A 104,259-nucleotide genomic window follows, 5' to 3' on the forward strand; every position below is an offset into this window, starting at 1 on the left:
TGCCTCCGGAATTTTGTTTTTCAAGATTTCCTTCGGGGGTTTCCACCAAGAACTCCTCCAGGATTTTTTTCCAGGAATTCTTCAGAGGGTTTACAATAGCAATTCCTCAGAGGATTTTGTCTTTAAAAAATAATAAATTTCTCGGTTCGGAGATTCTTTCAGAAGATTCATTCGGAGAATTTCTTAGTTATATCAGTGGGGGTTCAAACCAGGAATTTCTCCGGGGATTTTCTCCAGCAATCCCTTTGGGCATTTAATACTGGAATTCCTCCGGGAGCTAGAGACTAGAGATTTCCAGGAATTTCTTAGATGATATCCCCCTTGAACTCCTCAGTGGATTTTCTTTAGCATTTTCTCCGAGGATTTCGTCCATGTTTTCCTCTGCGGATTTTGTCCATGAATTTCTCCGGGGACTTGGTCCAGAAATTCCAGGATTTCGGTAGGAAACACCACAACTACAACTACAACTTTAACTGTACGCAACGAGAAAGTTTTGCTAAACACGTCTGAACGGATTGAACATCACATTACGGATGAATGGCAAACTTTCCATTCTTTCTTTCTTCCTTCTATTTGGCGCGCTCGCCGACTGCCCTACCGGCGCATGCGTCATTCGCCATAATCTACACATCCAGTGTTGCGCATACGAGGCACAATCATTGCACACTCCAATAATTTCAAGGATTCCTTCGAAGGTATCCCCCAAAAACCCTTCCGGGCATTTTCTACAGGAATTTCTCAGCGGAATTCCAGTAGGGGCGACCCATTAATTACGTAAGGGTTTATGGGGGGAGGGGGGGTCTGAGATTTCTTACTTGCCATACAATTTATTTTTCATTTTCATACAAAAAATCTTATCATGGGGGGAGGGGGGTTTGAAAAACCCCGAAAATTGTCTTACGTAATTAATGGACAGCCCCGTAGCAATACCTCCTGGAATTAAGTTCAGGACTCCGCCTGGAATTCCTTCCACGAATGCCTCGAAATTCTTCTGGGAACTTCTTTGCAATTCATCACGTTACTCCTTCGAAGTTTCTTCGGGAAGTCCAAAGGAGCTCCACTGGATATTCCTCAGAAGTTCCTTCCAAAAGTTATCTGGAGCTTCTTTCGGAATTATTCCGCAGTTCGTTCAGGAATTCCACCGTACTTCCTTCAGGAATGTCCCTGCGAGTTGCTCTAAGAATCCGCTGGCAGGTCCACCAGGATTTCAACCGGAGTTCGTCCAGGAATCTCATCACGTGTTCTCTAGGAATGCTTCTAGGATATTTCCCAGGATCTTCTTGGGAGTTTACTACACAATAAACGACGCACGACTGAACACGACACTTATTGTTCATCCAAGTATTCCTCCATAAATTCCTCTAGGAGATTCTCAAAGAATTTCTGATGATTTCGTTCCCAGAAATTTCTCAAAAAATCTTATCGGGAGTTGCATTTAGAATTCTCAAGTCCGTCTCCTAGATCGTAATTCCTCCGGAAATTATTCGATAAGTTCCACCACACTTAGAAACACGGGTAGAAATGTCAGTTCAAACGGGATTCAATTTAAATAATTTAAGCAAGGAATCGGTGAGAAATTTCTTTAGCGATTGCTTTTCAGCAGCAAATCAGACTTAAGCCTGATTTGCTGCTGAACAGGAATCAATAAAGAAATTTCTCGCCAATTCATCGCAGAAATTTTCTACAGTGACTCCCGTTTGAACTGACATCTCTTTTTAACTACGTAGTGCGATCAGAAAAAACGCTTCCTTGATCGATTCCTTGCAGGAATTTTCCATGCATCACGATAGGCCAAGAAATTACTTGTCAGCCGCGAATCAGGCTTAAAGCCTTATGAAATTTGTGAATGAGCCCTACAATGCCAGGTGATAAGAAGTCTCAGATAAGGAGCTACTCTGAAAAAATCATACAAATCGTTTCAGTATTCATGGAGAAATCTGAAAATTACGATAAAATGTTTTTAAAGTTTTCAAGTTCTTTGTTTGTCCAGTGTGGTACCAGGTCCGTCACACTCGGGCTCAGATTGGGTACCACTTCTAGTACTGCATTTGGTCCCTCGGTAGTACAAAAGGTACCCAAATTTGACAGATCGCAGTACACTTTGAACGGCATTCTAGATTACCTTATGAGCCATAAAATTATGAGCAACTGCAAGGGACATGGGGGTCTTTAATTTGTCTTTGGTGGTACCAGAAACATAAATGCTCATTACTCAAAGATGGCTACTCTAAATTGCTTCATTTTATCACAACATACTCGCATTAATGTATCATTCCGTGAAGTGAATATCCGAATACGATAAAAATGCTGTAGCCTAAGATATTTACGTAGGTTATGGCTAGGCGTGGGTCCCCCAAGGAATTTTGGAATATCTCCGGACCTTGGGTGGGTGTCCTAACGTTGTTACGGCTCATAAAAAAATTGTAGATTATCCATATAAAAGGCGTCACGAGGGAGTGGGTTGGTGTCCAAAATGGCCAATTCAAGCGATATGAAATATATGAAACAGCTCCTGTATAGTACAGATTTACTTTTTTGATAAATTGATCAAAAACAAAATGGCCGCCGAAAACATTTCATATGAAGAATGTTGGTCCCCCAAGGAACATCTGAATATCTTCAAAACTAGATCACCAATGATTAATATTGACACGGATTCTCAAACTAGAAGAGTTTTTTGAGATCTTGTAAAAAAAATCTTGTGATCTCGCCCTAAAAGCCATTGGTAACCGAGTGTGTAGTTTCTTGTTTCTAAGCAAATGAATGGCCAGGGGGTGGGAAACTCGGCTCACTGTGCCCGGCACAGTATTCGGCACATCTGGGCACCCTTCTAATTGACAATGAATTGGATTTGACAGCTACAACTTTGTTTTTGCTAACTACATAAAGTGGTCGTGCGATTCAATCAGATTGTTGTTATCCCGAATTTGTTCGGTAAGTATAAAATTAAGAATTTATACGGCTCAGAAGACCCTTCTGTACCACGTACCACCATCCGAAGAGGGTCAATCTAACGAACGTGTCTCTGCTATACAGGTAAACAATCGCATCCACGATGAAACCCGAAAAATTATCGTGATCACCGAGGGTCAAAACGGCGTTACAAGTCTCAGAGAGTTTATTCGTCCATCCCAAAATCTTGCCGGATTTCATTGTGACCCACTTCTGAAGAGAAGTTTCAAAATCTCCGCCAAGGAATGCTGGGAGTAAACCTGGAAAAGATGATCAAATGGTACTCGCATGAAATCCAGTGCTCGGTCGATACAAGACCCCCCCCCCCCCCCCTTGGAGGAGATGCTGGCAGAGGTAAGGCAGCTGAATAAGAAGAGGAAGTTATGGAGGAGTCTAATGATGAAGAAAGTGCTTAAAATTGACATCGATAATACGAGTCTGCATTGACCCGCTCCAGGTCCCACGCCGTGTACTGAAGCTTCCACTGAGGAGCATGGTCAACGGCGTTCCATTGTCACGTCTCATCTCAAAAACGATTAAATCAGTAATAATAAAAATATACATTTTATTACAATACATTTTATTCCCTCTCCACCACTCTTAGAGGCCGGCAATGCCTAAATATTACGTTCCCGAAGAGTCGTCCTTCAGTGCATTGTTGATTAGTTAGTGTGGTCGCAACTCATAATAATGACCGTGCCAGATAAGTTCTCAACAATGTCCAGAATTTCCACAAGAACTTCTCATCTAGGGTTTATTAATAAACTGTATAACGCAGAAAATAGTCATTTTTGACCCTCATCCACCCTCTCGTAATGCTATTTGTATAAATAGTCTAGAGGTTTTGTATGATCTGTAACATCAGAAGGACCCACCCCCTTCACACAGCCAATTCAGATTACCGACCCCAGTAAAATTTTACTGGGTTTTGGAACTACGGTTTTTTCGGTAATTTTTACGATTACCGAAAAAACCCAGTAATCCCAGGGGGTGGGAAACTCGGCTCATCTAAAATTGTGCCGATTTGTGCCGACTGTGCCGAAAAGAGCGACCGTATCGATATGTCATATTTGTCTGATTGCACTGTAATAACTGGCAACTCTGTTTAATCTATGTCAGATTGTTTTTGTTTATTTTAAAAATCACCGATTGAACGAATTCGACTGAACAGCATAAAATCTAAGGTTTTTGATTGACGGAGGCCGCTATTTAGATTTCTGGTAAGTTTTAAGTAAAAATGTGCCTTTGCTTTCAATAACACATTAATATAATTTTGCAGTCCAGTGGCAAAGATATCGCGCGGATTATGATCGTAAATTTGAATGCCAAGCATTGCGTTAAGGATCCGATGGATGATAGTGGATTTGCAAAATAGTTTCCGAATTGTAGTGGGTGGCAGTGATCGTGGAAATGCGGGCTTCGAGGTCCATCTACAGTGTGTTCGTTGTACTGCTAGAAGTGTTAGGATCAGACAATGGTGAGTCTTTCGGATTATCCTCCGGCAGAGAAACTGGAATGACTCAAACTCCTCTTCCGCATATAACCAGTACATTCTCAACAAATCAAGGACAACACGTACACCCTGATCAGCAGAGCGCACTGCTTCCGGCGATTGAACGGAACGCACATAATCGGGTGCAGTTTCAAACTAAGCGGATCCGTGGGCGTTCTGAGTCGGACATTGATTTTGTGGTGCGAAAGCATCCTGCCCCTCCTCGGTCCGAATCTGATGCCGCACCTGTTCACGCGGGAATACACCTACTGCGTAACCAAAGTGGTCTTCAATATTCCACTGTAGATCTGGTCAATAAAATAATGTTACGGAGTTGGTGCATTTTAGCCAGGAATAGCGCTGTCCGAATCAATGAAGCAGATTTTTCGGAGAGGAAGAAGATACGTGTGATGTGGAGCGACCGGAAGGCAGTTGGACTCCTTGGGGGACGAGGCTGTTGGAACTGCTAGAGGATTTCCCCTTTCCGATCTACTACGTGGCTGATCCGGATGATATGGACAAGCTGTACGACCGCTTCGAGCTCAGAATCTCCGATCGTAGATTTGGATGCCCACCAGAACGCTAAGGATTCTAAAGATCTGACGAAACAGTGGAGTTTCACGAAAGGAAAAGCTGCTGTTCAAAAATGGCGACTCATCTGAAGCCCCATATTGGAGCATTCACAAATTTCAAAACGCTGCACACTCAATCACGATTTGCTTGTTCGGTAATTTTTTATACTGGGTACGAATTGTAAATCATGAAAAATACCAAACTTTCAGCTTTATGACTGAAAACTTCTGAGGTTCAGTAATAATTTTTACTTTTTACTGAACTACGGTAGCTGTCAGACCCAATTTTGCAACATTACCGAACAGGCCGAAAAGTCAGTAAAAACAATTACCGACTATTCAGTAGTTGATGTTCTTTTACTGACTTGTCGTCAAAACCAAATCAAAACAACTGATGCGCATGCGAGAAAGTGTCAAATGAGAATCTCCTGCTGTAGAATCGTCCGGCGCCGGAAGACACGGCTATCGCAATCAAACTTTTCCTGCACCTATTTTGCGCTTTCTCGTGGTAAGTAGTCGAAATTTAGTGAGAAAATCAACCATTTTAAGCAGCCAAAAAGGCTCAGCACGATTTTAACTGCTTACGTTGGAAAATTTGGTTAGTTTCCATACAGGAGGTAAATTCATCTGCATCATTGAGTTTGCCTCTTGTATGCAAACCAACCAAATAATGATTTCGTCACACATTTTTCGATTACTTCCACTGAGATATAAGCATACCGTAGATGTTTATTCGTACGAAAAATGCATGTCGATGTTCATGTCGATTGGATTTTAATTTGTATTGATTTCTGAAAAAAAAACAGTATCCGTAGAAACAAAGCATGAAGCATGGGAAACTGGAAAGCCAGTAAAAACGCTCAACAATTTTACTGACTAAGTCAGTTATTTCCATCAATCAAAACATATTTTGGATTACTGGGTTTTTTCGGTAATCGTAAAAATTACCGAAAAAACCGTAGTTCCAAAACCCAGTAAAATTTTACTGGGGTCGGTAATCTGAATTGGCTGTGTGAAGGGGGTGGGTCCTTCTGATGTTACAGATCATACAAAACCTCTAGACTATTTATACAAATAGCATTACGAGAGGGTGGATGAGGGTCAAAAATGACTATTTTCTGCGTTATACAGTTTATTAATAAACCCTAGATGAGAAGTTCTTGTGGAAATTCTGGACATTGTTGAGAACTTATCTGGCACGGTCATTATTATGAGTTGCGACCACACTAACTAATCAACAATGCACTGAAGGACGACTCTTCGGGAACGTAATATTTAGGCATTGCCGGCCTCTAAGAGTGGTGGAGAGGGAATAAAATGTATTGTAATAAAATGTATATTTTTATTATTACTGATTTAATCGTTTTTGAGATGAGACGTGACAATGGAACGCCGTTGACCATGCTCCTCAGTGGAAGCTTCAGTACACGGCGTGGGACCTGGAGCGGGTCAATGCAGACTCGTATTATCGATGTCAATTTTAAGCACTTTCTTCATCATTAGACTCCTCCATAACTTCCTCTTCTTATTCAGCTGCCTTACCTCTGCCAGCATCTCCTCCAAGGGGGGGGGGGGGTCTTGTATCGACCGAGCACTGGATTTCATGCGAGTACCATTTGATCATCTTTTCCAGGTTTACTCCCAGCATTCCTTGGCGGAGATTTTGAAACTTCTCTTCAGAAGTGGGTCACAATGAAATCCGGCAAGATTTTGGGATGGACGAATAAACTCTCTGAGACTTGTAACGCCGTTTTGACCCTCGGTGATCACGATAATTTTTCGGGTTTCATCGTGGATGCGATTGTTTACCTGTATAGCAGAGACACGTTCGTTAGATTGACCCTCTTCGGATGGTGGTACGTGGTACAGAAGGGTCTTCTGAGCCGTATAAATTCTTAATTTTATACTTACCGAACAAATTCGGGATAACAACAATCTGATTGAATCGCACGACCACTTTATGTAGTTAGCAAAAACAAAGTTGTAGCTGTCAAATCCAATTCATTATCAATTAGAAGGGTGCCCAGATGTGCCGAATACTGTGCCGGGCACAGTGAGCCGAGTTTCCCACCCCCTGAGTAATCCAAAATATGTTTTGATTGATGGAAATAACTGACTTAGTCAGTAAAATTGTTGAGCGTTTTTACTGGCTTTCCAGTTTCCCATGCTTCATGCTTTGCTTCTACGGATACTGTTTTTTTTTCAGAAATCAATACAAATTAAAATCCAATCGACATGAACATCGACATGCATTTTTCGTACGAATAAACATCTACGGTATGCTTATATCTCAGTGGAAGTAATCGAAAAATGTGTGACGAAATCATTATTTGGTTGGTTTGCATACAAGAGGCAAACTCAATGATGCAGATGAATTTACCTCCTGTATGGAAACTAACCAAATTTTCCAACGTAAGCAGTTAAAATCGTGCTGAGCCTTTTTGGCTGCTTAAAATGGTTGATTTTCTCACTAAATTTCGACTACTTACCACGAGAAAGCGCAAAATAGGTGCAGGAAAAGTTTGATTGCGATAGCCGTGTCTTCCGGCGCCGGACGATTCTACAGCAGGAGATTCTCATTTGACACTTTCTCGCATGCGCATCAGTTGTTTTGATTTGGTTTTGACGACAAGTCAGTAAAAGAACATCAACTACTGAATAGTCGGTAATTGTTTTTACTGACTTTTCGGCCTGTTCGGTAATGTTGCAAAATTGGGTCTGACAGCTACCGTAGTTCAGTAAAAAGTAAAAATTATTACTGAACCTCAGAAGTTTTCAGTCATAAAGCTGAAAGTTTGGTATTTTTCATGATTTACAATTCGTACCCAGTATAAAAAATTACCGAACAAGCAAATCGTGATTGAGTGTGCAGCGTTTTGAAATTTGTGAATGCTCCAATATGGGGCTTCAGATGAGTCGCCATTTTTGAACAGCAGCTTTTCCTTTCGTGAAACTCCACTGTTTCGTCAGATCTTTAGAATCCTTAGCGTTCTGGTGGGCATCCAAATCTACGATCGGAGATTCTGAGCTCGAAGCGGTCGTACAGCTTGTCCATATCATCCGGATCAGCCACGTAGTAGATCGGAAAGGGGAAATCCTCTAGCAGTTCCAACAGCCTCGTCCCCCAAGGAGTCCAACTGCCTTCCGGTCGCTCCACATCACACGTATCTTCTTCCTCTCCGAAAAATCTGCTTCATTGATTCGGACAGCGCTATTCCTGGCTAAAATGCACCAACTCCGTAACATTATTTTATTGACCAGATCTACAGTGGAATATTGAAGACCACTTTGGTTACGCAGTAGGTGTATTCCCGCGTGAACAGGTGCGGCATCAGATTCGGACCGAGGAGGGGCAGGATGCTTTCGCACCACAAAATCAATGTCCGACTCAGAACGCCCACGGATCCGCTTAGTTTGAAACTGCACCCGATTATGTGCGTTCCGTTCAATCGCCGGAAGCAGTGCGCTCTGCTGATCAGGGTGTACGTGTTGTCCTTGATTTGTTGAGAATGTACTGGTTATATGCGGAAGAGGAGTTTGAGTCATTCCAGTTTCTCTGCCGGAGGATAATCCGAAAGACTCACCATTGTCTGATCCTAACACTTCTAGCAGTACAACGAACACACTGTAGATGGACCTCGAAGCCCGCATTTCCACGATCACTGCCACCCACTACAATTCGGAAACTATTTTGCAAATCCACTATCATCCATCGGATCCTTAACGCAATGCTTGGCATTCAAATTTACGATCATAATCCGCGCGATATCTTTGCCACTGGACTGCAAAATTATATTAATGTGTTATTGAAAGCAAAGGCACATTTTTACTTAAAACTTACCAGAAATCTAAATAGCGGCCTCCGTCAATCAAAAACCTTAGATTTTATGCTGTTCAGTCGAATTCGTTCAATCGGTGATTTTTAAAATAAACAAAAACAATCTGACATAGATTAAACAGAGTTGCCAGTTATTACAGTGCAATCAGACAAATATGACATATCGATACGGTCGCTCTTTTCGTCACAGTCGGCACAAATCGGCACAATTTTAGATGAGCCGAGTTTCCCACCCCCTGCATTTAGCATTATTTCTGGATAATTACAGGATCCTTTCAGGATATTTCCAGGATCTTTTCAGGATGCTAGAAGAGTCCTTTCAGAATGCTGTAATGATCCATTCAAGATGCTAGAAGGATCCTTTCAGGATGCTAGAATCTTTTCAGAAAACTAGAAGAAACCTCTCAGAATGCTATGGTAATCTACTCAGGATGCTAGCAGAATCCTTCCATGATGCTAGAATTCTTTCAGGATGCAAGAAGAATCCTTTTAGGATGGTGGAAGATTTTTTTCGGGATGCTAGAAGAATACTCTTAGTTAGGATGCCAGAAGAATACATTTGAATGCTTCCAGGATCCTTTTGGGATGATTTTAGAATTCTTCCAGAATGCTATCAAAATTCTTCTTACCTAGATGTTTTTGGACTTTCTTATGGATGATTACAGAATCCTTGTGGAATGCTCCTGTGGAATTCTGGTTAAATTTCAGAAAAAAAAAATCGTTGAAGAAATTCGGTATAAAAATTAAGAAGATTTTTTAAATGTTCAAGAGGGATTCGGGATGTGACCCAAAAGAGAAAAATTCTAGGAGCATTCTGAAAGAATTTAGAATATTCTGGAAATGCCTAATTCTGTTGCATAGTAAAGATCCTAAATAAACTGGAATCTTTCGTAGAAGAGAATCGTAGAAACTATCCGGATCTATCCTTATGAAAACGTTGATACGACTGAACCGACAGTGTATTTTTTTTGTTTGTTTTGCTTTGATTCCGCGCGCAGCATGACATTTGTTAGCATAAAATATCGCCCAGCGCTATGTAGGCTGAGCTGCCAACCATGAATTTTCGATGCTACACGGAGAAAACGCAAAATACTAATTAGATTGAAATTTATTACTTGTATTTCATTTAAGGTGTTTAATTTTTACAAATTATATTAATTATGCATTTCCAATATTTATTTTATACTAGAGCATGCATTTACGGAAATTATTAATTCTCATGCATTTATGTTGTCTGTTGCTACACTTGGGACTTTGTTTTTTGTTTGTTGCAGTTTCGGTATATCAAGATGGCCGGAGGAACAATTTTTATCTGTGTTCGCGAGTGTTAAGTTTTCCTTCTTGATTCGACAGTGGGAAATAAATTTAAACAAAAGAATAACGGCGGTATAGAAATAGGAGCGTAATAAGCATTACGATTATTATACGCTTTTTATACTATGAAAGCATATTCCAGAAATATGCATTCCAAGGGGTGAATAGACCGAATATGGTTTTAGAATGATGTTTAAGTCAACTAGTATTTTATTTTCTTAGCGTGTATATTATGATCGGAACGTGATATCAGCTATATCATGTTGGATTCGTAATATAGAGTGACAGCTGATTTGTATGGGATATTAGGTAATATAGAAGGTGATATAGCTTCTATATTACGAAACCCTCAATCTCACGTAATATAAGCCCTAGTCTGAACGTAGTATAAAGATTGTAACCACCTCTTTGCTGTTACTCGTTTATAATTGTTGATGTTTTATTTTTCATCCAAATATGGGTACTTATTTTACCCATATTTGGGTAAAACAACTTTACTTATATTATGGGTGAACTTTACTAATTTTTATTGGTAGATTTTACCCATATTATGAGTTTTATAAGAAAAACTCATAAATGGGTGAATCAACTACCTATTTATGGGTAAACTGATCTATATATAAGGGGTATTCACTTAAAGTAGCGTAAATTGAGATATTGGCGATGAAACGTTTCAAATGAAATATTCCTGTTCTGGCTCCAGGCGATAAAAACAAAAAATCTATAACCTAGTTACCCAACAAAACTATCAAGCTTGTCAACAATTTGTTTATATAAATTACGAACTTTAATTCGAATCGTTTCAGCTAAGGTTCACCATAGTTGACGAACCTTCGACTGTATTATTCACAGCACCCAGAACTCCTACCAGTTCGTCAACGAAAACCAACCTTTGTGCTGTTGCTGCAAGAACATTTTATTCAACTTATTATTGTCAAACATTTTTAATAATTTCTCAATATCATTCAAGTGATCCCAAGGGAAATTTTGCTTATGATTCATAAACGGAAAACAACGCAGCCTTTATACCTACTCAAATATCCAATTGCAGAACCCACTAGAACCCAAATCGATGGGATGAAATGGTTGTCGATGTGCCTTGCGTTCAGTTTGGTTAAGACATAGGGTCCATTAATTACCTAAGACAACCTTCTCCACGAAAAGATTTTTGAAAGAATGGCGCGTAAGAAAACTCAAACTCCCATCCCTTCCACCATAACCCCTTACGTGATAAATGAATAGCCCCAATATTGCTTAGACTCAGACATAACACTCTGCCACCTAGTTCATTTTATTCCTCACTGTGACGATTCAATATCCGATAAGAACAGAACCTCTTTCACTTGAAACAATTCGTTCTATGATCATACTCATTTATTCATCTAACTTTTCCCCAGTCTTTTATTTAATTCTCCCAGATCTACCTATCGACAATCCTACTCTCATGTACGTTTTCCAGTGGTTTTTCATGATTTGTTGTTTGTTTGTAAATAACGTACTCAAGTTGCTATGATGACTGACGCATTCTTGGATTTGTTGACTGTTGAATTTCAACGGCTTGAAATGTTTCCTACGCAGTTTACGCAATTTTGTGAAACATTTGAGATAAACAGTTTATCACGATATACGCAGGGATTTATGCCGTTAAGTGAATACCCCTATAGATATTTAGCTATATATAGCTATAGCACACGCTTGAATTACATTTCAATTTACCATCGGCATTCGCCCCGTCGAAGCTGAAACATTTCAAACACCGAGTTCGACTCTGGCCTTTTTGACAGACGACGACTGTGTTTTTCTCTTGTTCGGTCCGAGAGTCGAGTTTTGCAAATCGGTCTTCTTCGGTCGGATTCGCCGTCGTCAACACAGGAAGAAAAACGGGAAATTTCCGGGTTTTCCCACCGGAAAAAGTGATTATGCCGGTGAATCGGTGCACGTGAGTGTTCCTGGAGTGTGAAGTGTGTGGTGGAATTGGTTTCCGGGTGGATTTGATGTTGTTGTCGGAGCTTTGAAAAAATCCGATCGGCTAGAGAAAATTTCGCATTAGGGTGGCGTCGTGCATTGTCGACACGAAACAATAAGTGCATTTATTGGTGTTGGTTGTGTGTTGCTTTGGAAATTTCGGGTTTTGTTATTGATAACAAAACTCGGGCAGAGTTTTATTGGACATTGACGACGACGACGGTCATTTTTGCACGGTTCGATGCTTGCGTGGAGTTTGTCATAGAGAGGGAGGCAGATAAGCGGCGTAGATTCTGCCTGTGAATCAGTATTGTGAAGCACCTAATTACTAGGCGCAAATATGGTCCGAATTCGGAGGAAGTTCGTGCTGATTATGTCCGGCGTAACGCTATTTGCGTTTCTGCTGCTGTACATCATTTTGAATCACTCGATTCAGTCGGAAAAACCGGTAAGTTGCGGTGACCTTATCAATGCACAGTGGGAGATTTTGTCATGTTAGCGCTTTTAAATTAAAATAAATTAAAATTGATAAAATAATGAAATCTTTCACTGTGTAATGGAATAATGTTCACTAAAAGAATCCGTTTCCTTTCAGCAGAACAGCTTTATGATGTTGGAGGATAAAATTAAGGAGCTGGAGACCGGGCTGAACAAACACCGGCGAGAGTTCGGTGCCATGAAGCAGCAGTTCGATACAATCCGATCGAATGGCCACCGATCGAATTCGGTCGACGGAGACGAATACGGCGAAGAATCCAGACTGGACAAGGTTCCGGCAGTGGCCGCTCCCCATCTGGGAAATCGCGAGATGATCAAAGATTCGGTCATCAGTCCGAACCGGGACACGGGAGGAACTTGCTCGCTCCGAACGGACATCATCCCCCAACCGGACATACAGATGATGGATCTGTACGAGAAGGTTCCGTTCGATAACGTGGACGGCGGCCCGTGGAAGCAGGGCTGGAAAGTGACGTACGACGAGAAGCAGTGGAACCAGCACCACAAGCTGAAGGTGTTTGTGGTTCCGCACTCGCACAACGATCCCGGCTGGATCTACACGTTCGAGGAGTACTACGAACGGCAGACGAAGGGAATCTTCGCCAATATGCTGCGGCACCTGGAGGAGAATCCCGGAATGAAGTTTATCTGGGCGGAGATTAGCTACTTTGCGCGGTGGTACGACAAGCTGGCTGGCGAGCAGAAGGATATCGTGAAGAAGTAAGAATTAACTCTTTTGATATGTGGGGAAAATCTATCTAACATTTTGAAATAATCAATTCCGACATCGAAAAAGGCAAACACATGATTTGTGATTAAATGCAGAGCTATGCTATTAGTCTCTTTTTATAAAATGGTCACTATTTTAATGGAAATTTATAACTTATTAATAAGTTGTTAATTTTTAAAGAAGATCTGAAAACCAAAGTGGTCTATATAGCCACTCTATGATTTCAGGTTGAGTGATTCCTTTCCAGATTTCCCGAATAAAATTTTCAAGAATTCTAATAGAAATTATTCAGGTATATTTGTAGACTTCTCCAGGGATGCCTCCAGAAATTCCTTTTTTTTCGTAAGGGGCTGTCCAGTCCATTAACCATGTGGTCATTTTTTTGAATTTTCAAACCACCCCCCTCCCCCTCGTGGTTATTTGTCCATACAAAAAAAAAAAAATAAAAATTGTATGGACCGTGGTCATTGGCCAGATCCCTCCCCTCATTAATGTCCACGTGATATATGGACGACCCCTAATATTTTTAAAGAAACAGATCCATATTTTTTCTCCAGGAAATCCTTTAGCATTCTAACGTTACTACATCCAGTAATTTCCTCAGGGATTATTTTGGAAATTTCCCCAAGGACTGTCTCAGGAATGCCTCCACCGAGTTTTGGACTAATTCTTCCTCTGATTTTTCCAGTTGCTTCTCTAGGAGAACTTCAAAAGATTCGTACAGGAGTTCATCCAAGAAAATTTCCAGAGTGTTTGAAGAAATTCGTCTAGATTTTTTTAGAATTCTTGTAAGATTTGCTCAAAGAGATGCTACGCCGATTTCTGCAGTTATTGTTTCAACAATTTTCACAAGGATTCCTCCAAAAAAAATTCCACAGCATCTCACAGGCATTGTTCTTAACATCTCCAGGGATTACTTCAGCAAATCTTTTTTTTCAAGAATTATTAGGAATTCCTCAATAAATGAAGGTTTTTGATAGAGTTTTCATTCCCGGGAACATTTCCCGGGAATTGAGATTTCCCGGGATTCCCGTTTCCCGGGAAATGATTTTCTGTTTCCCGGGATTCCCGTATTTCCCGGGATTTTCATATTTCCCGGGTAACTTTATAAAAAAAAGAAATTACTATCTATTTTCAAACAAAAACCATCGCACCATTTACTAATTATATAATTCTAACCAAAGAACTCACTACATCACTAGTTTTATTTCGATGCTGATTTTTTGTTTTTTTCTTCTAATGAAATAGTTGTTCATAAAATAGATATCGTTTTTGACGAATTTTGCTATATAAAATAATGGAATTTTCAAGGGATCTTTTCTATGAATTCAGTGACCTTATAAAGTTTTCATGGATGTATCAGTCACAATTTTTAATATAAAGATTCTAGTTGGATCAAGAATAAACTCCACAAGGACTTTGGCTCAATACTATAAACTTTGTTGTTCTGATGCCAAACGTTTCTTCAGAGAATCATGAATAAATTACTCATAAAGAACAGAAATAACCAACAAATTTACTGGTATAAAATACATATAGGGTCGATGAAGCCGCATGACTAAGAACAAATATTCGAATAAAATCGAAAAATAAAGCCAGTGGCATTGTTTTTACGTCTGAAAGCTTTTTATCACGGTTTTGAAAAAAAAAAAACACAAAAATACGAAAACATTTTTTTTGTGTTTATTGTCTCTTGTGCTACTATAGCCTATAATACAAAGCAAAGTACAAATCAAAACCGTGTTCTTACAAAACTTTTACATTTTTGCTTTGAAAGGTGGATCAAAAGCTTTTGATTGATATTAAAAAGTTCTAATTTAATTAATTTTTTGTTTTTTGAAAAATAGTTTTTCTTAGTAGTGAAACTATAGGAACAATAGGTTTCCTATAGATGCAAGGGAGGTTAAATTATAAGCAAAACCATATTTCGATCATTTTTTTTAACAAAATCGAGTTGTGTATCAATGGTACTTAGGTAAGTGGTTCCTGAGCTTCACGTTAAAAAATGTATTGCAACGATTTGTAGCAAAACGGCCGTAAAAAGCTACTGATGCAACTATGGGGGACTGTCTACTAAGGGAACACTGACCCTACACGAAATACGAATAATTTGACAAAAAAAAATTCATCAAATTTGCTTTATTGTCACGTTTTCCAGAATTTCCCGGGATCCCGGGATTTCCCGGGAAATGGTAATTTTATTTCCCGTTTCCCGGGAAATCAAATCCCGGGAAATTTGAAAACCCTAGTTTTTGAGAAATTTGTCGATATTACAATTTCTACAAAACTTTCATAAGATTTTACTTTAGAATTGCTTTTGAAAATACCTTCCGTGTTTTTTTTTAGGAATTCCTTAGATTTCCATTTTATAATTCTTTGAGGATTTCCTTGAGAAATTTCTCATTATCTATTTGACGCATGAATTTAAAGTTGTCTGGAAAACGTCGACCTCGAGTTTTTAAAATAGATTTTGCAAAATTTCACCTCACATTTATTCATCAATATCTGGAAGGATTTCTTATGGAATCGTTTGAGAAATCTGCAGTAATTTCTAAAGGTGACTTTAGAGAAAATTTTGATTAAATTTTTAAATAACTCCTGAACGATAATTTTTAGGGAAATATGAAGAAATCCCTAGAGGTATCTCTGAAAAGACCCTAAACAAAAATTCTAGGAAAATCAATGCACCAAAACTTTCAACCTTTGTATCTTTAAAAATAACGAACAAAATTAAATTGTTTTCTCGCTACTTCATAATTACACATCCCCTTTTTTCACTACAACGCCTTGTTTTAGGGATGCCAACACATTTAACATGTTGTTCTTCGAAAAATATAAAAGAAAAAGGAATGGGTTTTACCGGTCGATAAATATTACATGATTTCGAAGCCTGATATAACAAAGAGAATTAATTCACAAGGTAGAAATAAAAATATTTTCCAACAGTTTTACTCTTTATTTGAGCTAACATATGATCGGAAATGCACAATTTTGTTTAGCAATCATTGAATTTTATGGAATTTGTATGGTGCACATATGCACCACTGGGCGCACGGCACACAAAAAAGTGTAATGTTGAAATTTCATCATTGTTTACATTCAATATGAAATTTTTGCAGCTCAGTTTGCAAATTTTATTGAAAAATCGTAAAGAAGTTAGACAAATCTTTACGAAAGTTGTGCAGAAAGTGATTTTATCTGATTTTTCGATGAAGATTCTGATGCGAAGAAGTTACTGATGAAGTGGCGAAAATCTCTAGGCATGCTTCGAAATCGATTAAATCCAGAAGTAAGATCAAAATTAGAATCCTATCGTATAGCATATATATATATATATATATATATATATATATATATATATATATATATATATATATATATATATATATATATATATATATATATATATATATATATATATACAGGGTGTTTGGTTCCATGTTTTTAATAATTTGAGGGTCGATAGGTCTCCATGAGATATGAAAAAGTGCCCATGGAACATAGGGTCGCATATCACTGCTAAGTGAGTTATTCACGATTTTACGATTTTCAACTTGGTCATCTTTGAAACCTCATATCTAATTAACTATGCGTCATACCTTCAATCTCAGTGCATGAATCGAAAGCTTATGATCTAATCTATCTTAGTTTCTTGGACGTGATTTTTGTAGAAAATGATTCAAAGGCTCAAATTACGAAAAGTTTGCAAAAAGTGACGGAAAAATCAGCATTTTTCGACGTATTTTCATGAATTTTATTAAAATTATCGTAATTAATGTTAAAAAAGTTCTTCTACAAAATATGCATTAACTTGTTAGCTACCAAAGTGCCTTTGAAAGCAAAAGTGTATCTCTTGTCAATTCGTCACAATATCATGTTGAAAGTTGTGCTTCAAACAGCAAAAAAATCAAAAAGAATATCGGCTTTTTACTCTATTCGTTCGTCCGTTCGTGTGTTGATGCCTCCGCGTGTGAATGAAGTGCTCGGAAACGACAGATGTCGGTCGTGCCGAAGCGAAGGGAAAATGAAATCGCTTCGCACCATGCGCCATTTTTTCCTCTCTTCGCTGCGTTTGGTTTGCAAACAGTCGCATAAATAGATTTAGTGGGGTCGCCGCACGACCATCGCAGTAGCGAAAGTGTGTTCATAAAGACTGATCCTTTTAAATTCCTCGCACTAGTAGCTGAGCTACGGTGCAGAGCAGATGGGGGGTGTGCTTGCGCGTGTAGCGAGAACTTAATTTATGCATTTCTCGCCTATGACGTTGAACTTTTGATGCATTTTGAAGGGTTTTAGGTCGTCTATTAATTACATAGAGGTGGACAAGGGAGAGTAGAATTTATGACGTGCCATTCACTCCGTTGTAAATGTACAACACTACCAAATAAACCTCGCCCGTGATACACAGCACGGGCGAGGTGAATTCTTAGGTTCAATAAAGTAATTTAGGTATCGCACTAATGCTCAGCGTGAACTGGTTACAGCTTGGTTTTCTGTATAAGGTTGCTTACAAATTATGTTCAATAGATCAATAATCTCTCAGTTAACTATTTTTATAAAATCGAATAATAGACCTACATGTAATATTCCATATAATTTGCAGTGTCGTATCAAGAAAATTGCTCAGGGGAGACGAACGACGCAAAAAAGTAGATATTTTTACAACAATTGGGATGGCTTAAGACGGTTCAATCAAATCATTTTGTTTTTGTTTTATCCAGCAAAATAATAGAACAACTGCATAAAATTAAGAATTTCTTTTGAAATTGAGACTTTGGCAGTTTATTAGGTACTTTGTGCAGTCACAACAATTAAAAGTCACAATTTGTAAATCAGTAATTTTCTTTAAAAAAAAGCCTTAAGCCTTGCAATGTTTGTAATACGAAATCAAATATTTAAAAAAAAAATCAAATAATTCATCAAATTCCAACATTTTTACTTCATTATTAACACAATTTATGATAGATTGAACGAAATAGACACAATTTTATCAAGCAGGTTGATGCGGTTCTTGTACAAGAATAATAAAATATAAATAAACCTTTTGTTACGCTCTTAATCAAATAGTTATCAGATCTGTATCCAAATATTTGTAGTTCAAAATTTCATTTTTTTTTTCTCTCTCTCTCTGTTGAGTTACTAAGTCTTGTTTTTTAAATTTGTTAATTTTGAACGATAACATTTGAAATATTTGCAGTTTGCTCTAATAGATGGAAAATTAGAAATAAAATTGGATATAATTTAACAATTGAATGTATTAAATGAACTTAAAACAGTCACAATTAGAAATTGAAGCTCTTTCAAACTTTAGTCAAGTTTTAATCATCAAGTTAACTGTTACTCTAGCGATGGCAAAATCATTTGAAATTTGACTCATGGAACATATTCACGGCATAAATGTGTATGATTTTACACGAATTAAATTAAAACAAAATACCTGCTGGAATCCCACCAAAACCCGGAAATATGAGAATATGTCATTTTTCAAACAAAACTAGTTTAATGTTATTTAAAGCTGCCGCAGCAATTTACGGATGCTAATGGTCGTCACTATGGCAAGCCTCTAAAATTTCGTGAAGGGAAATATCCTTCATCATTTTAGTAACAGAACCTCCGAATTGTCAACCCTCCGAGAGGGCGAATAAAATTATTTGAAAAATAAAATTCAATTCACATTTTCAAAACTGAATAAGCCAAACATGCTTTTAAGAGCGTTTTTCGTATTTCAAGTAGTTTCACACCAAAAACTGACTCCAAAATCCACTAAGGTGGAGAGGGAGGGAGGGTTGACCCCCAAACTCACCCCCTCCCACTGATCACTTATTTCTGTTTTGTAGATAATATGATCTTAATTTTCTTTCTGGCGTTATGTCCCAACTGAGACAGAGCCCTGCTCCTCAGCTTAGTGTACTTATGAGCACCTACATAGTTATTAACTGAAAGGTTTTCTCAGACAAAGTTGCTGTTTTGTATGCGTATATGGGCAAAGGCATATACATTTTAAATGTTTCATATGGAACAAAGTCCACGAGACCCCTCCCAGCTCTGAAATTCTTTGGAAATGAGCATGTAGCTTAAGGGCCGCTATAAAAGCACTGCAATATTAAATAAATGAAAAAACTCTAGTGGAATTAAATGGTATAGTACTAAATTCGGGTTTTCTTTTATTTATAGGTATTCCACTAAACAGCTCGAAGATTTATTACACAATCTTCTTAATTTTTCTCATAACCTCAATTAAATGCTTTTCACACAAATCAAAAGCATGATTACTGCATCCAGACGGAAATATTAATTTAGAAAATTTTCAAGAGTCTATCTTGCAATTTCCAAGTTGTTCATTAGTTAATGACCAATTAACTATGCTACGAATTGTAATATGAACACAATTAATTCCTGGTTTCTTTAGACACCAAAAATATGGAATAGATTCAGCGGGTAAAACTTTTCTTTGGAAATCATCCAAGAATATCTCCACAAATTCCTTCAGGAATTCTTTCAGTTAATGTTCTCAGGAATTTCCCAGGGATACCTTCAGACTGAGACCACTTGAGGAATCCTTTGTCGGCCAATACCAGGCTGGTTTTCGGGAGGGCCGCTCCGACAATGAACCAGATATTACCGATACATCTTGCAAATGATCTTAGATAAATTCTTGGAGTATAACTAGCAGACTCACCATCTGTTAGGATTGGAGACGAGGTGTCAAACAAGCGTGCAAAGAAATGACACTATCATGACACGGTCACATCTTCTTCTTCTTCTTGACATTATGTCCTCACTGGGACAGAGCCTGATTCTCAGCTTAGTGTTCTTATAAGCACTTCCACAGTAGTTAACTGAGAGCTTTCTTTGCCAAAGTTGCCAATAACAAATTATCCTTACGTCCCATCGAAATGTGGTCTTCGGCAAAGTTGTAGCTGGAAAGTTTTCACATAAGATGAGTGTGTTTACTTTTCCATATATTATTTTGACTAGCAGTTAGAGGAGTGAACACAAAAGATTTGCCTTTTCCATAGTAATTTCCATATAAACTTCAAATAGCGTGTGCACAACCAAATTCCTTCCAAATCACTTCAAATTTTGGAAGGATCATTTTCATCATAATTGACATCGTTTAAGCAAAGGGGAGCAAAAACTTCAAAATTTGCATCAGTCTACTAAGCATGTTCCGTTTAAAATTATGATAGAAAACACTTAATGATTGTCAAAAACAAAATGTTTATAATATGCATTCATTTTTTTCCATATCATGTGAATGATCGGTATTTGAGATTTTCTCTGAATCGAAAAGATTAATCACTAATATCATTGAGAACACAGATAACATGTTTTGAAAGTTCAAAACATTTATCTGAGAATTGAGAATGACTAGTATTTTACAATGTTGTGATAATAAAAAAATTCAAAAAATAAATAAATTCCACACGAATATGGAACAACGATTAGAACAGTTGATTTTTGGAGGTTATCAAAACCAATTATTGTTAAAAATTGGCTGAAAAATTCTACAATTTATACTTTTTATTTTCATAAAAGGCTTGTTCTTAGAAAGCATCATCAATCAGAAGCCTGATGGAAAAAATCAGGTTATTTTTGGAGCAACAATTTTGCAGATATCATAAAATCAATTTCCCCTATATTTTTTAGAGAAAAATATTTTAAATTTGAAAGGAACTGATATGATAAGTTTTTTTTTGGTTTAAAGTACGTCCTGACGGAAGTGCTAATATAGTAAGGACTGTTCATTTTATAAAGTGGACACTTTGTTTATGCTATATCTTTTTTATTTATTGATAAAATCATAATCGGTTTTCTGTGCATCGTTCAACTATTATTCTTCAATGCTATGAAAATATAATATCTGTGAAAATGCTTTTGGTGAAGAGCTAATTAGTTTTTTCCAAAAACTCCTAAAAAAATCTGTTCTTTAAAGTTTAACATTATTTTTTGCAAAACAAAAACCTTAATTTTTATGAACAAATTGTATGTTTGTATCCTTTACTATTCTACTAGAGGTATAGGTTTAAAAAAATCAATTATATTCCACCATTTTCTGACATTAGGTAGCTTTAGTGATTTACCCATTTATGGCCAAATTTGCTGATACACCATCCTTTCACTCCCAGCAAAAGAGAAAAGTCAAAAGCGTGTTTAAAACTAGTTTGGTTTACTAAAGAAACTATATTTGTACAAACGAGAGCTAAATCGTGCGTTTTTACCACAGTCTTAAGTACAAATTTTACTGTTTATGATAGTTTTACTAAAAAGCCTCATACTTTGAAAATCATGTACGCATATTTATCGACCTACAGCTAATTGTAAACGGTTTTCTCCGAATATTTCAATTGGTAATCTCAGAATAACATAATATGAAAAGAATATGTGGAAAATAAAGTCGATTTAATTACAGCAGTGTTGCCAATTTTGTGATTATACATGTACTTTGAAAGATCTTCTAAGAATAAAGCAATTGTGTTTCTTAAATAGTTTTCTTTTAAAAATAAGGGGGGAAAATGATTTTATTATATTTGTAAAATTGTTGTTCCAAAAATAACTTGATTTTTTCTATGAGGCTTCTGATTGATGTTGCTTTCGAAGAACAAGTTTGTTTTGAAAATTAAAAAATATAGATCGTCGAATTTTCTAGCCATTTTCAAACAATCATTGATTTTGATAACCTCCATGAATCGACCGTTCTAATCGTTGTTCCATATTCGTGTGAAATTTTATTATTTTGAAGAATTTTTATTAACACAACATTGTACAATACTAGTCGAACGATGTGCAGAAAACCGATTGAAATTTCATTGACAAATTAAAAAGATACAGCATGCAGAAAGTGTCCACTTTATAAAATGAACAGTCCTTACGCCTTCATACTTATTAAGTTCCAATTACACATTTTAAGCACAATAGAAACACAATTGCTTCATTCTGAGAAGACCTTACAAAGTACATTGACAATCATTAAAATTGGCAACACTGCTGGAATAAAATGGATTCTATTTTTCACATATTGTTTTCATAATATGTTATTCTGGGATTACCTTTCGAAATATTCGAAGAAAACCGTTAACAATTTGCTGTAGATCGATAAATATGCGTACAAAGCAGGGTTGTTAACGTTAATCAATGATTAATGTCGTTTCGTTAATTCGTTGACGTTAACCTTAAACGGTTAACGAGCCATGCGTTGATTGCATTGAAATACGATTTAACGATAACGTTAATGTACATCGTTGATTTAACGTCAACGACTTCGTTATTTCTAACGTTAACGATTTGAAGATTCTTATATTGAAAAAAAAAATGAAACCTGATTGTTATACTCGATAGATTAATAAGAAAGTAAATGTAGAAAAGCAGAAAATTATTCAGTTTACATAATAATAACGAATGAACAGTTTATTACTAACATTAGAACAAGATAACTACGAATTGTGTGGGCAGTTTCGAAAGTTTCAACTTAGACACTGAAACATGCCATGTTTAGGAACGATTTTTAGAAGAAAACAAATGCATGATCTCAGTGTGCTTTTTTTATGGAATGTTAACTGACTTTCTCTCAGTCGGATTTGGTGGGAAAATGATGTTTTTAGTAGAGGTGCACAGTCTCGGAAGTGGGAAAATCTGCTCTTTTACCATTAGTATGTTAGGGTAGTATGGCAACTTGTATTTGGAAATGAGAAATCGGGTGTTCTTGGGATCGTTCAATAAAAACATCTTGGTTGTTGGAACGATTTCAGCTCATTGTTGTTGGTTGCTGGAACGGCGAGAGGTCATAGGACGGTTACAATATTGATAGAAAATCTTTGCAATTTCTAATAGTTCTTCCAAGCAATCAAAACTGACGGTCAAAGAGGCTGACTGTTGGGTGCCAAATAATTGATCTGTACTGTGAACTTAGATTTTTTTAATCGATTTTCCATGGATACGGTGTATCAGCACAGAAAAGTGTTGTTTATTGATGTTTCGAAACATTCTCGGGGAACCTGTACGAAACATAAGATCAACGCTTTGGTTAGCGGTGATCGTTGACGTTGATTCAAAGCAAACGCGCTAACGTTGACGCCAACAACCATGAAAATTAACGCAACAACGTTGACGTTGATCCAGAGCACAATCAACGTTAACGGCGTTTATCGTTGATTAACGTTAACAACCCTGGTACAAAATTAGTAAAATTTATACTTAAGACTGTGGTTTAAACTCACGGTTTTATTCTCATTTATATAAATATTGTTTCTTTAGTAATCTAAACCAGTTCAAACGCTTTTTACTTTTCTCTTTTGCTGGGAATGAAAAGATAGTGTATCAACAAATTTGGCCATGAATGGATAAATCACTCAAGCTACCTAATGTCAGAGAATGGTGGAATATAATCGATTTTTTTAAAACTATACCTCTAGTAGAATAGTAAAGGAAACAAACATATTATTTGTTCATAAAAATGAGGATTTTTGTTTTGCGAAGAATAATGTTAAACTTTGACGAACAGCTTTTTTAGGAGTTTTTGGAAAAAACAATATTTAGCTCTTCAACCAAACGCATTTTCACAGATATTATATTTTCATAGCATTGTAGAATAATAGTTGAACGATGCACAGAAAACCGATTACGATTTTATCAATAAATAAAAAAAGATGTAGCATAAACAAAGCGTCCACTTTATAAAATGAACAGTCCTTAGGCAGCTAATATTTCTTTGGCTGGCATCCGGGTTTTCCAGGAAAAAACATAACTATAGTAATCATTTCAATATTTTGGTTGTACGCATTCTCACATTGTCGCATGGGTCACCTTGTCACGATTATTTGTCACTCTGTTCCACGAGTAATTCAAATGGAAATTATTCATAACAATGGGTAACCCATAGTAGTGTGACCATTGTACAGATCATTTAAAAAAAAACTTTTATAAAATTTGGCAGGCTAAAATCGGGTTCCAACGAAAGAACAGTTGAATGCCAAAGACGAAAAACACTCTACTCAAAAATATACTTGAAGTAATATAAGAGAAACGTCGAATTTAAATCTTCAGAACATCACTATAAATTTGATTTTTCTTAGAGTTAGAGAAAATACCTTCTATATTTATTGCTGTGAAAAATGAGTTTGAAAACATTCTGGGTTTTCATATATTTTTCCGGGGATTTGAATGAAAGAAAAACATTCTCATAAACATCAAACATTTATTATTTACAATTTCTTAAAATATTTGAGTAATTTTAAAGGAAAAATCATATTACACATATTACATTTCAATATTTGAAGTGGACAGAAGTTGTATTGAAAACTGATTTAGTAGCCTGTACTACACGCAAGAAATTATTCGAATTGCTATTAGAGTCGACTCTCCTCATCTCGTTATCGAAGGAACTATCGTAATCTGGAGGAAAAGAACATATTTTTAATGAATGGTAACCAGCTTAATTGAAAAGAAAATAGGCAAAACAATGAACAAGCAGACGTCATATTATGCACCTATGTTATTTTGAATCACGAAAATTTGAACTAGTATCCTTTGATAATGGGCATAGCAACGTACGAAAAATCATGAATGAAAAAACTACAAGACTACTTTGCCAATAACTGCATATTTGTAACTTTCGACAAAAGTAGGCATTTAGTAAATGATATATCAAGTTTGCATTTCATTGCAATATTGGAGGAAACTAAAATTTCAAAAAATCACTATGAATCCATAAGTGCTTATTTGAGGCTGAAATTTTGTATAACTCATGTTGCATATAGGATGAGTAGTAACAAAATAATTCTGATAGAAATTTTGTTGCTACTACATTATGAGGCTCATGTATAATCTCAATGTGACTGTTATGCGGTTACAATTGCCAATGTGACTAAACAACTATGCATTTCTTTTTAATTTACTAGAACAATCTCATAGATTTCGGTAAGTTGATCGAAAGTATTTGTCATTTTATAACTCCCCCGGTACAAACTCGAAATTTTCAAAAATGTCGAATCTGACAAATATGCAGTTATGGGCAGTACATCGATCGACGAAGATATCGACACATGGAGAGGATAATTATATGCAGAATAAAAGGACCGAAGAATTCATCGACATAGGGTGAGATATCGAGATGTGGATAGTCGACTGTATAAAATACTGTTCAGTTAATCATTTTTAATCATTATCCGATAACCGACAATATTAAGGGATATGCAAATCGAAGACATTTTTTGGCATACATATGTGTTTCATAAATTAGGGGGGCGATTCCAAAAAATATAAGCCTAAAGGGGGCGAAAGGTAATAAAGTTTGGAAAACACTGATCTAAGCAGTTCCTCCAAGAATTCCTTTAGGGTTTCATCCAACAATTTTCTTAGGAATATCTCCGATGATTCCATCCGGAGCTTCTCCATTGGTTTCTTCAGGAATTCTTCCAGAGTTTCTCCCTGTTTTTAAAAATAACTTCTTGGATTTTCTCTTGGAACTTCAAAGATGCCTCCAGGAGTCCTTCTTAGAATAATTTCAGGATATTTTTCATGATCTTTTCAAGAATTCTTATGGAGATCCTGGAATAGTTCAACGAAAATCTGCTAGAGGAGTTTCCGGGTAGAGAAGCTCTGGAAGTATTTCACGAGAAATCCTTGTAAATATTTCTGGAGGCATTCAAATAGGTATTCCAGATAGAATCTTTGGTAGAATTCCTGTTAAAATCTTTCGAGGAAATTCTGAACAAATTCCTAGTACAATTCCTTAGAGAAGGAGTGCTAGAAGAAATCCGCGAAACCCCTGAAAAAATTTTAGAGGAGTTCCTAGAGGAATCCTTTGATGTATCTCATGGGAAATCCCTGAAAAAAATTTGCCAGAATTTACCAAACAATTTCTGGAGAAAATCCTGGAGAAATTCATAAAATAATTCTTGAAGAAGTATCAGGGGTAATCCCTAAAAATATTGCTGAAGGAAGTTTTGCAGATATTCCTAAACGAATTCTTGGGGATATTCAGATTCTTCAGAGCCTCGAAAACCTCCTCCACTGACCTGCGATCGATTTAAATAAGGCCGATATCGTCCGCAAGACCAAGGACCATATGTAACCGTAGGCCTTCCTTAGCCGAGTGGTTAGAGTCCGCGGCTACAAAGTAAAGCCGTGCTGAAGGTGTCTCGGTTCGATTCACGGTAGGTCCAGCATCTTTTCGTCATGGAAATTTCCTTGACTTCTCTGCGCATAAAGTATCATCGTACCTGCTACACGATATACGAATGCGAAAATGGCAACTTTGGCAAAGAAAGCTCTCAGTTAACTACTGTGGAAAAGCTTATAAGAACACTAAGCTGAGAATCAGGCTCTGTCCCAGTGAGGACATAATGTCAAGAAGAAGAAGAAGATGTGACCGTGTCATGATAGTGTCATTTCTTTGCACGCTTGTTTGACACCTCGTCTCCAATCCTAACAGATGGTGAGTCTGCTAGTTATACTCCAAGAATTTATCTAAGATCATTTGCAAGATGTATCGGTAATATCTGGTTCATTGTCGGAGCGGCCCTCCCGAAAACCAGCCTGGTATTGGCCGACAAAGGATTCCTCAAGTGGTCTCAGTCTGAAGGTATCCCTGGGAAATTCCTGAGAACATTAACTGAAAGAATTCCTGAAGGAATTTGTGGAGATATTCTTGGATGATTTCCAAAGAAAAGTTTTACCCGCTGAATCTATTCCATATTTTTGGTGTCTAAAGAAACCAGGAATTAATTGTGTTCATATTACAATTCGTAGCATAGTTAATTGGTCATTAACTAATGAACAACTTGGAAATTGCAAGATAGACTCTTGAAAATTTTCTAAATTAATATTTCCGTCTGGATGCAGTAATCATGCTTTTGATTTGTGTGAAAAGCATTTAATTGAGGTTATGAGAAAAATTAAGAAGATTGTGTAATAAATCTTCGAGCTGTTTAGTGGAATACCTATAAATAAAAGAAAACCCGAATTTAGTACTATACCATTTAATTCCACTAGAGTTTTTTCATTTATTTAATATTGCAGTGCTTTTATAGCGGCCCTTAAGCTACATGCTCATTTCCAAAGAATTTCAGAGCTGGGAGGGGTCTCGTGGACTTTGTTCCATATGAAACATTTAAAATGTATATGCCTTTGCCCATATACGCATACAAAACAGCAACTTTGTCTGAGAAAACCTTTCAGTTAATAACTATGTAGGTGCTCATAAGTACACTAAGCTGAGGAGCAGGGCTCTGTCTCAGTTGGGACATAACGCCAGAAAGAAAATTAAGATCATATTATCTACAAAACAGAAATAAGTGATCAGTGGGAGGGGGTGAGTTTGGGGGTCAACCCTCCCTCCCTCTCCACCTTAGTGGATTTTGGAGTCAGTTTTTGGTGTGAAACTACTTGAAATACGAAAAACGCTCTTAATAGCATGTTTGGCTCATTCAGTTTTGAAAATGTGAATTGAATTTTATTTTTCAAATAATTTTATTCGCCCTCTCGGAGGGTTGACAATTCGGAGGTTCTGTTACTAAAATGATGAAGGATATTTCCCTTCACGAAATTTTAGAGGCTTGCCATAGTGACGACCATTAGCATCCGTAAATTGCTGCGGCAGCTTTAAATAACATTAAACTAGTTTTGTTTGAAAAATGACATATTCTCATATTTCCGGGTTTTGGTGGGATTCCAGCAGGTATTTTGTTTTAATTTAATTCGTGTAAAATCATACACATTTATGCCGTGAATATGTTCCATGAGTCAAATTTCAAATGATTTTGCCATCGCTAGAGTAACAGTTAACTTGATGATTAAAACTTGACTAAAGTTTGAAAGAGCTTCAATTTCTAATTGTGACTGTTTTAAGTTCATTTAATACATTCAATTGTTAAATTATATCCAATTTTATTTCTAATTTTCCATCTATTAGAGCAAACTGCAAATATTTCAAATGTTATCGTTCAAAATTAACAAATTTAAAAAACAAGACTTAGTAACTCAACAGAGAGAGAGAGAAAAAAAATGAAATTTTGAACTACAAATATTTGGATACAGATCTGATAACTATTTGATTAAGAGCGTAACAAAAGGTTTATTTATATTTTATTATTCTTGTACAAGAACCGCATCAACCTGCTTGATAAAATTGTGTCTATTTCGTTCAATCTATCATAAATTGTGTTAATAATGAAGTAAAAATGTTGGAATTTGATGAATTATTTGATTTTTTTTTTAAATATTTGATTTCGTATTACAAACATTGCAAGGCTTAAGGCTTTTTTTTAAAGAAAATTACTGATTTACAAATTGTGACTTTTAATTGTTGTGACTGCACAAAGTACCTAATAAACTGCCAAAGTCTCAATTTCAAAAGAAATTCTTAATTTTATGCAGTTGTTCTATTATTTTGCTGGATAAAACAAAAACAAAATGATTTGATTGAACCGTCTTAAGCCATCCCAATTGTTGTAAAAATATCTACTTTTTTGCGTCGTTCGTCTCCCCTGAGCAATTTTCTTGATACGACACTGCAAATTATATGGAATATTACATGTAGGTCTATTATTCGATTTTATAAAAATAGTTAACTGAGAGATTATTGATCTATTGAACATAATTTGTAAGCAACCTTATACAGAAAACCAAGCTGTAACCAGTTCACGCTGAGCATTAGTGCGATACCTAAATTACTTTATTGAACCTAAGAATTCACCTCGCCCGTGCTGTGTATCACGGGCGAGGTTTATTTGGTAGTGTTGTACATTTACAACGGAGTGAATGGCACGTCATAAATTCTACTCTCCCTTGTCCACCTCTATGTAATTAATAGACGACCTAAAACCCTTCAAAATGCATCAAAAGTTCAACGTCATAGGCGAGAAATGCATAAATTAAGTTCTCGCTACACGCGCAAGCACACCCCCCATCTGCTCTGCACCGTAGCTCAGCTACTAGTGCGAGGAATTTAAAAGGATCAGTCTTTATGAACACACTTTCGCTACTGCGATGGTCGTGCGGCGACCCCACTAAATCTATTTATGCGACTGTTTGCAAACCAAACGCAGCGAAGAGAGGAAAAAATGGCGCATGGTGCGAAGCGATTTCATTTTCCCTTCGCTTCGGCACGACCGACATCTGTCGTTTCCGAGCACTTCATTCACACGCGGAGGCATCAACACACGAACGGACGAACGAATAGAGTAAAAAGCCGATATTCTTTTTGATTTTTTTGCTGTTTGAAGCACAACTTTCAACATGATATTGTGACGAATCTACAAGAGATACACTTTTGCTTTCAAAGGCACTTTGGTAGCTAACAAGTTAATGCATATTTTGTAGAAGAACTTTTTTAACATTAATTACGATAATTTTAATAAAATTCATGAAAATACGTCGAAAAATGCTGATTTTTCCGTCACTTTTTGCAAACTTTTCGTAATTTGAGCCTTTGAATCATTTTCTACAAAAATCACGTCCAAGAAACTAAGATAGATTAGATCATAAGCTTTCGATTCATGCGCTGAGATTGAAGGTATGACGCATAGTTAATTAGATATGAGGTTTCAAAGATGACCAAGTTGAAAATCGTAAAATCGTGAATAACTCACTTAGCAGTGATATGCGACCCTATGTTCCATGGGCACTTTTTCATATCTCATGGAGACCTATCGACCCTCAAATTATTAAAAACATGGAACCAAACACCCTGTATATATATATATATATATATATATATATATATATATATATATATATATATATATATATATATATATATATATATGTATATATATATATATATATATATATATATATATATATATATATATATATATATATATATATATATATATATATATATATATATATATATAATAAAGCTAACCACCTCCCTGGGGGATGCGTTCCAAATATCAGCTGGCTGTAAGTAGTGCTTGCCAAATATTTTGAACCTACGATGGATGTGTGCACTGCAAGAGCAGAGAAGGTGTTGTGAGGTTTCGTCCGTCTCGTCACAGAAACGGCAATTTGTGTTTTGGACGACACCGATCTTGTATAAGTGGTATCTGCTTGGGCAGTGACGAGTTATTAGACCGATGTATGTTCTGAGATCCCTTTTGTTGAGACCTATAAGTTTTTGTGTTTGTGTCGTGTTTATTGTTACGAACCTTTTGGACTGATTCGCATTGGAAACTGTATTCCAATTTGATTGAATTTGACCGAACAACCAGTTGTTCAATTCCGTGTTTAGTGCAGAGTTTGAAATGCCAAGGAATGGCTCTGGACCAATGAACATATTGGTTGATCCATTCCTTGCTAGCTGATCGGCAATTTCGTTACCCTCTAGACCCGTATGTCCTGGGATCCAATATAGTTTAACTCGATTGCGTTCAGCTAGGGATTTCAGTGCAAGAATGCATTCCCACACAAGTTTTGAGTTGCAAGTGAAAGCCTTCAAAGATTGAAGCGCTGCTTGACTATCAGAGAAAATACAGATGGTGGCATGCCTGTAATTTCTTTTCAGACACAGCTGCGCACATTCCTTGATTGCATAGACTTCTGCTTGAAATACTGTAGGCCACTGTCCAAGAGAGACAGAGATTTTGGTTTTCGGTCCGTATACTCCAGACCCTGTCAAATTATTCATTTTTGAACCATCTGTGTAGAATTTAATAGATCCCGGTGAAATGGTGGGTCCACCTCCTTCCCATTCCTCACGAGAAGGAAAGACCACCGTGAATGGCGAGTCATAGTTTACCACTTTTTCCATCCAGTCACTACATTTTTCAACAATAGGATTTATCGAAAATTCGTTCAATATACTGAGGTGACCTGTTAAGTCCCCTGACAGTAGGACTGTTGATCGTTTTAGCCGAAGAGCACTTTTCTCAGCATCCAGCTTTATGAATTGATCCAGCCGGGGCAGATTGAGTATAGCATCTAGGGCAAACGAGAGGGTATTACGAACTGCACCGGTTATGGCAATACAGGCAGTACGTTGAATTTTGTTCAGCTTAGCTCTAGCCGTAGCTTCCTTTGTCTTAGGCCACCAAACAAGGGACGCATAGGTTACTCTACAGGGTGTCCGCAAATTATCCGAACAGCTAAATATTAGAAAGATGATCTCGCATTGAAAACAATGAGAAATCAATGTCCATGTACCTTTTGTAATACATCTATATGTTAACACAAAATACAACTTTAAAAAATTTCGAAATGATTGCTTGTTACTGAGATAGGCAAATTTAAATTTTTCAGAGACGTTTTTCCTGAGGGCTGCTAGTCATACTGGAGAAGTGTTGTCCCTAAAACCTAAAAGAGATGAATCGAAATGTCCTATTATTATTTGAAGCGATCTACAGGTTAGTGGCTTCAAGTTAGACTGGAAATAGAAAATTATACGGTTCAAAGGGCCGAACGATTGTTTTATAGATCCACATGATCATACTGGGTTTTAGACCCCATGTTTTACCACAGGTCTTTGAGCAAACCCAGAGTGAATTGAGACCTTTATTTATGATTGTTTGAAGATGGGTGTTCCAATTTAGTTTTGCGTCAAGTGTGATGCCAAGATACTTGACCTCATTTGAGTAAACTAATTGTATTTGGTTCAAGAAAAGAGGGTGGAGTTGTACCTTTCGTCTTTTTGTGAACGGTACAATTGTTGTTTTTGAAGGGTTTATTCCTAGTTTCTCTTTTTGACACCAGGAGAGTGTGTGATTGAGAGCAATTTGCATCCTTGATGAAATAACGCTGTCAAATTTGCCTCGTACAATAATGACTACGTCATCTGCGTATCCAACAACTTCAAAACCCCTTCTTTCTAAGCTATCTAGCAGTTCGTCCACCACTAATGACCACAATAAGGGAGATAGTACTCCCCCTTGAGGGCATCCCCTTGTAGCCATTACAGTAATGCGCGAATCACTCAGCTCAGATGAGATCTGTCGATTGTCGAACCTATAGACGAATAAGAAGCGTTATCGAACGCGCCCTCAATATCAAGAAATGCTATAAGAGCGATTTCTTTTGCATTAAAGGTTTTCTCGATCTTGTTCACTAGCGTGTGCAGTGCTGAGACCGTTGATTTTCCGCTTTGATAAGCAAATTGGGATTTAGAAAGAGGCATAGTTTTCATAAATTTAGAATCTATATACTCGCATAATACCTTCTCCATGATTTTAAGCATTACCGAGGATAGGCTTATCGGTCGGAATGCTTTAGGGTTGGTTTTGTCCTTTTTTCCTGCTTTTGGAATAAAGACAACTCGAACTTGACGCCAATCATTTGGAATGTGTCCCAGAACTAAACTTGCCTTAAAAATCTCTACCATGTGTGGAATCAGTGTCTCTTCCTCTTTTTGGATAAGCGCTGGGAAGATTCCATCCATGCCAGCAGATTTGAATGGCTCGAAAGATCTCACTGCCCTAACAACCCTATCGCGAGTAATAGCTTCTTTGGCAACCTTTATTGCGTCCCTTTTTGCTCCTGAGTCCCCTGATAGGAACCCGTGTGGAACTGAGACGTCAAGTCTGGCACCTTCAGCATTTAGACTCGTTTGTGGGATTGAATCAGGAAAGTGAACTCTTAGCATTGCACTCAGTGTTTCACGAGGTTCCACAGTGAGTGAACCGTCAGTCCTTTGAAGACTTCCCAAACCATTGGAGTGTTGCTTCGAAAGAGTTTTATGAAGTCGAGCAGCTACGGGAGTTTTCTCAATGCTTTCACACATGAGAACCCATGATTTCCGTTTTGCTCGTCTCATTTCTTTGTTATACTCTGTCAGAGCCTTTCGGTATAGACTCCAATCAGAAGTGCGTTTGGCTCGGTTGAATTCCTTCCGAGCAGTTTTCCTGAGTTTATCAAGGTTGAAGTTCCACCATGGAACATCTCTGTTCGAACTAACTGTTTTGATCGGACAGCTCTCTTGATAAGCATTTAGAATTTTGTTTTTAATAGAATCCGAAGCTGCTTCTAACTGTATAATAGTCTGAATATTCGGCTCTATTATATAGTCTTCAGAACGGAGAATAGCTGAGTAGGTTTCCCAATCAGTTTTCTTGGGATCTTTAAACGACTTTTGAATCATTAGACCCCCTTCCCACTCGAAGACTATATGTTTATGGTCTGACATAGATATTTCATTAGAAACATGCCAGTTTTTTATTTTATCCGAGATGGATTGACTGCATAAAGTCAGATCAAGGACTTCTTGTCGTAAGATGTTTTCAAATGTAGGCTTATCACCGACATTGCATATGTCAATATTTTTGGAGGAAAGAAACTGCAAAAGATGCTCACCTCTGATATTTGTGTTTGTACTTCCCCATACAAGGTGATGAGCATTGGCGTCACAACCGATGACGAAGGGGATGTTGTGTTTTTGACTGTAAGAGACAAGAGCAGCCATCTCTGGAGGAGGAATGTCTTCTGCGTCGCCAGGGAAATACGCCGAAACCATAATGATCTCAGTACTGCCCCTAGCAGTAGAAACCTCCATCCTGACCGCCACGATGTCCCTTTTGATGAATTCTGTAATTGGAAAACATTTAGTATCATTGCGTATTAGAATAGCTGCTCTGGGAGAGAGCTGGCTGTCATCATATACCAACCTACACGAGTTTAGTTGAATACCTTGTATTCGAGTTTTGTTGACCCATGGCTCTTGAATCAGTGCCACGGAAAGGTGTTCTTTTGTGAATCTCCTGCAAAGCACATCTGTTGCGTACTGAGCATGATGGAGATTCACTTGGAGGATTTTAATCATTGCTGAGGCGTTCCGCATTTTCCGGACGTTTGCCGTCCTTCTTTGGATGTTGCGGATCATCAACTTTTGATTTTGGGGGATGTCTTAGATTTTGGTTTTTGTCCTTTCCCTTACCTAGGCCTGCTGGCTTATCCCCTGTGGTCAATTTTACACTTTTGACATTTCCACTGCCCTTATTGGGAGCCATTAAGGTGACACCGCTTGGGCCAGGAAGTGAGGTCAAATATGCATCTTTTCCATCAGAGGAAGACAAGCTAGCCTGTATGGTGGGAGTTGGTTGTGGGATGCTACTAGAGGCCTCCTCAGATTTCTCTTGGGTCGGCTGTCTTGCTATGCTAGACATAGAAAAAGCATTCCACAGTGTTTTTCATGGAGCAGAGTGCTACCAGCTCTTATCTTTTACAGGACTTATTTTAAAGAATCACTATTTTGATGTATGCCTCTAAATAGTATCTAAATTCTCTTCATTAACCAAAATGTACTTTAACTTTTTTCCTTATTCTGTTTTCTACAAAAATCTCGAGACACCAAAGAAAGCTTCAAAGATTATCACGTGACTTTTCCCCAGGTTTTACAGCAATTTACAGATTCCTTGAGGAATAGCTCCAATAATTCTTCTAGTGATTTATGTCCAGATGTCTTCTGAAAAGAATTCAGATTCTTTACCAATTATCCCAGGAAATCGGCCAGGGATGTTCTCCAGAAAATCCGACACAACTATCTCTAGGGATTATTCTGAATAAAATCCAGGATTTCCTTAAGAGACTTTAAAGACCTATTTCTCTAAAGATGCTTACATGAGGTCTTACAAGAAAATCGCCAAAGATTTACTCCATAGTTGTTAAAGCAATTTATTGTAGGATTTTTCCCAAGAAACCCTACAAGAGTTCCTCCAGGAGTTTCTACGTCGATTTTTGCAGTTTTTCTTCCTTGAATCGGTCTAATAATTCCTCCAAAGGTCATTCCAGAAAATCTATTAGGAACTCCTTCGGAAACTCATAAATAAATTTGTCTAGAAATTCCTCATTGAGTTCCCATTGAGTTTTCTCTAGCATTTCATTTAGGGATTACTCCTTCAGGTTTTTTCATACATTTAAAGGTTTTACACCAGCTAATACTATAGCAATTGTTCCAGTAATTTATCCGTCAATTCCCACACATATTTCTTCAGAAATTCCGTCCGATATTTTTTTTTAAATGTCTTCATAAAATCCTTGTGCATATTATCCAAAAATTAGATTAATTATCTTGTGAATAGTTTTCATACCAATTTATCTAGAAAGACCAAAGAGCACAGGAGTTTTTCCAGTGATCTTTGCAGAAGTTCCCGCGTAACAATTCTAAAGGGCCAGTGATCAAATTGTAAACAAATCGGGTTTTGATACCATTCGATAGCATCTCCCAACACCCACAAACTATGCAAACATTGTCAACGTAATCATAAAACTTACCGTTATAAACCCGATTTTCAAAACGGCCAATAACCGCTTTTTTCCAAATCATTCATTGGCCCACTGCTTGAAAAGGCCAATGATCGGTTCTCGCTCTATCAAGAGGGCCTACAATCGGAAAATTTCGCAAACTGTCATTGGCCTTAGCATGGTGAGAGGCCAATGACTCTCTTTTGCTCATTCATTGAAAACCAAAAAGGCCTAGCCTTGGGCCAAGCACGCTAATAAAATTCAATTTTGGCCAATAAAAAAGGCCCATGCCTTGATGAAAATCGAATATGGGCCAAGCATTTAAACTCATCATTTTTTCCACATTTCTGTCGTTTTCAGAGAAAAATCGATTATTAGCGTGTAGTAATAGTAAATCGTTACTCAACTAGCAAGAAATCACATTGACTGTTTTGAATACTGAGAAATAGGAATTGAAAATGTGGTGAATAATATTCAAATCGAATTTTCTCAGAGTCGCCGATCTGAGGATTGGCCCTTTTGAATTGTTACGCGAGAAATCTTCAGAGTCTTCTACGTGACTATTCCACATTTTCTTCCGGAATGTATTGTCAGATTCCTTGCAGAAAAGCTTCAGAAATTCTTCGAGTGATTTTTCCAAAGCTTTCTTTTAGAATTCCTACAGTGATCAATCCCGAAATACCTCCAAAGAGTTCTTTATTAATTTTCCCAGGAGTTCATACTCATATTACTCCAGAGGTTTTAAGGAATTCTCTCCCGAGGTATTTCTACTAAACGCTACAAGAATCCTTCCAGGAGTTGCAACGACGATTTTTTCAAGCCTGGTTCATTTGGTATTGAGCCATCAGGCATATGGTCATTTATCTTAAGGTCATTTTTCTTTTTCATGTAGGTATTCGAATCCTCTGAGCAAAATCTCAATAGAGAAATTAAAAAGTAGATTGGACTTCCTTGTACTTTTTAATTCCGCCCTAAATGCTTATCTTTGACAGATACGGTACAGATTAGGATTTCGATTCGATCAGATTAGGATTTGGATCCTGGGAAGATTCTGTTGCAAATATTTATTCTGGAAGAGTTCTGATTAGAACCATGGAAGCATTCTGAAGAAAAATTAGGAATCATGAAGAATTGAGAGAGCTCTGAAGAATCCTGCGAGGAATCCAATCAAAATTCTTAAAGTATGTTCTTCTTCCAATTCCAATGAGAGTTCTGTAAAGTTCACTATATATCACTTATGCTAATTTCACTAAGGCTTAATTCAAATAATCTTACTAATTATACTAAAACTTCTATACTTTGAGATAATGTGATTTAAAATAAAACTCCAAAGATTGACTCCGCTCTTGAACACGGCTCAAGCTCGAATAACTAACTTTATTCAGTTCATCTCGTCAGAGAGACCGATTTTACCGAAAGCACTCTAAGCGCTTTTGACAGAACATTACAAGTTCTTCTAAAAATTACAACCTACTAGGTATATCATGTTTTTAGTTTATTATTGTGGAAGAGCTCATGGAACACTTAAGGCCCAAGTAAAAATGAACTGAAAAAGCAGTTTTCTCCTTCTAAATCGAGAAATCAAAGAAAAATAAAAACACAAAGCTGTTTTATTTGGCAAAAAAAGAGCTCTGTGTTTTTATTTTCTTCGATTTGTAGATATTATAAGAGAAAACTGCTTTTTCAGTTTTGACATTAATTTGCTCCATTTTTACTTGCGCCTTAAGGTAACAGGTAGATGGAACTTAATGACAAATGAAAGAAGAGGCTGCTAAGGGTTCATTCAAATATTACGTAACGCAAAATTTGACCATATTAGACCCCCTCCCTCCCCCACGTAACAGCTTTTGTATGGAAAATTCTAAATTTTTGTATGGACCGTAACACTATGTGAGACCCCCTCCCTCCCCCTGTTGCGTTACGTAATATTTGAACGATCCCTAAGCAGTGATGAAAAGTGGCGAACAGTTCTGCTGAACTGGAACATAAACAAACCCAAGCGCTCCCGAGCATCAGAGCGCTGCTTTACTCGTATCTGTCATGCTCCCGAGTAACCGAAGCTAAAGTGATTCATGAACGTGTTCGAAATTGTTCAGAGTCATATTGTGCTTTTGGGAAAAAAGCCGCTTTCCCTCCGAGATTTATGGTTTCCAAGGGTTTTCTGACTACAAACTAGTAGTTTACTTTCGATTTGATGGTTATACAATTAATTTGTCTGTCAAAACCATAATAAATCACACTTTGCTCGGTTACTCGAGAGTAAACGTGCCCGAGCTTGTTGCTACTACTTTTGGCTTGTTCTCCCGAGCAGACGGGTGCGGACTTACTCACACCTAGCCAGTTTGCGAGTCTGTGATGTTTGTTATGCGTTTGTATACACTCGTGAGCTGCTTCGTGATGCGAACTTTTCCACCACTGCTAAGAAGTAAAAGTATGGTCATGAGTGGTTTTATGGTGCATAAAGTATCGAAGTAAAGAGGAGTATCTAAAGTAGCTTTCAAGTTTTACAAGGTCCTCTATGAACCTTACAATTCACGGAAAAAATCATTAAAAGTTTACTTTATGGTCGCTCAAGAGGTACCTTTATTTATGCATACAATTTTGGGATGAATCTTGAAATTTTAAATGGCCACAAGGCGGAGGCTACTAGATAAATAATTCGAAATAAATTTTGAAGTAAATGCGGTTACTTAGTCTTACAGTCCTTGGGTGAGACATCCCTGCTTCGCATGGAGTTGGTGTTGATCCAGGAAGGATTGAAGGCCAACGTTACGGAACCAACGCCTTGCTGCAGGTATCGGTGATTCAACTGGAGAACTGTAGGTCCTCGAATCCATAGCTACTTGACCAACGATGTGGCTCTGCGGATACATCACAACAAGCTGACTCAAGTTTATCACGCTCCGACACTAGCTGGGAATCTTCTCTCGGCATGCAAGATCACCGATAAAGGTTCTTCTGTGCAATTCGATAAGAAGTCATGGAAGATCCTCAAAAACGGAGAAATGCACATTCTTGGATAACGGCGAGGCATCGTGTACCATCTCAGGAAACGATCGGAGAAGACAATGCTAACCACCGACAGTCATCCGAAGCAATGCGTTCATATGCAATCAAGAAAGTCGTGCGTGAAGGGCTTTGCAATGGAATGCAAGATTGTGACGTACAAACGATGTGTGAAACATGTTACGAAGGCAAGATGTCAAGATTACCTTTTTCGAAGGCAACCGAAAGCAGGAACAAAGCAGTAAGAGATCTCATCCATTCGGACTTGGCTAGTCCGTTCGAAGTGAAACGTTTGGAAACCGTTTCAGTATGGTACTGGTGGACGATTTTTCTTGCTACATAGTACTGTATCTACTACGCAGCGAGTCGGAGGTGTATGAAAAGATCCAGCAGTACGTTAATTCGAACCAGAATCAGTTCGGAAGCCGATGATTTTACGAAGCTGGTGAGTACTCTAGCGACAAACTAAAGAATTACCTCGCGGACAACGGCATTCTGCTGCACCATACAGCCCCGAGCAAAATGGGACCGCTGGAAGAACAAAAGCCAATCTGGAGAAGTTCTGGGGTGAAGCCATTTTGACGTATGGACTATGGCGTGGTCGCAAACCCTCGTATGTCCATCTCCGGGTGTTTGGATCGTCCCCATGGGTGTACATTCCAAGCGAAAGAAGCTGGACCCGAAAGCTGAAAAACTGGTGCTGGTGGGCTACGCTGAGGGACACAAAGATTACCTTCTACTGAATTCTACTGAACTGCGAAAAACTGGGTCCACACGGTTACCAAGATAGAAGTTCGCCCTACGAAAGTAAGATTCTTGAATAAACGTCACTTGGGCTGTAGCATTTTGCGTTGGTCTGCAAACATTTATTGATGCTGTTCTTTTATGCTGAAGATTGATTCGAGCTATCCTAACCGTAGTCACTACCCAAACTAGGCAGGATTAAGCTTTTCACAATCTCAGCACGAAACAGACCAGCAGCGAAAAAACCAGATCTTTTAAAAGTCGCTAGAGGCAAAAAGCACAGAATACACTGTGTAAAACGCACAATGCGAAACCATAAAGGTGAAAATTTAAACTAAATTACATCTTTATAATCCCACCCTTATTTAGTCTAAGGATTGAGATTGAAGAAGGGCAGTCGATTACCTCGGAGAAACACAAGGTCACCTGCATCATTACTCCGGATAGCGCAGGAAGGACACAATACTGTGAATGGAGCCCCGGTACTTCACAGGCGGTTAGATGCGGTTAGATATCATTTAGACCCCCCTAACCATTCATTCTTAGGGACGGTATGGCTGTTGATTAGTGAGAGAGGAAAGAGATCTGGGAGTTGAAATCTCTTTCCTCTCTCACTAATCAACAGTCCTCCGGTGGTCATTGTGGAGATGCAGAGGTGTTCCCGGTCTATAGAAGCAATAATTATCACACACTAACATCCATTCCCCATCCCAACTGACTATAAGGGCTTGGCCGGCGCCATTATTGATATGTGCACTTAGAGAGTAAGCGTAAAGCTAGGACTTAGGCATTAAGTGCCATCCGTTATTTATTTGAAACGAAGTGTAATTCTCACCAGTGCTTATAAATCACTGAGAAGCAACCATTGACATGTACAGTAGGTCTAAGCTATGCTATGCTATGCATTCTTTAAAAATTGTTCAATGAATATCTGGAAGAGTCTTTAGCGTTATTCCTGAAGGTATACTTCAAGAAAGGTACCTCTGGGATGCCAGAAATCTTTGTCATCAATGCAATTCATTCACAAAGCATTCCATCTTTCAGATTGATCAAAAACCACCAACTGGAATTCGTGACCGGAGGATGGGTAATGCCGGATGAAGCCAACTCCCACTGGTACTCGGTCCTTCTCCAACTCACCGAGGGTCAAACCTGGCTCAAAACCCGTCTCAACGTAACTCCAACCTCGTCTTGGGCCATCGATCCCTTCGGCCATTCCGCGGCCATGCCCTACATCCTGAAACATTCCGGCTTCGACAATCTCCTGATCCAACGAACTCACTACATCGTGAAGAAGAACCTGGCCCTCAAGAAGCAGCTTGAATTCCGCTGGCGCCAACTGTGGGACACCACCGGCGAAACTGATCTCCTGACGCACATGATGCCCTTCTACTCGTACGACATTCCGCACACTTGCGGCCCGGATCCGAAGATCTGCTGCCAGTTCGACTTCAAGCGGCTGCCGAACTTCGGGGTGTACTGTCCGTGGCGAATTCCGCCGCAACCCATCACCGACGATAACGTTGCCCAACGGGCAGAACTAATAGTCGATCAGTGGCGCAAGAAGTCCGTTCTGTACAAAACCCGGAACGTCCTGATACCGCTGGGGGACGACTTCCGGTACACCCAGAGCAAGGAATGGGAAGCCCAACGGGTCAATTTCGAAAAACTCTTCGAATACATCAACAACGAACCGTCCCTCAACGTGGAGGCCAAGTTCGGCACCCTTCAGGACTACTTCGACGCCATTCGGGCGTCCAACAGGCCGGAAGACTTCCCCTCGCTCAGCGGGGACTTCTTCACCTATGCCGATGTGAACGAGGACTACTGGAGCGGCTACTACACTTCGAGACCTTACCACAAGCGCCAGGATCGAATCCTGATGAATTACGTCCGCTCGGCGGAAATGCTGTACGCGTGGAACCTGTGGGACGGCAAGGATTGGCAGCTGCTGGAGGACAAGATGGAATACGCCCGGCAGCAGTTGTCCCTGTTCCAGCACCACGATGGCATAACGGGAACGGCGGAGAATCACGTGGTGGTGGATTATGCCACCCGGATGACGACCGCCATCGAGAACTGTAAGTTCGTGATGCAGCAGGCGGTTTATAGGTAAGTGAGATCAAAGCGGAATCGAATAAAATCTCGAATCAAAATCAAATGAAAAAAGAAATTGAATAAAATTCAAATCGAATCAAAATTGAAACGAATTTAATCAGTATTGAATCAGAATTGGAAACGAATAAAGTTAGGACAAATAAAGCTTAAGACGAATCGCATCGAAAATGGAAATCAAAATCAAATCGAAATCACGAATGGATATCGAATCCAGAAGCTGGAAAGCTTCTCTCCAGAAGCTGGAAAGCTTCTCTCCAGAAGCTAGAAAGCTCCCGTCCAGAAGCTAGAAAGCTCCTTTCCAGAAGCTGGAAAGCTCCTTCCAGAAGCTGGAAAGCTCCTTTCCAGAAGCTGGAAAGCTCCTTTCCAGAAGCTGGAAAGCTCCTTTCCAGAAGCTGGAAAGCTCCTTTCCAGAAGCTGGAAAGCTCCTTTCCAGAAGCTGGAAAGCTTCTCTCCAGAAGCTGGAAAGCTTCTCTCCAGAAGCTGGAAAGCTTCTCTCCAGAAGCTGGAAAGCTTCTCTCCAGAAGCTGGAAAGCTTCTCTCCAGAAGCTGGAAAGCTTCTCTCCAGAAGCTGGAAAGCTTCTCTCCAGAAGCTGGAAAGCTTCTCTCCAGAAGCTGGAAAGCTTCTCTCCAGAAGCTGGAAAGCTTCTCTCCAGAAGCTGGAAAGCTTCTCTCCAGAAGCTGGAAAGCTTCTCTCCAGAAGCTGGAAAGCTTCTCTCCAGAAGCTGGAAAGCTTCTCTCCAGAAGCTGGAAAGCTTCTCTCCAGAAGCTGGAAAGCTTCTCTCCAGAAGCTGGAAAGCTTCTCTCCAGAAGCTGGAAAGCTTCTCTCCAGAAGCTGGAAAGCTTCTTCCAGAAGCTGGAAAGCTTCTTTCCAGAAGCTGGAAAGCTTCTTTCCAGAAGCTGGAAAGCTTCTTCCAAACTGGAAAGTTCTTCCAGAAGCTGGAAAGCTTCTCTCCAGAAGCTGGAAAGCTTCTCTCCAGAAGCTGGAAAGCTTCTCTCCAGAAGCTGGAAAGCTTCTCTCCAGAAGCTGGAAAGCTTCTCCAGAAGCTGGAAAGCTTCTCTCCAGAAGCTGGAAAGCTTCTCTCCAGAAGCTGGAAAGCTTCTCTCCAGAAGCTGGAAAGCTTCTCTCCAGAAGCTGGAAAGCTTCTCTCCAGAAGCTGGAAAGCTTCTCTCCAGAAGCTGGAAAGCTTCTCTCCAGAAGCTGGAAAGCTTCTCTCCAGAAGCTGGAAAGCTTCTCTCCAGAAGCTGGAAAGCTTCTCTCCAGAAGCTGGAAAGCTTCTCTCCAGAAGCTGGAAAGCTTCTCTCCAGAAGCTGGAAAGCTTCTCTCCAGAAGCTGGAAAGCTTTCTCTCCAGAAGCTGGAAAGCTTCTCTCCAGAAGCTGGAAAGCTTCTCTCCAGAAGCTGGAAAGCTTCTCTCCAGAAGCTGGAAAGCTTCTCTCAGAAGCTGGAAAGCTTCTCTCCAGAAGCTGGAAAGCTTCTCTCGCAGAAGCTGGAAAGCTTCTCCAGAAGCTGGAAAGCTTCTCTCCAGAAGCTGGAAAGCTTCTCTCCAGAAGCTGGAAGCTTCTCTCCAGAAGCTGGAAAGCTTCACTCCAGAAGCTGGAAAGCTTCTCTTCCAGAAGCTGGAAAGCTTCTCTCCAGAAGCTGGAAAGCTTCTCTCCAGAGCTGGAAAGCTTCTCTCCAGAAGCTGGAAAGCTTCTCTCCAGAAGCTGGAAAGCTTCTCTCCAGAAGCTGGAAGCTTCTCTCCAGAAGCTGGAAAGCTTCTCTCCAGAAGCTGGAAAGCTTCTCTCCAGAGCTGGAAAGCTTCTCTCCAGAAGCTGAAAGCTTCTCTCCAGAAGCTAGAAAGCTCTCTCCAGAAGCTAGAAAGCTCCTTTCCAGAAGCTAGAAAGTTCCCTTTCAGAAGCTCCAGAAGCTGGAAAGCTTCTCTCCAGAAGCTGGAAAGCTTCTCTCCAGAAGCTGGAAAGCTTCTCTCCAGAAGCTGGAAAGCTTCTCTCCAGAAGCTGGAAAGCTTCTCTCCAGAAGCTGGAAAGCTTCTCTCCAGAAGCTGGAAAGCTTCTCTCCAGAAGCTGGAAAGCTTCTCTCCAGAAGCTGGAAAGCTTCTCTCCAGAAGCTGGAAAGCTTCTCTCCAGAAGCTGGAAAGCTTCTCTCCAGAAGCTGGAAAGCTTCTCTCCAGAAGCTGGAAAGCTTCTCTCCAGAAGCTGGAAAGCTTCTCTCCAGAAGCTGGAAAGCTTCTCTCCAGAAGCTGGAAAGCTTCTCTCCAGAAGCTGGAAAGCTTCTCTCCAGAAGCTGGAAAGCTTCTCTCCAGAAGCTGGAAAGCTTCTCTCCAGAAGCTGGAAAGCTTCTCTCCAGAAGCTGGAAAGCTTCTCTCCAGAAGCTGGAAAGCTTCTCTCCAGAAGCTGGAAAGCTTCTCTCCAGAAGCTGGAAAGCTTCTCTCCAGAAGCTGGAAAGCTTCCTCTCCAGAAGCTGGAAAGCTTCTCTCCAGAAGCTGGAAAGCTTCTCTCCAGAAGCTGGAAAGCTTCTCTCCAGAAGCTGGAAAGCTTCTCTCCAGAAGCTGGAAAGCTTCTCTCCAGAAGCTGGAAAGCTTCTCTCCAGAAGCTGGAAAGCTTCTCTCCAGAAGCTGGAAAGCTTCTCTCCAGAAGCTGGAAAGCTTCTCTCCAGAAGCTGGAAAGCTTCTCTCCAGAAGCTGGAAAGCTTCTCTCCAGAAGCTGGAAAGCTTCTCTCCAGAAGCTGGAAAGCTTTTCAAGCTGGAACTTCTCCAGAAGCTGGAAAGCTTCTCTCCAGAAGCTGGAAAGCTTCTCTCCAGAAGCTGGAAAGCTTCTCTCCAGAAGCTGGAAAGCTTCTCTCCAGAAGCTGGAAAGCTTCTCTCCAGAAGCTGGAAAGCTTCTCTCCAGAAGCTGGAAAGCTTCTCTCCAGAAGCTGGAAAGCTTCTCTCCAGAAGCTGGAAAGCTTCTCTCCAGAAGCTGGAAAGCTTCTCTCCAGAAGCTGGAAAGCTTCTCTCCAGAAGCTGGAAAGCTTCTCTCCAGAAGCTGGAAAGCTTCTCTCCAGAAGCTGGAAAGCTTCTCTCCAGAAGCTGGAAAGCTTCTCTCCAGAAGCTGGAAAGCTTCTCTCCAGAAGCTGGAAAGCTTCTCTCCAGAAGCTGGAAAGCTTCTCTCCAGAAGCTGGAAAGCTTCTCTCCAGAAGCTGGAAAGCTTCTCTCCAGAAGCTGGAAAGCTTCTCTCCAGAAGCTGGAAAGCTTCTCTCCAGAAGCTGGAAAGCTTCTCTCCAGAAGCTTGGAAAGTTTCTCTCAGAAGCTGGAAAGTTTCTCTCAGAAGCTGGAAAGTTCTCTCCAGAAGCTGGAAAGCTTCTCTCCAGAAGCTGGAAAGCTTCTTTCCAGAAGCTGGAAAGCTTCTTTCCAGAAGCTTGGAAAGCTTCTTTCCAGAAGCTGGAAAGCTCTCCAAGCTGGAAAGCTTTCTCCAGAAGCTGGAAAGCTTCTCTCCAGAAGCTGGAAAGCTTCTCTCCAGAAGCTGGAAAGCTTCTCTCCAGAAGCTGGAAAGCTTCTCTCCAGAAGCTGGAAAGCTTCTCTCCAGAAGCTGGAAAGCTTCTCTCCAGAAGCTGGAAAGCTTCTCTCCAGAAGCTGGAAAGCTTCTCTCCAGAAGCTGGAAAGCTTCTCTCCAGAAGCTGGAAAGCTTCTCTCCCAGAAGCTGAAAGCTTCTCTCCAGAAGCTGGGAAAGCTTCTCTCCAGAAGCTGGAAAGCTTCTCTCCAGAAGGCTGGAAAGCTTCTCTCCAGAAGCTGGAAAGCTTCTCTCCAGAAGCTGGAAAGCTTCTCTCCAGAAGCTGGAAAGCTTCTCTCCAGAAGCTGGAAAGCTTCTCTCCAGAAGCTCGGGAAAGCTTCTCTCCAGAAGCTGGAAAGCTTCTCTCCAGAAGCTGGAAAGCTTCTCTCCAGAAGCTGGAAAGCTTCTCCTCCAGAGCTGGAAAGGCTTCTTCCAGAAGCTGGAAAGCTTCTCTCCAGAAGCTGGAAAGCTTCTCTCCAGAAGCTGGAAAGCTTCTCTCCAGAAGCTGGAAAGCTTCTCTCCAGAAGCTGGAAAGCTTCTCTCCAGAAGCTGGAAAGCTTCTCTCCAGAAGCTGGAAAGCTTCTCTTCCAGAAGCTGGAAAGTTTCTCTCCAGAAGCTGGAAAGCTTCTCTCCAGAAGCTGGAAAGTTTCTCTCCAGAAGCTGGTAAAGCTTCTCTCCAGAAGCTGGAAAGCTTCTCTCCAGAAGCTGGAAGATTCTTTCCAGAAGCTGGAAAGCTTCTCTCCAGAAGCTGGAAAGCTTCTCTCCAGAAGCTGGAAAGCTTCTCTCCAGAAGCTGGAAAGCTTCACTCCAGAAGCTGGAAAGCTTCACTCCAGAAGCTGGAAAGCTTCACTTCAAAAGCTGGAAAGCTTCTCTCCAGAAGCTAGAAAGCTTCTCTCCAGAAGCTGGAAAGCTTCTCTCCAGAAGCTGGAAAGGTTGTCTCCAGAAGCTGGAAAGCTTCTCTCCAGAAGCTGGAAAGCTTCACTCCAGAAGCTGGAAAGTTTCTCTTCAGAAGCTGGAAAGTTTCTCTCCAGAAGCTGGAAAGCTTCTCTCCAGAAGCTGGAAAGGTTGTCTCCAGAAGCTGGAAAGCTTCTCTCCAGAAGCTGGAAAGCTTCACTCCAGAAGCTGGAAAGCTTCACTCCAGAAGCTGGAAAGCTTCTCTCCAGAAGCTGGAAAGTTTCTCTTCAGAAGCTGGAAAGTTTCTCTCCAGAAGCTAGAAAGCTTCTCTCCAGAAGCTGGAAAGCTTCTCTCCAGAAGCTGGAAAGGTTGTCTCCAGAAGCTGGAAAGCTTCTCTCCAGAAGCTGGAAAGCTTCTCTCCAGAAGCTGGAAAGTTTCTCTTCAGAAGCTGGAAAGTTTCTCTCCAGAAGCTAGAAAGCTTCTCTCCAGAAGCTGGAAAGCTTCTCTCCAGAAGCTGGAAAGGTTGTCTCCAGAAGCTGGAAAGCTTCTCTCCAGAAGCTGGAAAGCTTCACTCCAGAAGCTGGAAAGTTTCTCTTCAGAAGCTGGAAAGCTTCACTCCAGAAGCTGGAAAGCTTCACTCCAGAAGCTGGAAAGCTTCACTTCAAAAGCTGGAAAGCTTCTCTCCAGAAGCTAGAAAGCTTCTCTCCAGAAGCTGGAAAGCTTCTCTCCAGAAGCTGGAAAGGTTGTCTCCAGAAGCTGGAAAGCTTCTCTCCAGAAGCTGGAAAGCTTCACTCCAGAAGCTGGAAAGCTTCACTCCAGAAGCTGGAAAGCTTCTCTCCAAAAGCTGGAAAGCTTCTCTCCAGAAGCTAGAAAGCTTCTCTCCAGAAGCTGGAAAGCTTCTCTCCAGAAGCTAGAAAGCTCCTTTCCAGAAGCTGGAAAGCTTCTCTCCAGAAGCTGGAAAGCTTCTCTCCAGAAGCTGGAAAGTTTCTCTTCAGAAGCTGGAAAGTTTCTCTCCAGAAGCTGGAAAGCTTCTCTCCAGAAGCTGGAAAGCTTCTTTCCAGAAGCTGGAAAGATTCTTTCCAGAAGCTGGAAAGCTTCTTTCCAGAAGCTGGAAAGCTTCTCTCCAGAAGCTGGAAAGCTTCTCTCCAGAAGCTGGAAAGCTTCACTCCAGAAGCTGGAAAGCTTCACTCCAGAAGCTGGAAAGCTTCACTCCAAAAGCTGGAAAGCTTCACTCCAGAAGCTAGAAAGCTTCTCTCCAGAAGCTAGAAAGCTTCTCTCCAGAAGCTGGAAAGCTTTTGGATCAAGCTGGAAGATTTTTCTGTCAAGCTGGAAAGCTTCTTGTGAGAAGCTTTCACGCTTCTGCAGAGAAGTTTTCAAGCTTCTGCAGAGGAGCTTTCAAGCTTCTGCAGAGAAGCTTTCAAGCTTCTATAGAGAAGCTTTCAAGCTTCTGGTAAAAGCTTCCATGCTTCTGGTAAAAGGTTTTAAACTTCTGCTTTCAAGCTTCTTGAAGGAGCCTTCAGGTTTTTGAGAGAAGCTTTTAAGCTTCTGAGGAAAGCTTTCCAGCTTCTGCGAGACGCTTTCAAGATTCCGGGCGAAGCTTTCCAGCTTCTTAGAAGAAGCTTTCCAGCTTGTCAGAAGAAGCTTTCAAGCTTCTGAGGAAATGCTTTCATGCTTCTGCGAAAAAGCTTTATAGCTTCTAGAAAGTAGCTTTTCAGCTTCTGGAAAGAAGCTTTACAGCTTCTGGAGAGAAGCTTTCAAACTTTTGGAAACAAGCTTTCCATCTTCTGGAAAGAAGCCTTCCAGCTTCTGGGAAGAAGCTTTCCAGTTTCTGAGAAGAAGTTTTCCAGCAATCGAAATCCAATCGAAATCGAATCTAAATCGAATCAAAATTGAATCGAGGTCTAAATAAAATTTATTTCTAAATCCATTAATCGTTTCGTTTTGCCCACAGACTTCTCACGAAACCCGCCGTCTACCAAGCGGATCCGACCTTTGCCTACCTGAGCATCGACGACTCGCGAACCGTGGACGGTTCCGACACGTTCCGTCCGACGATCATCATCGGCGATGAACTCCCGATCAAACACGTGGTAGTGCACAACTCCCTACCCTACCAGCGCACCGAGCTGGTCGAGGTCTACATCGGTAAGCCGTTCGTAGAGGTGCAGGATGCCCGCACCGGACAGTCCGTTCCGGCGCAGGTCGCTCCGGTTTGGTCGTGGCACACCCGTCCCGATGGAACCAGCACTCCGCAGGCGTCCAACACCAAGTTCCGGCTGCTGTTCAAGGCATCGGTCCCGCCCATGGGACTGGTCGTGTACACCATCAATTCCCGGAACCGAGCGGACCAGAGCAATCGGGTCACGTTCGCCAAGATCACCGTCATGTCGCTGGCTCCGTTCACGATCAACCTGAACGGATATCCGGAACTGCCGGAGTTTGGCGAACCGCGCAAGATTTCGCTTAAGGTCGGCGATAGTGGCGCTGGGGCTTCGTTCAACGCTAACGGTTTGCTGAAATCGATTTCGATCGACGCCAACACGGTGCCAGTGCATCTGGACTTCCTGAAGTACGGAATGAGGTTCTCTTCGGGCAAGAGTGGGGCGTATCTGTTCCATCCGGATGGTCCGGCCACGACGATGAAACTGGGTGAACCGGTTGTTCTGGTGGTTAAGGGACCGCTGGAGTCCAGTATTACCAGCGGGTTGCCGTTTGCCACGCATCAGACGATTCTGAGGGAGGACGGCGCCGTGGAGATTCGGAACCTGGTGGACATTGGCGATCGGGAGAATACGGAGATTGTGATGCGCGTGTCGACCAATATCGATAGTGGCGAGTATTACTACACGGATCTGAATGGGATGCAGATTATCAAGAGGAAGCGGATGGATAAGCTGCCACTGCAGGCGAATTACTATCCGGTGCCGTCGGCGATGTACATCCAGGACGATAGCTGGCGGTTGACGATCTTGAGTGGGCAGCCGCTTGGTGGAGCGTCGCTGAAGGCGGGCGAGGTAAGTTGGGGACGGAGGGGAATGGAGGAATGACGGAATTGAAGATGATTGGAAGAGACGATAGGAATACAGTTGAGATGAATAGAGATGTGAGCAGATATAGCGACGAGATGAATGCGAAAAAAGCAATAACAATAGATATGAGAGACGATAGCAATGTATATGAGAGACGATGGAATATCAATGAGAGATTAAAGGAATAGAGCTGAGAGACGATAAGAACAGAGATGGGAGATAATAGAAATAAAGATGGAGGATGATATATATTGATATAGGATACGATATTTTTTAGGAGAAAACTTTACAAGGTTCTCAAGGCTTCAAATTAGAAAAAAAGCTTTCCAAGCTTCTGGTAAAAAGCTTCTCAAGTTTCGTTTCTGGGAGAAATTTTTTCAAGTTCCTGGAGAAAAAAAAATTCCAAGTCTCTAGGAAAAAGCTTCCCAACTTTCTGGGAGGAAGTTTTCCAAGCTTTTTGGAAGAAGCCTTCGTAGCTTCTAAGAGGAGACTTTCTAAGCTTCTGGGAGGAGGCTTTCCAGGCTTTTGGAGGAAAGCTTTTCGAGCTTCTAGGAAGAAGCCTTCCATGTTTCTGAGAGGAAGTTTTCCAAGCTTTTGAGGAGAAATCAAGCATGCGAGAGACGCCATATTCTGGAAGAAAGCCTTCCAAGCTTCTTTGATGAAACTCTTGGGTTTCATGCTTCTGAGATGAAGCTTTCCATGCTTCTGAAAGCAAGTTTTCCAAGCTTCTGAGAGGAAGCGTCAAAGCCTCTAGCAGGAAGCTTTCCGAGCTTCTAGGAGGATGTTTTCCGAGTTTCTGAAGAGAAGCTTATGAGATAAAGCTTACCAAACATAAAGGAACTTGCCAAGCATCTGAGAAGAAGCTTTTATAGCTTCTGAGAGTAAGCTTTTCTAGCTTCTTTTCAATACATATGAGAGGTGATGGAATTAGGAATGAGAGATGATAAAAATAGAGATGAGAGACGATGGAAATAAAGATGTGAGCTGATATAAATATAAATAAATGATGATATAAATCGATAAGAGGATGATATAGGCCTTCTCATGTGACAGATCCGTCTATGCATTTGTTTACATCGGTGGGGGACCGGTGCTAACACGGGCCTGTCATTTTCATAGAAGAAATGTCAAAGTGCTTCCCGATCAGCTGATTTGAGACGTCATGTGAATAGGCCTATAAGCGAAGAAGGAGGATGTTGTAAATTGATATGAGCGACGATTGAAAAGGAGATTTGAGACGATTAGAAAAGAGGTAAATGACGATATGAAGATGCGAGCCAAATGATAGGAATAGTGATGAGCCGAAATGAAGGTCAACGTAGCGTAGTTGGTTGCATGTTCGCTCTATAAATGGATGGTGAACGATTTGATTCCAACAAACTTCATCAACCGTTTGATAGCAAACTGACACTGGCACGAACGGTTGTGTTTTAAATTTTATGTTACTTTTTTCGTCTCCGCGAGTGATTTCAATTCGGCTGATGAAATCATAAATCAGCTAATGTGAAATTAAAAAAAAGCTGATACAAGTGTAGCTTATTTTCTTTATAATAAGTTATAATAAGTGAAGTGCCCTCCCCTAGGACGTGCAATCTTGCCGCGATGGGTGGGCTTACCCCATTAGCACTTATATGGGAACCAAAGACATGTCCAGTCGTGGTGGTATCACATCAGGAAATATTTGTTTAATGCCGCGTCATCGTATGTATCAAACGTCGTGTTAGGAGCCGAACCACATAGATCAGCACGGACACGGATCGAATTAACATCAAACTGAGGTAAAAACGATCCATATGCGCTGGTGGGTATACTAAGAAAGGGGTAAGTAACGTTTTTAATTTTTAGCGAACGCATATTGTACACCATTTCAGCCCCCTACATATTCACCCGCCCGATAATACCGTACCAATAACTTTGTCTATCCAAACTGTATACTAACTTGAGACATTATTCAATTGAATTCTCATTTTGAGAAGACCTCAGAACAATAACAATAAGACGAACATAAAGCACTTCGATGACCAAACCAAACACATTTACTTGATACTTCTCCTCATATTAATTATCTACAACTTGGATTCGGTACTACAGGTACTACAAGATGGCAACATAGACAGTCATCTCTCCTAGAAAGTATTGTATTGATTAGCATTCCAGTACGACCTTCGGAAGATAAGACTATTTAAAACCAAACCCTTGATTCATATTTTGAAATTTATTCATATAGTATAGCACATCACGTTTCAGACTAGTAGCATAAACGACTAAAATACTAAAGAATACATAACGTACAATGACGAGGCACTTCAGATAGTTCTTGTTCGCGTATAGATGGAAGTACATTTCAGGTTTTTCACTTCAATAACCTTCATTCCATTCGGGAAAAAAGGATCTCCCTATCGCTATCCTTTAATATACGACCGCATACTGTATAATTAACATTTCCTGTCTATCATTGTCAAAAGATGCTTGGAGGTGACATCTGTGCTACAATTTGTCAACATAGACTACTACAACATAGCTCTGTATGTTATTTCCAAGAAATGCTTTGATTAATAACATATATTTTCATGTCGCTTCTCCATGCGTAACCAAGAATCCGATTGCTCAGAACTACAGGATGACTATACATACATGACTACGGGAGGGAAACTGAAGCAAAAACAATTTAATAAAACTACTTCTGCACAATATTCAAACAAAACAGTGTTAAAGCGGGCAACATAGCCTAAATATTGGCAAAAGTAGAGGTAAAAATTTGCACTACGGGGTCCAGCACAGACAACGAAGCTGTCATGCAGCTCCAGCTGAGTACACCATAAAAAAACAGTTATAATAAGTGAAGTGAATTAAAGGCAGTGTTTTGAGCTACGCTTCGTAGAGTTTAAGCAAACAATTCGTTTTTGGAGCCGTTGGAGTGGAAAGTTTTTTTTTCCGCTTCCATATTTTGCTGGGCAGTGCTTTTTTAAGGCCCAAGCTCAAAAGTTCGTTTTCGCGTGCCATCGGAATGAATTTCTATCGAAGGTTTTGCGTGTTGATGCCAAGATTGTGACCTCAGTCGAGAATGGATTACCAAACGGTGAGCTCGTTCATGTTTGTAATAAAACAAATGTGTATCGTGGCAATTTTACATTCGTTCGTATAAGTATCGGCATAAGCCATCATTCCTGTTTTATAAAACAAAATGAGATACACGCACTTGTTTTTGCGGTAATTTTATCGCCATTACTAAAAATAACCTTTGAGCAGTTTGACATTAACAAAGCAGACGCATAGATAGATATTTTTTTTAATTGAGGCTACATGAATTGCATCTCTTACCACGGTGAATCCTGATAATGTAGCTTTTGAACCCTCCCACTAATAACTCCCTCCCGTAAAAACCATGGAGATGCAAAGGTGATCTCGGTCTCTAGTAGCAATGGACGTCCACACTAACATTCCTTCCCCACCCTCTCCGATTGCCGTAAGGACGTGGTCGGCGCCGTTATTGACATTACCAAGTTTGGAGTTCTCAAAATTGTACATTGAAGATGGTATGCTACTCCCAAGCTGCATCTGTTGGTTCCCTGTGCAATTTTGATTATTCTGATTAGTGATTCTTTATAGAGAGATATGCGGAAGTAAAATGGAATGATTTGGCAACAGACCAGCAGTGCTGATTTTGCTCGGCGTCTAGAATAATATTGTAACAAGGACATGACTTCCTCATTGCTAAAAAAGTGTATTTTGTTACGTTATATATCTTTGAGCTATATATCCAAACTAATAAACAGCCGAAAAAATCAACAACTAAAAATCGCATTGACAAAAATTTAAAAAAGAAAAATATTCCATGTTTTTGCTTCATGCAAAATTACTTTTATCGAAATAATTTCAAGCGGATTACATTACTCCTCAAGAAAAGTTCAAAACAAACATAACGCATGTTCGTTTGGCTCACACTTTGACAGCTCTCGCTGCTCGATTGGCTCACACTTTGACAGAAATGTCAGCTTCCGCGAATCTCTCTTATAAAGGATTACTAATTCTGATCAATCACGGAGTAGCAACTACAAATGTACGTTCATCGATGTGTATGCGTATGCGTTTGAAACCGAACTGACATTGACATTCGTTTGAGGAAATGTGGATATCACGGCAATTGACGGCTATGCCCAATGTCGCCCTGTGGATGAATTGAGCTACACAGAGTACTATTTGATCTACTTGCAAAAGCTAGAGGTTGCCAAGAGGTAACGTCGCACCAGATCCAAAAATAAATTCAATAAAAATATTGATGGTTTTCACACTCAATGTCGGTAAGAGAGTTGATTAGAAGAGGAAGAGCAATAAGAGTTTAGATAAATAGAGATGTGAGCAGATAGATACGAGGAAGACGAGACGGCATATTTCTTGGAAAATAAATGCTATTAACCCTCAAAAGCCCGGTACGAGACTTGCGTGCTTCAAATGACTCGTTCCCAAGAACTAGCCAACTGAATTACGATATATGTGTCACATAATAGGCTTGTAGAGCTATAGGAGTATCGTTCATCCCTTGCAAAGTTTCCAGGACTTCCAGCACCTGTTCTGGGGCCTCGGAGTGGCCAAAATGATGATTTGTCTCTGGAAAACTATGATTTTTTGTTGTTGTCATGTTCATATGATCAAGGTTAGTTGAAATTATACCTTATGACCCATCTACACCCCCCCCCACAAAAAAGGGGGAGGATACAGGAACCATCCCGAGCATACCCAACTTTTCCCTTGAAGTAGCTTCAAAAAGTTCGTAATTCGGTTGGCTAGTTTCTGAGAACGAGTCATTTGAACCACTCAAGTCTCGTCTCGGGCTTTTAAGGGTTAAAGATTGTATACATGAATCGAGATAAAATAGGACAGAGGCATAAAAGATAGAGAGAAATGAAATACAAGATCAGAGTTCAAATAGATGGGAACAAAAAAGGGACATGAAGAACAAAGAAGCAACATTGGAAAGGATAAGTGATAGTTATGCAGATTCTAGATGACAGCAGTAGATATGGATAGAGATGAGAGATGGCAGAAAAATGAAATTACAACTATAGATAAGAGGCGAAAACAAAAAAAATATAGGAAACGAAAAAAAAAATAAATTGAGAGGTGAGATGATAGAATAGAGTGATCGAAAGATATGTAGGAACAAAGATGAAAGTTAATACGAATATGAGATAACACGAAGAGATATAATATTTTTAATGGAAATAAGAATCTACCGAAACAGAAAGAGCAAACTTTTCAAGCTCCGAAGCTGCGAAGACGCATTTCAAGCTTCGGAGAAAGAGCTTTCTAGTAAGAACTAGTAAGAAAGAAGCTTTCAAGGATAAGCTTACCAATTTCAGTTTTTGAGAAGAAGCTTTTCAGCTCAGTTTTTAAGAAGAAACTTTCCAAATTTCTGAAGCTTCAAAAAAACTCAGACTTCCGAGAAGAAGCTATCCAGCGGAAGGGAATGGTAATAGGACATGATTAGGATGAGAGATGAGAGTTGATTAGAAGAGGAGGCCGGTGAGAGACGCTAGGAATGGAGGTGAGATAAATAAAGATGTGAGCAGACAGGAGTATAGGAGGAAGAAGAGACGACATATCTCTTGGAAAAGAAATAATATTAATAGATATGCGATACGATGGAATTAGGCTTGAGAGCCGGTAGGAATTCAAATGAGAGACGATAGGAATAGATATGGGAGATGATAGTAACAGAAATTAGATTAAAACGAGAGTGCTTTAAGTAAAGATAGGAGGTGATCAATATTAGAAACCGAAGGAATAAATACAAGCGACAATTAGAATAGAGATGATAGATTAGAGCAACAAAGACGAGAGCGAAATTATAGGAATAGTCATGAAATGATATGAAGACGGCCAACGTGCGTAATTGGCTAAACGTTCGCTTTGTAAGCAGATGGTCATAGATTTGATTTTCAGAAGAAAAAGTTAAGCTTCTTGAATACACCACGAGTCCATTTGCCCATCAATTATATTTATTTGAAAGCGGGCTGACACTGACTCTCCTCTGAGCAAACGCGCTCTAATGAACCTCGGTTCTCACGGCGATCGAATTACAGTGTTTATGGACAAAAGGTCGAAAGTTAAAACATCGAAAGGACAAAAAGTCGAACATGATTTGCTTGGTGGAAATTTTTCATTTGGAAATACAATTTTCCGATTTTTTGTCGCTTTTGCTTTACTTTTCGACTTTTTGTCTTTCGACCTTTTGTTATAGATTTGAGTGCAAACAGACAACGTCCCATCAGATTCAAAAATAAATTACGTATTAGTATTGATGTATTCAGATCCTAATGTCGGTTAGAGGTAATTATATACATCATAAGAGAAAATAGGGACAAAAATAAGAAGTATTAGAGATAAACACAAGGGGCTATAGGAATAGAGAGGTGAGATGATATAATACAGATAGGGAATGAAGTAACAAAGATGAGAGATGGTACGAATAGATTTAATAGTTTTTTTTTTCAAACTTTAAAACTTAGCAAATGGGCGGTTAAAAATTTTAAAATTTTTGAAATTCCAATCTTCCATATCTTTTATACCATCTTTACCATAAAATAATGTTCTGTGAAATTTTCAGCTTTCTTCTTCTGGCGTTACGTCCCAACTAGGACAAAGCCTGCTTCTCAGCTTAGTGTTCTTATGAGCACTTCCACAGTTATGAACTGAGAGCTTTCTATGCCAATTGACCATTTTTGCATGTGTGTACCGTAAGGACGCCATTCACCACTCATTTAACAGCATTTCAACATGTTAAATTCTGATAAAAATCGGCTGTTCGATATTTTTTACAACTTTTTGTACTAGACGCAAGGTAAAACATTTGTTCTTGTAGGAAAAAAGTTAAAATGTATAATGGTACCGAATAAAAATAAATAAAAAAGTTAAAATGTATAATGGTACCGAACGACATGTATGCCAATGATACATGTTTAGGGCGCCATTCGCCGCTCATCCGAAGTATGAGGCCCTGTATACAGCACTAGTTGGAATTAGTTTACTTTTATTAGCTGGTTGTATTCTTTGTATTATAATTCAACAATATATAAAACAGTGGCAACTAAAAAGCTTTTTCAGATCTGCCATAATAAAATCATTGTTTAACTCATGTTTACCGCCTAAAACAGCCTAAAATTATTATTTTATAAATAATCTATAATATAAAATTATATGAATTTCATTCTTCTACAATCCATTTTGGTATATTTATATATGCCGATAATTTTTATTGCGAAATTTTTTTTTAGATTTTTCAAAACAATTCAATGAGCGGTGAATGGCGTCCTTACGGTATATCGTGTGGCAGGTACGAAGATACTCTATGCCTTGGGAAGTCGAGAAAATTTCCAACCCGAAAAGATCCTCGACTGGTGGAATTCGAACCCACGACCCTCAGCTTGGTCTTGCTGAATAGCTGCGCGTTTACCGCTACGGCTATCTGGGCCCCTCTTCTAGATGGTCATTTAAAGATGGCCCAAAGACAATGTGAGTTTATATAGAAATAACTATGGAAAAACTTTGAAAAATGTTCCAACCACGTTAGCACAAACTCATCATCGCATAGTAAAAACTCAATCTTAAACGTTAATGAAAGATCCCTTTTGAGCTAATTTGGTTTGGGAGTTTTACAGATGTTTGCAGGGCTACACTGCCGTGAATCGCAAGTCAGTCCCATCTGTAAAAAGTAGGCATTGAGAAAATGGGCTGTGAAGTTATCAAACTCGTTTTCCATACGATAATTCAAAAAATTCCAGAGGATTGTAACATGTTCCAATCTTAATGAAACTTTCACAACTTGCTTATCACTACGATATCTTTCCGAGAAAAATATAAAGATGATCTAAATACGGTTCATTTTTGTGTCACACGGTGCGGAAATCTGTAATGGGACTGATATGCGGTTACTTTTCATTATGGGACAATTTGACTTGCTGTTTTTTTCCTAATTTTTCCGAACAAATCATATTATTTCAACAGTGCAGTTGAAAGAGCATTGGAAGAGATGTTGAAAACTGAACTCAACTCAATTTTGACGAAAATGCAGATGGGACTGACTTGCGATTCACGGCAGTATAATCCCATATGAAACTAAATAATAGCAAACAAACTCATTAATAACTCATCTCCTACCCGTCCGATAGAGTTGCTCTCTTCAGTATATTTCTTTATTATGACTTGAAGAATGAGTTTTTACTATGGTAAAAACTATGATAAACTTGTACTTACATTCCAGTACTGACGTCTTTGGAACTTTTTCCAAAATTTCTCCATAGTAATTTCCATATAAACCTACATCGTATTTGGGCCACCTTTAAATTAACACCTAGAATTATGAAAATTTCACAGAGCTCTATTTTTATCGTATGAATAGAGCGCTGTATAAGACGAGCCTAACCTCACTTATTTGACAGCTGCTGGTCCTGTTGTTTACGTTTCGGACTTAGTCGTTTTTCCATCATATTTTCATCTTCGCATTTCTATCACCAGCATGCTGATGGTGACGATTTTCCACGGTAGGAAGATAGAATAATACGTACTAAGTCCAAACTGTAAACAACAGTACCTGTCAAAATTGATGCGTGACGTCACAGTGCAGTGGAGTATAGTAAGGAACATATGGGAGATTGGATTTTCAAACATTTTTAAATTTTGAACTACCCTACTTAGCATGTTTATGAAAATATAGCTTCTAAGCTTATGCGAAGAAGCTTTACTAGCTTCTGAGGAGAAGCTTTCAGAGTTTCTGTTTTGAGGAAAAGATTTCCAAGCTTCTGAATAGAAGCTTTCCTAGCTTCTAAGGAGTAGTTTTCCAAACATCTGAGAACAAGCTTTCCAAGCTGCTGAGAAGATTCTAGCCAAGTTTGTGAAAAGATGTTTCTGAGGAGAAGTTTTCCATGCTCCTGAAGCAAAGCTTTCCAAGCTGCTGAACAAGATTTTTTTTAATCTTCCGAGAGGAAAATTTTCAATCTATTAAGAAGAAGTTTTCCAAGGTGCGGAGAGGAAGCACTCCAAATATATTAGAGGACGCTTGCCAAGTTTTGGTAAGGTTTCCAAGTTTCTGGGAGGAATTTTTCCAAGCTTCTGAGAAAGAGTTCTTGAAGGTGCTGACAGGTGGTGAGAGGAAGATTTCCAAGCTTCGGACAGGAAGTCTATCAAGCTTCTGATAGTTTCCAAGTTTCTGTAAAGAAAACTTTTCAAGCAATTGGGAGAAAGCTTTCCATGTTTATGGGAAGAAGCGTTCTAAGCTTCAGGGTGTAAACTGTTCAAGCTTCTGGGTGGAAGTTCCCTAGCTTCTGGGAGGCAGCCATTCAACCCTCTTGGAGGAAGCTCTTCAAGCCTCTGGGAGGAAGCTTTCAATGCTTCTGAGAAAGAGCTCTTCAAGGTGCTGACAGGAAGTTTCCAAGCTGCTGACTAGAAGCTTTGCAAGTTTCTGAAAGGAAGCTTTCCAAACACATGACAGGAAATCATCCTGTCTTCTAAGGAGAAGCTGACCTAGCTTCTATGGTGATGATTTCTTAGCTTCTTAGAAAGCTTTTGAGGAGAAGCTTTTCAATGTTTCTGGGAAGAAGCTTTCTAGCTTCAGTTTCTTCGGGAAACTTTCCATGTTTTCGAGGAAACATTTTCCAATCTTTTGTGGGGAAGATTTCCAAGCTTCTGAGAGGAAGCTTCCAGCTTCTGAAAAACAGAACGAGCAAGCTTTCAAGCTTATGAGAGGAAATCCTCTAATCTTCTGAGAAGAAGCTCTCCTAGTTTCTAAGGAAAAGCTCTCCTAGCTACTAAGGAGAAGCTCCTAACTTCTAAGGAAAAGATATCTAAGCTTCTGAGAAGAAGTTTGTCAAGCTTCAGAATAGAAGCTTTCTTCTTTTTGTTTTAGAAGAAACTTACCAAACAAAGAAACAAACTTTTGAGGGGGTGCTTGTTTTGAATTTCAGTTTCTGAGAAGAAGTTTTTCATGTTTTTGAGGAGAAGTTTTCCAAGCTTTTGAGGAAAAGCTTTTCTAGCTTCTTAGGAGAAGATTTCCAAGCTTTTGATAGGAAGCTTTCCATGCTTCTCCTCAAAAACTTGGAAAACTTATCCTCAAAAACAATCCATGCTTCGGAGTAGAAGTTTTTCAGTTTCAGCTTTTGAGAAGAAGCCAACCAAGCTTCTGAGAAAAGTCTTATAAAACATCCAAGAAGAAGCTTTCCAAGTTTAGGGGAAGTATTCTAAGCTTCTGGGAGAAGAATTTCCTTGCATTGGGAGAAAGCTTTCCTGCCTTTAGGAAGGGAAGGAAGCTTCTTTTTAGAAGCTTTCCAAGCTTCTGGCAGAAAAATATCATTTCATTAGATTCATTCTGTTTTATTCCATGCTTCTGAGAGAAAGATTTCCAAGCTTTTGGAGGAAGGTTTTCAAACTTCTGAGGGACAGCTTCTGGAAAGAAGCTTTTCAAGCTTATTTGAGGAAGTTTTCCAAGTTCGGAAAGAAAGCTTTCAAAGCTTTTAAAAGGAAGGTTTCCATAATTCTAATAGGAAGCTCTTGAAGCTTATGAGAGTAAACATGCTAAGCTTGTGAGAGAAAGTTCTCCAAGCTTCCGAGAGAAAGTTTTCCAAGCTTCCGAAAGAAAGCTTCTAAGCTTTCCATGATTCTGAATGGGTGCTTCTGCAATAAAAGGTTCTGAAACCTTGAAGAGGGTGTTTTCCCAGTTTTTTTTTCTGAGATAAAGTTTCTGAAAGGAAGAAATGTGAGATGAGATGTTTATGAATGAGAGATGATCAAGATAGATGAGAGAGCAATTGATCTGATAGATGAAAGGAATAGAGAGCGATTGAAGAAATGAAAGATTATTCGAATATGCATAAGAGAAGATAAGCAAATGATAACAGGTATAGAAATGAGAGATGATAGAACTAATGATAAGGGAACATAAGCATAGAAGAGAGCAAATGAAAGATTATAGCAATAGAGATAAGAAATAAACTGAGTAGAGTAGGTATAACTCAGCAATGATATAAATTGTGATGAAAGAGAAACGATAGTACTAGAGGTGAGAGATGATAACATTCATCATTTTAAAACCACCTTTCTACTTTCGCAGATGGAACTCATGCAGGACCGTCGCCTCTCGCAGGACGACGACCGGGGTCTGGGTCACGGTGTACTGGACAACCTCCCGGTACTTCACATCTTCCGCCTAGTGCTGGAGAGCCGCGAGCCGTGTACCCGTCTAGATCCCGGCTACCCGGCCGGATTCCTCACATCGACTGCTCACGGTGAGCTGCGCTCCCTGCTGCATCCCCTGGAGAAGCTGATCTTCAACGAGAACGAATGGACCGGGCTGCTGCCCAGCTTCGGCGCCAACCACGAATCCCTGGAGAAGGGCATGGAGGTGGTGGCGATGCGAAGCCTGCCGCACGTGCGCATCGGCAAGGACAAACGGCCCTGCCTCGGGCTGGTGGTGCACCGGACCAATTTCGAGGACTGCGGCTCCGAAGCCAGCGGGGAGGGAAATGTGAACTTTGATTTCTTAAGCTCCTAATGGATGAATTCAAACTTTTTTTTTTTCATATTCCAGTTGAACATCAAAAAACTGCTCGATCTGGACGACGGACACGAGATCTACGGATCGGCCCTGACGCTGCTCCGCAAACAGGAACCAGTCGCGTCGGACGATGTTAGCTTCTGTCCGATGGATACGAAGGCCTTCATCATCCAGCGATAAAGCGCACGAAAGGGGCGCCTGTTGATCGAAGAGTTACTTGTAAGTCAGTTGTGAAATGTGAGCGATTTTTCCCGAAAGGAACTTATTTATTGTAGGGCGACCCGATTGGCGGGGTTGTGGGTTGACTTTCCAAGTGTTGATATTTTACCTGATGATGATGATGATCACCTGATGAGTTCGAGTGAGTGCATGAGTGCCTGGGGTGAGTGATGGGTGAATTTAGATTTGAATTCTAGTTCAGTGATGATGTGACGCAGTGCATCTTCAGCATAATACAGATACAAACTTAAGAAAATTCTTTCTGGACACCACGGTGAAGCATAAATCAAATATATATCAGACCACCCATAGCTATTTAAACCAGTGAAAATAGAGTGCAATTGGAAGATTCGGAGGGTCATTACGCTAAATTTTAGGAACGGGTTACGAACAGGAGACTGCGGCTAGGTGTAATGTAAGGGGGCTACACTGTAGGTATTATATCTATAAGATTTAGGAGGTAAGTTCACAGAAATTTCCTTCACAGAGACGCATTAAAAGGGCACTTGAAACTTAACGGATAGATTGTGCGTAACAATTGGAAAGTAATTGCTGCGGGTTTCAATGCGGTAGAAAGTTAAAGAAATCCTTGATTTTAGATAGCTAAATGATTGAATTGGTCGTCGATTGTATTGAATATAACATTTTTTTTGTTTCAGTGTTAGAGCATTATAGGACGGCCAGAACGAGGGGTGATGCACACGGCACACGATCGATAAATTCTTTTTAAAGATGGTCCAAAAACGTTGGATCTGGTAGGAAACCTAAGGCAATACGCTCTGATGAAGGCGGTGCACCGCGGTGGGTACTCTAGTGGAAAGCTGAATAAGATTCTGGTCGACAACGGAATCATTCTGTAACAAACAACCTCTTACAGCCCTCAACAGAATGGAGTGGCCGAGAGGAAGCGCTCCTTAGCTTGTTACGTTTAAAATTAAATGTCCCATATAATTTGTGAAATATTATAGCAAATATTATACTATTGAATGTTTAGGAGTTAGGACCTGTTACATTTGTTAATTAAAACCTTGTGTTCCGGAGTACCGCAAACGCCAATCCCACTCCGAGAAAACACAAGTCCAGTTGTTAATTACACCTATCGTTTGTCTGGTGAGTTGCACGCTTACTGTCAATGATGATGTCACGCTACACGATAAGTGTTCATCTGCAACAACCAGACAGCTCACCAATCCACCGCGAGGTGGATCGTGCTGAGTTGTTGAGTTGAAGGAGAGCGAAAGAAGGAAGGCACAAAAGTCTGTTTGACAGCTCTGCAGAAAGCGCGTGCGCACGGACAGAGCGCGTGCGCACGGAAAGAGCGCCAGTTCGGCTCGATTTGCAATGATCGGTTATTATTATTATTTTTTCGCTATTGGATATTCTATGGTTTGGTTGATCGATGTTAAAGTTTGTTTTAAAAGCAGCTCCACTTATTTTGAAACATATTGCCGTGTACAATAGTAGACAACACAACTAATTTAATTAAAATAATTTGAAATTATAATTAGTACATATACAAAAGGGGAAGAACGTTTAGGCTGGTTGTGCATTACGATAAAATCTCTTAACATAAGCAATGCTTGTTGTTGGTTCTTGTGGAAGGATCAACATGTTCGGCTTAACGAATCTTATTTTAAATATCGAATAACACCACATGCAATTGAACAAAAAGGATGTGATTACAATAGACTTTTGATATTTTCAATTCTGAACCACCGCAAAAAAAAATATTGGGAATCAAAATTCTCCTGAGAGGGATGATGTGGGGGAGGCTCATTCTAATTAATATTGTCGTTCAATTATGTGGATAAATTAAAATTGTTATTGTTCTATACATACTTATTTATTATAATTACCTGTAAATATTGATACAGCACAATTCAAGTATTTAAATATCAAATAGCAAACATAGATATGGTCGGTGTTCATACAGACTGAACCAAGTGTTTTTTTCAATCGAGTAAGAAAAATGTACCCCATACATGTGAAACATCAAAATACTATAGATATTTACTGTAATAATGGAACTTATCTATTTGATGATACATTTGTATCAAAATAACATGGAAGATTTAAAATTGATGGAGTTCTTTACGTATCCTTAGAGCTCCAAAATTCATCTAGTCTGGTCTGTCTAAACTCCGACCATATGATTCTCAAAAACTCATGAGAATGGTATTTTACTCTTTGAACTGTTACTTAATTTGGATGTGTTTAAAAGATTTATAAATTTAATTTATTATTGATGTTACGAGCTATGTCTGTAGTTAAACTTAATGCTACACAAGAAATATATTTGAATCAAAGTATTTTTATATATAAATCATATGAAAAAAAATGTTCCAGAAAGTACTCTAGAATTCTTTGGGAGCGTCTCCCGGGATTCTTCCTTAAATCAATTATGAATCCTTCAAATCCTCTCTGGGATTGTTCTGCTGAAAATCTTGAGATTATTTCTGAATTTTCTTCCAGATATCGCTTTGGGATTCATCCAAAAAAACGTTACCATTCCGGTATTACTTCTGAGATTCTTTCGGATATCCCATTGCGATTATTCTGGACATCTTTTTGGATTTTTTTGCAGAACTCTGTATGTGATTTTGCGTGTATCTCCTTAAGGATTACTTTTGAAATCCAGGAAATTAAATTCTTTGAAATTCTTGAAAATTGTTTTCGAAATACTATGGAAGATTTTACCATAAATCCTGATGCAATCCATTTGGATATTTAAAGAGGATTTTATCAAAAAATGTACGACTCTACTAGAAATTCTTTGAGAATTCCTCCGAAAATAACTCTAGATTTTTATCCGGAAATACTTCTGGTATTCTTATGAGAATGCCTCTGGTATTCTTCCAAAAATGACTTGAGATGCTTTCGGAAATCTTTTTGAAATTCTTCAAGAAATTCCACTGAGATTTTTACGCCAATATCTTTGAAATACTCCTGGGACTCTTACAAAAATCCTGTTGGAGTTTTTTTTCGGATATCTTTCTATTCTAAATTTTTCAATAAATTTTGCTGTAAAACCTGATAAGATTAATTCAAGAATTCCACCGAAAGTTTTCGTGAGATTCAACCGTTAATCGTTCTGGTATTTTTCAGAAATTCCATTGAGATTCTTAAAAATATCCTTCTGAAAAATTTTCTGAGAATTGTTTTGGGATTATAGAAGGATTTCCAGAAGAATTCCAAGGCGATTCACAGAAACATCAACATTGCACATTCTAATTAAAATTGTCGTTCCATTATGGCGATAAATTAAAATTGTTATTGTTCCATAAATACTTGTTTATTATAATTACTTGTAAATATTGTTACAGCATATAAAAAGACATTGGTCCAGAAATTACTCCAGAATTCTATGGAATTTCCCTCCTAGGATTCTCCTTAAATCACTTATGAATCCTTCAAAACCTCTCTGGGATTGTTCTGGAAAACTAAAGATTATTTCTGATTTTTCTCTAAGTTCTTCTGGAAATCACAGAATACTTACAGATATCGCTTTTGAACTCATCTAAAAAACATCGTTAGCATTCCGGTACTATATCTGAGATTCTTTCGGATATCCTTTGTGATTCTTCTGGACATCTTATTGGAATATTTGCATAAATCTGTATGTGAGTTTGCGTTTATCTCCTTAAGGATTACTTTTGAAATCCTGGAAATCAAATTCGAATCGAAATTCTCGAAGATTCTTTCGGAAATTCAATGGAAGATGCTAACAAAAATCCTGATGCAATTCTTCTGGATATTTTTAGAGGATTTTGCCAAAAAATGTACTACGACTCTACTACAAATTCGTCGAGAATTCCTCCGAAAATAACTCTGGCCTTTTTCCGGAAATACTTCTGGGATTATTATGAGAATACCTCTGGTATTCTTCCGGAAATCACCTGAGATGCTTTCGGAATCCCTTTAGAATACTTTCGAGTATGCTTCCGAAAATCTTTCTGAAATTATTCTAGAAATGCCACTGAGATTTTTACGTCCATATTCTTGAAATTTGTCTGGGACTCTTCCAAAAATCCTGTAGGAAATCTTCCAGATATCTTTCTAGCATTCTTTCGGGAAGCCTTCTGGGATACTTTCGAAAATCTTTCTGAGGATCCTTCAAATCCTTCTGTTAAGGATTCTTGCAGAAATTCTTCCCGAATTACCTCTAGACTCTGGGAGTTTCCTGAATTTTTCAAGAAAACTGTTATTATTTCGACTATCTCTCTAGGATTCTTTCGGAAATTCTTCTACAATACCCCCAGATTTCTTTCTGTTATCCTGCTGGAGGACTTCAAAACATCTTTCAAAGATTCTTCCAGAAATTTTACTGGAATTTTTCAAGAAATTCTGCTGGGATTCTTCCGTAAAACCTGCCGAAATTCATCCGGAAATACGACTGGAATTCTGCTTGAATGATAAGCATTCAAGAATTCCACCGGAAGTTTTTGTGGGATTCAACCGTAAATTGTCCTGGTATTTTGTTTAAATACATTGAGATTCTTAGGGAAAAATATACAGGATTCTTAAAAATATCCTTCTGAAAATTCTTCTGGAAATTGCTTTGGAATTAAAGGAGGATTTCCGGAAGAATCCCAGGTTGATTTACAGAAGAACCACAGAGAAATCACTAAAATATTATCAGGGAGATTTCTAGAGGAATTATTTTAAGGATTCTCGTAAATTCCTGAAACAATCTCAGGAGAATTTCGAATGGATTTTGAATGTTTTTTTAAAGTGATATCCAAAAGAATCCCAGAAGTTATTTCGCAAGAACCCCTGAAGATTCAATGAAAAGTCACAGACATCCAGACGATTTCATGAATATTTTCCAGAATAATTACGATGTCCAGAAGAGCTCCAGAAAGATTTACGGAATAATTTCAAATGGAATTTCCAGAACCATTTAAAAGTCACTTTCAAAAGATGCTCAGAAAAAGAAATCAGTAATCAAAGAATCTCATAGGTATTTTTTTAAAGTCCCAGTGACTGTCCGGTAGTTTTCTTGGAGGATTTCCATTTGAAGTCAAGAGGGATTTTCAGAAAATTCTGCCAAGGATTTAAGAAAATTTTCAAGGGAAATCAATGATTAATCACGAAAAAAAATCAAAAACACTTCCTTATGAATTTCCAGAAGAATCACAGAGTTTTTTTTTTCTCAAAAAATCTTAGAAAAAAATTCTAAATAATCACGAAGGAATTTTCGGAATAATTCTGGATATACAAAATTATCTCAGGCAGAAACAATAAAATCAATAGCAATAAATCTGTAAGAATATAAGAAGGATTTCTGTAAGAATATAAGGAGGATTTACAAACAATTACAGAGGAATTTTCGGATGATTTCCATAAATAAAGATTTAAAAAAATCCCCGTCATCTGGAAGATTCTTGGCAGGATTTTCGGAAGTATTCCACAGGGATTTCTGGGAGAATTCCATTGGGATTTACAAAATAATTCCAGAGGAATTTCCGAAAGAATCCCAAGAATTTGCACGGAAGAAAGTGAAGTGAAATAATAGATTTTTTTGATTATAGTCTCAGGCGTCTTTCCGAGAGTATTCTAGAATAATAGGTATAATCTAAGACATTTTTCGGAAAGAATCTCAAAGGGATTTTGAAGAATTTTCAAAGAGTTTCACGAAAGAAATACTGAAGAATTACGAGGAAAATATCAGAATTTAAATAATAATTTCGATTGGATTTCCAGAAGAAATCCCGAGAAATTTTGTGAGAATCCCCGAACCCAGATTTTTAAAAAAGATTCCATTACACTGGAAAGCAATCATTAAATCATTTTCGGCAGAATTCCAGAATTTTACGGCAGAATTCCAGAATTTTACAGCAGAATCCTGAAAGGATTTCCATAATAACCCAAGATGGGTTTCTGGGATAGTCCAATAGGAAGTCCCAAGGAGGTTACTGGAAAAATCAGAGCGATCAAAGAAATAACTACATATAATAATTTCAGAAGGGTTTCTGTAAGAATCTCAGTGAATTTTCAAGATGTCCTCTAGCAACACAACTAATATATACTAATATTTACAACTCAATACTTAATTATAAATTGCGTTAAGGTGATTATAGAACAAAGCCACACCTCAAATTTTCAAAAGCACAAGACTTGAGAACCAAACAGCTCTCACCGTTGAAAATTTATCCCATTAGTCACCACCAGCAAGCAAGCAGATTGATTGGTTTTCAACGCAAACTGTTGTCAGATTCTCCAGTCTTGTGCCCTTGTTTGGCTTCGTTTTATAATCACCTTAAGCTGAGTGTACGCCATCCAGTTTGGGGGCGGATTGACGGCATTGAAGTGGATTAAAAACAATTATTGGAGAACGTGTGGAAAATACATATGAACTGCGCAGAATACATCAGACCGATTTAGCATTGCTGCGCACTTCTAAAAGCATTTTATTTTTATTAAAATGTTTGATAATAGTAGAACGACAATGATCATCAGTTGATTTTCCGCTACTGTTTTTTTAAATCACAATTGTTATTTCTTTCCGTGCACGCGCTCGGGAAATGAATCTGGCCATGGTGCAACAACCGCGCTACATTCGATGAATCCTATGCGACAAGAATTGTCGGCGCTATCCGTCAAATTCGCTCACCAAAGCTATTTTGGTGACTTTAACATCACAGCTACAATTTCTCAAAAACGCAAAAATGCCATCCTTCGTCTTCCGCCCGAGAGAACACGAACCTAAGCCCAAGAGAGTTCATAGGAGACCAAGCGACCCGAGCTGGGTCTCTTCTGTTTTAGTTGTGCCAGTTGTGTGTGTGTGCGGAAAGTATTACCCAACAAAAAGATAGTGGATTGAGCGCGTGTGAAGTTCGGTGTAGACGAAAGTGTCCGCCCTTTTAGGAGCGTAGTAGACCGGGTATAAGGTGGAAGAAGCCCTAGTGACCTCACCGGCAAAGATCCTCACTTGAGTTTTCCCTCGAGGGAATTAGAGGAACCAAGTATTTGGTATTGTTAAATGTGTTCACTCGAGAGAAGAAGACCTCGTTGAAGTGTCTGGCATTGTGTTGCCTAGAGTTCCATAGACAGAAGCTTGGCCATATAATTTTGTGAAATTCCGCGCAAAACAATACAGCATTCCTCCCCACCGGGTGACACCCGTTGCGGGTTGAGGCGGATGCTGAGGAATAGTGAGTGTGAGTGACGGTGTTGATATCGGCGGCGGTTAGGAAAGACTCCTCTCCCCAACGAAATAATCATCTCTCGGTTAAGGAAGCTAGACGCCCCTAAGGTAAGTTGCATGCTGTGAATAGTAAGTAAACGCTAACAAACAAGCTGAAATGACGCGATGTATACTTGCCGAAGCAGGTATGGGAAGGGACGAAAGGTCTATCGTTTCGTCAACCCGTTAACTGCAGCATCACTATTAATCGAGATGCCAAATTCGACGAGATGTGAACGATGACCACGACGATGACGACGAGGTGAGAGTTACATTACGTGACCAAGCTGGCGTTGGCCCATGTGACGATGATGCAAGCGCAGAAGAGTTCCACCTGAAGCTGAACTGGAAGATAATGGCAGTATCAGTACATCGGAGAGCGAGTTTGAAGGATTTCCTGAAGAAGTTTTACTACGACAATCCAAACGAACGAGGAAAGGTGCGCCTCCGGAGACGTTGATCATGAATTCCTGGTCCGCCGAAGTGTCGGGTGCCCATGAGGAACCGAAGAACTTGGCATGAAGCAATGGTTGAGGGGATGCGTTCCATGAAATCGAATGGACCGTGGCAGTTGGTGTACCTGCTAGCCGGTTGAAAATCAATTAACTCAACCACTTCGTATAAAATCAAGCGCAACCATGATAAAGAAGTGGCCCGCGTCAAAGCAAGACTTGTCGCACTGGGATACAGCCAGTAGTATGGGACAGATTATGACCAGGTTTTTGCTTCAGATATTTGCCAAACAACATTCCGGACTCTACTATATGTGGCGGCGAAACAAGGTATGAAAGTACGACAATTCGACGTCAAAACTGCATAGGGGAACCTCGATGGAGAAATAGACCTTCGTCAACCTCCAGGATTCGTCGGGCAAGGCGAAGAACGGAAGGTGTAGAAAGGCTAAGAGAAAGCTTGTATAGTCTGAAACAAGCTGCCAGATCGTGGAACAGCACACTGGAGCGGATGTGCTTCAATGGTGTGACTGGATGGATTCTTGCCTGAATAGGAAGATGGAAAACAGGCAGTGGTGCAATGTGCTGGTACACGTCGACGACTTCGTTGTGGCGTGCGAAAATGGGAAGATGATCGATCGCCGGGTTGAAGTTTTGTGGAAGAAATTCAACATCGAGTCCCTTGGTGACATCCAATGGTACTTGGGTATCAAAGAAAAGCGTAACAAGGATGGCGATTTCTTTATCAAACAAACGCAAAATCTCGTTGAGATCGTACGTTCCTGCGGTTTGGAGGATGTTAAGGATTCCATGAATCCATTGGATACATGATACTTGAAGCAATAAGCTGATACTTCTCTAGCGAACAATATTGAGTACCGTAATCTGGGGTAACATTGATCAGTTTTTAGGATACTTTTAGAATATTTCTTTTGATAATGCAAATGTTGCAAGTTTTGTATTTTTTAAACAAGTACTGATACTAATAGCTTGAGACTATGCCCTGTATTTTGTTGCTTGAAAGATTTAAGTACGTTTAAAAAAATGTTTTAGGCGATAATTTTATTTAGGTGATATGGGGTATCATTGATCACCTATGAAAACAACGTTCGGTAATATTGAAAATGTCGTTACTCACTTGAATAATGGCTTCTGAAGCCAAATATAAAAGCCAAACGCTTACAAGTCATTTACTTTTTGAGTTTTTTTTAAATTAAAAACACCTCGATCGGCGGAATACGCCGTCTATTTCCTAAGGAAATTGTACATTCTTAACAGTAGTTCGCTGATGTTGCCTAATTCAAACATTCCTATGAAAGTTTTTACAACGGAATCCTTTTCGGCGATGCCATAAGAATTAACATTTTCCTTATCCATATCGCTTGCCCAACTTATGTGAGATATGAATCTTCGATAGTGTCATCCTTAACCATGGAAATCATTGTTTCGAAAAGTTGATAAATTTACTCATGAAGTAAATGCAATTTTCACAAAAATCCTAATTTTCATTAGCTCATGAATATAAAAAAACAGTAGCGCAATTCATGCTTTGGAAATGCTTCACCAATAAATGATGATACGAACTTTCTACAAGATTAGTCATTCCGATCAATGTTACCCCGCTGATCAATGATACCCCGGATTACGGTACCAAAAATTGTTGGGCCAACTCTTGTACGTTTCGGTCAACTCCAGTCCGAATATATCGGCGGCGGTGTCAATCCTGAGCCGCAAAACAAGTAATCCATCTCAAAATGACTGGCTGGAGCTAAAGCGAGTTGATCGGTACTTGAGAGGCACATGTATTGGCTGCGCCTCAGCGATAACAAAAGGCGGAACGGTTGGTCGCCTACGGATGAATTGCTCGTGACGTTTCGACGAGAACTGTTTCCCATACGCTTCTGAAATGAGGAAAGATGAGAAACCGTTAGTAAGAGTGTGCAGCAGAACCAGCAAACGAGCCCCTCTACCGGCAGCTTCATTTTTTACCGCAAGAAAAAAAATTCAAATCGGGATAACTTTTTTGTTTCTCGGTATTTTTACACAATTTTTTCACAAGTTCTCAAAAAAAACTCTTCTAGTTTGCGAATTCGTATCGATATTGATGATTGGTGATCTGGTTTAAAAGATATTCCAATGTTCCTTGGGGGACCGACATTTTCCATATAAAATGTCTTAGGCGGTCATTTTGTTTTACGTCAACTTATCGAAAAAAATAAAATGTGGGCTTCATAATGCCATGTAATAAGGAGCTACTCTGAAAAGTTTTCTTAGAGATATCTGAAAATTACGATATGAGGTTTTTTGAAGTTTTCAAAATCTTTATTTGGCCAGCGTGGTACCAGACTCATAAATGCTCATAACTCAAAGACGGTTGCACCAAATTGCTTCATTTTTTCACAGCATACTCTCATTAATGTATTGTTCCGAAGACTGAATATCCGAATACGATAAAAATTCTGTAGCCTGAGTTATATACATGGGTTATGGTTATGCGTCGGTCCCCCAAGGAATTTCGGAACATCTCTGGATCAAGATGACCAATGATCAATGTTGACGCAGATTCTAAAACTAGAAGAGTTTTTTGAGAGTTTGTGAAAAAATGGTGCAAGAATACCGAGAAACAAAAAAGATATCGCGATTTGAATTCTTTTCTTGCGGTAAAAAATGAAGCTGCCGGTAGAGGGGTTAAGGCTGGACCAGCAGATGAACAGGTGCCTGAAAAGGCTGCCGGTGATGATGAGGACAGCTATCACGAAAATACCGACGATTCCGAGCTTCCTGACCCAACTACCGCCGTGCTCCCTTCGCGATGCTCAGGGTGAGTCCTCGAGGCGCACATTGCGTTGCTCCATAGACAAAAATCAAATTTCAAGTTATTTTATTCGGCGATCCACAAGTGTTTATAGATAACATCGGCTATTGAAACGTGTATTCATAAGAATTATAAAGCACTAAAACGCACTAAAGTTATTTTGTCGCATGTTTTCAACAGTACTTTCAACTGGTACGGAGGGTGTTGAAACCAATCCATTCAATCAAAATTTGGAAGAGAACATGTTTGAAGGGTGGTAAAGTATATTTGATGGGATAAGCTCAACAATTTTAACTTTGAATATGAGAAATCGGCATGATGAGTTGGCTATGAAATCAAACTTATGAAATACTAATATGTAACTTTGGTTACCGATTCAAAAAAAGTTCCACCGAGTTGCACCCTAAATCACTCACAGACATGTTTCTCAGAGTGTCCTCTAAGAGGTCTGAAAGATACAGCTGCAACTCCCTGCAACTCTTCGAGATTTTCAACTATTTTTCGGTATACTCCTTAACCACCACAAGTATGAAAATGAGTTGTTTGTGATAAAAAATCCGAAAATTTCGCAACGCTGTGTGGTCAAAGCTGAATCAGACATTACACCAGCGCAAGTTTATGTTTAAAATAATATATTTTAAATGAAGTTTCCAAGATTTTATTCAAATTTTGTGTTAACTAGAAAATTTAAAAAATATGCGCATATTTTTGCATAAAGGCGTATAAGTCACTTTTGCAGCTACGAGTGTAAAGGGACAAATTTGCAAATAACTTCTTACATCATTATAGGCAATAATATTACAAATTACAAGGTTTTTCTTGGAAAATAATGGAATTGGCGCTTATGACAGTTTTGCGATTATGCGTATACTATATGTCATTTATGCGGATTGCAGCTCTTTTCACCAGAAAAACTTTTCCTTTCATACCAAGGTGCTTAAATGGCTTGATCTTCCAGTTTATATTTTTGTCCCGCATCTCCAAGTTACCAGGTAAGTTGCTTGACTTTTTCACTGGTTTTCGAGCAACCTAAGCCGCATTTTCCTCTGCTGTAGATGTTCCTGATGTTGGATGGCAACCGAAGGACTACCCATAGCTACTTAAGATAACATATTGTAGTAGGCTTAGACATTAGAGCCATAAAATTTCCTTCACTTCCACTATTACTCCCAACATAACCAGACGTGTTTCAATAGGTTATGGGCCCAGCACGGAAGTAGTTTATTTGAAGAAACGTTTGATCAAGTTCTGCGGAAGAAGTCAAGATGAGCGACGAAAAACTCTGGCTGTTCAACGGTGAAAACTTCGGCAACTGGAGATTCAGGATTGAAGTGCTGATGGAAGACAGGGGCTTGCTGGAGTGCCTGGAAACAGCGATTGCGGATCAAGAGTACGCTGAGGAACTTCCGGATGATACTGCTGAGGAGAGGCAGCGGAAGAAGAAGCTACTGGACGAACGGATGGCCAAAGATCGACGATGCAAGAACCTGCTAATTCACTGGATTGCAGAGGATCAGCTCGAGTATGCCAAGGAACACAAGACGGCCAAAGACATTTGGGACAAGCTGAAGAACAACTTCGAACGGATTGGAATTGCAGGCAAGTTAATCCTGAAAAAGCAGTTCCAAGAGCTGTGGCTGGCGGAAGGTGGCTGGCTTTCTTGCTCCGGTTCGAGAAGATTCTGCGCGAGCTAAGGACGGCGGAAGTCAACATAACCAGACGTGTTTCAATAGAATCTGGGACTCACGTAAGCGGAGAGTTACGGTTGCGAGAGACGTGGTGTTCGACGAGCAGAAAGATGGTTCCGTTGCTGCGCCGAATGATGCCAAGCAGGTGCTGTGGCGTAACGACGATACAGAAGATTGTGAAGATGAACCGGAAGCTCCAGTAGTGGGCCAACCCAATAGTGCCCCCCAGCCTGAAAAGGCAGCACCAGATGTGAATGCAAAACACATAACTGACGACGACGAGGATGCCGACACCGCGCTCCCTTCGCAACCAGAACGTGTCGACTGCCCTGCAGAAGCGACCACGAGGCGCAGCGAACGGGAGCGCAAACTCCCCGGTAATTTATTACCGGCTCTCGAGCATATACTGCTGCGGAATGTTCTACAGGTGTTTCTGAGAACCATGACGATGCGACGATGACGTTTGCGTTGAATGCTGAGACGTTCGTGGAGACGGCGGAGAAGGCCATCATCATCAGCGAGATGGAGTCGTTGCAGAAGAATGAGACGTGGGAGCTCGTTCCGAAGCCACCCAATAAGAACATCGTCGACTGTAAATGGGTGTTCAAGATCAAGCGAGATGAAACTGGCAACGTCGACCGGTACAAAGCTCGCCTGGTCGCAAAGGGCTTTGCACAACGGAAGGGTTACGACTACGACGAGACGTACGCACCGGTAGTGAAGGGGACCACGGTGCGTGAGCTGTTGGCGGTGGCGAACCAGATGGACACCAAATGGACGTCAAAACCGCGTTCCTCCATGGACAACTGAAGGAGGAGATATTCAAGCGACAATCCGAAGGATTCGAGTCTGGTGGTCCTAGCCTTGTGTGTCGCCTGAAGAAGTCCCTCTACGGATTGAAGCAGGTTCCCCGGAGCAGGAACTCGGAGTTCCACAACTTCGTAATCCAGCTGGGCTTCAGACGTTCCAATCTAGATAACTGTCTTTATTGGTGGAGCGATGGGAAGATCGTTGTGTATCTCCTGCTATATGTGGACGACATAATTCTGGTCTCAAACCGGATGGACGTGATAGCCGAAATGAAAAAGAAGCTGTCAACAAGATTCGAAATGACTGACGTCGGCTTATTGAAGATGTTCCTCGGCCTCAAGATCGACCGAGATCAAGCGAAAGGAACGATGAAGATCAGCCAGCCGAAGTACGTTGACGACCTCCTGCAGCGGTTTGGCATGGCTAATTGCAAACCTGCACCGACGCCACTGGAACCGAACCTGAAGCTAGAACGCCGCGAAGATGAAGCAGTGACCTCCGAACTATATCGAGAGCTTATAGGATGCTTGACGTACCTGGCACTGTCGTCAATACCGGATATAAGTGCTGCGGTCAACTTCTTCAGCAGGTACCAATCTGCACCGACAAGCGAACATTGGAGTCACCTGAAGCGCATTCTACGCTACTTGAAGGGTACTGTGAACCACGGTCTGACATTCCGGAGGAACGAAGGATCGGCGCCACCAGTTGGATATGCTGACGCTGATTGGGGGAACGACCCGGCCGACCGCCGGTCCATCTCGGGTAACGTGTTTCAAGTGTTTGATGGTACAGTTTCCTGGATGACTCACAAGCAAAGCACCGTTGCCCTCTCTTCAACTGAAGCTGAGTATGTTTCGCTCAGTCACGCTGTGTGTTTCGGGTGAACGCCTACAGAGTGGTAATGGCTAAGACCAAAGGAGCCATAGCGCCCCAAGAGAAATCGCCCGAGTTGCTGCGATCGATAATCGATGTAATCTTCCCGCACCATCCCATAAGCCCATGGCCCCCAGCGCCGTATGCGGCAGATGGAGGAGAAGAAGTGGCGAGAGTGACGAACGAAGAGCTGGCAGAAGTCGTGAAATCATTCGCGTCAAACAAGGCACCGGGACCCGATGGTATCCCGAATGTTGCCTTAAAAGCGGCAGTGAACACGGATCCGGACATGTTCAGAACCACGATGCAACGCTGCATTGATCAAGGAATCTTCCCGGATGTATGGAAGCGACAGAAATTGGTGCTACTACCAAAGGCGGGGAAACCACCAGGTGACCCGTCGGCGTATAGACCTATCTGTCTACTAGATACGACGGGCAAGTTATTGGAGAGGTTGATTCTGAACAGACTAGTACCGTATACGGAGAGTGCGGACGGCCTGTCCAACAACCAGTTTGGATTCAGAAAAGGTAAATCTACTCTGGACGCCATCCAGTCGGTCGTTCAAACAGCTGAGGTGGCAATCGAGCATAAAAGGAGCGGCATCCGTTACTGCGCGGTTGTCACTCTGGATGTGAAGAATGCGTTCAACAGCGCAAGCTGGGAAGCAATAGCACACGCGCTTCACCGCCTCAAGGTACCGGTGCAGTTGTGTAAGCTTCTAGAAAGCTATTTTGATGGTAGGATTCTACTGTATGACACAGAGGAGGGGCAGAAAAGCGTTCGAATTACCGCGGGAGTACCTCAAGGTTCAATCCTGGGCCCGCTGTTATGGAATGCGATGACAGCAGCGCACTCTATTTCCCTGGTTGAGGAATGGATGAAGTCTAGGAAACTAGGACTGGCCCGTCACAAGACTGAGGTGGTGGTGGTCAACAACCGCAAGTCCGAGCAACGGGCGCTTATCTCGGTAGGTGATTGCACCATAGAGTCCAAGCGATCCCTTAGGCATCTTGGGGTAATGATCGATGACAAGCTGAGCTTCGCTAGCCACGTTGATTATGCCTGTAAAAGGGCATCTACGGCTATAGCGGCGCTTTCGAGGATGATGTCTAACAGCTCTGCTGTAATTGCCAGCAAACGCAAGCTGCTGGCAAGCGTGGCGCTATCCATACTAAGGTATGGAGGACCAATCTGGTCAAAAGCGCTTATAACGAGAAGAAACCTAAAGCGGTTGGAAAGCACGTACAGGATAATGTGCTTAAGAGTAGCAAGTGCATACCGGACGGTATCTAAAGAGGCCGTGTGCATCATAGCCGGGATGACGCCCATCGGGCTCATCATCAAGGAAGATGTTCAATGCTTCAACCAAAGGGGTACCAGAGGAGTCCGCGACACGTGTAAAGAGGAAACGCTCAGAAGCTGGCAGCAGGAATGGGATAACTCCACTAAGGGTAGATGGACCCATCGACTAATACCAAATGTGTCAGATTGGTATAGTAGAAGCCATGGGGAAGTGAACTTCCACCTGACGCAGTTTCTGTCAGGACATGGTTGCTATAGACAGTACCTGCATAGGTTCGGGCACTCAGAATCTCCTGCGTGCCCCAATTGTGCTGGTGTAGAGGAAACAGCGGAGCATGTCGTGTTCGATTGCCCCCGTTTCATTGCTGTGAGAGGTCGCATGCTCACTACATGCGGATGGGACACGTCCCCCGACAATATTATAGAGAGAATGTGTGCGGATGCCGAGTGCTGGAATGCAGTAACTACGGCTGTCACTCACATTATGTTAGAATTGCAGCGTCTATGGCGCGCCGACCAAGAGTTGGCTGCAGAGGATTAGCCCTGCCGAGGCTGGTCCCTTGTAACATTGTTTAAGTCGGCTAGGAGAAGCAGTTTGCCTAGGCTACTTCTGCTACACGTGTTGTGCTATATGCACTGGTCCCTTCCCGAAGAAATACCGTAAGGTGGTTCCGGGGAGATGAGGGTCTGAGTCCAAGGGTCATGTCGATGCACTGTTCACCACTTGAGCAATTCTAAATGAATTGCTCATGCACAGTGCATAGGCTGGTTTTAGCGGGTCGTCGTTGGTGCGTCATCCCCGCATTCCCTGAGTTACCTTCTCAGGGGATCTGTTTGCAGATTTCCCCCTTGTAAAAAACAAAAAAAAAACGCTGTGTGTGAAGCAATCTGGCTGCGAAACCTTATCCTCGAACTCGGAATAAAGCTGGACCAACCCGTAGTGCTACATGAAGATAATCAGTCTTGCATCTGCATTGCCCAGGAGCCACGTGACCACAAAAGAATGAAGCACGTGGACATCCGGTATAATTTCATTCGTGAGAAGCAACAAGATGGTACGATTGACGAGTGGCTGAATGCCATTCAGGACGAGCTGCAGTCGATGGAGAAGAACCAGGTGTGGCGACTGATGCCCCATGCCCTACCAACGTGAAGCCGTTGAAACCCAAATGGGGTTTTCGCATCAAAGGCGATGAGGACGGACGGGCAATGCGATGCAAAGCTCGAATTTAGGAATCATCCTTGCGGTTGGCGTCCGTGAAAGCTTGTTCCACCAGATGGACGTGAAGACCGCTTTTCTTCATGGCGAGCTGAAGAAGCATATCTACATATGCGTTCCTGACGGTGTGAAGGCAGCACCGGGAACGGCGTGTAAGCTGCAGAAGTTCCTGTACGGCCTGAAGCAGTCGCCACGGTGTTTTAACTAGAAGTTCACCAAACTGATCAAGAATCTAGGGCTCGTACGACTGCGCAGAGTTGTGGCATTTTCTTGCGATACGAATTGACTATAACCGTAGTGAACGGTTCTTGCGGCTGTCACGGGAATGGAGTATCGAAAAGGTCCTGAATCGCTTCGGGATCAACGGGTGCAATCCGACTAGTACTCCGATGGAGAAGGGTCTCCAATTATCAGGCGGAGGCCCTGCTGCCGGTGAACTCCCTATCGGAAGCTACTCGGTAGCCTGGCCATGTCTTCAGGCCGAATCTGTGCTTCCTTGTCGGCTATCTTGGACGATTCCAGCAGGATTCTTCAACCGTACACTTGCATGCTCTAAAGCGAGTGGTGTTGTACTTGAGCGGGACCAAATCGCTAGGTCTCTAATTCCGACGAAACGAGTAGAAGCGCTAGTCGGCTATGCTGTAGCTGACTGGGTGGCGAAGGACCGAAAGTCAATAAGCTGATCCGTCTTCAGTGTGTATGGGTGCACCTTTTCATGGAGGAGCAAGAAGCAATCTACCGTGTCGTTGTCTTCAAGCGAAGCAGTGTACGTCGCTCTCAGTGCGATTTCAGCAGAGGCCTGTGGATCAGCGGCATTCTGGAGGACCTGCACATTGCTGCCGGACACCATCGAAGAGGGACTACTGCCTGTACGTGCGGCACTGCGACGGTGATGAGGTGTACATAATTTTGTATGTCGACGAGCTGCTGATTGCCGGAAGGTACCTGAGCACCATCAGGTTGATCAAGAATATATGCTTTCGGCCGTGTTCCAAATGACCGACTGCTGTGAGTTGCGGCATTTTTTCGGCCGAGCAGCAAGAAGCAATCTACCGTGTCGTTGTCTTCAAGCGAAGCAGTGTACGTCGCTCTCAGTGCGGCGACAGCAGAGGCCTGTGGATCAGCGGCATTCTGGAGGAGCTGCCCATTGTTGCCAATCCGGTGACAAGTTTCGAGGACAATCGTGGCTGTGTGTGCTTGGTCAAGAACCTGGAAAGCAAAAGGACCAAACACATCGATGTGAAGCACCACTTCATCCGGGACCTGATCGAGAGAGGTACGTTGAATATCGAACCCATCGGCGATCAACTGGCTGACCTTTTCACGAAATTCTTGGATGTCGACCAATTCTAACGGCTGGTAACCAAACTTGGTATGTCGGATTGTCAGGGGGTGAAATCAAAGCAAATCCTAGACCAGACACGTCAGCCAAGTCGGCGTCAACGTCTTCTCTTCCAGCTTCTTCTTGTGGTCCCGTAAATAGCCTCATCATCTTCTGAAGAGCGTTTCTGGGCCCATAACCTTGGCATCACCTACTAGATTGTCGCTCACATGAAAGAAAAATGTCATCACCGTAAAGTAAACTCACCGATCAAGCCATATTTCTTGAATCCTTTTTTTTGCATTACCTTTTTTTATTTTTCAATATAAGTTTTACTTTTTGATATTTAAATATTAAACATTATTTAACAAACTTCTCCCGATCCCGGCTCTCCGCGCTCGAGCGTTCCTGGTTTTGTTTTTTTTTTGTTTCGGTTTCTCTCTCTTCTCTACCTCCCTCCTTTTGTTGTGTTGTCAGTTTCTCTTTCTATACTTCCCACTTTTGTATTTAACCCTACACTCAAAATAATCCAAACGTCATTGTTACGTGAAAACATACGTGATTTTTTTCCATCGCACTTTTCACGTAGCTCCTACGCAAATCATAGGTAGCCCAGAATGAACGCATGAGCTTTGGAAGTTCGTCCATTCCATCGTCGCTAAACGTAAGAGCTACGTGGATTTTCCGGTAGCCTTTACGAAGCGTTTCAATAGGACCTAGATGGTTTTGCATTAAATTTAACTGTAATAAAGACCAATCTTATTTCTAATAGGCTCTGGAAGAAAACTAATTCCCAATTAGACAATGTAAACAAACTTAAAAGATAGTGATATTTTTATTGTCAATCTGAGCATTTTGAATCCTGTTTCTCCAATTTTGTGAATTTGGTCTGTCTTGTTGTAGCCTTCGCGTGCTATAATTGATAGAGATTATAAATCGCGTATAAAATATGAAGTAATGCAGGGTGATTGCGCCAATACTTAAAATAGAATATTAAATTTATGTTGCGAGAGCCACCCTAGTCTGTGGTCACTCACCGCCAGATAGAATTATCAGCACACATTTGAACGCAGTACATCACCGCACACTATTGCCTCTGTAGGGTACAGGTAATAGGCCTTTAGGTACCGATCGCCTCCCGATCGTGTGTTGTGAAGCCAGGAGAAGCAGTAGAACAGCTGAGCAGTTAGTAATAAATAAACCTCCGTCGCGTTCGGTCGGAATAAACGATCCCAGTACCTTGCTTCGAAAAATAAAGTTGTTTACCTTTCCACGTCGGAGTTCAGTGACCGCAAATTGACCTAGTGTTCTTTAGTGGAAATATCACCGCGCGAGTCCCCGTCGATACCGGGTTGATTATACGAACCCTTCGCTCTATGTGCGTGAACATAATTGGTCCTTCGAGCCGGATCAATCGCGGTGTCGGACAGTTGCGCGTAGTTGAAAAGTGTTTCGCGGTTGAGAAAAGGACGCTAGTGCCGGACAAAAGCGCCTTAGTGAAGTGAAATTTCGCCATCACGAAAAGTGATTTTGTGGCGCGCGATTTTGTGCATTTGCCCCGCCATTGGAAGTGCAAACAGTGGTCGGTGCGATTGCTGGGCGAGCGGCAAATAGTGACCAGATCGTTCGGAGCAGTTATCAGCGGGACATTAGGGTGGCCCACCCTTTGGACAGGCACGGATTCAGTGGACGGACACGGAGCGGTAACGGACAAATTGCGGATTCAGGGAAGTACATTGCATGTGTGGGTCTGTGGCTTTCTTTGCATGACGGGAGCCATTAGACTGTGGGTCAGAAAAGCGAAAATAAAAATTAAATTGCATGCGAAATTGTGTGTTTGACTCCAGAGGATTTGGTCCCTGTGGTTTGTTCGTTGCTAGTTGGTCTTGGATTCCGCTGCTACCCGGTTGGCTCGATTTTCGTTGGTTGAATTCCCCTTCGCTGTTGTCATTGGGTCGGTCAGTTCGTCTCGCGGCGCGTGGAACGTGGAGTCGATTCGTTGTCACCAGTGCACAGTGGTCCAGAGAGGTGAATTTTCTCGCAGCAGCTCAGTGATTTAGTGAGTAGTGCAGTGTATTGTAAACAGTGCAAACGAACTTCCTGTGCGATAACTTTTCACAGTGACTTTGGTGAGACTTGCTAGTGCAATAGAACAGTGACAATGAAACCCGAAGACTTGAGAAGTTTGTTGAAGCGGGAGAAACGCCTTCAAAATAGTTTAGAATTGGTGGAGAAGTTCATTAGTGACTTTAATGAAGAGCGTGACAAAAGGGAAGTTGAAGTTCGTTTGCAGCTGCTTGAATGTGTTGTGACCGAATTCTTCGAAGTGCGCGATAAGATTGAAGTGCTGATGGACGAAGTAGCTGAAGACGAAGTTCCAGATCCGGATGAGTCCGAGAGAGCTCGTAAAGCAAAGCTGGAAAATGCATCGAAGGAGAGAGAGGAAGAAGGTTTAGCCATCGCCAATGATGTGCAGAACCGTTACTGCAAGGCCAAAGCAGCATTAATGGAACGGCGTCCGAAAAAGGGTTTGGATCATCCCGGAACGTCGACCATGGCTGCTGGAAGTACGTTCTCGAAGGTGAAGCTGCCGGAGATCAAGCTCCCAACGTTCGGCGGAAGACTTCGAGACTGGGTATCGTATCGAGATGCATTTCGAAGCTTGATCCATCAAAACCGGGAACTCACCGACATGGACAGGTTTACCTACCTTCGTTCATCGTTGACCGGAGAGGCGCTTCAGGAAGTCAGCTCCATTGAACTTTCCGCCGCCAATTATGTAGTTGCCTGGGCTGCATTGGAAGATCGCTACCACAACGAAAAACTGATCGTGAAAGCTTATCTCGATGCCATCTTCGGCATAGAACCGATGCGGAAGGAAAGCTACGAAGCGCTTAGCCAGCTAATCAGCGACTTTGAAAAGAATCTCCAGATGCTGCAGAAGCTGGGACAGGACATCAATGGCTGGAGCACTATCCTAGTGCATATGGTTTGCTCGAAGCTTGATGGCGTCATCCTACGATTTTGGGAGTCGTCACACAACTCCAAGGAAGTGCCCACCTACCGAAACCTAATGAACTTCCTGAAGAATCATTGTGCGGTTCTTCAATCAGTTGATGCGAACAAACCCTCCCCCGTCGAAGCGAAGAAGCCCAAGATAAGCGTCAGCAACTCATCAACATCCTTTGGTCGGTGCTGCTTCTGTTCGGAAGCATTCCATTCGGCGTTCATGTGCAACAAGTTCCAGAAGTGGAAGATCTCGGAACGCTACGACGCAGTACGGAAGAACGGCCTGTGCATGAACTGTCTATCGTCAGGTCACATGGCGCGGAACTGCAGCAAAGGATCATGCCGTCAGTGTGGGAAGAGGCACCATACTATGCTTCACGCGGACTACAGTGTCAACCCGAAATCCTCCGTTCCACAGACGACAAAAAGACCCCCAAGTGAACAGCAACATCAGACACAGCAAGCACAGCCGAATCCACCAACACACCAGAAAGCACCAACCACAAACCACACCGAACCCAGCACTTCATTATCAATCGTTCAAACACAATCGCATAGCACCAACCCACAGATCGCCACAGACCAATCAAACACACAGCAACACACTGTAGCGCTTCCAACACAAACAAATCCTTCCACACGTCAAGTCCTATTATCAACCGCCATAGTGCGGGTTTGCGATGCCAACGGCTGCTCAATGCTGGCCAGAGCACTGCTAGACTCGTGCTCGCAGTATTGTTTCGTTACCTCCGATTTTTGCCGACGCATGGACCTGAGCGAATTGCCTGACTATCTCGCTGTGAAGGGAATCGGTGGTTCGGGAAGCGTTTCCCAGAAAGCTGTATGCGCTACAGTTTGCCCTCGTTTCGCCAGTATTTCGGACTTCGAGGAAGTAATGCGATTCAACGTTTTGTCAAGGCTAACGATTCCACTCCCATGTGAAGGGTTCGATACTTGCCAGTGGAACTTGCCGGACAACGTTGTACTAGCTGACCCCGAGTTCTACAAGACTTCGGACATCGATATGATCATCGGTGCCGAGTATTACTTGGATTTGTTGCAAGATGGGCGATTTAGACTCGACGAGGATGGTCCGACGTTCCAAAACACTGTGTTCGGATGGATCGTTTCCGGTCGCATTTCCAACAGTGCGATCTCCGCAGGTTCACCATCTGCGTCATTGTGTTCCATGTCGGAAATCCAAGAGCAACTTACTCGGTTCTGGGAGCTAGAGAGCTGTCATCTAGCGAGCACCTATTCCGTGGAAGAGTCCACATGCGAGGAGTTTTTCAAGCAAACAACCGTTCGAGACGAAGACGGACGCTTCGTCGTTTCTCTGCCCAAGAAAGATCACATTATCGGGCACCTGGGAGATTCTCGATGCATAGCGGAGCGTCGATTCATGAGCTTGGAGAGGCGGTTTGCTTCAAATCCAGAGCTGAAGAGGATGTATTGCGAGTTCATGGAGGAATACGCGGCGATGGGCCACATGAAGAAGGTAAACGAGGAAGAACTGTCAAGATCGGTGAACTACTTTCTACCGCACCATGCGGTATTGAAGCCGGATAGCACAACAACCAAACTGCGCGTTGTATTTGATGCTTCGTGCAAGACTACGTCCGGTGCTTCGCTTAACGATGGACTGATGGTAGGTCCCGTAGTCCAAGACGACTTGATTTCGATACATGCTCGTTTCCGCTTACACCGGATCGGTATCGTAGCCGACGTAGCGAAAATGTACCGGATGATTAACATGTGTCCACCTGATCAGAAGCTGCAACTGATTCTGTGGAGAGCCACGCCAGATGAAGCGATCGAGGTGTTCCAGCTAACGACCGTTACGTACGGTACCGCATCTGCTCCGTTTCTCGCTACACGTTGCTTGGTACAGCTAGCAGAAGACGGAGAATCCACGCATCCAGTCGCAGCGAAGGTAGTTCGGAAAGACTTTTACGTCGATGACATGATCACCGGCGTCGACAACCCAGAGGAAGGCAAGGAGCTAGTTGAGGAAATGGTCAAGCTTACCGGTTCTGCTGCAATGACGTTGCGAAAATGGAATTCAAATTGCGGAGAAGTCCTGAGCGAGCTACAACCGCATCTGCGAGACGATCGAGTCCTCTACGAAATGGATTCACCGCCGCCGACAGCTACCGTAAAGACACTGGGCCTTGTATGGTGTCCGTCGTCCGATAATTTCTATTTCACGCTGCCCAAGTGGAATTCAGCGTCGGGGATTACTAAACGAATTGTGGTTTCCGATGCGTCCAAACTCTTTGATCCCTTGGGACTGATAGGACCGGTAGTCGTCGAAGCCAAAATCTTCATCCAGACTTTGTGGAAGCTGAATGCGAATTGGGATGATCCGCTCCCGGAGAACCTGCAAACTTTCTGGTTAGAGTATCGTAGGAACCTCAGCGCCCTAGAGTCCATCAGTATTCCTCGATGGGTCGGATATACCAAGGAGTGTGTCTCGACCGAATGGCATGGATTTTGCGACGCTTCCGATAGCGCATACGGCGCTTGCCTATACCTTCGATGTACCTACGCTGACGGTTCTGTGCGAATTCAGCTGATGATGTCGAAATCACGAGTTGCGCCACTGGAAGATCTGAAGAAGAAGAAACGTAAGCAGTCGACGCCCCGACTAGAGCTTTCATCCGCCCTCCTTCTGAGCCATCTCTATGAGAAGACAAGCAAAGCGACCGCGTTGGCCATCCCGTCGTATTTCTGGACCGATTCCAACATCGTGAAGTTCTGGATTGCGTCAACACCGTCCCGATGGCAGACTTTCGTCGCGAACAGAGTGTCCGAGATCCAACACCTGACCAAAGGTGGAACCTGGAATCATGTCGCAGGGATAGAAAATCCAGCTGATGTGCTTTCGCGAGGTATATCTGCAACGCAGCTTGAATACCACTCTTTGTGGTTCAGTGGGCCTGTTTGGTTGCGTCAAAGTCGAGAGTTCTGGCCTGAGAATTCAGAAGTCGCCGCAGAGCAGCTTGATCCAGCTTCCCTCGAAGAAAGAAAGTCCGTCGCCTTACCGCTGCAAGTCGCAACTCCGAGCGAAATCTTCTCGCTTCGTTCCTCGCTGTTTTCATCAGTTCGACTCGTAGCGTTGATTCGTCGCTTTCGCCACAACTCCCAGAGAGCCAACCGGAGTACAAGGAAGTTCGGTTGCATCAGCACGCAAGAATACGAAGACGCCCTTTTGCATTTAGTCCGCCTGTCGCAACAAGAATGTTTCCCGCAGGAGATAGCAAGTCTGTCCCGGGAGGATCAGGTGAAAGAATCCTCGAGAATATCTCCGCTGAATCCAAATCTCCGAGACGGCATACTGCGCGTTGGCGGCCGGCTCCGGAACGCAGCCGTTTCCGAAAATCGAAAACATCCGATGATACTCGATCACCGTCATCCCCTCGCCACGTTGGTAGTCCGCCATTACCATCTGAAGATGCTCCACTCCGGACAACAAGTCGTCATCGCAAGCACCAGAGAAAGGTTCTGGATTCCGAACATCCGTAACCTCGTACGAAAGGTGTTACATGAGTGCGTCATCTGCTTTCGGATCAAGCCCAGATGTCAAGAACAGCTGATGGCAGAGCTGCCACCAGAAAGAGTGAATCCGGCACCACCATTTCTCAAGGTCGGTGTAGATTATTGCGGCCCGTTCCTGGTGTCCTATCCGCAGCGCCGTAGTGGTCCCGTTAAATGCTTCGTAGCAATATTCGTTTGCCTCGTTACCAAGGCCGTTCATGTCGAGTTAGTCGCCGATCTCACCACAGCGGCATTCCTGGCGGCATTACGACGATTTACTGCCCGTCGAGGTCGTCCAGCCGTGATCATGTGCGACAATGCCAAGAATTTCGTAGGAGCAAAGAGGGAACTTCGACAGCTGTTGAATTTGTTCGAGCAGCAACAGTTCCAGAATGCTGTAGCCAGCAACGCCGCAGATGAAGGGATTGAATTCAAGTTCATCCCGGCCAGATCGCCTAATTTCGGTGGTCTATGGGAAGCTGCCGTGAAATGCTTCAAAAACAGCTTCAAGAAGATCGTCGGTAGTCGGACGCTGCTGTATGATGAAATGCAGACAGTGCTTCCGCAAATCGAAGCTGTGTTAAACTCCAGGCCTCTCACTCCACTAAGCAACGATCCTGGAGACTTCGAAGCACTCACGCCCGGACATTTTCTTGTTCAACGTCCACTGACAGCGATTGCTGAACCCGATCTGGAGAATGTTCCAGCAAACCGCATAACCGTCTGGCAAAGGTCTCAGGACTACAGCCAGAAGCTCTGGAAGAAATGGAGCACACTTTACCTGTCCGATTTGCACAACCGGACAAAATGGACACGACAACGAGACAACATCACCGTCGGAACCATGGTTCTGTTGATGGACGAGCGGCTACCGCCGCTGAAGTGGAACCTTGGTCGAGTAACCGAAGTATTCCGAGGCTCTGACGATAACATCCGCGTGGTAGACGTACGCACTGCGAATGGGGTTTTCCGAAGAGCGATATCGAAGATTTGCGTCCTTCCGATAAGGGATAACGCAACATCTACCAGCGATGAGGCATAATTCGCCTCCACCGGGGGTGCTTCGGCACCCGCGGAGGTCCATAGGGCCTCCGCATTCCAGTAAGTTTTGTTTTTTATCAGTATTTCAAAAAGCTTAAGGAATTTTCATACCCCATAGTCGTCGTGCTACCCGTCCCGGGTCTCCGGGACAGCGTATCGTTTGGAGCCAACCTTGATCTTCCATCCAAGACCCTGTCCATAAGTCATCGTTCCGAGGTATAATCGTCCGTTGGTGAAGGTAGTTGTGAGCGTTCAGTCCAGTCAATCCGTGTGAAGCAACCCGTTTGTTTCCGAGTCCATCGGATACGTTACGTTGCGAAACTAATCCGTTCCATCTCGCCGAGGTACAACCTGCAACAATCCGCTGGTTTAGCAAGCTGTAGCGTCAGTCGGAGTTTGGCCAACTCTATGACCGTCACTGTAGCCGCCCGATCAGCCCAAGAAGCGGTAAGAGCTCACCGCAACCGTTTGGTTTCATCCTTGGCAACCGATTTGGTCAGTATCGCACCGTATGTCATCCGTTTCGACACCGTCATCGCCGCTGGTAGCGGTCGCGGAGGCCACGAGGGCCGCCGCTCCAGGCAAGTTGTTGTATTGTACATAAATCCAAGTGAAAAAGCACCCTCTCATTTGCAGCAACGAATGAAGCCCTTCCCCGTCGTCAAGGACGACTGCAAGGCAATCGCCGGACAACCGCAGGACGACCGAATACCACCCCGAAGATGTCCCCTTAGCGATTGATGGTATCTCGCTCGGAGTATCGTCATCGCCATCCAAGAGAGGAATCGACCACAGCCCCGTATAAGTACCGGAATGGCACACCGCCGTTTGTTTCGTCGTCAGGAAGCAAGTCGCAGACGCACCTGAAGATCAGATCCCGCAAGAAGCAACCACCAACCCCTTCGCGATGTGCCCAGAAGCCGTCGTATTCGTCACGAAGCAGCACCATCAGCCACGAGCCGTTTTGAGTACGGCATTCCAGTAGTAATCGTATCGTCACCAGGAAGAATTTGAAGAATTGTCAAGTGAATTCAGATATCAACGAAGAATTTCGTAGAAGATTAGGAACTAATTGAATTAGAATAACAAATTAGTTGAAATCCGTAGGTTTCAAGGCGGCCGGCGTATGATTGCGCCAATACTTAAAATAGAATATTAAATTTATGTTGCGAGAGCCACCCTAGTCTGTGGTCACTCACCGCCAGATAGAATTATCAGCACACATTTGAACGCAGTACATCACCGCACACTATTGCCTCTGTAGGGTACAGGTAATAGGCCTTTAGGTACCGATCGCCTCCCGATCGTGTGTTGTGAAGCCAGGAGAAGCAGTAGAACAGCTGAGCAGTTAGTAATAAATAAACCTCCGTCGCGTTCGGTCGGAATAAACGATCCCAGTACCTTGCTTCGAAAAATAAAGTTGTTTACCTTTCCACGTCGGAGTTCAGTGACCGCAAATTGACCTAGTGTTCTTTAGTGGAAATATCACCGCGCGAGTCCCCGTCGATACCGGGTTGATTATACGAACCCTTCGCTCTATGTGCGTGAACACAGGGATTCTTCGGTATTCAAAGCATATTTACCTTGAAATCAATCTTACACAGAGTTTAAAGCAGCAGCAGCTTCTGAAGTTCTCCAAAAATCAAGCGGGCGCCATCTTAGGATTTGAGTTCAACACCGAATGTACGTACAATATGCAGATGTGAAAATGAACTTAGGCACCTACGTGAATTCCCCGTAAGTGCGATAGGTAACATCAGTAAACATTACCGAGTCACTATTTGGTGGTTATGAATGGTTTAGTGATCTTTATCTTAGTCAGGTGAAGTGGAGGTAAAATGAATTTGGAATGATCTACGTGTTTTTTCACGTAGCAATGACGTTTGGATTTTTTTGAGTGTAGGTATGATCGTGTTTGTTTTCCTCTCTGACCCTGCTTCTGCTGCTGCTGCCTCCTTCGCCCTCACAACACATCCATCGCACCACTAGCCTAGAATATCCTAGATATTTTTTTTGTTTATCTCTTCTTGCAATCAAATATTGACTAGTCAGAATTTATCTCCTCTCGCCCTACTTCGGCTTGCAGCTGCCGGGCGCGTCTTTCTCTATAAATTTTAATTAGTAATTGAACTATATTTCTCCGTTGCGCACCCCGCTCCAACGTGGCGTGCATCTGTTTTAAGTTTTGTTTTTACTGTGTAGTGTAATTGTTGTTTTTTTTTGTTGTATAAATATGAATGGTTTTTGCTTGTTTGCTGACGGATAGAATTTCAGTTTTCTTTATTTACTTTATTTAGATTTTGGTTTTTTGTTGTCATAAACATGGGCGATTCGTTACTTAACGTTTTTTGTTCGTATTTATTATAATGCTTTTTCAATAGAATGCGGCTGTTTCTGCTTAAACGTGTCTCTCTGTGTGTTGGGAGTGTGTGAGTGCATCGAATTAGCATGCGCGTGCGTGTGTGGGTGAGTGCATGTACACTGTGGGCGCCATTTTGAATTTCAGATTTTAAAAATTTGTAACCTTTATTCGGTTTAAATGTTTGATTCTTATAACATGGAACGAGTTTGAGAGGCGGATGGGCGTAGGAATGCCAGGGAAGAGCAGTAGGCGGTGAACGATGGATTGGCGACGAATGTTTTGACTGATGACAGACATCACAGGTTGCTGCGTTGGTTGGAGAATGAGAGGGGGCGTGCTTGCGTGAGATGATGACAAGGGACAGTGCGATTTAGCTGACATAGAAAGTGCGAGGCATTAGTAAGAATTGTAAAAGAGGGGGAAGGGGTTCACTAGGGGAATGTGATGATGCGAAAGCAAAACAAAGAACTGCAGATGGTTGGTTTTCTTATTTTCACTGGTTGTATTCTGAAGAATTATCTGAACGGTAACTGTTTTTTTTTTGTTTTGTTTGTTAAGGTTAGGTTAATCTGTTTGTGTGTCACTTATCGTTAGTTATCATTCCCGTCATTGGTTTTCCGTTTTTCCTACTACTTTATATACTGTTTCGTCTCTGGCTTGTCATTGCGGCATGCGCCTAAAACTTTGATTTCATTCATTTAGAGTACACTTTTCAATTCTTTTAGATAATCAACAGTTTATTTTTCATTCCTAGAAAAACATTTTCACTCTATCTATTTGTTTGCTGCTTTTTTTTGTAAATTTTCTACTCGCTTTAGCTTACTTTCCAATGAGAAAACAACATGAAAACGGGATGACAGGAAGAATTTTTATTTTCAACGTTTGCGAAGATGGTGTAATTCTCTGTTTATAAACATTACACTATTTTGTATTCTAGTATGTTTGTCTGTGTGTGAGAGAAAGTGTGAAACATGCTTGCAACAACGGTTTTTACTTTTCAATTAGAAAGATGTGTGCAGTTCAGTTAAAATAGTTGTAGAAAACCAGTAACTCGTGGTATCAACTGTATGTGTTTGTGTTTGTATGGTAGTGTTTGTAAACTTTAGCTTAAATGCTTGATCTTTTGAGTAAAGACTAATATGGATTTGAAAGAACTTTTAACAAACGGAATAATGTCGAACTGTTCGCGCGCTTGTGTGTGCATTGATTTGCTCTGGTATTACTTTCGCGTGGAAGGAACTGTCATTTTTTTTCGAGACTTTCTATAGTAATGACTCTGAAGAAATTCGACTCAAAAATTGCGGTATCCTAAAATGAACTATGGTTCGGTTGTTTGCCCTAAGTATTGTCTATATGATTACCATGCGCGATACCGACGCTACCCCTAAGACTAGAGAATTGTAAACAGTGTGCGGTGACACGAAGATAAACAAAGGAAAGGGAGACGCTGAAAAAAGTTTTGTCTGTATGTATGTGATGTGTGTATGCCGATGTGGGAAATCAGCGCCTGCTTTGTTTCAGTTTTCAATATGCACTCATCTTCAGTAGTCCTCCATTAAAATTATGTTTCTTTTTTGTTTCGCACCTTTTTCGTTATACAAATATAAATATAGTTTTAAGACTTTTTTCCATATCATCATTTAGCTTCATATATAAAGAGGGATACAAAGATTTGAATTTGTTTTGGTTGTCAGTGTATTAAATGAATTCCGGCTGATGTTCGTTCTATAAAAATACATGCCTTTTGTCCGGTTGCCGCGCAGTGAAAATACGTCCTTCCCTTTAGCTAATGATTTGCTAGATTCGTCCTGATATTCGACCCTAACCGCAATCACCGTTCAACGCGTTGGTTGTCCAGCCATTTGCTTCGTTCTTTTTCCTCTCGTAAGGTTCCAATCTTTCCTAAACGCGTAAATATACTCGGAATTGGATGACAAACTCCGCTGGAGTCGGTTCTGATTCTGATTCGTCTACATATGGAGAGGGGCAAAGAGAGTGCACGGCTGTTGTTCTAAAATGGAGAAAGTACGATAGTGAATACTTGAACGAACGATTTTCGGCTTGAATGAATGCGCTACTAAATAGGTTAGGTTTCTTTTCCTGTTCTCTATCGCCCTAATCAGACGTGATTTGCACAATTTTAAGTTCATTTTGCAATTGGTTTACGTGTTAAGTTTTCTGTTAGTGTTTGGAGTAAAATTTATAAAATGACCTATTTAGAAGGTTTTCAGCTCAACTTGGGTCATGGTTTCGTTTTTTTTTTATTAAATGGGAGCTTACGCCTGCTTAGTTGTGTTTGCCTAGTTGTCAATGAATGAATTTATTTTATTCTACACGTATTTCATATTAATGTGATTCATAGGTACTTAATTTCCATCCATTTTTGAAAATTATCTAACTTGCTATAATACAATGTTCATCCTAATTTTCGTTTCAGAAACGAAGAAAAACTCGCAGACAAATAAAACGACTTTGGAATCGGTTTTCATCTAAGTTTTGTTCTCTATGGGGGAAATCAAATCAAACCAATCAAACGTCATCGGGATGGCATGGATCTGACAGGTCAACTGTCAAAAACTGTAAGTTTGTTTGGGTTTTCCTTCTCTCTGTTTTACATAAGAATCGTGTCGACAGTTGATCTGATTATTTCGTTACTTGTCTGTTTAAGAGTTTGTGTCTGTGTGTTTACTTCATATTTCCATAACAAATAACAGCAATAGAATTGTCTACCATCACAACTTTTTTTTTGTTCATTTGAATATAAACAGTTTCTGTTTTGTTAGTTTCTGTGTCTACAAAATTGTATCTTTTTTTCTCTATTTTTACTCGTTTTGTCTGTAGGTGTTGATGCTTGTGTGTATGTGTGCTTTGCTTCGAGCGTTTCTTGGTTTTGTGTTGGTGTGGGCACGTCGTGGCACTTCGATGTCGCTTTCGACAGTATTGATCTGATTGTTTGACATTGGAATAACTTTGAAAATTTGACTTTTTACTAGAATAATTAAACTTATTATTTTTGCAGTGTAATAAGTTGCGTGTTCTAAACGGCCTTAAAGTTGAGGCAGAAATACGTGAATCTATCTAAGGGCACAAATAGTTGGAATCAAATACACAAAAGTAAAATCAAACTCAACTGGAAATTATTAAGAAAAACCAAAGGATTCAGGTTAAATGGATGATAAATTAACAGAAAAAAAGTCGGATTCAGGCAGAAAACCATCGAGACAGAAATTCAAGTTGAAACGAGATTTTGGTCTGCCACATTCCTGGAAATAACTTCACAGTATCAGTTTAAACTGCAGCACGCCATCAGAAGTCAAAGCTTCTCGATAGCAGCCCACAAGATGCCGGTTGAACCTTCCGAGTCTTTTTCGGAAACTGAAGGAGAAATCCCGAACCCGTTTCATCAATGACAGTCCTCTATAATACCATCAATAGCTAGAAAGTCTGATATTTAAAAGATCTGCTAGACTTCAGGACTGGAGCAGACACAAGAGAATGTTAGCAAAGGCTTTAGACAGTCTTGCCAGTAATGCCGAAGATCCGTCAATACTACAGTCTGAATCCATTCCGACCATGCCAATCCTCGATACTACCATCAATAGTTTATGCGGCAAATATTTCAAAATTCTGTCGTTTGTGCAAGACCACACGATCAACAAATTTATCCAGATTTTGACCTTTAACTGAGGACAAGTGACCCAAATTCAATCATTGCACAGGACCATCGACGTTCGTAACCATTGCATATTTTTGCTCTAGATTAGTTGACGATTGCTCAAGATGCAGCTGGTGTGCCTACACGGAGAAATCAGATTACCCAAAAAATAAGTTCTTTAAACTCAATTGTCAAAAACAGACAGAGACGCACCGACCCATCGTCGAATTTCAATGGAATAAGCCAAATTTGAGTTCTTTCGAGTTAACAGTTGTTTTTACCCATCTCGGAGACTTCGAAAGCTAACGCTGGGTAGATTTTATTTTGCACTGAGTTATTTTTTTTGCAGTTGTCAAATAAAAACAACCTAATGATAGGTATATGTCAGTTAACCCAAATTTGGGTTATCTCACGGAAGAGCCGAATTGCGTCAAAAGAAGTCAAAGTTGGGTTGATTTGTGGCTCCGTGTAGAGTGAATCAATTACCGAGCGAGCTGCTGAAATACGATGGAGATGCATTGGCCAAGAGTGTTGCACTGAGTTATTACCAATATTTTGGTGGAGCAGATACTACAAGGAGAGTGGATGGAAGGTATGACAACATTATTTCCAATAAGTACGATAAGTTGGATTGTGGAAATTATCGTGAGATCACCATTTTGAGCGCCTCTACCAAGTTCCATGTCGCCGTCTATCACTGATTGCAAGGTAATTTGGGATGGTATGGGCAATGGTAGGTTATGCACGAATACAGTTCCCAGAATAAACTGACAAGATTGATCAATGCAACGAAGGAAACACAAGCCAATAAATCCAGAACCACTTCGTGGATGCAAATCGAACTTTTCGATCAAGTAAAGATCCCCGTCGCACAAAGTTAACCATCTACAAAACGCTGATTGTACAGCTGATTAAAAATAAACATAATTTCAATACCTTTCCCTAATTAAAGTAAAGAGCGTATTTTTTTTTCTCTCTAAGAGAATTGCTCTCTGGACTTCCTAAAAATGGGTGGCATGTTTCTCTTCGTTCGGGGGTTCAATCGAAGATGGCGTCGAAAAAGCAAGCACTCCGCGAGCGTGTTGTACGGTTTTACGAAACGCATGGCCATCGTGGAAAACAGTGTTGGCGTAGCAAGCGTTGCATTTATAATTGAGTTAATAAATCATTCGTTGCTAGACTGTATACCCAAGATTGATTGAAGGGAGGTTCAGTGATCTAAGCAGTCAGTGGGTGCGAAGTGAGGTCAGCTACAGGGGAGGTGAAAGTGACAGCTGGAGAGCTGGCTAGTTGGTGAGTATGTTTTCATGTATCGTTTCTATGGGAATGTTAGGGATTGTTTACCACAGAAAACAAATCCTACCGGTAAGTGAAAATTTTCTCCCGCATTTCTGAGTAACGTTTACCTTCTTCGTGTGTTTTAGAGGATGTAAAATGGAAGTGTTTTTTTAATTAAAGTGAGGAAAAGCTACTAGGAAGCTACATTTCTTCTATGACTAGTGAAATTAAAAGCCGAACGAAACGAGGTGGAGTGTGGCTGTGAAAAATGTTTGGAGGTACGTCTTGAGTTAGCACCTTCAAACCAAAACAAACTCGCCAGCTGTCACCTGGTATTTCAAAATGGCGAATTCAACATTCTGACACATTGAAGTACCTCCCTTCTAGATACCTTGTGTATACCTGTTCAGACGCTTTAACTCTCTATCAGGTTATCGGCCCAGTATAGCTGTTTGCAACTGGTAACCTAGCAACCGGCCAAACAATCAGCCGAAAAGTGATTTTTTTTTTCGCAAGAAGACTTCAAGCAATTCTGAAACATGTCCGTGAAAAGAACGGGAGGCAGATTACCACCGATTCAAGGCAATGGGAATGGAGAACGAACAAGCGATCCAGCTCATGTAATTGGTGGTTTCGGCGGCCAAAGGAAAGAAGCCCCCGGGGGAAACCAAGATGCAAGAGCGTGTGATTTTCGGATTCCGTCCAGTAGCGCTTCCCATCAGTCCCTGGAGAAGCTGAAAGGTCGAGAGGACTACGCAGCGTGGGCGTTCGGAATGCGGATGGTGATGATGCAGGAGGAAACTTGGCGTGCCGTTAATTCACCGGACCATGTGCAGATCAGCGAGAACTAGTTGGACCGTGTTTTGGCGACGATTTGCCTCGGTATCGAGAGTATAATCAAAGACAAATTAAGGACCCCGATGTCCCTTGCAGTTGCCCAAAATTTTATGGCTCGTAAGGTAATCTAGAATGCCGTGAAAAGTGTACTGCGATCTGTCAAACTTGGGTACCTTTTGTACTACCGAGGGACCAAATGCAGTACTAGAAGTGGTACACAATCTGAGCCCGAGTGTGACAGACCTGGTATAATTACAGCTTAGTCCACAGCGCACAAGATGCTTGGCACAGTCTCCGAACGGTCTTCCAAGACAGCGGTAAGTATCGCAAGATTAGTCTGCTGCGAAAGCTAATGAGACTGGAACGTGGAAGACTGTTCATCTGTTGAAGAGTACGTGGACAAAATTTTAATCACAAGCCAGAAGCTGCAGGAGATTGGATTACAGCTTAACGATGAGTGGATATCGTTGCTCCTCATGATGGGGCTGCTGAAGAGATCCGAGCCGATGGTCATGTGAATGGACGCCTCAGGTATCAAGTGGACGGCAGATTGAGTGAAATCAAAAAATCTCCAGGACGTAACGATCGAGTCCAGTGCCAGGGCTGGCGGATCGAGCGGTGCCCTAGCAACACGTCCGAGACAAGTAAGCAAGAAGGTTTGGCCATGAGGTGTTTTAAGTGCGAGAAACATGGACACTACGCTTTGGAATGTCCACAGAAATCGACGAACAAGAACGAGAAGAGTTCTCGGAAGAAAGCACTACTGGCGTGAAAGAAGCAGAACGGATCAATGGAAGAGTGGGTACTGGATTCTGAAGCTGGAGACCATATGTGTAAGGATGAGAGCATGCTAGTTGGCGTGAAGCCCGTGGGGCAGATGCATCCGAGATACTGGTTGGGGCCACTGGAAATGTTGAGATTGACGCTGATGTCGATGGAGAGTGCTGTAGCCTAGATGTCTATAACGTCTTATGTGTTCCTTATCTCGCAGTAAATTTTCTTTCTGTGCGTCGCATTTGCTAGAAAGGTTATTGCGTCAGTTTTATGAAGGAATCATGCGTGGTCTAGCAAGAGTCAATAGAAGACGTCATTGCTATAGGTCGTGAAAAGGACGGCCTTTACCGGTTGAACCAGGCTGGTCAATCGAGCGCGTGCTTGACACGTTCATTCAAGGTTCAGGGATTCGGTCCAAATACTTCAATTATTTTCTCCAAAACGTCATGTAGAACATTATTTGGAGATAATATTTGTTTGTATTTTAGGATGATCTTCATCAAACATTTAGGAGGTCTTTTAGAGATCCTCGAAGAAATTCAAGGAAGTCGTACTTAAAACTCACAAGGAAGTCGTACTTAGAACACTTTCAAAATTCAACGCAGATTTTTTATTTTTATTTTTTTCAAAACAATCTAAAAAAATTGCTTGAAATTTTGATAAATAACTAGAAAATATATAAAGATTTCAATGGAAATTGTTCAAAAAGCAAAATTGAGCAATGACTGTATGAATTTTTGAAGATACTCTTAACAGAAATGCTGGAGAAAGTCCTAGAGAAATTAATGGAATAATTTTTGGATGGATGATTCCTGATGTGGTTACCTTAGAAAAAATCCAGATTGAATAAATGAAGATATAAAACAATTTTTTTGGAAGAATTATTTAGAAAGTTCATAATAATTTTAAAAACAAACTCTTGAAGAGATCTGCGGAGTAATACGTGAAAGAAATATATAGTAAATCAAGCTGTTATACTGATAATGTCATGAGAAATTCCAAAAAGGCCTTTAGAATCATACATAGAAAAATGTCTGTTCAATGTAGTAATCAAACTCTCATCTCATGCTTCCTATTAGGTATCTCTTATTATTCATAATATATGTATGGTCTCGTTTTTTTTAACTAGAATTGTCTAAAGCAATTATTTCTAATACCATCATACTACCAGCCTTAATTTCCCCAGAGAAAAAATGCAAAACGCTCTCCAGAAAAATATTGTGGGTACGTCAATGAAGTCCATACATCTGAATCCCATTTTAAGAGAAAGGATATAAGAAAGGCTCTTTCAGATCATTGGATAAACATTATTGATTTTTTTTCCTAGATAAATTTACTTTCGAAGATACTTTTCATTTGAAAAAAACAAGTTTTTATTTATCTTAAATTAACTATTTGTATGTTTTGGAAAATTTCTTTAACCTGTAATTATTTTTTAAAACCTGGAAAACTCAGGGAATTTCATTTCTGTAAATGGGTAGACACCCTGAGTGAAACATATTCTCCTATAGTCCGCTACCGTACAGTTTTACATCTCCTTGCGCTGGTCGCGCAACTGGATATTCTCGTCTACCAAATGGACGGTATGACAGCATTTATCCAAGGCAATTTAGACAACGAGGAGATATATTTTAAACAACCAAAGGGATTCCGAGACGATGCTGCTCCAAGCAAGGTCTGCAGACTGAAGAAAGCTCTGTACGGACTCAAGCAGACAAGCAGAGTATGGAACATCAAGCTGGACCATAAACTCAAGCGAATGGGACTGAAGCGTTCAAAGTACAACACGTCCGTGTACTACAAGACCGATGGTAAGCTCATTATCGCGGTCTATGTCAACGATTTTTTCCTGTTCTCCAACAGGCAAGGGTTGGTCGACGATGTGAAGCGACAGGTGAGCAAAGAGTTTCAGATGAAGGATCTAGGTCTAGCCAAACAAATTCTGGGACTGCGAGCTAACAGGATCGACGGCGACTTCATCGATCAGGGACGGTGCATAGATGAAATACTAGAAAAATACAATCTGAGCGACTGTAATCCAGTATCGATACCGCTGGACGCGAATCAGCGACGTTGAGCCCACGAAATGAGGGGAAAAAGAGAAGATGAAGGCATTCCGTGAGCTGATTGGAGGACTTCAGTTCATTGTGTACGAGACCAGACATCAGCCATGCAGTAAGCATGGTCAGCTCGTTTTGCAGTGAACCTGAGATTCCACACTGGACAGCGGTCAAATGAATTTTGCGTTACCTCAAAGAAACCCAGACAACCAGAATGTAGGTATAACGAAATATACGTACAAAAGTGGAGGCGATATATGTGCATATTTTATATGATTAAATATAGCATGCAATGCGATTGTGTAGATTTCATTGCGAACTAATTTGAACTCTTATGCGACTTAATTTGTGATAACAAAGTTGAGTTGACAGCTGCTACGGATTGATCCGACTTACTTTGTACGAGTATACGGGACGAAACAAAATGCACTGATGAACTCAGAAAATAGCGTTTTATGCGAGGAAATTCGTCACTCAAATGATTTTTGTCGCCGTTTTGGGCGGGTGTGATGTTATTTGTACAATCAAATGAGTTTTTGCGTTTTTTTTTTTTTTTACCAATTCATTTATTTAAGGCTCTATCGCGTTTAACGCTTTACGGAGCCGAGATTCATTTTTGTACTTTTTTTTACAATTGTTTAACTTCTTAAGTACCAAGTTTAGTCCGGGTTGGAGCCAGGGTACTCGTGGCAACTCGAGGTTAGTGGTCACAAATATTTTTAGGAAGGGCTAGGTTGGGATTGGGTTACAGGGTTCTTTGCAGCTCATCCGGGTGGTATTTCATGGTTGCTCGTTTGTCGTATCATGGCGTATACCAACTTCATGTGGGTTTTCGATTGCCGGATGGCCAGGAACATCAATCCAACACAAATGGACCATAACACAGAGAGAAAAAAAAAACTGGGGAAGAGAACACAAGAGAATTAAACTTTTATACAACACAAGCGAAGGTAATCGTAAATCGACAACATGTAGACGAGATCGCGGGAGCCCAACACATCTCTAACTGAAACATAGGGTTGTCTACCTCGGGCCACAAGGGTATCCATAAGTTGTGCTCTGGAGGCGTCCATATCCGGGCACTGCCAAACTACGTGATCGATGTCATCATAACCGGAACCACACCTATTACATATATTGCTCAGCGCGAGGTTGATCCTGTGCAAATGTGCGTCTAGCGAGTAATGGTTGGACATAAGTCTTGACATCACGCGAATGAAATCTCGACTTACATCCCAACCTTTCCACCACGCTCGCAAGGAAACTCTAGGGATTATGGAATGTAACCACCGTCCCAGTTGGTCATTTAGCCAGTCGCTTTGCCAACCGTGAAGAGAACTTTGACGTACTAAATGAAACAATTCATCGTGTGAAATTCTTCTATCATATATCTCACCTTCCTCAGCGCCCACCTTTGCGAGAGAGTCCGCCTTCTCATTGCCATAAATTAAGCAATGTGAGGGGACCCATACAAAGGTAATCTTATATGATCTTTCGACCAGTGCACACATCTGCTCTCTTATTTTTGTAAGAAAGTAAGATGCATGCTTTACAGGTTTCATCGATCGGAGTGCCTCAATAGAACTGAGACTATCCGAGAAGATGAAGAAGTGGTCTGCGGGCATGTTAGAGATCATCCCCAAAGCGAAGTTGATTGCTGCCAGCTCAGCAACATAAACCGTGCAAGGTTCCTGAAGTTTTCGGAAGGCGGAAGAGTTTTCATTGAAGACACCGAAGCCAGTGGATCCATTTATACGTGACCCGTCAGTGAAATATCTCCTGTAGGAATCGACATTCTGGAACTTTGCGTTGAAAATACGTGGAATAGTTATACATCGAAGTTGATCTGGAATTCCATGAATAGCTTGTTTCATGGACAGATCATATTCAACAGAGGAACTGTCATTGGTGAAGCGTACACGTGGAGGGTTATAACATGGAAGGCTAATGTCAGATGACATGTAGTAGAGATAAACTCTCATGAATTTTGACTGAGTGTTCAGTTTGAGCAATTCTTCGAAGTTTTCGATGACGAGTGTGTTGCTCACTCCACACTTAATAAGTATTCTTAGCGAGAGCTCCCAGAATCGGTTTTGTAGCGGTAAAACCCCTGCCAGAACCTCTAGGCTCGCATTATGTGTCGAGTGCATACACCCTAAGGCGATACGCAAACAACGATATTGAATTCGTTCCAATTTAATCAAGTGGCAGTTTGCTGCTGAGAGAAAACAGAAAGAGCCATACTCTAGAACAGAGAGAATGGTTGTTTTATAGAGTTTTATGAGGTCTTCCGGGTGAGCACCCCACCATGTTCCGGTAATTGTTCGTAGAAAATTGATCCTTTGTTGGCATTTTTCCGTTAAATACCTAATATGAGTTCGCCAAGTGCCTTTTGAATCAAACCAGACCCCAAGGTATTTTGAAGTCAAAGACTGGTCGATGTCTGTTCCCAAAAGCTTAAGCTTTAGTTGGGCAGGATTCCGCTTCCTAGAAAATACAACCAGTTGAGTTTTTTGCGGAGCAAACTCGATCCCTAAATTTCTAGCCCAAGTGGATAGATTATCAAGGGAATTTTGCAATGGTCTTTGCAAGATTTCCGCTCGTGGGCCCTTCATAGAAACCACAGCATCATCTGCAAGTTGTCTTAGCGTGCATGGTTCTTCCAAACAGTTGTCAATATCTTTAACATAAAAATTAAAAAGCAAGGGACTCAGACATGAGCCTTGGGGAAGGCCCATATAACTAATTCTGGAAGTTGTCAGTTGACCGAGAGTGAAGCTCATGTGTTTTTCTGACAACAGATTGTACAAGAAATTATTCAATATTCCAGGTAATCCACTATTGTGCAGGCTTTCTGACAATATTTCTATGGAAACTGAATCAAAAGCGCCCTTAATATCCAAGAAAACCGAAGCCAATTGCTCCTTGTCCGCAAAGGCTAGTTGAATATCTGATGAAAGCAACGCTAGACAATCGTTTGTTCCTTTGCCCTTGCGAAAGCCAAATTGAGTACTGGAAAGCATGTTGTTTGATTCGACCCAGTGATCGAGTCGGGATAGGATCATTTTTTCTAACAATTTCCTTAAACATGATAACATAGCAATCGGGCGGTACGAATTATGATCAGACGCTGGTTTCCCAGGCTTTTGAATAGCTATTACTTTGACCTGTCTCCATTCAGGTGGAACAATGTTGTGCTCCATGAATAAGTTGAACAGGTCAAGCAACCGTCTTTTAGCGATATCAGGGAGATTTTTAAGAAGATTGAACTTAATCATATCGCGTCCCGGAGAGGAGTTGTTTGATGAAAGAAGAGCCATAGAAAATTCCAGCATAGTGAATGGGTTTCCCAGAATGGCGGTTGAGCTGGAACTGAGTCTGGACAGACCTTTTTTGCGAAGTTGAATATCCAACGATTGGAGTATTCGTCACTCTCATTTGAGGATGAGCGGTTTCGCATGTTGCGAGCCACTCTCCAAAGCGTCGTCATTGAAGTTTCTCGTGAGAGGCCATCGATGAAACGTCGCCAATAGCTACGCTTCTTCGCTTTAATAAGATTCTTCAGTCTTTTTTCGAGCTTCGAGTACTCTAAATAAAGTTCTGAGGTACCATATCTACGAAAAGCTTTAAAGGCATTAGATTTTTCTCGATACAACTGAGTGCATTCATCATCCCAACCAGGTGTGGCTGGTCGTCTTTTGAAGGATGCACTTGGAACTCGTTGCTTTTGGGATTCTAATGCACTTTTATAAATCAATTCTGTTAGGAGTCGATACTCATCCAACGGTGGGAGAGTGTTGAATGATTCGATACCAAAGGTTACCGCTGATGCAAATTTTTGCCAATCGATATTCCTAGTGAGGTCAAAAGGAACCTGAATTGACTGTTCTGACCTTTCAAAATTATTTCTGATAGAAGTTATTATGGGCAAGTGATCACTACCATGGGGGTCATCGATCACCTTCCACATGCAATCGAATGATAGTGAACTTGATCCCAAAGACAGGTCAAGGCGGCTTTCTTTGCGTCGGATGAAATACGTGTCACTTCACCTGTGTTCAAAATGTTCAAGTTGAAATCGTCGCATAAGTCATAGAAAATAGCCGCTCTATAATCGTCATAAGACTCGCCCCATCCAGTACCATGTGAGTTCATATCACCCAGTATTAAAACTGGAGATGAGAGCATGGAGACTGCATTCCAGAGATGACGGCGGTTTATTGAAACTCTTGGAGGAATATAAACAGAAGCTACGCAAAGGTCTTTACCCTTTACGCTTATTTGGCAAGCAACGATTTCTATGCCTGGATGAGTCGGGATGGGGATTCTGTAGAATGAGTGGCACTTTTTGATCCCTAAAAGCACACCCCCGTAATTATCATCTCGATCCTGGCGTATAATGTTAAAATCGTAGAAGTTAAGATCATCTTCAGAAGAAAGCCATGTTTCACAGAGTGCAAATATATCACAATCGGAATTGTGAAGCAAAAACTTAAATGTGTCTAATTTAGGTTTTAGACTATGACAGTTCCACTGTAGCACAGTGATCATATCTTGTACCTCACTCGATGAATTATCCATCGAAAGATATGATCGAAGCAAGGAGGGGCCACGAAATAGTCAATTCCCTGAGATACTCTTCTATTGCGGGGAGAAAAAGGTCGAGTATGCCTCTGAATGAGTCTGAAACTCCGAGGGCATTGCATATGCGATCCACAAGGGCCGTAAAAGTTATCAGTCCTCGCTTGGCCCCGGGGGTTTTCGAGGAAGAGCGAGGGACTTCAGTAGCTTTTTTCTTGCTATCTTGTCTAGAGCTTCTTTTTGAAGTATATTTAATAGGTGGAGGCGGGGGCGGCAGATCTTTGCTGCAACACGGAACGGAAGCATCAAAGACCTGTTTCTTCGGCAATTTCAAATTTGCCCCACCTCCTTTTGAATTAGGCAAACTTTTGAGGGAAGATTTCATTACCTTTCGGCGCAGTCCCGGAGAAGATTGAGACTTTCGTTTACCGGGTGCGTGTACCTCCGAAGAATCTCCCCCATCGGTTTCGTCGTCGTTCGCTTCATCGGAAGACAACTCTTGAAAAGAGTTACCAACTGGGATGGCTGATGAAGACTCTTTTGCGGACGGATTTAAAGATTTTACCATTTCCGCGTATGTCTTCTTGGAGCGCTTCACAATTGAGCGACTCTCATTTCGAATGCGTCTTTTATAAGCCGGGCATTTCTGCAGGTCATGAAGTTCCTCGCGACAGTAGCTACATTTTTCGGCTTCCTGTGTGCAAGCATCTTCCAAGTGAGCTTGGTTGCATTTGCCACAACGGGGCTTGTTGTCGCAATAGCTAGCACTGTGGCCAAGCTGCTTGCAGTTGGTACAATTGAATACCTTCGGCACGTAAAGACGCACTGGGTAAAAAGCACTGTCAATACAAACAAATTTCGGGAGGACGGAACCGGGGAAAGTCACTCGAAACGAGGCTGACGGCGAAAACACTTTCTTATTTCCTTCCATGGAAACTGATTGTAATTGTTTACAATCCAGTATAGCCACATCAGGAATGGACCGGTTCTCAAAGACGCCTTTGCCAGTCTTAATGTCTTCGCATGTTAGACTCGCGTCGATAATTTTCCCTTCCACCTCGACTTCTCGTGCCGGCACATAGACGCAATATTCCACAGTAAAAGCCTCATGCTGAGCAATTTCATTCGCTGCTTTGTAACTAGGTGCAGTTACACGCAGCTTGGATTCTTTCACTTGGTGAATAACGGTCCCAGGATATTTACGCGTCAGCTCCCGAGAAATCGAGAGCACGTTCAAAATCTTCTTTTTGCGCCGGAAATAGACAACCCAAGGCCCAGCCGAAGACGGTTGATAGAACCGCGTTCGAGCAACGAGATCTCTAGGAGGCGTATCGCCTCCATCCGATTCATCCATGCGGAAAAAAGCTTAACCGCAACCAAATGAAGAAAAAAAAATAATAATAAAAAAAAACAAAAACAAAAAAAAATATGTGTAAAAAAATTATTAATCAGTGGACTATTTTGTACACACCTCCCCTAAATGGGTAAATCAAATTCACAAAAAAAAAAGAAAAAAAAAATTAACCAGTTAGTGGGCTATTTTGTACCCAACTCCCCTATACAGGCAAAATTGCACCGGGAGAGAGACAGAGGAGAAGCGAAAAACAACCTTGAACTCAACACTGTTGTTCGGAGATGCGAAAGCAATTCAATAGATAATGTATACTTATCCGTTCTACAGCAGGAGAACGTCCACGCGCCGTAGGTAGTAGACCGACCGGGTCGGCCTTCTGCCTTGTTGTTGTTCTCGGTGCGGGAGAAAATCAATCACCGATAATTGATGATGGGCGATGATTTTATTGCGGTGGAACGATACTAGTTTCACTAGTTCGCTTCCTTCGCAAAGCGCAATCGTCTAAGCACTCACTTTGCACAAAACTGAAACTTGTTTAAGGCCGCACGGGACGTCATCATAATTACCCTATCCATTTCAAGAAGCAAATCTCAAGAACCACTCCATATATCGATGCGAAAATGTATCACTATGATTCTATACATGCAGTGCACAACCCGATAAATTTTCAGCTTCATCGGTTCACTAAAACTCGAGATTTGCTTCCACAAAGTTTTGATGATTATTGTTAGAGTGAGACGAAAAATAGGGAAAATAACACGGTCTCCCGTGTCCCCTTAACTCACTAATTAAACCAAAAACCCACGCGGGCGGTGGGGAAAAAGGCCTAAATGAACTCTGCAAAAAGTGCCGTACGATGAGACCGGGATCCTGTCGACCGACTCGTTCAAGCGCTAAGCAAGGAATGAGTTTTTGCGTTTATTCTTATGCGACTTCTGGTTGTCTGGGAATCAAGCAGTGCAAGCCAACGTTCAGGAGTGGTGGAGAAGATTCATATCCTTGAATTGTACGACATCAACTAGTCTCTGGTCATCAAATGCGATAATAAAAGTTCATTTTTTTCTGGCTAAGGAAATGGACTATTCAGCAAGAACGAAGCACATTGATGTAAGGCATCAATTCGTTCGTGAGTGTGGCATCAATTCGTTCGTGAGTGTGGAGCGGAAGGTCGGTAGCGGCCGCCAGGTGAACATAATGACGAAGAAGAAAGATGAAGCGTTGAAAAAGCTGTTCGACAACAAGGACGGAATGAGTTTGCGTGATGCCGGCTGAAAATATTACTGCTCCCATACCTTGATTCATCGAACCCTCAAATCGCCTTAAAATCTATTATGCTCCTCTCCCATAGACACACCATTATGACATCACTCTTACATCGACGTGAGAGTGTCCATGGAGGTCTCAGGGGGTCATAATCGCGTTCCACGCTGTTAACGACTTTTCATGGGGGGCATGCAGGATTCCAGTTGTGACGTAAGTGGGTTTGGGTT

General features: G+C 41.1%; 1 protein-coding gene across 3 annotated transcripts; it reads left to right on the top strand.

Moving 5' to 3' along the window:
* Window positions 1-11,971: 11,971 nt before the first annotated feature.
* LOC5575653 (alpha-mannosidase 2) lies at window positions 11,972-91,869 on the top strand. 3 transcript variants are annotated; one of them, XM_021838072.1, is made up of 7 exons: window positions 11,972-12,581; window positions 12,729-13,351; window positions 40,326-41,393; window positions 47,768-48,830; window positions 59,947-60,360; window positions 60,424-60,609; window positions 90,668-91,869. In XM_021838072.1, exons 1-6 carry the CDS (start codon window positions 12,474-12,476, stop codon window positions 60,568-60,570), a joined length of 3,423 nt encoding a protein of 1,140 aa, XP_021693764.1. In that variant the 5' UTR covers window positions 11,972-12,473; the 3' UTR covers window positions 60,571-60,609; window positions 90,668-91,869. The 3 variants fall into 3 exon arrangements, with proteins under 3 accessions (XP_021693764.1, XP_021693763.1, XP_021693765.1); XM_021838071.1 differs by lacking the exon at window positions 90,668-91,869 and having other exon boundaries at window positions 60,424-61,158; XM_021838073.1 differs by lacking the exon at window positions 90,668-91,869 and having other exon boundaries at window positions 12,732-13,351; window positions 60,424-61,158.
* The last annotated feature ends 12,390 nt before the right edge of the window (window positions 91,870-104,259 follow it).

Source organism: Aedes aegypti, chromosome 1 (genome assembly GCF_002204515.2).
Source record: "Aedes aegypti strain LVP_AGWG chromosome 1, AaegL5.0 Primary Assembly, whole genome shotgun sequence".
Taxonomy (NCBI): Eukaryota; Metazoa; Arthropoda; class Insecta; order Diptera; family Culicidae; genus Aedes; species Aedes aegypti.

Excerpts from the sequence above, each read along its gene's own strand:
- LOC5575653 (XM_021838072.1), top strand. The coding sequence starts at position 12,474 with ATGGTCCGAATTCGGAGGAAGTTCGTGCTGATTATGTCCGGCGTAACG. Across the intron at positions 13,352-40,325 it reads CAGAAGGATATCGTGAAGAA|ATTGATCAAAAACCACCAAC; the intron begins GTAAGAATTAAC and ends TCCATCTTTCAG. Across the intron at positions 41,394-47,767 it reads ATGCAGCAGGCGGTTTATAG|ACTTCTCACGAAACCCGCCG; the intron begins GTAAGTGAGATC and ends TTTTGCCCACAG.